Source organism: Pinus tabuliformis, chromosome Q (genome assembly GCF_031772625.1).
Source record: "Pinus tabuliformis cultivar Carrire ecotype Pingquan chromosome Q, CPIR1, whole genome shotgun sequence".
NCBI lineage: Eukaryota > Viridiplantae > Streptophyta > Pinopsida > Pinales > Pinaceae > Pinus > Pinus tabuliformis.
Window position 1 is genome coordinate 684,356,803 of NC_142296.1, and position 144,179 is coordinate 684,500,981.

General features: G+C 39.2%; 1 pseudogene; it reads right to left on the reverse strand.

Moving 5' to 3' along the window:
* Positions 1–53,309: 53,309 nt before the first annotated feature.
* Positions 53,310–114,274, reverse strand: LOC149221402 (uncharacterized; annotated as a pseudogene).
* Positions 114,275–144,179: the final 29,905 nt, after the last annotated feature.

The window sequence follows — 144,179 nt, forward strand, 5'->3', positions numbered from 1 at the left end:
ATTTGATGGATTAAATTAGGTCAGACAGTGTTGGTTTGGGTTGCAGAGGGTTTGCAGCTGTTTATTTTATCCTTCCCCTTCATTTGCATTATTCCCTTATAGCTCCCGCCACCTCCGTTTTCTCATTCCTCATAAATTACCCTTATTTCCCTTTAAACCCATTTTATTCCTGTTTTTGTCTCAAAACCCCTCATAAACCTTTTTTTGGGCTCCCGGGCTTCTTTTTGTTTAAAACCTATTAAACCTAGTTACCCTTTATTAAAAGCCCGAAAACCTTTTAAACCCCGCGTAAACCTTTATTTGTTTATTCCCCAGCACTAACGACTTAATACATTATAGCTGCGCATATAATAAAATTCATAACCCTAAGATTTAATAAAGCTCAGGCCCGCCCCTTGCCTGTCACATCAAACTCCAAATATGTGCGTTAGCTGTGACCGTCTGATCATTCCGCGGAGATCCAACGATTGACGCTTCCCCCGCTCCGCGAACCTACACGACTGATAACCTGCGGGGAAGCGATTTCCCACCTGCCACATGTCGCATTTTCGTTGGATCGTTCACCTTCATAAGGATACCGCCAAGCACCAAGAGCAGTGCGGGGAAACCACTTACCACCCTTCCGGTACGGTCCCCCGCTTGTTAACCTGTGCGCAGCTCCCGCTCCCGATAGCCGTTCGATCTTTCCCGCTACGATCTGATGGTCCAGATCTGTCTCTGCCCGTCTTCCCCAATAGCGCCCTCCTATCCAATCTCCACCGTCTATTTGTTAGATCCAATGGTCAGTATTCATTCACAGGCCATCATCCATTTTCAGGCATTTTCCATGTTTTGAGCCTATTTTATGTGCACGAAGAAGGAAGAGATCATTCGGTACACTGTGCATTGAATTATCAGTAACCACAGTTAAAGAGATAACACGACTGAGGAAGGAAAGTACTGCCTCGAGCAGTTGAATTCATTAATCAGTCATGGAGCCTTGTACACATTACATTCCATTTACTCAAAAAAGGACAGACGAGCACCAGAAAAGGTCGATTTATTCATTAAGATCATCAGATTGTAGCAGACAAACCATCAGAAAAATTAGTATGTGTGGGTGGTCCATTATGACCCCTCCTCGTGGAACTTAGCAGAGTGTTTTTGTAAACAAACTCTATATATACCAAAAAGCAAGATGTAATCAGGTTGATGAGTGTTATTTTGCTGTAAGGTTCAACTTCTGGAGATTGAAACTGTTGTGATACCTGCAGCGTCTGGTCTTCATTTTCAGCTAATGCTAGCTTCTTTTGCTGTTAATTTCTCACTGTCCACTTCTTCTTCTTGTTCCAGGCTGTGCCTGTTTTGCATTTATTCATGTGCTGTTAATGTTTAGCATTAGAGGGGTTGTCATCCCACCTCTGTGTTAGGATTTAGCATGTATCATTGAATTTTTTTGCAGGTTTCTGTTATTTTAATGCCAGAGAGTTGTCATCCTGTCTGTGTATTAGAAAACAGATTTACAGACCTTTTAACTGGTTGCAGTTGGCCATCATAGGGTCTTGTGCATCTGCTGGTATGATCAGTATTCTCCATCTTCACATTTTCCCTAAAATTGTGAGTAATTGGTGGTCTAAAGCCTTGTAGTCTGGGGGTGTTCACCCATGTCTGGGGTCAAGCATAGTAGAAGTGGTTATCTGGCTTGAATATGCAGCATTTCTTTCATTCATCCACCATTTATCCAACATTTTGTTGAGTTTGTAATGTTCCCGAGCATCTCTGATATACAACCTAGGAGAGTTTCTTGGGGTGATAACATTAATTGGCGCCGTTTTCGGGGAGAGGAGAATTGAAGCTTAACTTCCCTAGGAGAACGACACAACTTCAAGCTTTAATGATAAACAAGGTTTGAACACAATTTTTGGTTGTAATCATCTATCTGGTGACTCCATTGTAGGAAGACCATCATTTGGTGACTCCACATTGAAGTTCTGGCTCAGTTTGTGAGACATACTCGAAGGAATCCTCAGAAATCACCAGCTGAACCAGTACCTGACCCTGAGAGGACTGTTAAATCGAAGAAACCATCACAGAAAGTGGCATTAGGATCAGGTAAGCCTAAGAAATCTTATACATCTATGAAAGATAAAGTTATTGCTGAAGATATACAGTTTGAAGATTTAGAGCACAACACTGTTATTAAGGAAATTCCTTCAGAGATTAAGACAACCCCTTGTGAAGTTAGTTCCCCTTTGAATCTCAGTCCAAATAAAGGTTCCCATTTAGTCCAAAACATCCCTTTATCTCTGCCATCCATCACATTACTTCCTACCATTCAATCTACTAGTGTTCCTCCACATATCCCAATCATGGCAGGTTAGCAAGCACCTACGAGGATAGAAAGAATTGTAGCTGCCAGATATGGACCTTTAGTCTTGCCTGTTCCTTTAAATCCTATGCCTGTGGGAGAATATCAAAAATATATGCCTAAATTCACTGGAATAGAGGGAGTGACAGCAGAAGAACATCTTGAAGCTTTTTACAGTTATGCTGATAATTTAGATATAAGTGAAAATGATGTGTGGATGAGAGTTTTTGTCCAAAGCCTTGATGGAGAGGCTAGGAAGTGGTTTAGAGAATTAACCTAGAGATCAATAACAGATATTGAAGCATTAGATGATGCGTTTTTGAAGCAATGGGGAGATAAAAAAGACTTGCTGTATTACCATACAGAGTTTGGTAACCTGAAGAGGGAAAATGGGGAATTTTTTCCTGATTTTAATAAAAGATTCAATTGTATGTACAGTAAGATACCAGCTGAGGTAAAGCCTACTCCTACATCTACCAAACTCACTTATGCCAATGCTTTTGACTTTGATTTATGCCTATTGCTGAGAGAAAGAAGATGTGCTACGCTGGCAGACATGCAAGATGATTCATTGGAAGTAGTGTCTAATATCATGGCAACAGAAAAGTTAAAAAATCAAGCTGACAGAAGGAGGCAGAGAGCTTAGGCTTCTACTTCTTCTGCTTCATATTCAAAGCCTAAATTGGACAAAATGGCTAAGATGATAGAGTCATTGGCTACTGAAATTTCTAAGCTGAAAGTTGAACAGAATTCAGGGAAAACAAGGCAACAAAACACATTTGCTCCAAGAAACCCCAATCCATTCAGAAGAGCAAATGACCAGTTACTAAAATGCAGAGGGGTGAAGACTCAAAAGAAGATCAGAAATTTAAAGCTCCTTTCCAAAATGTAGTCATGGAGGAGGAACAATTTGAAGAAGATGAGGATGAAATTCACTGCATGGAGGATAAAGGCAGTGCTGCATTTTTGACTTTGGCCGCTTCTGAAGAATCATTGCTGCAGGAACAAAATAGTCAAGAATGGGACAGGGAAGCTGTTCTACAAACTAAACAGAAGCAAAGATATAACCTGAGGTTGAATGCAAAGAATGTCAAAGAAAATTCTGCTCAAAGGGCTACTGTTCAAACAGAGTCACAGAATAGCAGGCAGAGAAGACCAGCATCTGATCCAGTCATCCTCAAAGCTCTAGTTCAAGAGGTAAAAGGTTCTGATAAGTTACCTTCTTCTTTCAACTTTGTGTCAGAAGTCCAGAAATTGAAAATCTCTGTGCCTATGGTAGAGTTGGTAAAGAGTGAAGTATTTAGAAAGCATATCCTTGAAGCCCTTGACCTAGAAACCACACAAACCTCCACTGACTTTGTCAATTTGCAAGATGACAAGCCTGCCATTGTGTTAAGTCCTATGATTGAACCTGCTGATAATAATTCTCCATATTTTTATGTCTCATTGACCATTCGTGACAAAATCCTCCACAATTGCCTGCTAGATACAGGGGCCAGCCACAACTTAATGCCTAAAGTTGTCATGAAAGAGTTAGGCCTTGATATCACTAGACCCTATCATGATTTATTTTCTTTTGATTCAAGGAAGGTGAAATCTCTTGGATTGATTAAGGATCCAGCCATTACCTTAACTCAGCTGCCCATGAAGAGTATGTGATGGATATTGTGGTAGCAGATGTCCCTCCTAATTTTGCTATGCTGTTGTCTAGAGGGTGGAATAAGAGACTAGGTGGGACACTACAAAATGATCTATATTATGCAACTATCCCAGTTTTTGGAGGGAAAGAAGGAGATTGTACAGAGAAGCACAGTTGGCATATATTATCAGTCATCCTACAAATCATCCTATATATGCAGTGGACACTGATTTTGGAGCATGTATTCTCCAAACAGAAGAATCTCAGAAGGCCTCAATGCAGCTTAGGAAACCAACAGTTCAGGCTGAAAAAGAGCAAGGAAGTTAGGTTTGGGAGATGTTCTTTGATGGAGCATGTTCCAGGGAGACTGCAGGAGCAGGGGTGGTGCTAGTATCTCCACAACAATAAGTAATTCAGCTGCCTTTTAAGCTGGTTTTTCAAGTCACAAACAACATAGCAGAATATGAAGCACTACTATTGGGTCTTAATGCAGCAAAAGACAGAGGAATCAAGAATCTGAAGATGTTCGGAGATGCTGATTTAATTATACAGCAAGTAAATAATACATTTCAAGCAAAGCACCCAAGGCTGAAAGCATATAGAGATGAGGTATGGATAATCATAGATTCTTTTTATTATTTATGTGTTTCATACATTCCTAGAGCTCAAAATCAACTTGCTAATTCCCTTGCTGTCTTTGCTAGTCTATTTATTCCTCCCATGCCTCCTAAACTAGTTTATGAAGTCCAAATGAAGTATAGACCATCCTTGCCCGATAATGTCCACCATTGGAAAGTTTTTGAAGATGATGATGAATTGAATAGGTTCCTTTAGGTCATTGATGATTTTTTCGAAATGCAAATTGACCAAGAGAATGAAGCCTTGTTAGAAAATCCCCAATCCCAGCTTAGAAATAAAATTGGTAAAGACAACATTGTTCAGCTCCCTAGTAACCATATTCCTAAGGGTCTAATTCCTCTAGAAAAATTGTTTGACCAAAATGATTTTCCTTACAAGGCTGCCCAAAAAGAAGACCAATCTGCAGTCTATAAGCATGATATAGGAAGTCCAGGTCAGTGTAAATATGTAAATTTGTCCACTCATTTGTCTGCTGATCAAAGTGTTGAATACTGCAATTTAATGAGGCAATTTGTTGATGTGTTTGCCTAGGAGTATAGTGACCTGAAAACATATGATAAGAACATAATTCAGCACAAAATCCCTTTGGAGAAAGACACCATTCATTTCAAACAGAAGCCGAGACCAATAAATCTGATGCTTATTTCTCTAATTGAAAAAGAAATTAAAAAGTTGCTGGCTGCCAAAATTATAGTTCCTCTTAGATATTCCAAATGGGTAGAAAATTTGGTGGTAGTAAGGTAGAAAAGTGGAGAAATCAAACTGTGTGTTGATTTCAAAAATGTAAACAAATGCTCCAAGAAAGACAACTATCCTCTACCCAAGATGGAGCATTTGCTGTAAAAAAGTCTCAGGAGCTAAAGTGATGTCATTTTTGGATGGATTTTCAGGCTTTTAATCAAATTGCTGTGCACCTAGATGATAAAGAAAAGACTGCATTTACCACTCCTTGGGGCACTTTTATGTATGCCAAAATGCCATTTGGATTGATGAATGCTGGAGCCACCTTTCAGAGAACTATGGATATAGCATTTGTGGGAGAGAAGGACAAATTTGTGCTTATCTACCTTGATGATATAACAGTGTACTCCAATAGCCATCAAAATCATTTACAACATTTGAAAAAAGTGTTTCTAAAGTGCAGAAGGTTTGGAATTTTAGTCAATCCCAAAAAATCTCAATTTGCTTTAAGTGAAGGCAAGATGTTAGGACATATTGTGTCTGCTGCAGGTGTTCAGATTGACCCAGAAAGGGTAAAGGCAATACAGAATTTGTCTGTCCCGAGATCAAAGAAGGATATCCAGTCCTTTTTGGGCAAAATTAATTTTTTCAGGAGGTTTATTCCAAATTTTACTAAATTGGTTAAGCACGTGACCTCCATGTTAAAGAAATGAGCAGAGATTAAGTGGACTGATGCAGCAAGAAAATTGTTTGATTCCATCAAAAAAGCTATTATGGAGACTCCCACATTAATAAGTCCAGATTACAACAGGGAGTTCCATATATTTTCTTTTGCCTCTGAAGACACCATTGCAGCTGTTTTAGTGCAGGTAGATGAAGAAGGTTCAGAGCAACCAGTGGCATTTTTCAGCAAGAATGTGAGGGATGCTGAACTGAGGTATGATATTATTGAAAAACAAACATATTCTCTTATAAAATCCTTGAAAGCTTTTAGAGTTTATATCTTGCATTCAAATATAATTGCATATGTACCCTCCGCTGCAATAAAAGATGTCTTAACACAACCTGATGCTGATGGAAGAAGGGCGAAATGGATTGCAAAACTGATAGAATTTAATATAGAGTTGAAGCCCACTAAGCTGGTCAAAGGTTAGGGTATTGCCAAATTATTAGCTGAAGAAAATTGCAAATCGTTAGACATTGATTTCTTATGCACAATGATAGAAAATGGTCAGGCAGAAAAGGAAGAAACAAATGAACCACAGAGGAAGCAGTTAGTGGCCGGGAATCTAGCTTCTTGTAATTGGTATGCTGCAATAATTAATTTCTTGCTAAAGCTAGAGATCCCTTCAGGATTTACTCAAATTCAGGCCAGAACTTTAAAACTTAGAGCAGCAAAGTATTGCATTATGGAAATTTTGCTCTACTGGAGGGATCCATCTGGAATATTTTTAAGGTGTCTGGACAAGGAACAGTCAAAAGAAGTTATGCAGCAGTTTCATAACAGCATGTGTAGAGGGCACCATTATTGAAAAACTACAGCCCATAAAATTCTCATAGCTGGGTACTATTGGCCCACTTTATTTTCTGATGTGTTTGCTTTTGTTAAATCTTGTGACAAGTGCCAAAGATTTGAAGGAAAACAATAGTTGAAATCCCTGCCCCTAAAACCTATTCAGGCAAAAGGACCTTTTCAACAATGGGGCTTGGATTTTATTGGAGAAATCAATCCACATTCTAGTGGCTAGCACAGGTGGATATTAGTAGCCACTGATTATTTCACTAAGTGGATTGAAGCAGTCCCTACAAGGAAGGCTGATCATAATGTGGTTATAAAGTTTTTGACAGAGAATATCTTCAGAAGATTCGGTTGTCCACATAAATTAATAACATATAATGTAGCAGTCTTCAGGGCAAAAGAATTGGTGGAAATGTGTGATTCAATGGGTATTAAACTTGTTCATTCCACGTCATATTATCCTCAAGGAAATGGTCTAGCAGAATCCTCTAATAAAAGTCTAATTAGGATAATTAAAAAACTGTTAGAGGACAATAAAAAGAATTGGGATTCAAAGCTCAAGTATGGACTGTGGGCTGACAGAGTGACCGTTAAAAAATCCACAAGCAATTCTCCTTTCAAGCTGGTATATGGCACGGATGTTGTATTCCCAATTCAATTAATTCTCCCTGTGGCAAAATTCATTCAAGTAGAGCAGGATGAGGAAGAATGCATGGAAAAGAGAATCACTGATTTAGCAGAAATACATCAGATTAGAGAACAGTCGGTTGAAAAGGCTGCTGCACATCAGAGAAAGGTCAAGGAAGCCTTTGACAAAAAGACAAAAACAGATAATTTTCAGATTGGTGACTTGGTCTTGAAATGGGATGCACTAAAGGAGAAGAAAGGCAATCATGGGAAATTTGATGCTTTCTGGACAGGGCCTTTCATCATTTCACAGGTTCAAAGGAACAACACCTTCATACTGAAAAGTATGGGAGGAGAAGCAGTTTTTGATGGCTCAGTTAATGGGTGGTTTTTAAAAGTTTATGTTGTTTAAGGTCTTTGGTCTTAAAAGTTGTAAATATTGTGTTTTTATCAGTTTTACTATAGATGCAGTAGACTCCATGCCCAATGGAACACTAGCAATTTTGGCTAATTTGTTTTCAGCTGGAAAGGCAATGGTTTGCAGCTTCTTGAGACCTCATAGGGAGGATCTCATCCCCAGAAGGAGCCAGTGTTAGCTCTGCTACAGTTTGCAACATTTGATGGATTAAATCAGGTCAGACAATGTTGGTTTGGGTTGCAGAGGGTTTGTAGCTGTATATTTTATCCTTCCCCTTCATTTGCATTATTCCCTTATAGTTCTCGCCACCTCCGTTTTCTCATTCCTCATAAATTCCCCTTATTTCCCTTTAAACCCAATTTATCCTTGTTTTTGTCTCAAAACCCCTCATAAACCATTTTTTGGGCTCCCAGGCTTCTTTTTCTTTAAAACCTATTAAACCCCGTTACCCTTTATTAAAAGCCTGAAAACCTTTTAAACCCCGCATAAACCTTTATTTGTTTATTCCCCGGCACTAACGACTTAATACATTATAGCCACGCATATAATAAAATTCATAACCCTAAGCTTTAATAAAACTCGGGCCCGCCCCTCGCCTGTCACATTAAACTCCAAATATGTGCGCTAGCCGTGACCGTCCAATCATCCTGCAGAGATCCAACGATTGATGCTTCCCTCGCTTTGCGAACCTACATGACTGATAACCCGCGGGGAAGCGGTTTCCCGCTTGTCACATGTTGCATTTTCGTTGGATCGCTTGCCTTCATATGGATACCACCAAGTGTCAAGAGCGATGCGGGGAAACCGCTTACCACCCTTCCGGTACGGTCCCCCGCTCATTAACCTGTGCGCAGCTCTCGCTCCCGATAGCTATCCGATCTTTCCCACTACGATCTGACGGTCCAGATCTGTCTCTGCCCATCTTCCCCGATAGCGCCCTCCGATCCAATCTCCACCGTCTATTTGTCAGATCCAACGGTCATTATTCATTCGCAGGCCATCGTCCATTTTCAGGCATTTTCCATGTTTTGAGCCTGTTTAATGTGCACGAAGAAGGAAGAGATCATATGGTACACTGTGCATTGAATTCTCAGCAACCACAGTTAAAGAGACAGCACAGCCGAGGAAGGAAAGTATTGCCTCGAGCAGTTGAATTCATTAATCAGTCATGGAGCCTTGTACACAATACATTACATTTACTCAGAAAAGGATGACCGAGCACCAGAGAAGGTCGATTTATTCATTAAGACCATTAGATTGTAGTAGACAAACTATCAGAAAAATTAATATGTGTGGGTGGTCCATTATGACCCCTCCTCGTGGAACTTAGCAGAGTGTTTTTGTAAACAAACTCTATATATACCAAAAAGCAAGATGTAATTAGGTTGATGAGTGTTATTTTGCTGTAAAGTTGAACTTCTGGAGATTGCAACTGCTGTGATACCTGTAGCGTCTGGTCTTCATTTTCAGCTAATGCAACTTCTTTTGCTGTTAATTGCTCACTGTCCACTTCTTCTTCTTGTTCCAGGCTGTGCCTGTTTTGCATTTATTCATGTGATGTTAATGTTTAGCATTAGAGGGGCTGTCATCCCACCTTTGTGTTAGGATTTAGCATGTATCATTGAATTTGTTTGCAGGTTTCTGTTATTTTAATGCCAAAGAGATGTCATCCTGTCTGTGTATTAGAAAACAGATTTACAGTCCTTTTAACTAGTTGCAGCTGGCCATCATAGGGTCCTCTGCATTTGCTGGTGTGATCAATATTCTCCATCTTCACATTTTCCTTAAAACTGTGAGTAATTGGTGGTCTAAAGCCTTGTAGTCTGGGGGTGTTCACCCATGTCTGGGGTCAAACATAGTAGAAGTGGTTATCTGGCTTGAATATGCAGCATTTCTTTCATTCATCCACCATTTATCCAACATTTTGTTGAGTTTGTAATGTTCCCGAGCATCTCTGATATACAACCTAGGAGAGTTTCTTGGGGTGATAACAGGTCATTTTACACCTTGTTCATGCTTCAGTTGTGCCTAGGTAAGGTTCATTTCCCTCTCCTAGGGTTTTGAAGGTAATTTCTCTTGGATGGTCAAATCATCAACAAAACTTGTATCCTGATGTTCATACACCTTCCCCTATCCTTAATGTACCTTATTAAACACTTCCCATCACTGATATCCCTCAAATTCCTCATTTTTGTACAAACCATAGTTTCTTGCTACAATTTGACAATTTTCTAGGCTAGGCCTGTGTTTTGCCCTTTTGGACCCCTTCCCCTCACTCAATCTTTGAAATTCCACTTTCCCCTGCTTCCTAACATCCCTCCCTACTTCCCAAAATTTTCTCAAGAATTTAGAAGCCCCTTATCCCCTTCATTTCACTTCATTTCGACAAATCCCCTGTTCCACACATCGGGATAAGTTTTACTCCAATGACGTTTTTGAGAAATAAAAGATGAATTTGGGAAAACTGAGAGAGTTTTTTGTCTACAATAGGCCAAGGAAGAAACACCTCCTTCACTTTTTACATAGGTGTCATTGTTTTAGAGAAATGCCAACAATACAGTTGCCTAAGGAGAATTGATGCACCTCTGAAGTGACCTTGGGAAAATCAAGATTTATCCTAACTTGGTTGGCCAAATCTCTTTTTTGATGCATCAAATGATAGCTAGACAAAATTATCTTTCCAATGAGCTATCATGAGCGCAATTTGGGGTTGAGGAAGACCTTCAAAAGTTGACTGTAACAACACTCTACCTTTAGGCAGCCTCATTTTGCACATTTTGACTAGTCTTGGGAGATTTGACTTTTGACAAGGAAAATGAACTCCAAATTGAAAAATTCAAGTTCTGTTGGAAAGTAGACTCAATAAGCTTTCCAACGAGCTATCATGCGCCCAATGTGAACACTAGTAAGGCCTCCAACATTGTCCTGCAAAAAGCACTATGCACCTATCAGCGGGCACGACGCACCTGGTGCAGGTTTTAAACTGCAATTTGAATGGGCGAGGCACACATGTTGAGCGTAGCACACCTGGGTAGTGGTGCGGCGCACTTTCCCTCCAAGCCCAAATTTTTCCCAATCAATCTTGCCAAGCTCCAAAACTTTGCCAATACCATTCTACAAGTAAGTAAAACATCCCTAAGTTCCATTGCAAGAGATTTGATCATCATTGATGGTGTTTTAATAGGTGCAAGATAAAAGCCTAGTTTGCTGCACAATCATATTGCAAAAAAATGTTTAGGTTTGCAAATTTTTCATTCTTGCTGTTACTCCCTTGCAATCATTTTCACATTCCTCACACTACATTTCACTCATTCTATTTCCCTTTTCCTCTCTCATTCACACTCATCCTACCTCCCCATCCTAAAAACCTTAAAACCCTAACAAATTCCCACTACTTCCCAAACCCTAATTTGCATCCCCAAACCATATCACTCCCTAAAAACCCTACAAGCCCTACTAACATCACCAAACCCTACAAACTCTCCCTAAAACCCTACTCACATCCCTAAACCCTGTTCACACATACATTTCCACACTCCCTTCCCCATACACTCTGCCCATTCCATTCCTCCATCCTATTCCATACTATTATCCACAAACCATTCTTATATAATCACATTTTTCAAAACCAAGGGAAAACAATGGAAAGAGACAGTGAATATGACTATGATAAGCAGCAAAGCAAAGGAAAAGAGAAGATGCACGAGGATAATATAGATGATGAAAAAGAAAGAGAACAAATAATTGGAGGATAAGCAAAGCCTACTGGAGCTAGAAATGTTGAAACTGAAGAAGCAAAATGACGAAGAGGACCATGTCACTTTGACTTCCATTGAACAAGATATAGAGAATGACAAGGAGTCTTCGTTGGAGAAGATGAACATGCACTTGGAGAGGCTATTGGACAAGGCTAACAAGGAGAAGGACATGTTGCGGCACATGGCTTTTCATTATTTGGCAAGAAACATAGTTTGCAAAGCAAGAATAAGGACCTTGAAGGTCAAGTTGAGGAAAACTTTGAGGAGGAAGAAAGAACAAGACAAGCTCAAGATTTTGGCTAAGGCTTCCTTAGCCCAACATAGCACTTGATGCAGGTCACTCAGCCCAAATTTCAAGAAATTTGGGATAATTTTTGTCAATTTTGAATTTTTGGAGTAAAACACAGGTTTTTCTGCCTGGTGCGCCGTGCCACCTGGCACGCGCTTTTGCTATGGACCTCCTTTGGAGGAAAACTAAGCATTTTTTGATTCCTCAGGAAAAAATATGAATGCCCACAAATGGCCAGGAAATTTTGTCAAGTTTTGAGCTTCCAAAAGGGTCAAAAACACCTCAAAAATGCCCTTTCTACCCCTTTTTGGCCACACAGGAAGTAGTGCTGGGAGAACTCACTTTTGGAGGGGAAAATGGACACCAAATTTAGAAATTCCACCTATTCTAGAAAGTAGATAGACAAACCTTTCTAACAAGCCCACTTGGAGAAAATTTGGTGCATGGGAAGGCCTCCAAAATCAGCTGCAAAAAGGCATGACGCACAAGGATAGAGGCGTGGCGCACAGGATGGAAAATTGACTTTTTTGCCAAAAAACTCTATTTTTTCGCCTAGTTTTTTCTCAGTTTGACTTTTCTCTCTCTCATAGTCAAACTCATGATGTAATTTGATGTAAATTGATGGAATTTGATGTAAATATGCTAAAATTTCACTCATGGAGGTAGATACATCATGAAAAGGTAGTTTGAAACTGAATGAATTAGTTTCCTAGGTTTTAGAGGCAAGCTGTTCCACTTCCTACTTTTTAGTTCTTAGTTTAGATCTTGTTGAAACAACTCCTAAACTCATGAATTTGACACCTATATCTAGTAGTTTTTCAGTCATTTGTAAGGGTTGGACTCTTGTGAATGCTTTGTGCATTATTATACATTCATCTCTGTAGTTTGGCTAAGGGAATAGACTAGGGTTTGCAGCATTTTGTGGGATTCTTGTGGCAAGTTGATTTGGTATTGTTTTTCGTTCTATAATTCAAGTTTACATGTGTTTATGTAAGCCATCATCTTTCTCTATTCATCTTAACTAAATGAATCAAGGATAAAGGTAGAATTCATTGATGTTGCAGTGCTATACCTAGGGTTTGTTTAGTTATTCATGTTTTCAACTGTTTGAAGAGGATCCCTGAGACCTTCATGCCCTCTCAAACTCCTCACCAATCTTAAGAATCTCCATCTCACTCAATTCAAAGTACTAAACCATTTGCCTACCTTGCCCCACAGAAACCTCTGCAAGACTGAGTCCATTCCCTGGGCCCAAATCTGCCTTTCACATTTGAGCCAGCAAAGCAACATTAAATTCAATCAAGCTCCTCTAAGCATATACCTAACCTAAAATTAGTCTTTATATTTGTCATTTCAAGCTTTATTTGCCATATTTTCTTGAGATCGACAAGGAGAGAGCCCTCTCCCGACCTGGTAGGGCTAGCTACCAGGTTAAGTGTGGTTTGATGTTACCCTAGATCCTGCCTTTCTCAGCCTGAGGTAGATTTAGCCCCTAACAGTCTCAAATCATAAGAAGTTGGCAAGAAGGGAGAGAGAGAGAGAAGCTAGAGGGGTAAGGGAAGGCTAATACAACAAATGGTTTTAATCACTCTTCCAACATTAATATAGAATTGCAGTTGTACTGTCTACTCCGTGGTGTTGGTACTATCATTCATTCAGTTGTTTGTCCAATACCTTTTAGCATAAGTAGCTTAGTTATGTGTAACTAGATGTTCTTTTATGTATTCATGTATTAGTTGTCAGAGTTGTATGCTATGATTATGCTTCTCTCTTCTATGTGCAGGACTTGATCTAGAGCCGGCTCAGGGGATTTCCACCTAGCTGCATTGCGCTCTCCAGCAAATCTACACAGAGGCTTGAGGTAATTTACTTCTCCTACTTTGATAGTTAGTTAATGTTTATGAACATGCATGTAATTTTGTGACGGTTGCAGATAATATTACAGTCTTCCAAAGGTCCCAAGAAGACCTTTGAGGGTATCTTCATTCTCCATACACCGTGCATTTTATCCTATAGCAACTACGATATTGGCCATCCTTGTGCGTAGCATTTTCTCTGTTGCTGATGTGCTTGCTGTGGTGTAGGTGGCTACGGTTCCTTCCTATGGAGGCCACACTTGTAGTTCCTGCAACTGCGCCCTTTGGGCCCCCAACATAGTTTGTTTCTCTGACATGGCTTCTTGGAGCACTTCCTTGGTGACCTCGTGAACCGTGTCATCGATGTTGTAGAGGTCACCTTCTGTTAATGTGATCGGGTTGATGGCCAATTTGGAGGCCTTAAGCTTTTTCCATGGACTCAATCTCTCTATGACACATGACCTTTTGAGTTGGGTGGAAGTTGTGCCCAGGTCCACACCTTCTTGTGCAAGGTCTGTGTCCTCTGCCTTCTATCCTGTAGACAATTCCTAGCCCTCCTCTTCCTGCGTTGTTGTGGCCCCTGTTGTCTGTGCTACTACTACTACTTCGACAGCCTTTGTCTGCTCTGCGGCTACCTTTGCTACCTCGCGGAGTGCCCTTACCTTTGCTGCCGCTTTTTCATTGTGCCTTTGTTCGGCCAACTGCGTGACGTGCAACTTGTCCTCATCCTTTCTTCTCTATGCTACTGTCCTATCCAGCTCTGCCAAATCTGGGGCATGCCACTCAGGAGACCCTGATTCAAACATTATAAAAATTGCATCATCAATGGCGATGAAGGGGAACTTGGTCCACTGCTGTGCCAGATCCTTTTGAGCCTTGATGTAAGTATTGTGCATGTTCGCCTTGAAGTCTGCAAAGCTCCACAGACTGTTGTAAACTGTGGGGAATAGGTGCGGTGTTGGGCATTAGATCCCCCACAACATCTTTTTGGGGCTTAAAGCCCGAGTTTTGTTAATGTAAGGTAAAGACTCCGCGAAGTACGGGTGCGGAGCGCAAATTTTATAATCGAGTCATAGGGTTGTCCACCCTAAGAATTGTAATTTAATGTAAAGTTGTGTCGGCCTACCCATGGTCCACAGACCATGGGATTGTATAAATAGAGCGAGGTGCTAAGTGTAAAGAAAGGGAAGTAAGGATAGATAGAAAATGGGAAGGCATGGGTATAGCATAGGGTGGAACTAAAGTGTACTGGGTTATATTAGTAGGAAGAGGCTCTGCAGCTGAGTGCGCAGAAGCCTAGTAGAGTCCGTAGCTAAGTGCGCGGACCCCTGCAGTTGAGTGTGCAGGGTAGAGTTGGATCTGTAAGTGGATTGTACTTGAAAAGGAATACTAATAAAGACAAGTTTGATTCGAAATATTGTGCATCTATGTTTCTATTTATCTTTATGCATTTATACTATTTTTGATTACGCACACTTACTTAAATGTTGAATAAGTAATAAGAATATTGGGCCCGCACAATCTAAGTTAAGCACTAATGTAATAGCGCAGTAAGAATAGAGATCATGATAGTACTTTATTCATGCCCTTTACAGAGGTGCGCATAGGCTGCGAAGGATAGAAAGCTGCATGGAGCAGTGCAAGCACATAGGTTCGGATCGCGAACCTCCAGAACCTTCATCAAGACATCCCTAGGGTGTGGAAACCTAGTTCCAGCACCCTCCCATACTACTTCGGGTGAGACCTCATTCCACGCTCCACGGACTGTTGTCGAAAGGGCCAGTAGTATTGGGATTTGCTTGGCTAAAATCACTTCCGAACCTGGGTCAGGCCCCACATAGCCAATAAATGGTTCCATTGCCAGGACCAAGATCTGCATAAGGGATGTCTGATGTCGTGCCATTGGAACCCAACAAAGAAGGAAATTGAAGAGTGGTTGGACAAGAAGATTCACGAGTTCACGACACAAGAAAACAGAACTCCACAAGTATATGAGGAAAAGTGTTTGGAATGCTACGTGTATATGGAGATCCATGAGATTTTCTTTCCATCCTTTCCGTCTGAGTTGTATGAGTGGATTGTGAAGTTAACAGACAACCATGGTAGGTGTAGGCTTGACAAACCAATAGTGTGGACTCCGGAAGTAGTGCGCAGAATAGAAGCATCAGAGGATAAGATTGCGCGAGCTGTGGACCATTGGCTTGACTGGATAATAGGAGGGTTTATCACTGAATTTGCGGTAGACACGACCATGAGCTATAGTGACGCAGAATGATGCTTTCTCAAAGGATCACGAGGTAAGTACATTAGATCTTTGAATACTTGGATTAAGATGCTATTGTGTGAAAAAAGGGTCATGAGAATACATTAATGTTTGGGACTACACGGAGTGGAAAGATCTACAAAAGTAATGAAGAATTAGAAAATGGTCCCTTAATTTCACCTTCGCGAGAGAGCAAGGAAGAGCTTGCTAAGGTCTCTCCGAGAAGTGCGGTCAGTTTGATAAGGCAACGCATTCTGCGGTTACCACCTCCACCAGCGCCACTGCTCGCTTAACCTCTCTCACCTCCATCTCCACCCACTCCACCTCCACCACCTCCATAGTTCAATATGGTGAGTGCGATCAAACTACCAGTATTTAGAGGAGTAGGGAATGAAGATCCGGACCAATTCTGGTTCATGGTAAGAGCAGTATGGGAAGCACAAGGTGTCATAGATGACAACATTAAGAAGGCTACATCAGTGAGTGTGCTGCAAGATCTCGCATTAACATGGTACATCAAGCATTCTAATGACCACCCAAATGCAGGGATAGCAGAGATTGTGACCACGCTGAATGGAGAATTTAGCCGGCCAAAGTCAAAAGCACAATCAATCATCGAGTTTAAAGAAATCACGATGCTCCTGGGTGAGACTCCTTGGGATCTAGATTAATGGCTAAAGAGTATGATCTGTGAAGCCAATATGATGTTGATGGATGGACAGCATCGTGCATGGTTTGTAGCATCTCTGACACCACACGTGAGGATAGCGCTGTCACAACAGAAACTTTCCACCTAGGCCGAAGCGCTAGAAATAGCGATGAGATTACATGAGACCCAAATACAAGACATTGGGTTGGGATTTCAACAAATCCACATGCAACTGCAGAATCTATGCCTAGAAATGCAAAATTTGAAGCAAGATAGGGCACCGCGGCCAGAGGCGCGGGAGGAAGTAGGTGCATAAAATGCAAAGGCTAGGACCACGACAAGGATCATTGACTAGTGTTCGCGAACTACTTGGCAGGAGGAGGGCCAATGCCGTTGAGACTGGAGGCACAGGCAAGGCCAAGCGCGAAACCCACTTTATGGTGTGCGATTTGTCAGGTAGGAGGGAAACACACGATAGGTAACTATCATTTGTTGCAGAAGTATACAAAGACACCCCAACAATTGTTTTGTAACTTCTATAGGTCCGTAACCCATGATGAGCGCACTTGTCGTAACGACGAGCTAATGATGGGTCGGACCCCGGCCTATAGGATGTAGACATAAACACGAGCCCTCGACCCAGCTGCAAGGATGGCGCACATTGGATTTCAGGGGCAAGGTCGAGTACGAGGAGGAATGGGACCAGGAAGGGGTTGCAGACAATTAGTTTGTTACAATTACGGAGGACCAGGGCACTATACACGCGATTGTACTAACCCGACGAGGATATCCTATTTGTATTGTGCATAGTTTGATCATGAAACAATAGATTGTTCTATGTTGATCACACAATTATGCAAAAAAAGGGTATTCCAGCCTCGTCTGACTCAGAATATAGAAATGATGAGGTTTGAGCCATGTGAAGAAGACCTGAATGTAAACATGTTGTTCAGAAGCGGTGCGACCACGGGAGAGGATAAGGGGAAGCAGACAGAGGAAGATACATGGGTTTGCAAGGCTCCTGCAAAGGAACCCGAGTTTGACTTAGAACGCACAAAGGAGACATTCATGGAAGCTAAGAAGATATTCACGGAGGCCTCCACTTTAGGTAGTAAGGATCAACCAGAGCCAAGAATGGATCCTTCGATGCTCACCACCTTTCTGGAGACATGCATGAAATTACTGCACGAAAACAAGTCAGTTAAAGGACTACAGGAGTGATCACTAGGTATGTGTGGTCAGGAGGACCGCGCGTAGTCCAGAAATTGGGGAAGCATGCATTGCACACTAGAAGGGAAATGAGGTTGACTGCGCATATTGGTGAGTATGAAATGGATCAGGTAATCCTAGATTTGGGTTCGAACATGAATGTGTTACTGAAGAAAACATGGGAATGCATGGGCAAGCCCACGTTACAATGGTCCCCTATTCAATTATGAATGGCGAATCAACAAAAGATTTTGCCCACGGGGAGGTTGCAAGGGGTAACAATCGATATTGAAGGCGCAAGCGTGTAGGTGGATTTTGAGGTAATAGAGATTGTCGATGAAAACAATCCCTATCCCGCACTGTTAGGAATAGACTATGCCACTGATATGAACAGAGTCATCAACCTGAAGAAGCGTAAAATGGTCTTCGAGAAAAAGTCGCTACACATTGTAGTCACCTTGGACCCAACTGAAGGAGTGCACTACACTGAACCCGTACGCGATGATGATAGTGATGATGAGCTGGATTGTATTTACAAGATCACTACAAGAGACCAGGACTGGGTGAATCAACCTGTAGATGGGAGAATCTCGTGGGAGCGCGAAAGCTCCTGCACTTCGGATTCAGACGAAGAAGTAGAGCGATGGCAGAATTGATTGCACGAAGTGACAATGCTAAACTGCAACATGGTGGTTAGATCACTGTATTGCGTGGAAACAGAGGCAAGGGAATTGCTGATGTATGATGGATTGATGGCGGTGGATGAATTCCTAAGCAAGTTTGAAAGCAAAGTACCAGAACAGTAGAGGTTCAATGCGTTGAAGTGGGCGCTGCACGCAACACCTGCGTGATGGTGGGTTACACATCAAGGAAATTTTGAGGATTGGTGCGGATATAGAAGGGTGATGTGCCTACAGTTTGGAAGCCACCATCTTCAAACAAGAGTTGGTCAACAAGGATGGAGCAACCTACGCACCCGCCTATCTCGACGGATACAAACATGTGCTGTGCAGCCCGCACATGCACACCCAAAATTCAGGATCAAAAATCAGAATAGGACACAGCAGTAGGAGAGGCGACACGCACCACAAACATTCCAAGTAGAAGCATTCAAGAAGGTATGCAGAGTCTTGAAAAGAGTCCACTAGGCGAGATAGATTGATTGGGACTTGCGTGTACCAGCGGTTCGATGGGCCTATAGGGCCATGTACAAAAACCTGAGCGTGGGGGTGATTCTAAAAACGAAGAGCTAAGTTAAGGCCATAATTTTGGAGGAAAGGAATCCTCACGCACTAGTCCTCACAGTTGGGACAGTAAATGAGGACTCGGACAGAGGAATTAAGTAGTTACATGAAGCCATTCGACGAGGTAATCTTAAGTTTCCTGAACTCAAAGAAGATCCAGTAAGACTGAGGAAGAAAAGAATGTTAATGGATGTGGAGATAAAAAACCTGGAAACAAAATTGCGCAAGCATGTCACGTCGATGGACTCAGTGCGACCAGACAAGATACAGATAGCCAGACTCTTGCATTAGAAGATTGTCATCGAGGATTGGTGACTCTACTACCATGGCTATGACCGCACCTTACCAAACTAACTAACTAGAGGAGCACACCACATAAGATCGCACGACGCTGACTGTCGGGAAGATAATGGAGGAGTGCCCATGGGCTAGGCTGGAAGGTGAATTGTAGTCTCACATAGGTGGTGTGGCCACCTGACTAACCATTGGAAGCATAGTCTCAATGCTTTCAGCAGTTGAAAGAGAGCGCGGAACTATAAAAGAGTTTGTGTGGGAGTTATGATAAGGAGGTTGCCTGCAGGATCAATATGTCACAGGGGTCGCACCTGTGCATAGGGGGATGTGCTTCTACGCGGGTAGGCTGGGAAGTGACCATTGGTGTCACTATTCACGACAAGATGTCCAATTTAAGACAAAGAGGAGTAGGCGGCGGGCAATTAAGACATGAATTAAGAGCTAGATTTGGGACGATCTGATGCCAAAAAGGCATTAATGACTCAAAAGTGGGGGGAATGGTCGAATTCAAATTCAAACGATGCTATAAAACCCCCAGGATAGCTAGGAGACAACACTTGGTTGTTTGAGAATTGAGCAATTACAGAGCATTGGGCGCCATGTACTCTTACCACCTTCAAACATAGACGCGATGACTGCCGCCAGACCAAGAGTGTGATTCACCGAGGATATCACTGGTGAGGCCGCGGAGCCCCATATGGTTCGTGAGGAGATCAGAGAGGTGGCAGTTGTGCCAGAAGTTCCAAAATCACCATGGAAACTGCAGCCAAAGAAAGATAAGGAGACTATGGGACCAGTCCGCGTATCCCCAAGAAACCCACAGTTCAGCAAGTTGTCATTAGAAGAGAAAGGCAAGGCCATCAGCATTGAAACAAACGAAGAGTAGGAAGACTTACAAGCTCTAATTTCTCAAATTGAGGCACAAGATGATGTGGAGGAGGATGTCTCACCAATGCCTTCTGCAGTAAAGTTACCCATGTATGTCCCTCCGTGGAAAGGGAAAATCAAGATACCGAAAGACCTAGAGGCCATGAAGAGTGTGCTCCAAACCCCGCTCCTCCCTGATGGTATAATGTTTGAAGGTCCACTTTTGGAACAAGTGCCTACTATGAAGTTCACGGATTGGTACCTTGTGGATAGCGAGAAGTTCCCACACCTGGCCACGGAGAATTTAATGAAGTAGAATTCAGAAGGGCTCGTTACAGTTTTGGAGCCGCGAAAATGGTTGCGCGGTGTGGAGAAGGCTGGGTTACTCCATCTGCGATGGATACCCACTACCACCACGTGCCCATCACCATTTTCATCATCAGGCAGCTACTGTGCCTGGTGCACGATGGGTATCTCTGGCTAGAGGAGCCTATTCCCATCACGGTCGACCTAATTCATAGAATCTCTCGACTTCCCTTCAAAGGACACGACCTCGCAGCCATAGGAGGTAAAAGTAGTGACTTGGTCCTCGCAGAAGCTATGAAGGACAAGTATAAACTAGAGAAGGAAATGTGGGGGTACGCAATTGCAAGCATTATGGACAAAGGGGTGCGCGTAGCCACCCAACTATTGGCTGGCAAGCTGATGAGGAAATGCTGCACTGACAAAGTACCCGCATCTATGATTAGGCTGGCAAAGTAGTGCACGCAGGGGGTCCAATTCAACTGGGCGTAGTTCCTCTGCGAGGAGTTTTTGACAAACTGCAAGGAGGCCCAAGAGCAGGGTAAGACCTTCCACTACACGTGGTTTCTCTTATCCATCTTGTTGGTTGCAGGGGAGCTACTGGAGGATAGCTAGTTCCCTAGTATTAAGCATGATATGCCAGAAGCCACGAGGTACGCCTCGCTCTGGGCTACAAAAGATGCGAAGAGGATTCACGCGACGAAGGTGTTCTGGGTGGTCATGGAGGCGAGCATCCGGATGTGGATCAACCGACGGCCGCACCTATCTCCCATAGTTTATAACAGCTTGCAGAGCTCGACAGAGTTCAAGGTGGATATGCATAGCCTGTATATCTGGGTGTGCAAGGATCCAATGCAGAAATGGGTGAAGCTTCCGTTCATTGCAACAGATGATGTGATCTTCACAATGATGGAGTCTTGGCCTCCAGAGTGGCATGCCTCAGACTTGAATGAGGTGGAAAAGGCAACTGCACAGAAGCAAAAGGCAGTAGCCAAGCATCGTATCACAAAGCTGGCCAAAAAGCAGTGCAATGAGGAGGCAGTTGTGGAGGCTAGGGCTCTGCGTGAAATGACATTAGAGGTAGCAGGACAGAAAAAGGTTGAGGATGTAGAAGTAGTAGCAGTGTAGGTAGCAGAATGAACTACAACAGAAGAGCCTGAGGAGGGCTACGATATGTCCAGGGGCAGCAGACTAGGGAAATGGACAGAACAGAAGATGCATGGACCTCGGTTTAGCATCGACCCAACTCAAGTGGCCACACATCCCTGAGAAACCAACTCCAAGGAAGAAGGTGAAGGTGACAAAGATGTCCGTTGACCTGATCACGCTCACAGAAGGTGATCTGTTTGACATTGGTGAAATGGTTTGCGATGTCACTAAGGATGCGTTCCAAGAGGTGATGATGGAGTAGAACACTGTGTTGGGGGAGCTTAGAGCGCAGCTACAAGGGTTACAAGTAAAACCCCCCCCAAACAGGTAGAATGGCTTCATACGTCGCAGCAGGAACCGCAAAGACTGAACAGACGCTGCGCACACGTATGGACAACCCTTTCATGTTTCCCAAAGGCACGCTAGAAGCAGCAAGCGAGGTTGATCAGGCTACTATGAGCAGTATGAAAGGTGTCGACTTGAACTTGGAATCCTGACCACATGAAACTCTGTACCAGTTGCAAGATGGGGTCATCACAGAGCTCCGCGCAAAGGAAAGCCACACGATCTAGGTCTTAAATGAGCAGAAAACGGATAAGCTCAGCCTCCAATGTGATGAGTTGGTTGCATAAGCTCACGAACTGGAGTAGGCAATAGACGATGCGTGTAGGAGCATCCCAGAGTTGACTGTGTCAGCAGAGATACCAGCCGCAGAGCAGGTCCACCGATTGGTGGCCGACATCCGCGAGGCCAGGGAGGAAACAACGAAGGTTTAGTTGGAGCTGAACCTGTAAATCGTCCTGCTACGATTGAAGGCATAGGCCTCCACACCCCCAGAAGTCAGAGAGAAGCATGCCTGTGCTATCCAGATGGGTTTGGAGCAAATTGGTCAGATGATACAGGACTGCATCAGGATGTTGGATCAAGCACTAACCATGCTTACACACCTGCAGGAAGATCCGAACCTACAACACCTAGAGACAAAGGTGCACGAGTTGCAGTAGGTGTACGACAGTGTCCTGGGGACCGTGAAAATGGTCGTACTTACTCAATGACTCGCCAAACTGTAGCAGGCAAGGGAACTAAAGGACCAATTAGATGCCGCGTGACAAAAGGAAGCCTTGCTTAAAGAGCACACCCAACCATGGATCGATGAATCTTTCACAATTACAGCTAACATTGAAAGAAAGTTGGCACAAATGCAAGGAATTTATGCGGTTAGACAGGGATGTGACCCTGCTCACGAAGGTTCCAAAAAATGCATGCAACATGTACAATAGACAACAGAACTATGTGCTGCAAACCTCCAAGCTACGTGCGACCTGCTAGATGGAATCTGTGCAAAGATCGCCACACAGTGACTCAGGACGAGTCACGATGATTGTGTTGGGGGCCTGTTGGGCATCGGATCCCCCACAACATGTTTTTGGGGCTTAAAGCCCAAGTTTTGGTCAATGTAAGGTAAAGACTCCATGAAGTACGAGCACGGAGCACAAATTGTATAATCAAGTCATAGGGTTGTCCTCCCTAAGAATTGTAATTTAATGTAAAGTTGTGTTAGCCTACCCATAAATAGAGTGAGGCTCTAAGTGTAAAGAAAGGGAAGTAAGGATATATAGAAAATGCGAAGGCATGGGTAGAGCATAGGATGGATCTAAAGTGTACTGGGTTATAGTAGTACGAAGAGGCTTTGCAGCTGAGTGTGCAGAGGCCTAGTAGAGTCTGCAGCTGAGTGCGTGGACCCCTACAGATGAGTGCGCATGGTGGAGTTGGGTCTATAAGTGGATTGTACTTGAAAAGGAATACTAATAAAGACAAGTTTGATTTGGAATATTGTGCATCTTTGTTTCTATTTAACTTTATGCATTTATACTGTTTTTGATTACACACACTTACCTGAATGTTGAATAAGTAATAAGAATATTGGGCTCGAACAATATAAGTTAAGCATTAATATAATAGCACAATAAGAATAGAGATCAGGATAGTACTTTATTCGAGCCCTTTACAGAGGTGTGCACAGGCTGCGAAGGATAGAAAGCTGCGCAGAGTAGCGCAAGTGCGCATGTTCGGATCGCGAACCTCTAGAAACTTCATTAAGACATCCCTAGGGTGTGGAAACCTGGTTCCAACACCTTCCCATACTACTACGGGTGAGACCTCAGTCCGCGCTCTACAGAGTATTGCTGAAAAGGCCAGTAGTACTGGGACTTGCTTGGCTAAAATCACTTCTGAACCTGGGTCAGGCCCCACGTAGCCAACATGCGGCCTCTTATTAATCCACATCCGAATGCTCCCCTCCATGAGCATCCAGAAGATCTTTGTCTCGCGAAGCCGCTTTGCATCCTTGGTAGCCCAGAGTGACGTGTACTTTGTGGCCTCTGGTATGTCCTATTCAATTCTTGGGAATTGACTGTCCTCTGGCAGTTCTCCCGCTACCAGCCGAATGGACAAGAGCAACCACACGTATTGGAAGGTCTTACCCTGCTCCTGGTCTTCCTTGTAGTTGATCAAGAGTTCCTCGCAGAGGAACTCGACCCAGTTGGATTGGACCCCCTCTGCGTATTGTTCTACCAACGTAATTACCGGTGCTGGTACCTCATCGTCACGACATTTTCTCATTACCTTCCTGGCCAGGAGTTGGGTGGCTACATGCACCCCTTTATCTTTGATGTTGCTGATTGCGTAACCCCTCTTTTTCTTCTCGAGCTTATATTTCTTCTTGATGGCTTCTGCGAGAGCCAAACCTCTGCTTTTTCCTACTATCACCATGGAGTCCTTTCCATTTCAGGGAAGTCGAGAAATTTGTGGATGAGATCCACCGTGATGGGAATAGGCTCCTCAAACCATAAGTACCCATCGTGCACCAGGCAAAGCAGTTGCCTGATGACGAAAATAGTATGGGCACACGGTGAAAGTGTGGAATCCATAACAAATGAAGCAATCCGGCCTTCTCCACATCGCACAACCATTTTCGTGGCTCTAATGTTGTCACTGGCCCCTCCATGCTTTGCTTCATGAGGCTCTTTGTCTCTAAGTGTGGGAACTTCTCACTATCCGTGAGGTCCCAATATTCAAACTTCATTGTGGGCACACGGCCCAAGTGCGATCCATCAAACACAATTCCATCACGGAGGAGCAAGGTCTGGTGTGTGCTCTTGGAGGCATTTAGATCTTTTGGTATCTTAGCTTTCCCTTTTCGTGGAGGGACGTACTCGGGAAATTTCGTTGCAGAGGGTACCAGTTGGATATCCTCTTCCATGTCCTCTACTTCCTCTATCTCTTCGACGAGAGCATATAGGTCCTCCTCCTCATCTGTCTCAATGGTAACAACCTTGCCCTTTTCTTCTCTTCAGAGCTTATTGAACTGCGGATGTTGTGGGGACATGCGGACTGGTCCCCTGCCTGCTTATCTTTTTTCAGTCTTGGTGTCTGTGGTGATTTCAGGATTTTTGGTGCGTCCCCAGCATCTTTGGTAACATCATGTATCATAGGGTTCTATGCAGCCTTGTAAATCCCAAACCTCTCTTGGTAGCTGCCATATTGTTTGAATTGTCTGTGGTCGTTCACGAACTTCGAGGCTCAAATATCACTCGGTGCTCAACACTTTATGATCTAATCAACTACTCAAATCTCAAGTGAACAAGTGTTGTCTCGTGGCTAGCCCCTGGAGTTTTATAGTGCCTTTTGAATTCAAATTTGACCATTCCCCCCAATTCTGGGCCATCAATGCTTTCTTGGCGGTAGATTGTCCCAAATATTGCCCTTAATTCGCGTCTTAAATACCCGCCACCCGCTCCTTTTTGCCTTAAATCGCACATATCGTCATGAACAGTGACACCAACAGTCACTTCGAAGCCTGCTCACATGGCAGCGCAGCCCCTCGTGTGCGGGCGCGAACCTTGTGACATGCTGATTCTGCACATGCCTCCCTTATCGTGCAGGTCCCAAGCAGACTCTTTTATAGTCCCGTTCTCTCTTTCAATTGTCTGGAGTGCTGAAACTGTGCTCCCTATGGCTAGTCAGGTGCTCGCATCACCTGTGCGAGACTTCAACTTGCCTTCTAGTATAGTTAGCGGAAGCTCCTTAATTACCCTGGCGAAAACCAGCGTCGTGTGTTCTATCGTATGTAGTGCGCTCCCCTGGTTACTGTGTTTGATGAGGTGTAGTTGTAGCCATGGTAGCAGAGTCCTAAATTCTCGGCGACAATATTCTAATCCAGTTGTATGATCATTCGCACCTTGTCTTGTCATCCTTGGTTTATCGATGAGACATGCTTACTTGATCTCATTTTCCAGCCTCTTGATTTTGGCGTCCATCAAAAAGCTTTTCTTCCTCAGTCATACCTGGTATTTTTTGAGTTCACGAAGTCTAAGGTTCCCTCTCTGAATGGCTTCCTGAATCCTTATGTGTTCAACCTCGCGTAACTGTGTAATTTCTTCATCCTGGTCTTCACCCATTGTCACAACTGCGGGACCTATTATATGTGGATTCCTCTTTACATTCTCTTCAAAAATTATGGTCTCTACTCTCTTCTGCACCTTTGGAATCATTTCCACAGTCAGGGTTTTACACATTGTCCTATAGGCCCATCGAACCACTAGTACGCACAGGTCCCAATCAGTGCGTCTCGCTTGGTGAACCCTGTTCAGTACTTCGCACACCCTATCAAATGGCCCTTCGTGGATAATTGGTAGCGTACATCGCCTTTCCTGTTGTTGTGGTTTGTTCTGATTCTCTATTCTGGGAGTGGTGTGCACTTGTGCGAGCTGTACATCATATGTCCATACCCATCGGAAAAGGTGGGTGCGCAAGTTGTTCTGCCCTTGCTGACTGGCTCTCATTCTGAGCTGGGGTTTTCCAAAGCATAGGGACATCATCCTTCTGCATTCGTGCTAGTCCTCAAAACTTCCTTCATGCGTACCCCACCATCGTATGGGTGTTGCGTGCAACGCCCACTTCAGAGCATCGAATTGCTGTTGTTCTAGTACTACGCTTAAAAATTTGCTCAGGAATTCATCCACCACTATCAACCCATCATATGTTAGCAGATCCCTTACTTATATTGTCACGTAGCACAGTGATCTAACCATCATGTTGAAATTAAGCATTGTTACTTTGTGCAGCTGATTCTGCCATCGCTCTATCTCTTCGTCTAAATCTAAAGTGCAGGTCTTTTGCGCTCCCACAAAATCCTTCCATCTGCAGTCAGATTCACCCAATCCTCTTCCCACGTGGTTTTCTTGTAAATACAATCAAAAGCGTCATCACTATCGTCGTCATGCACAGGTTCAGTGTATCGCACTCCTTCGGCTGGATCTAGTAGTACTACTATGCGTAGTGACTTTTTCTCAAAGATCATTGTGTGCTTCTTCATATTTATGACTCCGTTCATATCGGTGGCCTAGTCTATTCCTAGTAGCATAGGATAAGGATTACTGTCATCGACAATCTCTATCACTTCAAAATCCACATGCACACTTGCACCTTGAATATCTACTGTTACCCCTTGTAATCTTCCCATGGGCAAAATCTTCTGTTGGTTCGCCATTCATAACTGAATAGGAGAGCACTATAGCACGGGTCTGCCCATGTGTTCCCATGTTTGTTTTGGCAGTACATTCGTGTCCAATCCGAGATCCAGGATTACTTCATCCATTTCATACTTTCCGATTTATGCAGTCAACCTCATTTCCATTCCTATGCACAATGCATGCTTTCCAAGTTTTCAGACCATGCACGGTTCTCCTGGCCCCACACACCTAGTGATAAGTTCCTATAGTCCTTTTACTACCTTGCTGTTGTGCAACAGTTTCATGCATGTCTTTAGAAAGGTAGTGAGCATTGAAGGATCCATCCTTGGTTCTAGTTGATCCTTACTACCTGAAGTGGAGGCCTCCGTGAAGCTCTTCTTAGCTTTCATGAATGTCTCCTTCGCGCGTTCTAAATCAAATTCGAGTTCCTTTGTAGGAGCCTTATGAACCCATGCAATTTTTTTTGGATGCTTCCCTTTATCATTATCCGTGGTCATACCACTCCTGAGCATCATGTTTACATTTGGGTCTTCTTTGCGTGGCTCAGACCTCATCATCTGCAAATTCTGAGTCGGAGGGGGTTGGAGTACCCTTTTTTCGTGCATCCTCGCTATCAACGAAGGGTAGTCTTATGCCTCATGATAAAATTGAGTACAATACAGACATGATGTCCTTTTCAGGTTTGTACAATTGAGGGCATAGTGCCCTGGCCCTCCGCAATTGTAACAAATTAGTTATCTGCGATCCCTTCCTGGTCCTATTCCCCCTCGACCTCGACCGCACCCTTGAAATCCAGCACGTACCATTCCTCCATTTGGGTTGAGGGCTCGTGTTTCATTCTACACCCTGTAGGCAGGAGTCTGATCCATCATTAGTTTTTAGCTTCAGTAAGTGCGTTCATCATGGCCTACTGACCTACAGAAGTTACAAAACAATTGTTGGGATGTCTGCGTATACTTTTGCAATAGATGACAATTATTCGCAGTGTGTTTTCCTCCTATCTGACAGATCACACACCATAATGCAGGCACCGCACTTGGTCCTGCCTGTGCCTCAGGTCTTAACGGCATCAACCCTCCTCCTGCCAAGTAATTCGCGAACACTGGATAGTGGTCTTGTCATGCCCTTGGTCTTTGCATTTTATGCACCATACCTCCTCACGTGCCTTTGGCCGAGTTGTCTTGTCCTATTTCAAACTCCACATCTCCAAACACAGATTTTGCAGTTGCACATCAATTTGTTGGACTCCCAACCCAAGGTCTTGTATACGAGTCTCATGCAATCTCATTGCCATCTCCAAGGCTTTAGCCTGGGTGGAAATTTTTTGCTGTGATAGCGCCGTCCTTAAGTGTGGCATTAGTGACACTACAAACCATGCATGGTGTTGTTCATCCATCAAAGTCATATTGGCTTCGTGAATCATACCCTTTAGTCTTTGATCAAGATCCTAGGGGGTCTCGCCTGGGAGCATCATGATCTCCTTAAACCCGATAATTGATTGTGTCTCTGACTTTGGCCTGCTGAATTCCTTATTTAGCGTGGTCTGGATTTATGTGATTCCTGCATTTGGATGATCATTAGAATGCTTGATGTACCATGTTAATGAGCGATCCTGTAGCGCGCTAACTAGCGTAGCCTTTTTGATATTGTCATCCATGACTCCTTGTGCTTCCCATACCGCCCTTAACACGAAAAAGAATTGGTTCGGGTCTTCGTTCCCTACTCCTTTGAATACCGGTAGTTTGATCGCACTCGCTATATTGAACTGTGGTGGTGGCAGCGGTGGGGTGGGTGGAGATGGAGGTGAGGGGGGTGAGATGGGAGGCGACGTGGGTGGAACTGGTAAACACGGAATGCGCTGCCTTATCAGACTGACCGCTCTTCTCAGAGAAAATTTCGCGAGCTCCTCCTCACTTTCGCACGAGGGGGAAATTAAGGGACTGGTTTCCAATTCTTCACTACTTTCGCTTCTGTAGATCTTTCCACTTCACGTAGTCCCAAACATTCATTTATTTGCATAACCTGTTTTTCACACAATAGCATCCTAATCCAAGTGTTCACAAATTTAATATACTTACCTCACAGTCCCTTGAGGAAACATTGCTCTGCCTCACTGTAGATAACGGTCGTATCTACTGCGAACTCAGTGATAAATCCTCGTACAATTTGGTCGAGCCAATGGTCTACAACTCGCGCGATCTTATCTCCTGATGCTTTTATTCTGCACACTAATTCTGGAGTCCACATGATTGGTTTATCAAACCTACACCTTCCCTGACTGTCTGCTAGCTTCGTGATCCACTCATACAGCTCAGAAGGAAAGGATGCAAAGAAAATTTTATGGATTTCTGTATACAAGTAGCGCTCCAACCACTCTTCCTTAGATACTCATGGATTTCTATTTTCCTGCGCTAAGAACTCATGAATATTCTTGTCCAAACACTCTCCAATTTCTTTCTTTGTTGGATTCCAATGGCACGACATCAGACATCCCTTATGCAGATCTTGGTCCTGGCAATGGAACCATTTGTTGGCTTGTATGGGCCTGACCTAGGTTTAGAGGTGATTTAGCCAAGTTAATCCCGGTACTATTGGCCCTTTCGGCAACAGTCCATGGAGCGCAGATTAAGGTCTCACTTGAAGTAGTATGGGAAGATGCTAGAACCAAGTTTCTGCACCCTGTGGATGTTTGATGAGCTTTTGGTGGTTCGCGGCTTGACCCTGCATGCACGTCACTATGCGCAACCTATTAGTCCCTCGTAACTTGTGATACTGCCTTCGTGTAGCCCTACCCGGGGTGCGATCCGTATTATACCCAAGTTCCTTACTATTTAATCTGTTATTACCTGATTACTTAACTTATCTATGTAAGACTAGTGATAATTAACAGTATATCCAACAATCATATAAGTGTGCGTGATAAAAAAAAAACAATATAAATGTATAGAATGCAATACAAAAGCAGATGCACAGAAATTGGAATCAATTTCTCTTTATTATTCTTCATTCAAGATTACAAACTCAACATCACCCTGTGCATTTAGCTGCAGGGGTCAACGCACTCAGCTATGGACTCTACTAGGCCTCTACGCACTCAGCTTCAGAGCCTCTTCCTCTACCCCGACCCAATACACTTAGACTCTTACTCTATGCTCAAACCATTCGTATTCATCTATTTCTCCACTTGGCTATCTTTACACTTAGAGCCTCACTCTATTTATACAAATCCATGGTCCGCATACCATGGGTAGGCCGACATGACATTACATTACAATACTTAGGGCGAACATCCCTATGACTCAGCCTATACTTTCGCGCTCCGCACCTACAATTCGTGGAGTTCTACAATGCATTTGATCAAAACTTGGGCTTTGATCCCCAAAACATGATGTGGGGGGATTCCATGCCCAACACTGGCCCTCAGCAAATGGGCCACGTGACCAAAGGCAGGGCCTTAAATTCAGAGGACAGGGGTTATTGGTTGAATTAATGTTTTGACAAATTACACCAATTTCATCGTGAATCATCTCACCTGTGCCAGGCAAATTTGTCGCTTGGCGGGAACAAAAGGGTGTAAAATGTATGATATATAACCCATTTTGATAGATTGTAGAATAGTTAGCAGAAAAAATTTGGAGAGCCACAACTTGATGAGTTTTTGTTGTTTTTGAGCCCAATAGGAGCCCAGATAGAGGTTTTTGGGTCTTCTGAAGCCATTAGCAGTATCGTTTTTGCCTTCTGAGCACTGTAAATATATGTAGTTACAAATTTGAGCACATAATTGAAGAGGCCTAATGTTGGAAGCTGAGCCCAGAGACGTAGCCTAGGAGGGGTGAACTCTGTTATCAATTTTTGTTCTGTGTTCTTGTGTATTGTTTATTTGTATCTGTTTATTTTCTGCAAACTGAGTTTTAAACACTAAAATTTATGTACTTTTGCAACTTGATCCATTTCCCATAAGACATAAATTTACTTGCAAATTTTCAATAAACCTTCAAGTTTTTTAAATTCATATCAATTTGGTATCAGAGCATTAGGTTATTTTCAAGGTTTGATTTTGTTTGAAAGTGTTTTCTCATGCTTACAAGGTTAAATATGAAAAGAGGAGAATGAGTGATTGAAGAACCAAATCCTCAAATTGGTTCAAGGAAGTCACATATAGCTCAAGCTTCACCAATCATGGCACATGAAGAAGGAAATGAGATGATGTCTGAGGTTGAGCGAACTTAAAGGATTTTTTTGAAATGTTTGAAATGGTGAGAGCTTTGTTTGAATAAAGGAATACAAGGTTGCAAGGAGAGAGCTCAAATACACCAAAAGATAGTGGAGGAAATGGAAGTAAACCACCACCTCTACCTCTACCTTTTCCTCCTCCTCCTCCTCCATCTTCACCTTCATCCTCCTCCAATTCAACCCCTTCACATACTCCTCCTAATTTTCCAAAAATACATGTTAAAACACCCGTGTTAAAGCTTGATGTCAAATTTGAATTTCCTTTGTATAATGGGGAAGTAAATGATGAGAAATTGGATAATTGGGTTCAACAACTTGAAGTCTATTGCAGGATTCAACAAATTGATGATAATTCCACTCATGGAAAATTTTAGGGGCGAATGTTCGCCCTTTGGCAAAATTAAGGGGTTTTAAATTTTTAGTGGGCGAATATTTTGTATCATAGTACATTTTTACAAATTGCTTGAAATAACCCACCTTATTTTAAGGGAGAGTGTAAAAAAGGTAAATTTAGCCCTTGAAATTAGGAGTTACAACCTTTCATTCGCCCTAATTTTCAAGAATAGGTTTTATTTAAGTGAATCATATGGGCCAAATACCATATTTATAAAAGAGGTATGGTAAATTAATAAAAATATAAATAAATGAGAAGTATGGTAAATAAATAAAACATTTTTATATTTACTCCATAAGTCACCTTATATACATGCAAGCGTGTAAACAAATAAAAATATAAATAAAATGGAGGTATGGTAAATAAATAAAACCTCTTTTTATACTTACTAAAAAAGTATGGTAAATAAATAAAAATATAAATAAACTAGACGTATGGTAAATAAATAAAACCTTTTTTTATATTTAGTCCATAACCCTCTTTCTATTTATGAAGGCTCAAAAAAAAGGTTTTATTTAAGTGAATTCTATGGGCCAAATACCATATTTGTAAAAGAGGTATGGTAAATTAATAAAAATATAAATAAATGAGAGGTATGGTAAACAAATAAAACATTTTTTTATATTTACTCCATAAGTCACCTTATATTTACGAACACTCAAAAAATGCGTTATATTTAGGTGAAACCTATGGGCAAAATACTATGGGCCAAATACATTGGGCTAGATTATTATTAATACCATGCAAAAAAACATTATTAACCCTAATATTAGTATTAATAAAAATAAAAATGGCACATGGTATTGACCCATGGTATTCACCTGGAATGTAGCCTAATTAAATGGGGGAATTAAACCAACATAGATCCATCTTTACTCTGGATCTACTAAGCCCCGAGAGGTATCAAATATCGTGATATGCAAACTAGCATAGAGTGAAAAAATATTGGATCCCTCTAGGGGCTTGGTGGATCAAGAGTAAAAATGGATGTTGTAATTTAATGTATGTTAAAAATTTTAACTCGGTTAAAATAAAAAGTAAAATAAAAATCAATTATTAATTTTATTAATTTTTATAAATTACTAATAGTAATTTTTAAGCTCCAGGTTTATGATAACCCATGGTATTGACCCATGGTAATACCATGGTATTCATGTGAGCATAGACTATTTAAAGGGGAAATTCTATCATCTTAGATCCATCTTAATGATTTCATCCCCCTAAGAGTGGTAGATGTGGAGTTAAGATGGATATAGGTTGGTTTTCATAATAATGAAGATATTAAATAGACTTAGGAAATTATATTGTAAAAACATCTTAAAGTGAATGGTTAAAGCTACATTTAGTCAGTTCACAAAATTTAGTAAAGAATACCAATATCTCCATTAATATTGGTTTTTAATTTTTTCTGATTTAACAAAAAAAGTTCAAAACAATGAAACCTTATCACTCTTTCCGCATCACCCTCGCAGAAGATTTCTCACCATTTTTCAAACATGCTCAATATGATATCTTCATGAAAAAGTTTAGGTACTGATGTTGGATTAGTTGTTTGAAAAATATGTTGGTTTGTACAACTTTTCATCTTCTGTGCTATTCTTAGTTTGTCCTAATGATCTGTAGGGGTTGGAGCCCCTGCACCATATTTTCCTAAAAGGTGGAGATTGTTCACCAAAAAGGAAATTAATCTACATGTTACAATGCTGTTAAAAAATGCGAGACCTATGAGGGTAGTGAATTATGATAATAAGCAATTCAGATTGGTAGAGACGTAATTAAATTTTATTATTTAATTGAAGATTTCCAATTAAAATAATAATAAATCTACATTTATATATTCATATATTGATTGGAAAGATTCTCACAATGGTCACTTCTTTCAATTAGATCCCCTTCAAGCCCTTGGGATACCTAATACTTTCTTATATAATATAGTTGGGGCTTGCTACTGCGTATTGGGGTAAACAAACTTGATGTGTGTTTTGGTCACTTCTTTCAATTAGATCCCCTTCAAGCCCTTGGGATACCTAATACTTTCTTATATAATATAGTTGGGGCTTGCTACTGCGTGTTGGGGTAAAGAAAATTGATGTGTGTGGCTTTTTTTTTTTTTTTAATCTCGCAGTTGGAGTCTATGGAATAAGAAAGAAATTTGATAACTTGAAAAAAGTGGTAGCTTGACAAAAGTTGTAGAGAAAAGATTAATCTCTCCTACCTTGACAGAACTCGTTGTCAATATCAACACCTACAAGAACTTTGTTGTGGAATATTATCAAAACTAATAGAAGGATATGAAAGAGTGTATTGTAAGAACCTTGACAAACACGATCACTGAAACTTGGAACATTGTTTATAGGAAGAGAAAATTATGTTTCTTTTTCCAAACATGTATTTTAGTATATTACAGTTTAATGAATATGTTTTCTTATTATCATATATGGTTTCATACTTTAACAAAACATTCGCCAAGAATTCACAATTTTTTATTATTTAGTAAAAGATTTGCTAAGATCTTACAAGATTTTACAATTCAATGAAAGATTCTCCATCACTGTACAAGATAATATAATCTGGTGAGAGATTCGCCAAAAAAATAATATATACATATTATATTATTAATAAAATCACCTCCCATTTTTCCTATGTATCATGGGGATTAGCCCATTTATTATACATATAAATTCAGGGTGGTTCTTAAAATTTCCACTAAGATCCAACTTGCTTCTCCTCACCTAGAAAGTGCAACTCTCATATGGTGGGAGGCCAAAACCCAACAAGACTTGAAGAAAAGTGGTAAGATAATTTATTCTTGGAATGATTTCATAGCTACATTAAGGAGACAATTCTATCCATTAGCTTATATGTAGAAAGAAATAATGGGTTGGAAAAACTTCAGAAAAGTAAAAGGTATGAGTGTTCAGAGTTATACACAAGAGTTTAGAAGAAGAGCTCTAATTTGGGTGTAGATTTATCATAACAAGACACTCTCCTTAAATACATAGGTGGTTTACTTAGTTACTTGAGGCATATAATTATTATGCTTAACCCTACAAATCTATCTGAAGTATGTATATAGGCTACACATTTAGAAGCAAGAGGGAAGAATGTTCTTGAAGAGATTAGTGAGAAGCCATTTAAGTCTGTAGAAAAGGAAAGGGGAAGTTTAAAGGAAAAGACAAAAAGAATGCTACCATCCAGAAAGAGGGAGAAAATATCACCGATACACATTGTTGAAAAAATGCCATGATGAAGACAATTGTTGGAAACCTCATCTAGAAATGAGACCAAAGAAGGAGAAAGAAAAGATCGCTACAACAACTCAACAATGTCTAGGAGTTGATTTGGGAGATGAGACAAAAATCATAGCCATGGGATTGAAAGGTAAATATTCTATTCCAAGTACTAGTTCTTCTAGAAAGCCCATTGAAACTCAAAATGATAAAGAAATAATATTGAGCTTTTCCATATTAGAGTCATCTCAAAACATAACAAAGTATATACTTTTTTTGATAGTGGATCTTAAGCCAACCTGATTTCAGAAGCCATTTTCAAGAAACTAAACATGGAAACTATCCCTCATGCTAAGCCTTATCCTTTGGGTTGGGTATGTGACAATGCCAAAATGAAAATCACAAGAAAATGCAAACTTAAATTCAGCATCACTACAAGCTTTATTGATGAGGTAGAGCTTGATGTTGTACCACTTGACATATGAGAGATTATTTTGGGGAGTCCATACTTATATGATTGGAAATCCATATTTTATCGCCATGAAACAAATATCATTTGTTTAAATATGGAATTGTGTTTATTTTTAGAGCACACCATAAGAAGATCAATTTATCTCTTGTAAGTTTTAGACAAATGAAGAGGCTTGTAAATGTTAGTCATAATTTTGCAGTATTAATGATCAAACACAAAGATGTTGGGGAATCTGAAGCTTTCCAAGGATGTGATGTAAAAATCAAACATGATTTAGTTGAGGTTGTTAACACATGTGATAAGATGTTTTAAGAATCTGACATGTTGCCTCCTAAAATAGGAATACAACTTGAAGTTCAATTGCAGCAGGATGCATCACTTTGGAACATTGGTGTGTACAAGGTGCCAGTGTTAGAGAATGAAAAGATCAATAAGAAGATGCAAGAACTACTTGACAAAGGGGTCATTAGGCCTAGTACATCTCCTTGTGGGTCTCCTAATTTCTTGGCTCTGAAGAAGGATGGCACATGGTGATAGCGATCACAATCTATGGATTTTGGATCTTTGAACAAAATCATGGTAAAGAATCGTTATCCTCTTCCTCGCATTGATGCCTTTTTAAATCAATTGAAGGATGTTACTTATTTCAATAAGTTGAACTTACGAAGTGGTTACCATAAAAAAATACTTGCTAAAGGTGATACGTGGAAAACCTCTTTCAAGACAAAGGCAACTTCATTACATGCTTTAACAGGGGTGAAATAGGTCTCCCAATGGGGAGGTAAGCAACTTCAATGCATTAAACGGTAAAATTAGTACAATTTTTTTTGCATCAAATCTTAATCAACCATTACAGATTCAGCTGGTGAATCATATGGTACAATAAAATTTGGTGAAGAGTCAAGCCAAGTATAAGGCCAGACATGATAAGTATCGTGTTGAACACAACTTCCAAGTTAGAGATGAAGTAAGGATTTGCATCAACAAAGAAAAGCTTCAAGGTGAACAGAACTTAAGATTATATGAGCCTCCTTTGATTGAAGATTAGGGAGAGAATGTTCAAATTCCAACAATAGAAGGTTTCTCTCGTGAATATCTTGAAGAATTGCAACAAGATACCATTCTTGTCAGAAAAATAAGGACTTCGCACAATGGTAATGTGGAGTACCTTCGTGTGGGTCTCAAGAGAATTAATCCAAGTAAGGCCAAATGTATTGAGAATGGAAGGGTGAGGGAACTACACCCTCACCTACCTGTTGACTGAAAATAATCTTTTGGTGGTCCAAAAGCTTCCAATGGGGAAGATTGATGCAGGGGATCAAAAAAGTGCTAAAAAATGAAGGTTCTCTAAAATGCTCGAAGATAGTTCCATAATGTAGTTCTTATCATCATGAATCCAATGAAATTTGAATAGCTAAAAACCAACATCATATTCTCAAGTTATGATCTTCAGATCATTTGGCTCAACAACTAAAATATTTGCAGGTGTGCTAATTGGGTTGTTGACTCGGAAGTCCGTACTGTTGATGTCAGCATGCTGATCAAGTGAAGGACTAGTATGGGATCTACAAGTGTCATGTTGACATTGGTCCAAGTGGGCACATATGATTTGTTGCAGTTTTTGTTTTAGGTCCAATTAGAGGCTGCCACGTGGCCCAACCAGAGGCCGACACGTGGCACCTCGGGGTTAGTTAAAATTTTGTTTGTTTGGTCTGCAGGCCTCGATGGGTTCAAACTCATGACTTGCCACAGAACACCGCCAAGATCCAACACTACACCATTCACATGAGACTTAACATACTTTGTGTTAAAGTCTTATGGTCATAGTGATCAAAATTACTCTTTTCACTGTTGGTTATAGTCTTAGGTAAAATTATAATATTTTCAAATTAAATTTAACATCTCTCTTCATTGGAAAAGGGTCTTGAGTAAATGTATAAACGTATAATATATATGCTACTGTCATCACAAGCCTAAGGTCATGGTCATCATCAAAATTATCATCAGAAAATCTCATGGGTATTTTCAGGTCATTTGCTCCATACAGGGACAGTTTTACTTCAAAATCAGTTTATGAAGTAATGGACATGAATTTTACAAAAGTGAAAGAGTTTTTTTTTCAATAAAAAACCAAAAAAAAAACTTCCTTCATTTTATGCACAGGTATTATGATTTGGGAGATATGCAGCAAGATTTGAGGCTTATGTTCAAAAAATCAAATTTTGAATTTGTTTCACTGTTTTAGTCAATTTTTCTGCACACTTTTATAACAGATGGAAACGAAATTTGAGAAACCAAAGGAGGTTTTTTTCAAGAATGAGCCAAGTATCAAAAACCTCTTTTAGTTTCTTCACAAGTGTATTGGATTGGAACATTTGACTAGATCTTTATAGCCTAGTTTTAGATATTTAAACATTTAATGATTTCCTATTTTAGCCATGATTTTGCAGCACATATTACGAGGAGATGTAGATGAATCTATGAAAACTAAGAGAGTTCTCTTAAAAAAAAACCTAATCTACAAAAACCTCCAATTTTGTAATAGATGTCATGATTCAAGAGATACAAGTTAATATTTGACCCCTATTTTTAGAAATTTGGTCCCTATTCCTAGCAGGGTGTGCCAAATTTAATGCAACTGTTTCTATCTTTAGGGAGATGGTTGAGCTTGAATCCCTTAGTCCAGGGGTGAACTAATTGTATATATTTCATGAATTTCAGAGTGAAAAAGTTTGGATACTTGAAACTCTGACATTCTGGAACTGGTGTACTTGATTTTTTGGCAGAATGAATATACTATTGCAACTATTTTTCTAGGATTCGTGTGTTGTCGTTAGTGACATTGTTTTCTTCAGTTATTCTTATGCATTTTATTGTTAGATGTTTCTAGCAGCTATCCATATTTATTCTCATGTTAATATCTTAATTTTTAAACAGAATTCAGTGTTAGAAATGATCTGTTTTGTTTGAGATTATCATTTAAGTGTTTTTATCTTCCAAACAGGTGAATTCATGCATGCATTCTCACTTAGTTCCTTCTATCTAAATTCCTCATCACCATACTACTACGACAGATCCATTTGTGTCCTTGATTACACCTATCTTGCCTCCTTTAAATGACTGCAACTGATATTTTGATCTACTTGACCTTGGTTCCTAAACCTATTGCTTCATATCCAACAAAACCTAAATCAAAACCCTATTGAGTTGATAACTAGCCTAAAACCCTAGTATTCTCCAATCACTTCCATTGGCTGTGAGGTTTATTTTAGAGAGAGCCCTCTCTGATTTGGTAGGGCTAGCTACCAGGTCTAAAGTTGGTATGAGGTTACCTCTTTGGTTTCCTTCCTTAGCTTTAGGAAAAATAAGGAGTGCTAATGTTTTGGCATCATTTCTGGGGAGGGAACAATTTCATATTTCTCAGGAAAGATCATCAAAGTTTAGATCTGATGTGCTGATGGTGGAAAAAGGTTGGACACATATGAAGGCTGAAACATTATCCTAGTGACTCCAACTTGATTCGAAGACTTCACTGGCAGTAGGGTCTAGAAATCAAAATGAGTTCTCAATATGGATGGTATGCTCCTATGCATCGAGATCATGTTTCAGGCTTTCCAAATAGTATGCCTCAGGTAGATTGGCAAACATACTCGCCAAAATTTAGAGATGGAAAAGGTGATGATGCTACACTTCATTTAATAAGATTTCATATGCATGTGTGTAAGTTGAGGATTAATTTTCATGAAGATTATTTAATGAAGATGTTCATGCTCACATTAGAAGAAAGAGCACTGCTTTGGTATGAAAGCTTGCCTCCTACTTGTATTTTATTCTCTAAAATATTTTCACTCAGTATTTTTTGAGAAGTATAGAGAAACCTATCCTTTGCTTTTTATTGAGGATTGCTATGATCATTTTGAGAATTTTATTCAAGAGTTGGAAAGTTTTTATGGCGATGAAGAGTTTATGGATGATGACCTCTTGGATGATTTGAATGAAAACCATTTTCACCACAATGAGAAGATTATGGATTCTACCCTGGATGATAATGAACTTGAGCATAATTCTTCAAAAGATGACAATGATCTTCCATCATGTGAAGTTGATAATAATTTGCAGAAGTCTTGCCAATCTTCAAGCAATCAAGATATATATAAAGATGTTCTTTCTAGCTACCCTTCATTCCTTTCCTCTTCTGAGTTTTTAATTCAGGAAGAAATATGCGCATATCAGAATTTTGAGTTTTCTTGTATAGAAACTCTAGAGAGTCATGATTTATCTGTTGAGGTAAAAAATAGTGTACAATAGGTTTGTTGTCTTGAGCTTGATGAACATGTTCAACAACCTTCAAATGATCAAGATATAGAATTTTTCAAAGCCTAAACAATTCTTTTTCTGATATACATGAAAAACCATTTGTAGATATTTGCGTTGATACTAATTTGGCTACCTCAATTGAAGATCTGCAAGAACATACAAATCTTGTCTCTAATTTGGATGGTATGGAGGATCACATTGCTACATTTCCATTTAAGAAGGATCAACCAAATGAAGAAGAACAACCAACCATTATATTTGAAGACATCTCCCTTCTTTTTGTTAATCAACAAGAGGTAATGTTTCATGTTTTCAAGACCCCATGGTCAGTCTTTTGCAAGCATCATAAAAAGTGGAGTTTGTTTTATTCACCAACATAGGTTTTGGACTCAAGTATCATTTTGAGTTTCCATCTTCTAAATATTTCTTTATTCTTAGTGGAATTGAATACAAGCGTCAGTAAAGTAGTCACGTACTTGATTGGTTACAATGGATCTTCTACTTTAGTTGATCATATCACTTATGGATCAGTTAGAGTAGGTAAAGTGTGATGAATAAGCTCAAAATTCTGAGTATCTTTTTCAGTGTACATTTATAGTAGGGTTTGTAGTTAATGGTACAGTTTAGTTTTCAGTGTAATTTGAGTCAGTTTGAAGATTGTAGCTGTAGTGACTCCTTTCCCCAATGAACAAAGCTACCTGGTCTACGATGCTCTTGACACCTCCTAGGGAGCTGTCATCCCCATTGGGGCCAATGTTAGAGTCTTATAGTCACAATGATCAAAATTACTCTTTTCATTATTGGTTATAGTCTTAGGTCAAATTATAATATTTTCAATTAAGTTTGAAATATCTCTTGGTTGGCAAAGGGTCTTGAGTCAATTTCTAAATATATAATGTATATGCTACTCTCATCACAAGCCTAAGGTCATGGTCATCATCAAAAGTATCATCAGAAAATCTCATGGGTCTTTCGAGGTCATTTGCTGCACACAGGGACAATTTTACTTCAAAATCAGTTTTTGAAGTAATGGACATGAATTTTACAAATGTGAAAGTGGTTTTTGTCAACCAAAGACCAAAGAAAAGAACCCTCCTTCATTTTATCCACATGTATTATGACTTGGGAGATATGTAGCGAGATTATAGGTTTATGTTCAAAAAATCAAAATTTGAGTTTGTTTTATTGTTTTAGTCATTGTTTTTTGGCACTCTTTTCTAACAGATGGAAAGGAATTTTGAGAAACCCAAGGAGGTGTTTGTCAAGAACAAGCCAAATATTAAAAAAAATATTTCAGTTTCTTCACAAGTGTCATGGATTGGAATACTTGAATGGATCTTTACAGCGTAGTTTTACAGATTTAAATAGTTAATGATTTCATGTTCTAGTCATGTTTTTTCAGTGCCTATTACGAGGAGATGGAGATGAATTTGCAAAACATGAGAGAGGTTTTTCTTAAAAAGAAGCTAATATAGAAAAACCTCCTTCACGTTTGTAATAGATGTCATGATTCAAGAGATATGAGTTAATATTTGACCCCTATTTTCATAAATTTGGTCCCTATGACAAGCAGGGAGTGGCAAATTTAATGCAATTGTTTCTATCTTTAGGGAGATGTTTGAGCTCGACTCCCTTAGTCCAGGGATGAGCTAATTGTATATATTTCATGAATTTCATATTGAAAAATGTTGGATACTTGAAGCTCTGACATTTTGGAACTAGTGTACTTGATTTTTTGGCAGAATCAATATATTGTTGCAGCTATTTTTATGGGATTCATGTGTTATGGTCAGTGACATTGTTTTCTTCAGTTATTCTTATGACTTTTTTTGTTAGATGTTTCTAACAGCTATCCATTTTTTCTATCATGTTAATCTGTTAAGTTTTAAATAGAATTCAGTGCCAGAAATGCTTTGTTTTGTTTGAGATTATCATTTAAGTGTTTTTATCCTCCAAACAAGTGCATTCATGCATGTTTGCTCACTTAGTTCCTTCTATCTGATTTCCTCATCACCATACTACTATGAGAAATCCATTTGTGTCCTTGATTACATCTATATTTCCTCATTTAAATGACTGCAACTGATCTTTTGATCTATTTGGCCTTGGTTCCTAAACCTATTGTTGAGATTTTCGGTTTTAACAAAATTGGGCAAAATCTCATGTATGTGACAACAACAGGATTTGTTGCTAAATTAGCTCTATTTTGTTAGGAAAGAGTTAATGCATCCTATATTTGTTGTGAGGGGATTTATGAGTCAGTTGGATTCTTTTAGCTATAAAATATATGCCCGTATAGATATTGGGGTGTGGAAGTAGAGAGTATAAGGAAATAATTATTTGTAATCTCCTGATTAATAATAAGATTGCCGATGCCTCTGTTTGGTGACGTAGCCCAGATTGGTTGGGTGAACCACGTTAAATCACTGTGTCATTTGTGTATGTTTTTATACTGTATTTGTCTTTTATATTCTGCTGCGCGCTGTTATGCTCTAACAATTGGTATCAGAGCGTGTTGAGGAGCAAGTGCGTGCGTGTGACAAAGTGGTAGGTGGAGTTTTTTCCGAGATTTGGCGATTTGGAGATCTACGGTGTCTGAACATGACAATAGTTCCATTCGCTTATGGCATCAAAGGTTGGGCCATATGACCGAAAAAGGGTTAAAAATTTTGGCTGATCGCAAGTTACTTCCTAATCTAAAGTCTGGAAAGTTAGATTTCTGTAAACATTGTCTGTTTGGAAAACAAAGTAAGCAAAAGTTTAAAACATGCAAACATACTAGTAAAGGAATACTTGATTATATCCATTAAGATGTTTGGGGTCTAGCCCCTACAACCTCATATGGTGGTTCATCATATTTTGTATCGTTTATTGATGATTTTTCTAGGAAAGTGTGGGTCTACATGTTGAAAAGGAAGTCTGATGTTTTTACAATTTTCAAGCAGTTTAGAGCATTGGTAGAAAACATCACTGGTAGAACTATAAAATGTTTCAGAACTGACAATGGTGGTGAGTTTACTTCCAAGGAGTTTGAAAACTATTGCAAGGATGCAGGAATCGAGAGACATAAGACCACTGTTTATACTCCTCAGCAAAATGGAGTTGCTGAAGGCATGAATAGGACTCTTTTAGAGAGAGCAAGGAGTATGATGAGTAACGTCGGTTTGCAGAAGGAATTGTGGATAGAAGCGGTGGCTACAACTTGTTATGTGATAAATCAATCACCATCCATGACGATAGATTGCAAGATTCCTCAAGAGGTATGGACAGGTCACCCTTGTGATTATTCTAAACTCAGAGTCTTTGGTTGTGATGCATATGCTCTAGTGCCTAAAAATTAGTGAAATAAATTAGATCCAAAGTCAAAAAGGTATATCTTTGTTGGATATGGTGATGGAACAAAGGGATATAGATTGTGGGATCCTACTACCTGCAAGATCATCATCAACAGAGATGTAAAGTTTAATGAATCCTCTCTTGTACAGTTAGATGTAGATAATAGATTGAAATAGGATGATGTATCTGATTTTCAGCACATTCAGTTTGAAAGCACTTCTAATGATAGTCATGATGATCATAGTTTAGATAGTAGTCATGAACAGGTTTCAGAATTAGATCATGAACATGGTTCAGATGTAGATCATGAATAGGTCTCAGATGCTGATCATGAAGAAGTTCCTATAGATGGTAGTCAGCCAATTGTGGAAGCACCAGAAACATCCTTAAGGAGGTCCACAAGAATCAAACGCCCTCCTAAAAGATATGATGATTATGTTACTTCAGTTGCATTTACCACTAATGACGATGAACCTCTGTGCTATCAGGAAGTTGTAGAAGGTTCGAAAAGTGACAAGTGGAAAGCAGCCATGAAGGACGAAATGATGGCCTTAGGTAAGAATGGCACATGGGATCTGGTTGAACTTCTGAAAGACAGGAAAACTGTGGGATGTAAATGGGTTTTCAAGTTGAAACAGGGTATGAATGATACCGAGGACAGGTACAAAGTGAGGCTGGTCGCAAAAGGTTTTTCTCAGAAAGCAGGCATTGACTTTCATGAGATTTTTTCACCAGTTGTTAAAATAGTTTCAATTAGAATTGTGTTAGCATTAGTTGCTTTGCTTGATTTAGAATTGCAGCAACTAGATGTTAAGACTGCATTTTTACATGGAGACTTAGATGAGGAAATTTATATGGAACAACCGGAAGGGTTTGTTCAGCATCGCAATAAGAAATTTGTCTGCAGGCTCAAGAAATCATTGTATGGCCTGAAGCAGTCGCCTCGGCAATGGTACAAGAAGTTTGATTCTTTCATGTTGAGTCAGAAATATATAAGAAGTGAATATGATCATTGTGTTTATTTTAAGCAATTAAATGATGGCATGTTCATTATCTTAGTGTTATATGTTGACGATATGCTTTTAGCAAGCAAAAGCATAGTGGAGATCAACAGGTTAAAGGCTCAGATGGCAAGGATGTTTGATATGAAAGATCTGGGAGAAGAAACACCGATTTTGGGCATGGATATTTTCAGAGACAGGAGCAATGGTAAGCTGTGGCTATCACAACAGAAGTATATTGAGAAAATACTCTTGAGGTTTGGTATGAACAATGTGAAGCCTGTGTCAGTCCCTTTAGCTTCCCATTTTAAGCTTTCTTCCAGTTTATGTCCTAATACAGATGAAGAAAAGGAATATATGTCTCGAATTCCATATGCCAATGTAGTAGGATGTTTGATGTATGCAATGGTTTGTACTCGACCAGATATTTCACATGCAGTTGGGGTTGTCAGCAGGTATATGGAAAATCCAGGTAAAGAACACTGGTCAGTAGTGAAATGGGAGCTTCGGTATTTGAGAGGCACAAGTGATTATTGTATCACTTATAATAAAAGTAGTGAATTTGTTTGTGGATATGTTGATTCCGATTTTGTAGGTGATTTGGATAAGAGAAGGTCAACATCAGGGTATGTCTTTACTCTTGCAGGTGGAGCTATTAGCTGGATGTCAAAGCTACAAAACATTGTTGCTTTATCCACTACTGAAGCGGAATACATTGCTGCGTCTCATGCTTGCAAAGAAGCAATTTGGTTGAAATGTTTGTTTGGTGAGTTTGGTAGGTTGCAGGACAACATCAAGTTATTTTGTGATATTCAAAGTGCAATACATTTGGCTAAGAATCCGGCCAATCATAGTAAATCAAAGCATATACCAATCAAGTACCATTTTGTAAGACAGGTTATCACTGAAAGGTGAGTCTCTCTTGAAAAGGTGCATACAAAGGAGAACTGTGCAGACATGTTCACGAAACCAATTTTGTTAGAGAAGCTACGTTGGTGTTTGGCTTCTCTTGGCTTGCAGAAAAGATAAAAATAATAAAGAAACAAGGTATCAGGCTAATTGTTGTCAAGGTGGAGATTGTTGAGATTTTCGGTTTTAACAAAATTGGGCAAAATCTCATGTATGTGACAACAATAGGATTTGTTGCTAAATTAGCTCTATTTTGTTAGGAAAGAGTTAATGCATCCTATATTTGTTGTGACGAGATTTATGAGTTAGTTGGATTCTTTTAGCTATAAAATATATGCCCGTACAGATATTGGGGTGTGGAAGTAGAGAGTATAAAGAAATAATTATTTGTAATCTCCTGATCAATAATAAGATTGCCGATGCCTCTGTTTGGTGGACGTAGCCCATATTGGTTGGGTGAACCACGTTAAATCACTGTGTCATTTGTGTATGTTTTTATACTGTATTTGTCTTTTATATTTCGCTGCGCACTGTTATGCTCTAACACCTATTGCTTCATATCTAATAAAACCTAAATCAAAACACTATTGAGCTGATAACTAGCCTAAAACCCTAGTATTCTTTAGTCACTTCCATTGGATGTGAGGTTTATTTTAGAGAGAGCCCTCTCTGATTTGGCAGGGCTAGCTTCCAAGTCTAAATTTGGTCTGAGGTTACCTCTTTGGTTTCCTTTCTCAGCCTTGGGAAAATTGAGTGCTAACACTATGGTCAAGTCTTTTATTTAAAGTTTAATGTAATCTGCTATGGGGAAGAGGGGCCGGGAGTTAGCCTTGACCCCTGTTCGTGAGTCACACCATGAAACTGTCGAAAAGTGCTATTGGGGTGGGGGTGGGGATTGGCCCCAGGCCTTGGTCACATAACCTATCACCGGAGCACAACTGAGCACTTGGTAGGAGGTGTAAGGATTTGGGCTCTAGCCCCAGTCGTAACGATTGCATGTAACCACTGCGGAGGAATAGGCTGCTACAGTGGTGGGAGCAAGTAGTTAGCCCCAGCCCCCGGACCCATGACTTCATATGACCACAACCACTAGTAGAAGGCACAGAATGGTAGGAACAACAGTTAGACCATCCCTTGGCTACATGGGCCACGTGACCAAAGGAGGGGCCTTAAATCTGGAGTGTGGAGTTTATTGGTCCAATTAATGATTTGACAAATTGCACCAATTTCGATGCGAACATCGTTGGCTCTAGGAGAGTTTATGGCTCGGTGGGCATCATAAGGGTGGAAAATGTATGACAGATAGGTGTGTTTGATAGATTGTACAACAATTAGCAAAAAAACTTTCGAGAGCCACAACTTGATGCGTTTTTCTCCCTTTTGAGCCCAACAAGAGCCCAGATAGGGGTTTTTGGGTATTGTAAAGCCACGTGAAACATTATTTTTGCATTCTAAGCACTGTAAATCTATGTAATTACATATTTGAGACCGAGAGAAGGTAGGCAAGGTCGAAGGACAGGTGCATAGGCATCAAGTATGGCTCAAGATTAAAGATGCATGAGCAGATGTGTTCTATTCAAAGAAGCAGCCTTAGGCATTGTCGGTCGAGTTCCATGCATTGCTTGTGTATGCCTAAAGTGAAACTGCCCCAGATCTCATCATGAAGAGATGACACATAGTAATCATCCTGTAATCAAAATCTATTCATTTCACCAGGAAATGAAGCACTCCAGTGACAGGAAATGCCTTCTACGTGTCAGCAGTGATATCGATGGCTCTACATCTATTTATTCAGATCGGTATATTGAAAAGAATAGGGGAAGACGAAGGGTTGAGGCCTGAGGCATAAATATTATTTCCATATAGGAGATAAGGGCTTTTTGTTTGGATAAAAGAGCTTTGATTTATTGTGAACAAAGAGACTGTTTGGTTCAAGAAGGAGCCTGTTGTTTCCAATTTGTTTCCCTTTTATTTGATATGTTTAGAATGAGTGTGTTGTTGCTGGTATGAAGACAAATGTGATTTGCTTTGTGCACATTGATAACTATCTGTTCATGGTTATTCCTGGTTATTTTAATGTAATTCAATAACATTGATAATTCATGGAAGGTTGCTGATTCTAGCCTTTGTTAAACATCAATTGCAAGTGTCATTTGTATATAAAGGAATGTATATTCCTGTATAAGTAATTGCATTGTGATTAGGATTTAATATAGCCTTGTTCTTATGTGGACCAGTAATTGATTCATTTGGACTTGGGATTTATATATGATGTTTAACCTCCTTTTCTTTTGCTCCTGTAGGATAGATTAAGATAATTAGGACTAGATTAGAGTAGTTAGAAGTAGTGTAGATAGGATTTAATACATAGTGGTTAGTTGTTTTATTTTGTTGATTTAATTGAAGTCTTCTTCCCAGAAGCAATATTTCAACACCTATTACAATTCACGGGGTCCCTTAAAACTCGTTGGAACTAGCCATTCCAAATGAAAGCAGGCCTAATTGGGGTCTATGGTCGGGTTAGTTCCCCTTGTTGGTATAGCAAAAAATCGCCATGTCAACACCCTACTGTCGAGCGATAAAAAGGTGTCTTTTTAACTCCTATTTATCTTCACATTAATTGTCAACCCAGGGACGACTTTTTATTTCAAGAGTGTACTCAGTCTGAGGCAGCTATTTACTCAAGAGTAATGTTATGAAAGATGTAGTACAATGCTCAAAATACAAGAGTAAACAGGTTCTCAAAATGAGATCTACTTACAATAAATCACATTAAGACTTAAATCATGCATTCAGAAAACTACAGCAAATGATCAGTCAAGGGTACAGTAACAGTAACTCATCCCTTTTTAAACTGATGTAGCTGAAGATAATCAAGGAACAGATCGTCAATTTGGGACCCAGACAGTAAATGTCAATGCCCACTACAGTTTCAGATCATTATTGACACCAAAGAAAAGATAATGCGAATACCAGGAAATGGAACAACAGATAAGAATGGAACAACGACTAGGAAATTGTAACAACAGCTGAATTTAATAAGCAACAACACCTTAGTCTACAAGAATAAGTGCAACAAGTGTATCCTACAGAAATCAAATAGCAATCTTTACTCTAAGAATAAATCGGACAACACACAGAAATAGAACAGAGACTAATTAGCAATGGACTATAGAACAACGCTTGAAAGCTACACATACATGCACACGACACACCTTAATAGTAATCTGATTTGGTAATCCAATTATCAGCCTTATTTATAAAGAATACGACTGTATTTTGTAATGGAACAACAATGTCAGTAGATTCAACAATCGCAAGGAAATATAATCTCTAAGATGAATTTAGTAATACCAATTAATAAGTGTTACAACATGGATACGCTGTAATTGGACAACAATACATTCTGTAAGGATCAACAACGTTATATCAATGATTAAAAGAACAACAATGCGTTACCAAGTCAAGATGAATCAATACGACATTCCTTTCATAGAGAATGATATTACTCAATTGAACATAAATAAGATATAACAGAACCGTGATGTAAAATAATAGAACATACCAGATTACCGAATAAAGCGGATAAGCAAAAACATACATAAACCAAAAAGATAATATACAACAACAACACAATCCACCAGAGGCTGGGCCCTTAGCCGCCAGCGGATGCTGCTGGGCTACTTTAGATCAAGTGAATGAACAACAACTCACAAATCATATATTAATCATCGAACTGTGAAATCATTACAACAACTGAAGCTTTGAGAATTACAACATGCAACAATCCCTTTTTCCTCCTATCCTATCATGAATCATGAATCCTTAATTCTGAATTCCTAATTCTCAAATCATAATTCTGAATCCATCACTCCCAATTCTACATTCTCTCAGCCATCCTCAATTCTAAATCTCCAATCCTTCATCCCCCTCTCTGATCTCTGTTTTCATTTAAATAGAGAGAGAGTAGAGAATAGTTACAATAGAGATAATAACAACATGCTTTCTATTACAAAATTATATTTTTCTAACCAATTGATCAACAAGAGCAAGACGAATTTGGCTTTGCAGATGAGATTTGGAGGATGGCCACAACAACAAATCTGAGAAAATCGTGCTCAAAGAACCCTGCGTTTCTCTCAGTACAAGCCGAATTTTGACAAACTATTCTCTAGTAAAGTTAATTTGGTCTGTTCTGGACAAAACCCATGTTCCGGATTTTCCAGATTCTTCTTCATTTGCCCAGAATCTCAATCGCAAAACTATCACTTCTTATTCCAGCGAATTTCTGAGTTGGCACTTTTAATGATCAAATCTTCAATCTGGAAATTATCTTGGAGGCTAAAAATGGTGAATAATGTTACAAACAATTTATTAAAACTATCATTGATAAAATAATGCATAATCATCAATTTATTAGAAATAAAGGAGAATAAATAATAATTTTACATAAGAGCATAAATCATCACAAAATGGATTTATATAATAAATTATAATAAATGACATGATGAAGAATAATAGAAATGGGTGGAATAAGCGTTCAAAAGTGATAATAATAATGGCATATTAATGGCCCAACACCTACTGCAGAAGGAAAGTTGAGTTGGGAGTGTGATATTTCTTGTACCTCAGACTCAGAAGAAGAGTTGGAGACCTGGCAGAATAAGCTGCATGAATGATCCAAATGGAAAATGGATTCTATCCATGGTATTCATCCACCCATGAAATTTATCCATGGTATTGTAAGTGGCATCCACCCATGGTATTTATTCACCGATGGAATTTTCCCATGGTATTGTATGTGACATCAACTGATGGTATTCATTTGCCCATGGTATTTACCCACCCATGGATTTTAACTGTGGTATTGTAACAAAAAAACGCTATAGGTAACAAGTTGCATTTTGTAAAAATATAGATTGTCTACCACAATGTAGTCTTTACAGTTAGTATATGTTTTAATAAAAAAAAATATTTGTGGTTTTGTTATTGTGTGTTCTCCTCTTTTCTTCTGGCATTTCAATTTTGTAGATCTTGGAGGCCTCCCCCCAAGATCTGAATCAGTGGTATCAAAGTTAGGTTATGATTCCATGGGAATGAGGGTTTGATGTGTATTTTAATTTTAGGTTTTTGTAGCAATATGAAAAAAAATTTAGGCACATGCTATGACTTCCACAAAGCACTTTCTTGGGCAAAGCGGGAAGAATTTTTCTTTTTCCATTTTTTCCAGAATTATTTTTGGACGTCAAGTTTTCATATCAGATCTGAAATTTCAGTACAAAACATATAAAAATAAATAAAAAATTTGGATTCCTTGTGAAAAAATACCCAAATTAAGAAAACCAATCAGCGGAATCAGAGTTTGGATGAGGGAGATATCGCTAATTTAAAAGCAGCTATGTTGCAGACATTTTTCGGGCGACTATTTGTGGACGATGACTCTTGTATCATCTTTTTTTGTTTTTGTGAAAAATTTCAGAAAAATGATTGTAGATTTGATCTCCTCTCGAAAAATCAACCATTTTCAAAAAAAATAGTTCATCGAAACAACGTTTAGATGAGATAGATATCATTGATTTAAAATCAATTACTTTTTTAGAACTTTTGTGACATCAGAACAATTGCAGTGCAAATCTAAGTTTCCAGATTTTCTAGATAGGGACTTCAAATACATGAGAAGATGAAGAATGGTTATTTTTTTCCAAAAATAGGTTACTGTAAAGATTTTGAGTTATATTGACCAAGTTATGTCCATTTTGAATCTAGAGTAGCATTTAGAGCGAGTTCCTTTTGGAGACGTACCCTCCCACCTCACTTTAGTAGGCACCTGCTTCACACTCATCAGTTTTAGAATAGCAGGATTCAAATTGGCTTCTTTGGAGACATTCCCTCCCACCCCAGGCTATGTAGGCACTTGCTACTTCATTATAGTAAGCATCATAGTTATGGGTCAACTGCACAAAATCCTTGTCATCGAAGTCCATTTGCTAGGTCGCACACAGTTAGTATCACAGTTGATCACAAGCATCACAGGGTATCTCTATCCTCATATCTTTGTTCATCATGGTTATTGTTCATCCACAAATCCACACTTTATCGAATTCCATTTGTTAGGGTGCACACTATCACTATCACAGTTGGTCACAAGCATTAAAGGGTATCTCTATCCTTGGATCTTCGTTGATCACGGTTATGGGTTAACCACATAAAACCATTCTCTTTAGTGACTCTTCATATTCAACAAAGTCTTCTCATGAGGGAAATTCACACAATGGGGACCTTTTCTTCTTAAGGAGGGAGGAATGATCTGAATGGATAATGGTATCTACCCATGGTATTCATCCACCCATGGAATTTACCCATGGTATTCATCCACCCATGAAATTTACCAATGGTATTGTAAGTGGCATACACCCTTGGTATTCATACACCCATGGTATTCATACACCCATGGAATTTTCCCATGGTATTGTATGTGACATCAACTGATGGTATTCATTCACCCATGGTATTTACCTACCCATGGAATTTACCTGTGGTATTATAACAGAAAAAGGCTACAAGTAACAAGTCCCATTTTGTAAAAGGACAGATTGTTAACCATAGTGTAGTCTTTACAGTTATTATATGTTTCAATAAAAAAATGTTTCTTTGTGGTTTTCTTATTGTGTGTTCTCCTCGTTTCTTCTGGCATTTCAATTTTTTAGATCTTGGGGGTCTCCTGCCAAGATTCGGATCAATGAAGTATCCACAATGCACTGTTGAAGAATTACGAAATTAGTTCGTTGTATGATATCTAAGGTATGTAACCTGTCTTCTTATGGTTCCTTGGGTGATGTAAACAATTTTCTCAATGATTATGAAGAAAATTTTCCAGAAAGTAAAAGGTTGTTAGCCATAAATATATCCCTGAAAGCTACCCCTACTAGATGGTGTAATACACACAAGAAGAATATAGGAGGTTGGCAGGAATGTCGAAGACTAATGGGGATAAGGTTTGAACATATAGATACAGAGATGGAGATAAAATATGATGGTGAATGTTGGACACCTAATCCTTTAAGGGTTGGTGTGGAAGATGAATAGTCTAAGGAAGTCCAAGAGACCTTGGAATACGAAACCAAGGGTCATATGAATGTACTATAAATGTATATCATTATCAATAATAGATGTATTCTCATGCTTATCATTCATACATTGTTTCTCCCATTTATGTGTTTAACATGGTATTAGAGCGAGTCCATTTTGGGCTTCCTTCCTTCCCTGGTAACTCATTCTTGCCTTTGTTATGCATTTCTGTAGACTGACACCTCTGTCATATTCCTGCAAAATCTCATGCATTGTTGTTGAATGCATTGGTTGAGACTACATGTCATATTCCTACTATTGAAAGGGCTGCATTGCTGCATTAAGGCATTACTTTTCTACCTGGTGCGTAGAAGAATGAATTGATGTGAAGATCGGAGCGAGGTGCTGTGTTGAATGGTTCATGTTCAATGGTGTTTGGCATGTGGTAAGTCTGTTATAAGATCCTAAGAAGTTTATTGATAAATTTTAAGAGTTTATATGTTGGAGTTAAGTCTGTTTTAAGAGTATGGTTATGTCTATGTATTGCATCGATGCTCATTTCCTGCACATTTGAGCCCCCACTTATTTCCACAACTTATCACCACTTACAACCTATCCGTCTGACATTATCAACAATCAATCCAACATATAACTTGGCTCAGGCCCTTCATTACACAGTCGGCCTTCCTCTGCACATTGTCTGTCTCGACCCCTCAAATGTCCCTCATCTCCCTTAGCTCTGTGGTTCTCATACACTATTCCTGCAGCTTCCATATGCATAAAATCACCATATGCTCCCTCTGCGGCTCCCAAATGTTGAATGTGTTAATACCTACATTGAATGCACTATTACCTACACATATGGAGGTTCTAGCGATATGTGAACTTGGGCTATTGGATTCAGATTCCAATGGATTGCAGACATTGTTGGTTGGATGAATCTTGAAAGACTATCAAGGTTTTATACAACCCTTTGTGACCATACATGAAATTATCTATAGTGACAACCTATCTTGAGCATGAGGCAGATGAGAATGAAGCGGGCATAACACTGGATATGCTTGTTAGCCAAGCCAAGATCCTGGCCGCTCTCTTTGAAATACTTGTGGCTCAAGATCACCTCGTAGAAGATATAAGACTCCGACAGATAACTCGCCTTGCTTTTCCTCTGGTAAGCAAAGCGTGTAGTTTCTGCGATCGAAACTAATTTTACTGAGCAACGTTTTGTAGCTAAAATCACTAAGGGATGAGTAGTCATCTCTTTCAATGAGCCTTTGAACAGAGTACAGGTCACTAACAGAAGCATGGCCCTGCAATAGAGAACCACCCAACTTATTTAACAGAGATTGACTTTGCAGTCCTAGATGGGCATAATCTCCATTGCATATTATGCGAGACTATCGCTTGGTATCAATAGAAACCTGCATAGATGGTTCTCTAACTATTGAAATGTGGCAACAATAATATTACAATTTTAATTTGTCCTTGAATTAAAATGAGAATTTAGTCTCACCAGCTATTTGAAAAATAATTAAATAATTCATCTTGAATTAATTAGTTGGAGAAATTCAAGCTGGAAGTCTTTTTGAAGTCATGCAACAATTATCCCTTAAATAAGGAGATAAGGATGAGTTATATTTGAGTTGTAATTAGTTAGCTCAGTTCACTGAGTTAAGTCCAGTTAAATTAGTTCCAAAATGTTTGAGGAACTAATTGTTAGTTCAGTTAGTTAATGCATGCATGCATCCAACTAGTGTACTCTAGATAACTGAAGATTCTTTCATTAGTAACTCATGCATGTCTATTTAGAGAAAGACCTAATTGAGATTAAAGATAGAAACAGTGTACTACCAGTTGCATGAATTTTTCTATAAACAAAACTTGTGCATGCTGAAGGAATTAATTCCTTGAGATGTGCGCAGTTTTACAGGGTGTAAGATTAGTGTGAGTGATCAGTGATACACTTGGTAACAATTGGATCACCTAGGAGAAACTGCGCAAGGAATTATAAAGCTTGGAGGGAAGAGGAGAAGGTTTGTGAGAAGCCTTGTTTGCCTGTGAGCATCCAGGAGGATTGTACTGAGAGTTGGCTAGCTGTTAGAGCTAAGGCTTTGTATAATTATTATGTATTTCCACCTTGTATGATAATACAGATAGTGAGGTTTTTAGCTGATTCTTTCCGCTGAGTATTTTCTGTGTTTCATGTGCATTGATTCTTCTTCTGGTTATATGTGTTCAGCTCATTCTTGATCAAACAATTAAGCTTCTGCAAATTGATTGTAGAATTAAGTTAAAGTATTTTTCTTTGGTTATATTGCATTAACGGGTTAACTTGTAGCAGATCTATAGAGCTGGATTTCTAGACAGAATTTCTACATGGTATTAGAGCCAAGTTTATCGGAGCAGCGAACAGTATACAGAGAAGATAATTCAAAGTTTGAAGTTCACGGTTGCAGGTGCAAATCGAATTCATATCATACGTCAATTGAGATGGGACATTATACGACTAATTGCCCATCAAAGAAGTCCAAGAAGGGATCCTCGGAAGGATCGGAAGGTGAGGCATTAGACTCTCAGTTCTGTTAGGTTCCTATACCAATAGGAGTCATAATTTTTGAATGGTTGAGATTAAACCTTTAATATGTACATACCTTTGTTTTCTGCAAAAGTTTTCCATATTCAAAAAATAAAAAAAATATAAAGAGGGTATGTCCTAAAAGAAAAATCAAAGGACAAAAAGAATAAAAAAGGTCAACAAAGATGAAAAATATGAACCCAAGAAAGAAAAGACCATGAAAGTGTGCAAGTCAAAATTCCACTACTATTTACTTTTTGTACAAAATAAATGATTGTGTGCAGTTTGTAACCTATTCCACAATCCATGATAGTCAAAATGTTTAAACTTGGCTATTTCATGCTTATAGATAGAGAATAAAATCTGACCAAACAGTGTAATCTTGGCAGATAAGTAGATTAGGTAGAGTAAATAAAAAGGAGCTCAACTGTTTAATCTGAGCCCTTGGATGTAATAAGGTTAGATTTAGCTAGATTGCCATTGTAAAGAAAAGAAAATATTTGATAAGGGTTTTCTATATTAAATGCACCCTAATAAAGAGAAGTAAAAAATGGTAGGATGAGTAGGTGGATAAGTAGAAGAAAGGTTGCACAATTGTGATGATTGTTACACAAAAGCATATTTATCACCCTCATCATGAAAGTTATAAGTATGAATGAGAAATTGGATTGACATAAAATTCACAAAGTCAAATTAATTAATTTCCTCACTCATTTCACCTTTTATTTAATTAATTTCCCAAAATAAGTTTCAAGTACCCAAAATCTTAAAGTCAAAGGGGCTCAGAGCATTTCTTTGACTTTTGGAGGGACTGGACCCTCAGCCCAATGACTTATAGATCTTAAGTACTAAAAACCCCTCATAAACATTCACCCTTTCAATTCATTAATTTTCCATAATAAATCCCTTTTCCTAGGGTTAAAACACCATTTCCCTAAGGAAAAGCAATCACCCCCATAGATACCCCTTTTTATGAAAAAACCGACAAAATGCACTTAACTTATGTTGTAATGTCTCTATGTAAAAAGAGAATGAAATCACAAAAATACATTATGATTGGTGCCACTTCATTTATCCCCTGCAATTTTCATATTAACTATTAACATTATTTATATGGTAATTCCCCAAAAAACCCCTTTCCCATATATTTTATTAAACCCCCTTAATATTAATACCCCTATCCCGAAGTTTGAAACATAGACTTTATATTATATTCGAACCCCGACAAAGGACATAATTAATCAATCTGTGATTAATTAAAGTCAAAGCCAATCAAATCATGCCCAATGCATTAATCCTCGCCTTAACCCCTCATTAAACTCAAAATTGCCTCGTTTAAATGACCCTCGGGCCCCTCCATTACCCTCCTTGCAACTCCCGCGCCCGATCACTGCACGATCTCCCCCATCCCCATCAGACGACCCACGTTGATTTCGGAAGGGCCTGAAATCCGAACAATACCCGCCCGAAATGGGTTGTTTTTCACTAGGCCCCCAAGGCGATGTGGCGCTCGATGAGTGGAATCAAGCGGCCTCCCCCCAATACTACTAAGTGCCCAAAAGTTGTGCAAAATAAATTTCTTACCGCCAGCCTGCTACCTGCCAAAACTGTCACTATTCACCTCTCTATGTGACAAACCACTACTATTCACCTGTACCCGCCAAATTGAATTTTGCGCATAAATTTGAAAAAGAGCCCCAAATCATTATTTTATTGTTTTTTAACTGCAAGCTTCCATGCACGCGCCTGTGAATGTTGAAAGTCGTCAACCCACGTACACTTGCACTCTGAAGATGCCAAAAGCTCCCAGATTGCCTTCCAGCCTAATTGAAGCCCTTTCAATCGTTCAAAATCGCCAGTGAACCAGTTCAGACCTAGTTTTCATCAATTCTAGGTATTTAAAATAGAATCCATTGAAAGCCTTGTTAATTTATGAACCAGTCTCTAAAGCTTTCTTAATTGAAATTAAAGGGAGCTCTAGTAGCATAAAACCCACCTGGAATTGAACCCCTATTGTCTCAAAAACTGAAAATTTACTTCCCCCCCCATTCTTAAATCCATAAAACTAAGAATGTCTACCCCTATTTCCATGGATGTCAGGTCAATTACTACTCCTCACTTGGACCTGGATCACCTTCCCCTTGCTGATAAATATTTCCAAATCAAGGACACCTCTATCCTTGAATCCCCTATCAAACTGTACTGTCGATACAGAGACCAATACCTAAAACGAGCTGATAAAATAGGTCTGTGGGAATCTAATTAGCCCAAGTATCAATTCCCTGAGGTGCACATTTTCCATGAAATCATTCATTATTGCCATGCAAACTACATTCCTAGTCAAAGAGCAGTGATGTCCCCTAACCAAACCATACTTTTCACCATCACTGCTGAGTCAATCAATGAAATGCTATAATTACAACTAGGGCAGAAATTAACCCCTATTTCAATTGGAGTCCTACTAGACAAATTTCCCAAGCTTACCACTGCCAAGATTGTTGAAATGCTTCAGACCTTCATCAGGGAGGGAAAGCATGTCCCAACAGAGCCTCCTCCATATTGGGCTACCATATTTTCCCCATTTGGTCAGGATATAGTAGCAATGATCTCTTGTGTTTTAGGTTATATCACCAGTGAATACTTAGATGAAATCATTTTAGCCTTCATGTCCATTTTTACTTCAAGACAGCCCCCTACTGTCATGTATGATTATGCCAAATACATAGCTAATAGGATGCATGAACAATTTTTGAGAATGAATAATGAAAGAGTGTTTATGTATTCTTCAGTTTTGTACTACCTTTTCTTATACTATCAAACTAAAAAGTTCCCATTCACTCTCCAAAAGCTTGACACTAAAGATCATCCTAGGTCAGTTATTTTTTGGACTCCTTTGATACATAATCATGATTCCCCATATCCATACACAGATTTCATTGATCTTTTTGTACATCCAGCAGTGACCATGATGGTAGGAAGTCCTCCTCCAAGAATCAGTTCATACATTAGGAGGATCTTGCAGTTGTCAAAACAAAACAAAGTGGGAGATTGGTACTTGTACCAAAATCACACAGAAATTAGGATCTATGGCTGTGAGTTGGCCCCATATAAGTTACCCAGATACCTCCCAATGAGGTTATCTGCTCTGGAGTACTACAAGAAAATAATCAACTCAAATGAGGTGCATTTTGTCAAAGCCAAAAAGAATGCCCAACTGAGAATCAAGGATCAACTAAGCCCCTTTGTATGCAATAGTAGAGAAGCTAGAAGAGAAGCAGAAGAAATCCATCAGAGACTCAAACTAAAACAAATCTTCATGTGGAGATATGACCCCTATGACTTCATCTTCAACAGAAGATAGAAAAATAAGATGACTCCCTATATTCACCACCGAATCCCTGAAATAGAGAAATATGCAAATCAATTAGAATGGGTGGACAATACTCTAGTGGACAGAGATAGCACTGAAGTTACTATTGAGAATGTACTAATTGATCTAGAGAAAAGGCTTGATGAAGGTTCTTTCCTGCAGGTGCCAGGAGAATCTCAAGCACAAGGAGAATCACAGGCACACAGTGAACAACATGCAGAAGAAGAGTCCCATGTGCAAGAAGAGTTAGAACAACTAGACTTATCAGAAGAATTGACTCAAAAAGGTACACAATGGCCCAATATGAGTACTCCCCCTAACTTACCAAATCCTCTAAATGAGGAGAAGAACCTCAAAAGGAATAGGGAGGAGGCCACTACATCAAGTAGAGAAACCATACAAACATATGCAGAAACCATCCTAGTCAAAAGGCAGAGGTTAAATCCTATTTCAGAGCAAGAATTCACAGAAGAAACAGTGGGGGCCACTAGCACAGATAAAGAAAGAAGTAGGCCTGTAGAGGAAACAGAGTGTTGAAGTTTCCTCATTTAGGATGCCAGCAGACAAAGATCAAGATATCAGAGAAAGGTACAAGGACATCAAATCCAGGAATGAGGGGCTAAAGGCCCAGACTTATGCACAGTACCTCAAGATGGCACCTACCAACCAAACAAGGCTGATGTCAGCCTATGATGTGAAAGAAGGAAAAATGAAAATGACATTCATGAAGCCAACTTCCAGAAGATAGATTTTGAAGTGCTGGCAAAGGACATACATCCTATTGACCAGATTGAGTTGCAAAAATAGACAGGGGAGATGATTTACTCCACCTTGATAGGGAAAGCCAACACAACTCACCAATTGTAGAACTCCATGAATAATATATCAGCTCAGTTGCAATTGGAGAAGGCCTCTTCATAGGCAAAAGACACCAGAATCAAGTCCTTATAAGACTTAATCATTGAGTTGGGACATGATCCCAAAGATGTGAAGGCCACTGAAAAACTGATCAAGAAGAAGAATGATGACATAGTTTCTTTGAAGAAGCAACTCAAAATTCCACCATTGCATCATCTACAAACAACGGAAGTCCTGGAAACACAAAAAGGACAAGAAGAGCTTATGGACTTGGTCCTAAAGCTAAATTATCAATTGAAAGAAATAGAGAAAGAAATGGACACACTGATTCAGTCCACACAGAGTGAAATGGCCACTACTTCCACAGCTGCCATTTCCACAGTAACAACTACAGTCCCTTCAACATTGGCAGCCTCTTTAGCACCAACAGCTCCACCTACTATAGCACTGCCAGTCACAACTGAGTCTACAACTGCAGGTACCTCAACAGAAAAGATAGCAGAGTTAGTGAAAGCCATGGAGGAAATGTCCATCCAGGAAATAGAGCTTAAGAGGCTTAAGGAGAAAGTGACAATATTAGAAACTGACTGTAAGCTTGCCTAAATACAACAGAAAGAAGAAGCACAAAAATCCCTAAGGATGGGTGAGAAGATAAAGGTCCTTGAAAAAGATTTAACTTTGCAGATGCCACTAGGACAAACTAAGGAGATGCTCTGGGTCAATGTCATTGACTCTGTCAATGATATTTGGCCATCAATTCAAGTAATATTTGAGCAAATAGAACTAGTGAAAGTGGCCATCGAAACGATTCAAAAGATAAAGGAAGAACTAGGAGACTAGCTTGAGGATGCTAATCGATTCATCTATTTCTTAAATAGAAAGAACATGCATGAACTAAATGAGCTTGGTGTGGATGACAGAACTGAAGCCATCATTAAAATCAAAAAGATTCTTTCTAAAAGAAACCTTATGCTTAAACTGGAGGAAAAATGCCATAACATGCAGGTTGGCATTGACAGATTCATGACAAAATTTCAAATTTTGAGGGATAAAGGCCTTCCAAGTCCCATGGTCATCCATGACAAACTTATGACCTAATTGGACTATGTTGACATATTAAAGAAATTATCTAAGGAATAGCCAAGCACTTCAGGAGTCAAAGCATTGCCAACAGGGAAAGTATTATATGATACTTTAGAAAATCTATTCTTCCTAGAGCATGAGGTGAAACATTTATTTGTCACCAAACAAAAATTTTCCGAATACATTGAGGAAGACAAGATAGATAGAAGGATGCTCAAAGTAAAATTACCTGAAGATGAATGGTGGGAAAAGATGACAAATTTACTATAAGTTATCACAATAAATCTAAATGGAAGCTAGATGAAAAAAGTAAACAGGGTCAAAGAGTAACAGGTTAAAGAGAATCAGTTAAAAACCAAAGACAAATATTATTCCAACATACACATATCAGCCAACCTAAAAGGGCTCAAGTTCAACTGCAAACAACTAGCACTATCACAAAAAAAGGGACAACATGATGCAGTTTTCCATCTGTCTCTATCATCATGCTTGAAGATACTTTGATTTCCTAAATTAATTCTCAAACTGTTATGAGATATTTTGTAATTTTTTTTGTATTAATACTTCAAATTTCAAAGTATTTAGGGTGGATTCAAAGACATTTCTGTAAACTGGTATCTAAAATCATAGTGCTATTGTATCAAGACTGGATTGGCTTGCTGGATCATGGAATAAAGTTTAGACATTTTACAGGATTCTTGTGTAAAGCGAAAATTAGATAAGTATTCTCTCATGTGTATTATTGTTTTTCCTTATGTTTATTAATAATCATATGTATTTCTATGAAATCCAAATGGTAAACTAGGAATGATATTTTAGAACATGCTTTAATGCACTCTGTCTTGACTGTTTACCTTCTTAATGGTTTCTGCTAAACTATCTTAGCTAGGGAATTATTAAATGCTCCCTTACTTCCATAGTTTTCCGCTGTGGCCTATGTAGCAAAGAATTCTTAATTTCTTTTTGTTTATGATCACCTTCTGTTACTCATTCTGATCCCGGTCTAAGGATTCTTCATTGCCCTTTTACCCTGGTTAGAATCATTCCATCGATCATCCCTTTGAAGATTTGCCTTTTGCTTTGCTAGCCTGCCCTATAAACAATCCCTTTAATGATCTGGTCCAGTTAAGCTATCCTTTGATTGAATCCATAGCCCAATGGCTTAAAGACCTAACTCTATCCATCTGTTCCAAGAATTCCACCACCCAACGTTCAATCAAAATCAAAATCCTTATGAACACTAAGAACTAGCCTAAAATATAATAAAAAACAAAGTTAAATTATAAAGAGAGAGCCCTCTCTAGAGTTAGGTTGGCTAGAATCTGAGTCTAAAAGATTAGGTTTGTGGTTACCTCGGATTATTCCTTCTTTCGATAAATTCTAGGGAAGACTTCTGAGTGATAACATAGTGGCGACCATACTAGGCACTCAAACCCTCAGTCTTAATAAACCTTTGAGAAATTTCAATAGTTTATTTCAAGCCTCTTGAAGGGTTTATTAGAAGTTATTTATAAAAATCTCATAAAAAGGAAGTAACTAGAAAAGTTTGAAACTCTCGCTTCAATGAGAACTCACTATACTAGGGAAAATCCTGATCCAAACCCTCCCCAAGCATTTGATGATCCTAATCTGATTTCAAGAATATCCAGAAGACAAGAAAATTTAGTCCGTCCTACACCTTCAATTAAAGTAGATTCCTTCCCGGATGAGTGGTTTTTTTGAAGACCTCCCCTTTGACAAGTCTTTTGACCTTTCCCTATTTAGAACCAGGTTTGAGAGTGCACTTGATGACATAGTTCTAGATCCAGAATTTACAGCAAAACTTGAAGTCCAAAGGGAAAACTTGTCAATTGATCAATACATTCTAAATTCCCCTCAGTCATCCCTTACTACTGTTAATATCCTTGAGCTTTCTGAAATAGTTTCAACTTCCTATAGTTCACCTTTATTCCCTTCCATCTCCAAAGTTTATTCCTCATCTCCATTTATACCTTCACTTCCCCACTAGCCCATCATTACCCATCAAACATCTATTACTCCCAGTTCTCCATTACCCACTATATCATCCTCGGGAACCCAAACTCCCCTTCTTAGTCCTGCCCAACTTAGAGCCATGGAAAATAGATATGCCCCTCTTGTGTTACCTGCTCCACTGGGTGCCATGCCACAAGAATACCAGAACAAAATTGTCCAATTTGATGGAATAAGAACCTATACAACATCGCAACACACAAGAAAGACGATAGATTATTTTGAATTACATGAAATTGATCTTGGAGATGTCCAATGAGACTTTTTTTTTTTAGACTCTAGCTGGCGATGTAAGAACATGGTTTAGATCTTTACCTACTAATAGTATAGATAGTTTAGAAGTATTTTACCAGCAATTTTTAAATAGATGGGAAAAGAAAAAGAATCCTCCTCAAATCCTTTTAGAATATGAAAACATCAAGAGAGGGCCAAATGAAATAGTCCAGGACTACTGTACTAGATTTAACAATATATACAATGCAATTCCAGTCGACCTTAGACCCCCACCTAGCTTATCTGATAAAGTTTCTTGATGGGTTTGACATTGATATGGAATTCCAGCTTAGAGAGAGAAACCCTCCAACTCTAGAAGATATGCAGAGTGTAGCAGTTAGTGTTGAAGCTAACTTGCTAGCAAAAGAAGCTAGGGTTAGGAATGAAAGAAGAGCACCCTTGAAAGATGAAGCCTCACCCTTTGACCTTAAAATGATGCCCTAGCCAAAGGAATGGAAAAGCTAATGGATAGGATGGAGAACATTGAAAGAAAGCCTCATTGGGATAATCAACAGGCACCTCCAATGAGAAATCCAAACTTTAGAAAGAATCAAAATCAAAATATTGGAAAAAATGGGCCTGATCAGAATATTATGCCACCTTTTCAAGAAAACTATGACGAAACTTCCCATTCAAAAGACCTTGAACAAGACAAACAAATTAACTTAATGGGATTAGATGAGGAGGAAATTGTCTTTTTGACTCAAGATGATCAAGAATTACACATGCTTCAACAATTATAGACCCAATTCGGAGAATCATTCGATTACAAGAAAGGATATGATTCTGCTATCTTCAAAGTGCACAAACAGTAGAATTTGAGGAGTAAGAAGAACATTGACACTCCTGACCAAAACAAGAAAGCAGTACCAAACAAACCTAAGAAAATTAAAGCAGTTCCAATTACCAAACTCTCTGAATCCTCTCTAGACCAAATCAGAATCCTTCTGGTTTGACAATTTTAGATATAACCAATGACCAACCCCCTGATAATCAACCATCCACCTCAATCCCCTCAAAGGAAACAGTGGAAGAAACTCCAAACATCACCTTAGAAAATCCATAGAAAAAGACTTCAAACGTAGAAAAAGAAGAGCAACCTGCTCCAAACCTTGCTATTAAAATTCCAAACACTCAAACAGAGAATCCCCTTTGCCTTTCAATTTGGGAGCAAAGGTGGCCAAATTGAAAATATCGGTTCCCTTAACAGAGCTGATTAAACATGAAAATTACAAATCTCAAATAAGAAAATCCTTAAACTTTGTTTAGAATGAAGACTCTGTTAACTTATTTAATGATTAGCCTAAGCTTATTCTTGGTCCTGATGTTAATGGAAAACCAGTGGAAGGAGGGATACCACCCTTTTACATTAGCCTTAACATTCATGATAAAATCCTACACAATGCTATGCTAGCCTCTGGGTCTTCACACAATCTAATTCCTAAATCTGTTATGGAGAAATTGAACTTAAATATCACTAGGCCTTACAAGGACCTGTTTTCATTTGATTCAAGTCAAGTAAAGTGCCTAGGGCTGATCAAAACCTGTGCGTTTCCCTAGTACAATACCCTGCTAAGACTATTCTTATGGACATAATTGTTCCTGATATACCACTTAAATATGGCATGTTGTTGTCTAAATCATGGGGGCCTAAACTCTAAGGATATTTGCAACTTGACATGTCATATCCCACAATTTTAGTTTTTGGACATCCTAACAAACTGTATAGAGAGACCCTAATGATGTATGTAGTGATTAGCCAGGAGAGGCCTCAAAAATTTCCTCTATATTCCATGCATTCTGACATCGATTCTTTCATTATGTACAATGCTGAACCAAACCAAGAAAATACTTCAAACATCATTACTTTAGAACCAAAAGAAATTGCAGTTGCAGCAGAAATCAAATTGTCCAAATTCAAGAGCTTTTAGATAAAAAATATGATCAAGATACCTTAATCAAAGAAGATTTTGTTCCCCTAGATAGTAAGAATTATGAACATGAAATACTACGGCATCTTGAATTTGATGGATCAGTGAACAAATTAGGAGCAGGAGCAGGAGTGTGGATTTACAATTTAGAGAATGATCACTCAGAGGGCCATGCCTACATACTGAATTTCAAATGCACTAACAACATGGTTGAGTATGAAGCACTTATTTTAGGTCTCAAATTGGTTAAAAGGTTAGGAGATATAAGAGTTTCTATTATGGGAGATTCTAAGTTGGTTATTAAACAAATCAATGTTGTATATATGACCAAAGATCCTAGATTAAGTTTTTATAGAGGAATAGTTGTCGAAATATTGAATACCTTTTTGGAAACTAAGATTGCAGTCATCCCAAGAAAACACAATATGTAGGCTTACAGTTTAGCAATGTTTTCCAGCACTTGTAACTTACCATTTCAACCTAACCATCAGTACACTACTGAGGTTAGGCACAGACCTGCTATCCCTAATAACTTGAAAAACTAGCAAGTATTCACTAATGACTAAAAAATAAACAATTTTCTAACTTTAGAGGAAGAATTTGTAAATTTCTAAATGTATAATATATATGATACTCTCATCACAAGCCTAAGGTCATGGTCATCATCAAAAGTATCATCAGAAAATCTCATGGGTCTTTCGAGGTCATTTGCTGCACACAGGGACAATTTTACTTCAAAATCAGTTTTTGAAGTAATGGACATAAATTTTACAAATGTGAAAGTGGTTTTTGTCAACCAAAGACCAAAGAAAAAAACCCTCCTTCATTTTATCCACATGTATTATGACTTGGGAGATATGTAGCGAGATTATAGGTTTATGTTCAAAAAATCAAATTTTGAGTTTGTTTTATTGTTTTAGTCATTGTTTTTTGGCACTCTTTTCTAACAGATGGAAAGGAATTTTGAGAAACCCAAGGAGGTGTTTGTCAAGAACAAGCCAAATATTAAAAAAATATTTCAGTTTCTTCACAAGTGTCATGGATTGGAATACTTGAATGGATCTTTACAACATAGTTTTACAGATTTAAATAGTTAATGATTTCATGTTTTAGTCATGATTTTTTGGTGCCTATTACGAGGAGATGGAGATGAATATGCGAAACATGAGAGAGCTTTTTCTCAAAAACAAGCTAATATACAAAAACCTCCTTCATGTTTGTAATAGATGTCATGATTCAAGAGATATGAGTTAATATTTGACCCCTATTTTCATAAATTTGGTCCCTATGACAAGCAGGGAGTGCCAAATTTAATGCAATTGTTTCTATCTTTAGGGAGATGGTTGAGCTCGACTCCCTTAGTCTAGGGATGAGCTAATTGATTATATTTCATGAATTTCATATTGAAAAATTTTGGATACTTAAAGCTTTGACATTTTGGAACTAGTGTACTTGATTTTTTGGCAGAATTAATATATTTTTGCAGCTATTTTTCTGTGATTCATGTGTTATGGTCAGTGACATTGTCTTCTTCAATTACTATTATGAATTTTTTTGTTAGATGTTTCTAGCAGCTATCCATTGTTTCTATCATGTTAATCTCTTAAGTTTTAAATAGAATTCAGTGCCAGAGATGCTTTGTTTTGTTTGAGATTATCATTTAAGTGTTTTTATCTTCCAAACAAGTGAATTCATGCATGTATACTCACTTTGTTCCTTTAATCTGATTTCCTCATCACCATGCTACTATGAAAAATCCATTTGTGTACTTGATTACATCTATATTTCCTCATTTAAATGACTGCAACTGATATTTTAATCTATTTGTCCTTGGTTCCTAAACCTATTGCTTCATATCCAATAAAACCTAAATCAAAACACTATTGAGCTAATAACTAGCCTAAAACCCTAGTATTCTTCAGTCACTTCCATTGGATGTGAGGTTGATTTTAGAGAGAGCCCTCTCTGATTTGGCAGGGCTAGCTTCCAAGTCTAAATTTGGTCTAAAGTTACCTCTTTGGTTTCCTTTCTTAGCCTTGGGAAAATTGAGTGCTAACACTATGGTCAAGTCTTTTATTTAAAGTTTAATGTAATCTGCTATGGGGAAGAGGGGCCAGGAGTTAGCCCTGACCCCTATTCATGAGTCACACCATGAAACTATCAAAAAGTGCTATTGGGGTGGGGGTGGGGGGGGACTGGCCCTAGGCCTTGGTCACATAACATATCACTGGAGCACGACTGAGCACTTGGTAGGAGGTGCAGGGATTTGGGCCCTAGCCCCAGTCGTATCGATTGCATGTAACCACTGTGGAGGAATATGCTGCTATAATAGCGGGGGAAAGAAATTATCCCCAGCCCCCGGACCCATGAATCCATATGACCGTAACCACTGGCAGAAGGCACAAAATGGTGGGAACAACAGCTAGACCAGCCCTCGGCTACATGTGCCACGTGACCAAAGGAGGGGCCTTAAATCTGGAGTATGGAGTTTATTGGTCTAATTAATGATTCAACAAATTGCACTAATTTCGACACGAACATTGTTGGCTCTAGGAGAGTTTATGGCTCGGTGGGCATCATAAGGGTGGAAAATGTATGACAGATAGGTGTGTTTGATAGATTGTACAACAATTAGCAAAAAAACTTTCGAAAGCCACAATTTGATGCATTTTTCTCCCTTTTGATCCCAACAAGAGCCCAGATAGGGGTTTTTGGGTCTTGTAAAGCCATGTGCAACATTATTTTTTCATTCTAAGCACTGTAAATCTATGTAATTACATATTTGAGACTGAGAGAAGGCAGGCAAGGTTGAAGGACAGGTGCATAGGCATCAAGTATGGCTCTAGATGAAAGATGCATGAGCGGATGTGTTCCATTCAAAGAAGCAGCCTTAGGCGTTGTCGGTTGAGTTCCATGCGTTGCTTGTGTATGCCTAAAGTGAAACTACCCCAGATCTCATCATGAAGAGATGTGACATAGTCATCATCCTCTAATCAACATCTATTCATTTCACCAGGAAATGAAGCGCTCCAGTGACAGGAAATGCCTTCTACGTGTCAGCAGTGATACCGATGGCTCTACATCTATTTATTCAGATCGGTATATTGAAAAGAACAGGGGAAGACGAAGGGTTGAGGCCTGAGGCATAGATATTATTTCCATATAGGAGAGAAAGGTTTTTTGTTTGGATAAAAAATCTTTGATTTATTGTGAATAAAGAGGACTATTTGGTTCAAGAAGGAGCCTGTTGTTTCCAATTTGTTTCCCTTTTATCTAGTATGTTTAGAATGAATGTGTTGTTGCTGGCATGAAGACAAATGTGATTTGTTTTGTGCACATTGATAGCTAACTATTCATGGTTATTCCTGGTTATTCGAATTTAATTCAATAGCATTGATAATTCATGGAAGGTTGCTGATTCTAGCCTTTGTTAAACATCAGTTGTAAGTGTCATTTGTATAGAAAGGAATGTATATTCCTGTATAAGAAATTGCATTGTGATTAGGATTTAATATAGCCTTGTTCTTATGTGGACCAGTAATTGATTCATTTGGACTTGGGATTTATATATGATGTTTAACCTCCTTTTCTTTTGCTCCTGTAGGATAGATTAAGATAATTAGGACTAGATTAGAGTAGTTAGAAGTAGTGTAGATAGGATTTAATACATAGTGGTTAGTTGTTTTATTTTGTTGATTTAATTGAAGTCTTCTTCCCAGAAGCAATATTTCAACACCTATTACAATTCACGGGGTCCCTTAAAACTCGTTGGAACTAGCCATTCCAAATGAAAGCAGGCCTAATTGGGGTCTATGGTCGGGTTAGTTCCCCTTGTTGGTATAGCAAAAAATCGCCATGTCAACACCCTACTGTCGAGCGATAAAAAGGTGTCTTTTTAACTCCTATTTATCTTCACATTAATTGTCAACCACACTCCAAAAATCCACACTTTATTGAATTCCATTTTTTAGGTTGCACACTGTCAGTATCACAATTGGTCATAAGCATTATAGGGTATCTCTATCCTTGGATCTTCGTTGATCACGGTTATGGGTTAACCACACAAAACCATTCTCTTTAGTGACTCTTCATATTCAACAAAGTCTTCTAATGAAGGAAATTCACACAATGGGGACCTTTTCTTCTTAAGGAGGGAGGAATGATCTGAATGGAAAATGGTACCTACCCATGGTATTCATCCACCCATGGAATTTACCCATGGTATTCATCCACCCATGAAATTTACCAATGGTATTGTAAGTGGCATCCACCCATGGTATTCATTCACCCATGGAATTTTCCCATGGTATTGTATGTGACATCAACTGATGGTATTCATTCGCCCATGGTATTTACCTACCCATGGAATTTACCTGTGGTATTATAACATAAAAAGGCTATAAGTAACAAGTCACATTTTGTAAAAGGATAGATTGTTCACCATAATGTAGTCTTTATAGTTATTATATGTTTTAACAAAAAAATGTTTCTTTGTGGTTTTCTTATTGTGTGTTCTCCTCTTTTCCTCTAGAATTTCAATTTTTTAGATCTTGGGGGTATCCTGCCAAGATCCAGATCAATGAAGCATCCACAATGCACTGTTGAAGAATAACCAAATTAGTTCATTGTATGATATCTGAGGTATGTAACCTGTCTTCTTATGGCGCCTTGGGTGATGTAAATAATTTTCTCAATGATTATGAAGAAAATTTTCTTGAAAATAAAAGGTTGTTAGCCTTAGATATAGCCCTGAAAGCTACCCCTACTAGATCATGTAATACACTTAAGAAGAATATAGTGTTGGATTGTGTTATATTCTTTCCACGACTAGCCCACGTAGTTAATTGGGGGTTAGAGGGGGGGAGGTCACAGGGGGTTTGAGGGGCACCCGTAACCCCACTTTATGGGGTCCAGTCCATGGTTTTTAGTCCATGGTTTTGGATGCGATGGTTTTTTGGTCCATAATATTGGATGCTTCGGCATGTATAAATATGTATTGTAGCATTGAAAGGAACATAATGAAAAATCAAGTTGGTAGTCCCGGTTTTGGGATCCAGGGGAAAATATTTGTGTATATGTGTTTTATGTGTTATGCTCTCGCATCATTTATTTTATGTGTTTTAGAATTCGTATGCAGGTAATTTCTGTACGGGGTTAAAACCTACATTTGGTATCGGAGAAATTTTGGCTTCAAGGGGATGCCTTTGTTGCTGAGGGGTTTTTCTCGGGCCTATGGTAGACCCTATTCAGTGGGAGATCTGCGAGATTGATTCTGGTGGTGAAAGAAGACGACAAGTAGTGGAAAGATAGAGATTGATAAATTTAATGGTTAGAGTTTTGAGTCGTGGAAACTCAAGATGGAGGATCTGTTGGTGTATAAAGATCAGTGGATCGTGGTAGATCCGGGTACTAAACCAACAGGAGTGTTTGATGAAGAATGGAAGAAGTTGGATCGGAAGGAAAAGAGCACAATACGATTGTGTGTCTCGGATTCAGTATTGTTGAATGTATCAGGGGAAGCTACGACGAAGGCTTTGTGGGACAAGTTAGGGACTTTGTACCAATCTAAGTCTCTGGTGAATAAACTGTTCTTGCGGAAAAAGTTGTAAAACCTGAGGATGAAAGATGGAGACTCGGTGACAGAGCATCTGAACGCATTTAATACTGTGGTAAGTCAGTTAGAATCTGTTGATATTAAAATTTCAGATGAAGATATGTGCATCAGTTCGTTGTGTTCTCTACCATATTCATGGGATATTCTGGTTATTGCAATAGTTAGCAATGCATCTGCCTTGCAGTTTAATGAAATAGTCTTAGCCTTGCTGACGGGGGAAATGAGATGGAAAAATATGGAGAGTGAGAATGGTGATGCCTTGTCTATACCAGGACAGTCCCAAAATAGAAACAAAGATAAGTCATCGAGTGGGAGATCTAAATCTAGAGGGAGATCTAAATCTCCTGGAAAACTTGTAAAGTTGGTGCAATGGAAATGCGGAAAGGAAGGCCACTTTAAAAGGGATTGCAAATCTAAAGCTCTTGAAAAAGGAAAGGGATCTGATGAGGCTCCTTCTGCAGAGGTGAAAACCACCTTAGATGAAGGTGGGGATGTGTACTTGGCTTCTTCAAGTACACATGTAGATCATGAGGCATGGTTGATTGACTCAGGTGCATCCTTTCACTTCACTTCCCATAGAGAGTGGTTCTACGAGTATGAGAAATATGATGGTGGTGATGTCTTCTTGTGGGATGACAGGAAGGCTAGAATTGTTGGTCGTGGAAAAGTAAAGTTGAAGTTACAAGGTGGAAGGGTTAGAATGATTCTAGGTGTTCTACATATTCCTGCATTAGCCAGAAATCTAATTTCTGTAAGAAAGCTGGATGATGCAGGTGTAAAAATAGTGTTCGAGAAGGATACCTGCAAAATGGTTCGGGGAGCACTGGTATTGATGTGGGGGGTTCATATTGGAACTCTGTACAAGCTACAAGGTAGGACTGTTATTGATGGGTGTAATAGTTCTATGGTTCTTGAAAGTGGAGAGAAAATCTAGTGGTCACTGGAGAGAAGACCATGCTGTGGCATCAAAGGCATGGACATATTGGAGAGAAGGGCCTTCAAATACTTCATGGTAAAGGTATTGTAGAAGGTATGAGTAATAGCTCTCTGGATTTTTATTTCTATAAAAATTGTGTATATGGGAAGCTGAATCAGGTGAGTTTCCCCTCTGGTGGTAAGAGGACGAAATAGAAATTAGAGCTTGTGCACAGTGATGTGTTTGGACCTGTGAAGATTCCATCTGTTGAAAAGTGTGCAACAAGAAATGCTTGTTGAGAATGCAACAAGATGATGGAGCTTAGTGGAAAGGAATTGCCTTCACTAAGTGGGCCCGCAAGCAATTTATGGCATAAAGTCTATTTTTGGATCACAGCAAGAGTGATCACAGCAGGAGTGATCATAGCAGGAGTGATCACAGCAGGAGTGATCAGAGTCTATTTTTAGACTGTTAGTCAAAAATAGAAAAGTCAAATATTATTGTCTCATAGTAATATTTAGACTATAAACTTTATCTTATTCTCTTGGAGCACTTCAGTTTGAGCTACAGATGTGGCACATGCAGCTGTCAGAAGGAAATGCATTTTATTTGTGGGTCAGTTGAGCTATTTCATGTAGGACATCAGTTAGAACTCATGTGGTTGAGTTCTGTGGAGTTAGATGAGCAGTTAATGGAGTTGTGTTCAGTTTGACTTAGTTGAACTAGTTGTATTTAGTCTAACTGATCAATAGACTAAGTGATGAGTTGTGTGAATTAGTTATTAATTAATTCACTAATTATTAACTCATAATGCAACTGAAGAATACATCAGTTAACTCAGTGCATGTACAGTTCAGTGGAGACAGGTGTTAGAGGTTGAGATTGCTATCAGTTGTGCATGAGATTTTGCACATGCATGGATTGAGTAATGCCAATGACAATTGCACAGTATGGGGCCAATACCAAGTGAATATAGCCTCTGCTCACGTGATTCCCAGTGTGGGTGATTCTCTTGAGGTAAAAACGAGTTTGGTTCAACCATTCTCATTCATTCTCAGCAGGTATTGTGCAGTGGAGGTAGGCAAGCAGCGGAGGAGATTTGGAGATCAGATATGAGCTGTATTGTGTGTAACAGGTGGAGATAGTGCTGGATACTTGGGAGAAGTATTGACTATGTAATGCTACATGTTCTCAATCAATATAATATACAGATAGTTGGGGTTTTTAGCGAGATGCTTTCCTCGGGAAAATACTGTGTTGATATGTGTGATTGATGCTTCTATGTGCGCATGTTATGTTTTTGCTTCTGTAAATTGATGATCAACATAGAGGAGCTTATGTATTGTGTATGTATTCTGCAATAGTACATGATCAGGATAATCTCTGTTGAATATGTGTTTATTATTCAAAATTTCTACATGGTATTGGAGCTGTTGATCATCAGATCTACTATTCAGGAAGTGTTTACATTCTATTTCTTCAGGCAGAGTCTGTGATCGGGCTAGGTAGCCTCTGGATTCATCCTTCTTTTGGAAGGTGAGATATCTAGTGAATGCCCATATAGTCGATCTCTGTACGAGAAATACTTTGTTCTCACGAATTTTAGATCAGAAGCGGTTGAGTTTTTTTGAGCTGGTGGAATTCGAATTTGCAACAGTGTTTTCTTGGTGTCAAAGTTGAAATGTCTTTCAACAGATTGCGATTGGAGTATGCCCTTGAGGGCAGCTTGAACTATATTGCATGGAAGGACAAGATGGAGGTGGTGTTGGATGATAATGGGTTGAAGGAGTTCATAGATGCGGATGTCCCAAAACCTACTGATGCTACTCAAGTCAGGGATTGGCAAAAGAAGATAGCAAAGTGTTGAAGGATTATGTTGGAGGGCGTGAGGGATCACATTGTGTCCAGCCTCCATGGAAAGGCTTCTCCATATTTGATGTGGAAAACATTGACAGAATTATTCCAAAGAAAGAGTGACCAGAGGAAGTTGGCGCTCAAGGATAAACTCAGAAACATTAGGTGTAAGAATGGAGACAGTATGCCCTAGTATCTCACGAAGTTCACCCAATGCCAGGATGAGCTGGGAAGTGTGGGGGTAACTGTTGAGGATGAGGATATGGTGAGTCTAGCAATCCTTGGCCTTCCTAAGAGTTGGCATAGCTACCAGGACTCGGTGAATGGAAGGGAGAAATTGCCAGGATGGGAGAGACTTTGGTCGGATCTTGTGCAAGAGGAGATTAGATGGTGCACCAGAGACAGTTCTTCATCTATGCATGATGAGGAGAACTGTGCCTTAGCGAGTAAGGTGAAGAAGGGGAAGTGGAAGGTTTCTCTTTACAAATCCAGTTCTTCCAATGATGGGAAGAGGGTTGACAAGTCGAAGGTGCGATGCTTTTGTTTTCATGAGTTGGGCCATTATGCTACTAATTTCCCAAAGAAGAAGTCCAAGAAGGGATCCGAGGAAGGATCTGAAGGTGAGGCAGCCTCACTTGCTTCATAGTTTGAGTTGGACTTCACACTCTTCACATGCATGGTTTCATCCATGGTGGGAAGTGGTTGGTTTCTTGACAGTGGAGCTTCTTTCCACATGACCGATGACAAAAGTTTGTTCAGTACTTTGGAGGAGAAATATCTCCAGATACTCATAGGGATGGGTAATGATGAGAAGTATAGTGTGTCAGGTGTAGGCACGATTATGTTTCAGAGGGAGCATGGAGCTCGCCTTACCTTGACCAATGTCAAGTATGTACCAGGACTGAAGAGAAACTTGGTGTCGATCATGATGCTGGAGGACAGAGGCTATGATGTAGTCTTCAGTAAGGGAAAGGTTTTCCTTAGACACATCATCACTAGACAGGTGAAGTAGATTGGTTCACGGGTCAAGAACCTGTATGCTCTTGAGGTTCAAGATGCATGCAAAGCCTTGAGCAGCAAGGCAACTAATGGAGACTTGGTGGTTGAGAGGGAGCGTATATTACCTCTCAACATACAGAGCCAGAAGAAGTCTCAGACAATTGTGGAGGAACCACGACTGGTGCAGCAGCTTCAGGAGGTTGTGGAGCAGCCACAACAAGGGAAGATGAGAGGAGATCAAGTAGAGACATCTACTCATGCAGAGACCTCCAGTAGGGGGAAACTTCGAGCCAGGTGGGCAGAGGGATCGCATGCATCCATACCTCTAGGTAGGAGGTGGGGTGATGTGGATTGATCGTCCCAAGGAGGAGGGGCAGGATCCTTGAGGTAGCCAACCTCTTGGATGAGACCTTGCTACGGGAGCCCTGATGTGGAGTAGCAGGAACTGACCGATTGGGTAGAGAAAGACGTAGATGGAGCGGAAGAGAGAGCGACAGTGCAGGGAATTCCAGGACAGCGCATAGCATGCAGGCTACAACAATGTGAGAGGCACAAGTGTTTTGGACAGTGCTAGGTGGCACAGAGAGGTGTGCAATGGTGCGAGATGCATGGAGATGTTGCAGTAGCGCAGATGTCAGAGAGGGAGCACTTGTCAGCAGCAGGTAGAGCTTCATCATCACAGTATGTTTCTAGCCCAACAGAGTGGTTAGTTGGGAGTGTTTTTGTTCCAAGTGTTGTTGGAGCAAAGTGGACCGGGTAGATGTGTTGCATGCAGAACATTCCAGAGTTACAGGATTAGGTTTGAGAGGAAGCCTTTCTTGTTGAGAGGGAGTGTTGAAAAGTGTGCAACAAGAAATGCTTGTTGAGAATGCAACAAGATGATGGAGCTTAGTGGAAAGGAGTCACCTTCACTAAGTGGGCCCGCAGGCAATTTATGGCGCAAAGTCTATTTTTGGATCACAGTAGGAGTGATCACAGTAGGAGTGATCACAGCAGGAGTGATCAAAGTCTATTTTTAGACTGCTAGTCTAAAATAGAAAGTCAAATATTATTGTCTCATAATAATATTTAGACTATAAACTTTATCTTATTCTCTTGGAGCACTTCAGTTTGAGCTACAGATGTGGCACATGCAGCTTTCAGAAGGAAATACATTTTCTTTGTGGGTTAGTTGAGCTATTGCATGCAGGACATTAGTTAGAACTCATGTGGTTGAGTTCTGTGGAGTTAGATGAGCAGTTAATGGAGTTGTGTTCAGTTTGACTTAGTTGAACTAGTTGTATTTAGTCTAATTGATCAATAGACTAAGTGATGAGTTGTGTGAATTAATTATTAATTAATTCACTAATTATTAACTCATAATGCAACTGAAGAATACATCAATTAACTCAGTGCATGTACATTTCAGTGGAGATAGGTGTTAGAGGTTGAGATTGCTATCAGTTGTGCATGAGATTTTGCACATGCATGGATTGAGTAATGCCAATGACAATTGCACAGTATGGGGCCAATACCAAGTGAATATAGCCTCTACTCACGTGATTCCCAGTGTGGGTGATTCTCTTGAGGTAAAAACGAGTTTGGTTCAGCCATTCTCATTCATTCTCAGCAGGTATTGTGCAGTGGAGGCAGGCAAGCAGCGGAGGAGATTTGGAGATCAGATCTGAGATATATTGTGTGTAACAGGCGGATATAGTGCTGGATACTTGGGAGAAGTATTGAATATGTAATGTTACATGTTCTCAATCAATATAATATACAGATAGTTGGGGTTTTTAGCGAGATGCTTTCCTCGGGAAAATACTGTGTTGATATGTGTGATTGATGCTTCTATGTGCGCATGTTATTGTTTCTGCTTCTGTAAATTGATGATCAACGTAGAGGAGATTATGTATTGTGTATGTATTCCGCAATAGTACATGATCAGGATAATCTCTGTTGAATATGTGTTTATTATTCAAAATTTCTACACCATCACTGGATAAGTTTGTGTACTATATATCATTTATAGATGACTTCTCAAGGAATACATGGATATATTTCCTTAAGAAGAAATCTGAAGTCTTTGACAAGTTTAAAGGATTCAAGGCTCTGGTGGAAAACTAGACAGAGAAGAAGATAAAGGTGCTGAGAATAGATAATGGTGCAGAGTTTTGCAGCAAGAAATTTGAAGAATTTTGTAAGAAGTGTGGTATAGCACGGCAAAAGACTACTCCATATACACCTCAGCAAAATGGAGTTGTAGAAATAATGAACAAGACATTGATGGAAACGGCAAGAAGCATGCTTAGTGGTGCTGGGTTAGGATAGGAATTCTGGGCAGAGGCTGTGGATACTGCATGTTATCTGGTCAACAGGTCACCATCAACGTTGGAGGATATGATTCTACAAGAGGTATGGACTGGTAAGAAACCCTCTCTTTCACATCTGAGGGTATTTGGATGTGATGCATATATACATGTTCCAAAGGAGAAACGAACCAAGTTGGATAGTAAATCTGAAAAGTGCATCTTTATTGGGTATAAGGATGGTTTAAAGGGTTATAAGCTTTGGAACCCAGTCACAAGGAAGGTTGTGTATAGCCAAGATGTGGTGTTCAAAGAGGTAAAATATGTTATTAAACATGAAGTTCAACCAAAGGAACCTAAGAAGATAGAGTTTGAGCTAAAGGAGGAAGAATTAGACTCTACAACGGAGGAGGAATCAAAATATGAAGAGCCACAAAATCTAGGTGTGAGAAGATCAGTTTGAGAAATAAGGCATCCACAAAGGTATAGTCCATCTATTTTCTGTTAAAATTTTGCTTTATCTATTATTGATGATGATCCCAAAACTATTAAAGAAGCAGTAGATTCAGAGGATGGGAAACTCTGGAAAGAGGCCATGGTTGATGAAATGACATCGTTACACAAAAATGAAGCTTGGAATCTGGTGGAGTTGCTGGCTAGAAGGAAACCCATTGGCAGTAAATGGGTGTTCAAGAAGAAGACAAATGCATAAGGAAAGGTGGAGAAATAAAAATCTTGGTTGGTAGCAAAAGGTTATTCCCAGGTGCCGGGAATTGATTTTGGTGATATTTTTTCTCTTGTTGCCAAGGTAATTTTATCTGTTGCTGCTGCTTTTGATTATGAGGTAGAACAGATGGATCTAAAGACAACATTTCTTCACGGGGATCTGGAAGAGGAGATCTACATGAAGCAACTTGAAGGCTTTGAGGTGAAGGGTAAGAAAGAACTGGTATGCAAGTTAAAGAAGTCTTTGTATGGGTTAAAACAGTCACCAAGGATGTGGTATCAGAAATTTGGTACATTTATACAGGGACTTGGTTTCACCAAAAGCAAAGAAGATCACTATGTGTATTTTAAATTAATTGGTGACCGTGTTATTTATCTGGTCTTGTATGTGGATGATATGTTGCTAGTTGGAAATGACAAAGAAATTATCCAGGATTTGAAGATCCAATTGGCCTCCAAATTCAACATGAAACATATTGGTGCTGCAAACTATATTTTGGGCATGGAAATTAAAAGAGATTGGGCAAAGAGGAAGCTTTGGTTAAACCAGAGGAAGTATGTCGATACAATACTGCATAGGTTTAATATGCAGGATAGTAAACCGGTGAAGGTTCCTATTCCTGTAGGTGTGAGGTTATCTGCTGAACAGTGTCCCAAGACAAAAGAAAAGGAAGAGAACATGTCTCGTGTTCCCTATGCAAGTGCAATTGTTAGCCTGATGTATGAAATGGTCTGTACTAGACCAGACATTGCACATGCAGTGGGAGTGTTGAGTAGGTTTATGTCAAAACCATGGGAGGAGCACTGGATAGCAGTGAAGTGGGTTTTCAGGTATTTACGTGGCACTAGTGATTATGGTTTGTGCTACCAAGGAAGACCAGGATTGGACAGAGTGTTGGATATTCGTGGCTTTGTTGATGCAGACTGGGTTGGAGATCTAGATTAGAGAAGATCTACAAGTGGGTATGTGTTTAACCTATTTGGAGGTGCAGTCAGTTGGATGAGTAAGAAACAATTTGTAGTGGCACTATCAACTACAAAGGCAGAATACATGGTAGCCACTCATGCAAGCAAGGAAGCAATTTGGTTGCAGAGATTGTGTTCAAGTATGGGGTTAGTACAGGAAGCTATAATGATAGACTATGACAGCCAAAGTGCAATTTTCTTGGCAAAGAACCTTGCATATCATTCAAAGACAAAGCACATTGATGTTCAGTATCACTTTGTGAGGGATATGATAGAAGACAAAAAGGTGTTGCTGGTAAAAGTGGACACTTTGAAGAATACTGTAGATGCATTGACAAAATCTGTGAGCTCTGAGAAGTTCTCTTGGTGTAGAGAAGTAATGGGAATTGCAGGGTTCGATAAATGACTAAGCTCTCTTGTGCCCCCCTGTGGAAAGAAAACAACAAGTGGGAGAATGTTGGGTTGTGTTATATTCTTTCCACAACTAGCCCACGTGGTTAATTGGGGGTTAGAGGGGGGAGGTCATAGGGGGTTTGAGGGGCACCCGTAACCCCACTTTATGGGGTCTAGGGCAGTGCCCCGGAAAATTTTGGTTTTGGACCCTATGTTAGGTTGGGCGGACCCACCTATGGTTTTGTGCATGATTTTCGCACATGTTTTTTGGACACAATGTTTTTTCGGTCCATGGTATTGGATGCTTCAGAATGTATAGATATGTAATGTAGCATTGAAAGGAACATAAAATCAAGCTAGTAGTCCCAATTTTTGGATCCAGTGGAAAATCTCTGTGTATATGTGTTTTATGTGTTATGCTCTCGCATTGTTTATTTTATGTGTTTTAGAATTTGTATGCAGGTAATTTCTATATGGGGTTAAAACCTACATATACGAGGTTGGTAGGAATGTTGAAGACTAATGGGGATAAGGTTTGAACATATTGATACAGAGATGGAGATAAAATATGATGGTGAATGTTGGACACCTAATCCTCTAAGGGTTGGTGTGGAAGTTGAATAGTCTAAGGAAGTCCAAGAGACCTTGGAATATGAAACCAAGGGTCATATGAATGTACCATAAATGTATATCATTATCAATAATAGATGTACTCTCATGCTTATCGTTCATACATTGTTTCTTCCATGTATGTGTTTAACATGGTATCAGAGCGAGCCCATTTTTGGCTTCCTTCCTTCCCTAGTAAATCCTTATTGCCTTTGTTATGCATTTCTACAGACTGACACCTCTGTCATATTCCTATGAAATCTCATGCATTGTTGTTGAATGCATTGGTTGAGACTGTATGTCATATTCCTACTGTTGAAAGGGTCACATTACTACATTAAGGCATTACTTTTCTACCTGGTGCGTAGAAGAATGAATTGATGTGGAGATCATAGCGAGGTGCTGTGTTGAATGGTTCATGTTAAATGGTGTTTGGCATGTGGTAAGTCTGTTATAAGAGCCTAAGAAGTTTGTTGATAAATTTTAGGAGCGTATATGTTGGAGTTAAGTCTGTTTTAAGAGCATGATTATGTCTATGTATTGCATCGATGCTCGTTTCCTACACATTCGAGCCCCCACTTATTTCCACAACTTATCACCACTTACGAATTCTCTGTTTGATGTTATCAGCAATCAATCCAACATATAAATTGGCTTAGGCCCTTCTTTGCGCAGTCAGCCTCCCTCTGCACACTGTCTGTCTCGACCCCTCAAATATCCTTCATCTCCCTCGGCTCTGCGGTTCCCATACATTGTTCCCGCGGCTTCCATACGCATAAAATCACCATATGCTTCTTCTGTGGCTCCCATATGTTGAATGTGTTAATACCTATGTTGAATGCATTAATACCTACACATATGGAGGTTCTAGTGAGATGTGAACTTGGGCTATTGGATTCAAATTCCAATGGATTGTAGGCATTTTTGATTGGATGAATCTTGAAAGACTATCAAGGTTTTATACAACCCTTTGTGACCATACATGAAACTATCTACAGTGAAAACCTATCTTGAGCTTGAGGCAGATGAGAATGAAGCAGGCATAATACCGGAGCTGCTTGTTATGCAAGCCAAGGTATTAGCCGCTCTCTTTGAAATACCCGTGGCTCAAGATCACCTCATACAAGATAAAAGACTCCACATATAACTTGCCTCTCTTTTCCTCTGGTAAGCAAAGCGTGTAGTTTCTGTGATCGAAACTAATTTCATTGAGCAACGTTTTGCAGCTAAAATCAATAAGGGATGAGTAGTCATCTCTTTCAATGAGCCTTTGAATATAGTACATGTCACTAATAGAAGCATGGCCCTACAATAGAGAACCACCCAACTTATTTAACAAAGATTGAATTTGCAGTCCTAGATGGGCATAAGCTCCATTGCATATTATGTGAGACGTCGCTTGGCATCAATAAAAACCTGCATAGATGGTTCTATAACTGTTGAAATGTGGCAACAAGAATATTCCAATTTTAATTCGTCCTTGAATTAAAATTGAGAATTAAAATTCGAATTTAGTCTCACCAGCTATTTGAAAATTAATTAATTAATTCATCTTGAATTAATTAGTTGGAGAAATTCAAGCTAGAAGTCTTTCTGAAGTCATGCAATAATTATCCCTTAAATTAAAGAGATTATCCCTTAATTAAGGAGATAAGGATGAGCTATATTTGAGTTGTAATTAGTTAGCTCAATTTATTGAGTTAAGTCCAGTTAAATTAGTTCCAAAATGTTTGAGGAACTAATTGTGAGTTTAGTTAGTTAATGCATGCATGCATCCAACTAGTGTACTCTAGATAACTGAAGATTCTCTCATCAGTAACTCATGCATGGTCTATTCAGAGAAAGACCTAGTTGAGATTAAAGACAGGGACAATGTACTATTAGTTGCATGATTTTTTCTATAAAAAAAACTCGTGCATGCTGAAGGAATTAAATCCTTGAGATTTGCACAGTTTTACAGGGTGTAAGATCAGTGTGAGTGATTAGTGTTACACTTGGTAACAACTGGATCACCCAGTAGAAACTGTGCAAGGAAATAGAAGGCTTGGAGGGAAGAGGAGAAGGTTTGTGAGAAGCCTTGTTGGCCTGTGAGCATCCAGGAGGATTGTACTGAGAGTTGGCTAGTTGTGAGAGCTAAGGTTTTGTATAATTCTTATGTATTTCCACCTTGTATGATAATACAAATAGTGGAGTTTTTAGCTGAGGCTTTCCCCTGAGTATTTTCTGTGTTTCATGTGCATTGATTCTTCTTCTAGTTATATGTGTTCAGCTCGTTCTTGCTCAAACATTTAAGCTTCCGCAAATTGATTGTAGAAGTAAGTTAAAGTATTTTGGTTTGGTTATATTGCATTATCGGGTTAACTTGTAGTAGAGCTATAGATCTAGATTTTTAGACAAAATTTCGACATGGTATCAGAGCCAAATTTATTGGAGCAGTGAACAGTATATAGAGAAGAGAATTCGAAGTTTGAAGTTCACGGTTGCAGGTGAAAATCGAATTCATATCATACTTCAATTGAGATGGGACATTATGCGACTAATTTCCCATCAAAGAAGTCCAAGAAGGGATCCTCGGAAGGATCGGAAGGTGAGGCATTAGACTCTCAGTTGTGTTAGGTTCCTATACCAATAGGAGTCATAATTTTTGAATGGCTGAGACTAAACCTATAATATTTACACACCTTTGCTTTCTGCAAAAGTTTTCCGTATTCAAAAAATTAAAAAAATGTAAAGAGGGTATGTCCTAAAAGAAAAATCAAAGGACAAAAGGAATAAAAAAATTAAACAAAGATGAAAAATATGAACCCAAGAAAGAAAAGAGCATGAAAGTGTGCAAGTCAAAATTTCTTCCACTACTATTTACTTTTTGTACAAAATAAATGATTGTGTGCAGTTTGTAACCTATGCCACAATCCATGATAGTCAAAATGTTTAAACTTAGCTATTTCATGCTTATAGATAGAGAATGAAATCTGATGAAACAGTGTAATTTTGGCAGATAAGTAGATTAGGAAGAGTAAATAAAAAAGGAGCTCGACTGTTTAATCTGAGCCCTTGGATGTAATAAGGTTAGATTTAGCTAGATTACCATTGTAAAGAAAAGAAAATATTTGATAAGGGTTTTCTATATTAAATTCACCCTAATAAAGAGAAGTAAAAAATGGTAGGATGAGTAGGTGGGTAAGTAGAAGAAAGGTTGCAAAATTGTGATGATTGTTACACAAAAGCATATTTATCACCCTCATCATGAAAGTTCTAAGTATGAATGAGAAATTGGACTGACATAAAGTTCACAAAGTCAAATTGATTAATTTCCCCTCACTCATTTCACCTTTTATTTAATTAATTTCCCAAAATAAGTTTCAAGTACCCAAAATCTTAAATTCAAATGAGCTCAGAGCATTTCTCTGATTTTTGGAGGGACCAGACCCTCGGCCCAATGACTTATAGATTTTAAGTACTAAAAACCCCTCATAAACATTCACCCCCTTCAATTCATTCATTTTCCCTAATAAATCCCTTTTCCTAGGGTTAAAACACCATTTCCCTAAGGAAAATCAATCACCCCCATAGATACCCCTTTTTATGAAAAAACCCACAAAATGCACTTAACCTAACTTGTAATGTCTCTATGTAAAAAGAGAATGAAATCACAAAAATACATTATTCTTGGCACCACTTCATTTATCCCCCGCAATTTTCATATTAACTACTAACATTATTTATATGGTAATTCCCTAAAAAACCCCTTTCCCGTATATTTTATTAAACCCCCTTAATATTAATACCCCTATCCCGAAGTTTGAAACATAAAATTTATATTATATTCGAACCCTGACAAAGGACATAATTAATCAATTTGTGATTAATTAAAGTCAAAACCAATCAAATCACTCCCGATGCATTAATACCCGCCTTAACCCCTCATTAAACTCAAAACTGCCTCGTTTAAATGACCGTTGTGCCCCTCCATTACCCTCCTTGCAACTCCTGCGCCCGATCACCGCACAATCTCCCCCATCGCCATCCGACGACCCACGTTGATTTCGGAAGGGCCTAAAATACAAACAATACCCGCCCGAAATGGGCTATTTTTCACCGAGCCTATGAGTCGACATGGCACTCGATGAGTGGAATCGGGCGGCCTCCCCCCAATACTACCAAGCACCCAAAGGTTGTGCAAAATAAACCGCTTACCGCCAGCCCGCTACCCGCCAAAACTGTCACTATTCACCTCACTACACAACAAACCGATACTGTTCACCCATACCCACCAAATTGACTTTTGAGCATAAATCTGAAAAAAAGCCCCAAATCATTATTTTATTGTTTTTTAACTGCAAACTTCCATGCACGCACCTGTGAATGTTGAAAGTCGTCAACTCACGTACACTTGCACTCTAAAGATGCAAAAAGCTCCCAGATTGCCTTCTAGCCTAATTGAAGGCCTTTCAACCATTCAAAATCGCCAGTGAACCAGTTCAGACCCAGTTTTCGTCAATTCTAGGTATTTAAGCCAAATCCATTGAAATCCCTATTAATTTATGAACCAATCTCTAAAGCTTGCTTAATTGAAATTAAAGGGAACTCTAGTAGCATAAAAACCACCTAGAATTGAACCCCTGTTGTCTCAAAAACTGAAAATTTACTTTCCCCCTCATTCTTAAATCCACAAGAACTAAGACTGTCTGCCCCTATTGCCATGGATGTCAAGCCAATTACTACTCCTCACTTGGACCTAGACCACCTTCCCCTTGCCGATAAATATTTCCAAATCAAGGACACCTCTGTCCTTAAATCCCCTATCAAACTGTACTGCCAATATAGAGACCAATACCTAAACCAAGATGATAAAATAGGTCTGTGGGAATCTAATTTGCCCAAGTATCAATTCCCTGAGGTGCACATTTTCCATGAAATCATTCATTATTGCCATGCAAACTACATTCCCAGTCAAATAGCAGTGATGTGCCCTAACCAAACCATACTTTTCACCATCACTATCGAGTCAATCAATGAAATGCTGTAACTACGACCAGGGCAGAACTTAACCCCTATTTCAATTGGAGTCCTACTAGACAAATTTCCCAAGCTTACCATTGCCAAGATTGCTGAAATGCTTCAGACCTTCATCAAGGAGGGAAAGCATGTCCCAACAAATCCTCCTCCATATGTGGCTACCATATTTTCCCCATTTGGTCAGGATATAGTAGCAATGTTCTCTTGTGTTTTAGGTTATACCACCAGTGAATACTTAGATGAAATCATTTTAGCCTTCATGTCCATTTTTACTTCGAGACAGCCCCCTATTGTCATGTATGATTATGCCAAATACATAGCTGATAGGATGCATGAACAATTTTTGAGAATGAATAATGAAAGAGTGTTTATGTATTCTTCAGTTTTGTACCACCTTTTCTTATACTATCAAACTAACAAGTTCCCATTCACTCTCCAAAAGCTTGACACTAAAGGTCATCCTAGGTCAATAATTTTTTGGACTCCTTTGATACATAAGCATGATTCCCCATATCCATACATAGATTTCATTGATCTTATTGTACATCCAGTAGTGACCGTGATGCTAGGAAGTCCTCCTCCAAGAATCAGTTCATACATCAGGAGGATCTTGCAGCTGTCAAAACAACACAAAGTGCGAGATTGGTACTTGTACCAAAATCACACAGAAATTAGGATCTATGGCTGTGAGTTCGCCCCATATAAGTTACCTAGATACCTCCCAATGAGGTTGTTTGCTTAGGAGTACCACAGGAAAATAATCAACTCAAATGAGGTGCATTTTGTTAAAGCCAAAAATAAGGCCCAGCTCAGAATCAAGGATCAACTAAGCCCCTTTGTATGCAATAACAGAGAAGCTAGAAGAGAAGTAGAAGAAATCCTTCAGAGACTCAAACTAAAACAAATCTTCATGTGGAGATATGACCCCTGTGACTTCATCTACAATAGAAGACAGAAAAATAAGATGACTCCCTATATTCACCACCGAATCCCTGAAATAGAGAAATATGCAAATCAGTCGGAATGGGTGGAGAATACTCTAGTGGACAGAGATAGCACTGAAGTTACTGTTGAAAATGCACTAATTGATCTAGAGAAAAGGTTTGATGAAGGTTCTTTCCTGCAGGTGCTAGGAGAATCTCAAGCACAAGGAGAATCACAGGCACACAGTGAACAACATGCAAAAGAAGAGTCCCAGGTGCAAGAAGAGTCAGAAAAACTAGACTTATCAGAAGAACTGACTCAAACAGGTACACAATAGCCCAATATGAGTACTCCCCCTAACTTACCAAATCCTCTAAATGAGGAGAAGAACCTCAAAAGGAATAGGGAGGAGGCCACTACATGAGGCAAAGCAACCACACAAACATATGTAGAAACCAGCCTAGTCAAAAGGCAGAGGTTAAATCCTATTTCAGAGCAAGCATTCACAGAAGAAATAGTGGGGGCCACTAGCATAGATAAATAAAGAAGAAGGCCTGTAGAGGAAATAGAGTGTTGAAGTGTCCTCATTTAGAATGCCAGCAGACAAAGATCAAGATATCAGAGAAATGTACAAGGACATCAAAGCCAGGAATGAGAGGCTAAAGGCCCAGACTTATGTACAGTACCTCAAGATGGCACCTACCAACCAAACAAGGCTAATGTCAGCCTATGATGTGAAAGAAGGAAAAATGCAAATGACATTCATGAAAATTACCACACAACAACCAAGATTAGCAGCTGAGTTCCAAAAGATAGATTTTGAAGTGCTGGCAAAGGACATACATCTTATTGACTAGATTGAGTTGCACAAACAAACAGGGGAGATGATTTACTCCACCTTGACAGGGAAAGCCATCGCAGCCCACCAATTGCAGAACTCCCTGAATAATTTATTAGCTCAATTCCAATTGGATAAGGCCTCTTCACGGGCAAAAGACACTAGAATCAAGTCCTTATAAGACTTAATCATTGAGTTGGGACATGATCCCAAAGATGTGAAGGCCACTGAAAAATTGATCAAGAAGAAGAATGATGACATAGCTACTTTGAAGAAGCAACTCAAAATTTCACCATTGCATCAACCACAAACAATGGATGTCCTGGAAACACAAAAAGGACAAGAAGAGCTTATGGACTTGGTCCTAAACCTAAATGACTAATTGAAAGAAATAGAGAAAGAAATGGACACATTGATTCAGTCCAAACAGAGTGAAATTGCCACTACTTCCACAACTTCCATTTCCATAGTAACAACTGCAGTCCCTTCAACATGGCAACCTCTTTAGCACCAACAGCTCCACCTGCTATAGGATTGCCAGTCACAACTAAGTCTACAACTGCAGGTACCTCAAAAGAAAAGACAATAGAGTTGGTGAAAGCCATGGAGGAAATGCCCATCCAGGCAACAGAGCTTAAGAGGCTTAAGGAGAAAGTGGCAATCTTAGAAACTGACTATAAGCTTGCCCAAATACAGTAGAAAGAAGAAGCACAAAAAGCCCTGAGGATGGGTGAGAAGATAAAGGTCCTTGAAAAAGATTTAACTTTGCAAAAGCCACTAGGACAAACTAAGGAGATGCTCTGGGCCAATATCATTGACTCTGTCAATGATATTTGGCGATCAATTCAAGTAATATTTAAGCAAATAGAACTAGTGAAGGTGGCCACCGAACCAATTCAAAAGATAAAGGAAGACCTAGGAGACCAGCCTGAGGATGCTAATCGACTCATCTATTTCTTAAATAGCAAGAACAGGCATGAACTAAATGAGCTTGGTGTGGACGACAGAACTGAAGCCATCATTAAAATCAAAAGCTTCTTTCTAAAAGAAACCTTATGTTTAAACTGGAGGAAAAATGCCATAACATGCAGGTTGGCATTGACAGATTCATGACAAAATTTCAAATTTTGAGGGGTAGAGGCCTTCCAAGTCCCATGGTCATCCATGACAAACTTATGACCCAATTGGACTATGTTGACAGATTAAAGAAATTATATAAGGAACAGGCAAGCACTTTAGGAGTCAAATCATTGCCAACAGGGAAAGTATTATATGATACTTTAGAAAATCTATTCTTCCTATAGCATGAGGTGAAACATCTATTTGTCACCAAAACAAAATTTGTCAAATACACTGAGGCAGATGAGATATATAGAAGGATGCTCAAAGTAAAATTACCTGAAGATGAATGGTGGGAAAAGATGACAGATTTACTATAAGTTACCACAGTAAATATAAATGGCAGCTAGATGAAACAAGTAAACAGGGTCAAAGAGTATCAGGTTAAAGAGTATCAGTTAAAAACCAAAGACAAAGATGATTCCAGCATACACATATCAACCAACCTAAAAGGGCTCAAGTTCAACTGCAAACAATCAGCACTATCACAATAAAAGGGACAACATGATGCAGTTTTCCATCTGTCTCTATCTTCATGCTTGAAGATATTTTAATTTCTAAATTAATTCTCTAACTGTTATGAGATATTTTGTAATATTTTTTTTGTATAAATACTTCACATTTCGAAGTATATAGAGTGGATTCAAAGACATTTCTGTAGACTGGTATCTAAAATCATAGTGATGTTGTATCAAGGCTGGATTGGCTTGCTGGATCATGGAATAAAGTTTAGACATTTTACAGGATTCTTGTGTAAAGCGAAAATCAGATAAGTATTCTCTCATGTGTATTATTGTTTTTCCTTATGTTTATTAATAATCATACGTGTTTCTATGAAATCTGAATGGTAAACTAGGAATGATATTTCAGAACTTGCTTTAATGCACTCTGTCTTGACTATTTACCTTCTTAATGGTTTTTGCTAAACTATCTTAGTTAGGAATTCTTAAATGCTTCCTTACTTCCGTAGTTTTTCCCTGTGGCCTATGTAGCAAAGAATTCTTAATTGCTCTTTGTTCATGATCACCTTCTGTTACTCATTCTGATCCCAGTCTAAGGATTCTTCATTGCCCTTTTACCCTGGTTAGAATCATTCCAACCATCAGCCCTTTGAAGATTTTCCTTTTGCTTTGCTAGCCTGCCCTGTAAACAATCCCTTTAATGATCTGGTCCAGTTAAGCTATCCTTTGATTAACTCCATATCCCAATGGCTTAAAGACCTAACTCTATCCATCTATTCCAAGAATTCCACCACCTAGCTTTCAATCAAAATCAAAATCCTCATGAACACTATGAACTAGCCTAAAATATAATAAAAAACAAAGTTAAATTATAAAGAGAGAGCCCTCTTTGGAGTTAGGCTGGCTAGAATCTGAGTCTAAAAGATTAGGTTTGTGGTTACCTCGGATTATTCCTTCTTTCGATAACTTCTAGGGAAGACTTTGGAGTGATAACATAGTGGCGACCATACTGGGGACTAAAACCCTCATTTAATAAACCTTTCAAAAATTTCAAATTTTTATTTCAAGCCTCTTGAAGGGTTTATTAGAAGTTATTTATAAAAATCTCATAAAAAGGAAGTAACTAGAAAAGTTTAAAACTCTGGCTTCAATGAGAACTCATTATACTAGGGCAAATCCTGATCCAAACCCTCCCCAAGTATTTGATAATCCTAATATGTTTTCAAGAATATCCAGAAGACAAGAAATTCAGTCCATCCTACAACTTCAATTAAAGAAAATTCCTGCCCGGATGAGTAGTTGTTTTTAGAAGACCTCCCCTTTGACGAGTCTTTTGACCTTTCCCTATTTAGAACGAGGTCTGAGAGTGCACTTGATGACATAGTTGTAGATCCAGAATTTACAGCAGAACTTGAAGTCCAAAGGGAAAACTTGTCAATTGATCAATACGTTCTAAATTACCCTCAGTCATCCCTTACTACTATTAAGATCCTTGAGCTTTATGAAACAATTTCAACTTCCTTTAGTTCACCTTTATTCCCTTCCATCTCCGAAGTTCATTCCTCACCTCCATTTATACCTTCACTTCCCCATTAGCCCATCATTACCCATCAAACACGTATCACTCCTAGTTCTCCATTACCCACTATATCATCCTCGGGAACCCAGACTCCCCTTCTTAGTCCTGCCCAAGTTAGAGCCATGGCAAATAGATATGCCCCTCTTGTGTTACCTACTCCACTAGGTGCCATGCCACAAGACTACCAGAACAAAATTGTCCAATTTGATGGCATAGGACCCTATACAACATAGCAACACACAAGAAAGATGACAGATTATTTTGAATTACATGAAATTGATCTTGGAGATGTCCAAATGAGACTTTCTTTTCAGACTCTAGTTGGCGATGTAAGAACATGGTTTAGATCTTTACCTACTAATAATATAGATAGTTTAGAAGTATTTTACCAACAATTTTTAAATAGATGGGAAAAGAAAAAGAATCCTCTTCAAATCCTTTCAGAATATGAAAACATCAAGAGAGGACCAAATGAAACAGTCCAGGACTACTGTACTAGATTTAACAATATATACAATGCAATACCAGTTCACCTTAGACCCCCACCTGGCTTAGCTCTGATAAAGTTTCTTGACGGGTTTGACAATGATATGGCATTCCAACTTAGAGAGAGAAACCCTCCAACTCTAGAAGATATGCAGAGTGTAGCAGTTAGTGTTGAAGCTAAATTGCTAGCAAAAAGAGCTAGCCTTAGGAATGAAAGAAGAGCACCCTTGAAAGATGAAGCCTCACCCTTTGACCTTAACATGGATGCCCTAGCCAAAGGAATGGAACAACTGATGGATAGGATGGAGAACATTGAAAGAAAGCCTCACTGGGATAATCAACAGGCACCTCCAATGAGAAATCTAAACTTTAGAAAGAATCAAAATCAAAATACTGGAAAAAATGGGCCTGATCAGAATATTAGGCCAACTTTTCAAGAAAACTATGCCGAAACTTCCCATTCAAAAGACCCTGAACAAGACACACAAATTAACTTAATGGGATTAGATGAGGAGGAAACTGTCTTTTTGACTCAAGATGATCAAGAATTACACATGATTCAACAATTACAGACCCAATCCGGAGAATCATTCGATTACAAGCAAGGGTATGATTCTTCTATCTTCGAAGTGCACAAACAACACAATTTTTCCTTACCAAAACAAGAAAGCAGTACCAAATCAACCTAAGAAAATTAAAGCAGTTCCAGTTACCAAAACTCTCTAAATCCTCTCTAGACCAAATCAGAATCCTTCTGGTCCCACCATTTTAGATATAACCAATGACCAATCCCCTGATAATCAACCATCCACCTCAATCCCCTCAAAGGAGATAGTGGAAGAAACTCCAAACATCACCTTAGAAAATCCATAGAAAAAGATTCAAACGTAGAAAAAGAAGAGCAACCTGCTCCAAACACTGCTGTTAAAATTCCAAACACTCAAACAGAGAAATCCCCTTTGCCTTTCAATTTGGGAGCAAAGGTGGCCAAATTGAAAATATTGGTTCCCTTAACAAAGTTGATTAAACATGAAACTTACGAATCTCAAATAAGCAAATCCTTAAACTTCATTAGAATGAAGACTCTGTTAACTTATTTGATGATCAACCTGAGCTTATTTTTGGTCCTAATGTTAATGGAAAACCAATGGAAGGAGGGATACCACCCTTTTACATTAGCCTTAACATTCATGATAAAATCATACACAATGCTATGCTAGACTTTGGGGCTTCACACAATCTAATTCCTAAATCTATTATGGAGAAATTGAACTTAAATATCACTAGGCCTTACAAGGACTTGTTTTGATTTGATTCAAGTCAAGTAAAGTTCCTAGGGCTGATCAAAGACCTGTGTGTTTCCCTAGTACAATACCCTGCTAAGACTATTCTTATGGACATAGTTGTTCCTGATATACCACCTAAATATGGAATGCTGTTGTCTAGATCATGGGGGGCTAAAATCCAAGGATATTTTCAACTTGACATGTCATATGCCACAATTTCAGTTTTTGGACATCCTAAAAAATTGTATAGAGAGACCCTAATGAAGTATGTAGTGAGTAGCCAGGAGAGGCCTCAAAACTTTCCTATATATTCCATGCATTCTAACATCGTTTCTTTCATTCTATACAATGCTGAACCAAACGAAGAAAATACTTCAAACATCATTACTTCAGAACCAAAAGAAATTGCAGTTGCAGCAAAAAATCAAATTGTCCAAATTCAAGAGCTTTCAGATAAAAAAGATGATCAAGATACCTTAATCAAAGAAGATTTTGCTCCCATAGACAGTAAGAATTATGAACATGAAATACTATGACATCTTGAATTTGATGGATCAGTGAACAAATTAAGAGCAGGAGCAGGAGTGTGGATTTACAATTTAGAGAATGATCACTCAGAGGGCCATGCCTATAGACTGAATTTCAAATGCACTAACAACATGGTTGAGTATGAAGCACTTCTTTTAGGTCTCAAATTGGTTAAAAGGTTAGGATCTATAAGAGTTTCTATTATGGGAGATTCTGAGTTGGTTATTAAACAAATCACTGTTGTATATATGACCAAAGATCCTAGATTAAGTTTTTATAGAGGAATAATTGTAGAAATATTGAATACCTTTTTGGAAACTAAGCTTGCAGTCATCCTAAGAAAACACAATATGCAGGCTCATAGTTTAGCAATGTTTGCCAGCACTTGTAAGTTACCATTTCAACCTAACCATCAATACACTACTGAGGTTAGGCACAGACCTGCTATCCCTGACAACTTGAAAAACTGGCAAGTATTCACTAATGACCAACAAATAAACAATTTTCTAACTTTAGAGGAAGAATTTGTAAATAGCAACATAGATACTGACATAACATTAGATCTTGATTTTACAGATAAAATAGAAATTAACAAATTAGAAGATGAAGAGATAGATAGATTCCATCCCACAAAGTTTACTAAATCATATATTCAAAACCTAAAGCAAGTTGAAATTGAAGAGATAGTTAACGAAGATTCTGAAATCATCAATCTCAAAGACATTTTTTTTCCCAAAAGATTAACTCCTTTGGAAGACTTGTTTGATTCAAATGGTGTCCCTAGAAAACTGAAAATGGAACCCTTAAAATATGACATAGAGGAGTGTAACATAGGCTTTGATGAAGATCCAAAATTGATAAAACTTTCAAAGTCTTTACCTCGTGCTGAAAAAGTGAGATACATAGAATTGCTAAAGGAATTCCAAGATGTCTTTGCTTGGAGTTATGAGGACCTCAAGTCCTATGACACCAACATAATACAACACACTATCCCCATAAAAGAAAACTAGAAACCTTTTAGACAGAAGCTTAGGAGGATTAATCCTATTCTATTTCCTTCTATTGAAAAGGAAATCAAAAGAATGTACGAAGCCAAGATCATAGCACCAATTATATTCTTTGATTGGGTTTCAAATTTGGTGCCCACAAGGAAAAAGACTGGTGAGATTAGACTGTGTGTTGACCTTAGGAATCTCAATAAAATTTCACTCAAGGACAACTACCCTGTCCCAAAAAAGGATCAAATATTATAAAGGGTAGTAGGTTCAACCAGAATCTCATTGTTGGATGGATTTTCTGGTTATAATCAGATCTTAGTCCACACAGATGACGAGGCCAAAACTGCATTCACTATTCCTTGGGGCACTTTCATGTATGTGAAGATTCCTTTTGGATTAAAGAATGCAAGGGCCACTTTTCAAAGAGCTATGCATATAGCTTTCGCTAAGGAAATCCATGACTTCCTAGTAATATACTTAGATGATATCACTGTATTCTCAAATCTAATAAACAACACCTAGATCATCTAAGGCAGGTCTTCATCAAATGTAGAAAGTATGGAACTTCTTTGAATCCTAAAAAATCTTTATCTGGGTTAGAAGAGGGAAAACTGTTAGGCCACATAATCTCTAAAGATGGTATCTGAATAGATCCTGCAAGAATTGAAGCCATCTTATAGATACAATATCCTAGGAGCATCAGAGAACTATAAGCCTTTTTAGGTAAAATAAATTTTCTTAGAAGATTTATTCCTAACTTAGCAGAACTAATTAGATTATTAAATAACATTTTGAAGAAAGATTCGACTATTAAGTGGACAGTTGAGGCTAAAAGGTCTTTTGAAGATATTAAGCTAGCCTTAACACAAACACTAGTTTTGATCAGTCCAAAGTTTGATAGGGATTTCATTATATTTTATTTTGCCCCAGAACACACAATTCCTACAGTCCTACTGCAGAAGAATGATGAGGGTTATGAACAACCTATTTCCTTTTTTAGCAAAGCCTTGAGGGATGCCCCTTTAAAGTATAATATAATGGAAAAGCAATCTTTTTATTTAGTCAAAGCTATCAAAGATTTCAGAGTTTGCATCTTATATTCTCATGTAATAGCTTATGTTCCCAATGCTGTGGTCAAAGACATCCTAACTTAGGATGGTCCAGATGGAAAGAGAGGGAAGTGGATAGCTACTATATTAGAATACGACCTAGAAATCAAACCTACAAAGTTGACAAAAGGCCAAGGTTTAGCCAAGATCATGGCTAAATCGAACTGTCAGGCCTTAGACATAAATTTTATTGCAGAAATGGATAATGGAGAGGAGATGACGACTCCACCGATCAGCCAGGCCCTTATTGAATCACCATGGTATGTTGAAATTATATATGTTTTACAAAATCTATAAGCTCCTCCTGAATTATCCAGGACCAAAAGCAGGTTTTTAAAAATGAAATCTTTAAAGTTTTGCATAATTGACAATGCTCTGTTTTGTAAAAACCACGAAGGCATCCTTCTTAACTGCTTATTAAAAGAAGAATCTGACAAGGTGTTACAAGAGTTTCATGCAGGTGACTGTGGGGTTTAATGGAAAACCACTGATGACAAGACTCTTAGAGCCGGTTTCTATTGGCCCACTTTGTTTTTTGATGTAAAGAAATTTGTAACCTCATGTCATAAATGTCAGATTTTTTAGGGAAAGAAAAAAGTTTTACCGTTACCTTTGAAACCAATATCTGTTGAAGCACCATTTCAACAGCGGGGTGTTGACTTCATTGGTGAAATCCACCCACCTTCCTCTACCCAACACAAAGGGATTCTCACTACTACAGATTACTTTACCAAATGGATAGAAGCCATACCGTCAAGGCAAGCCACTGATATTGTTATAATAACCTTCCTTGAATCCAACATCCTATCTAGATTTGGGTGCCCAACCAAGATCATCACTGATAATGCAACAACCTTCAAATATAAGAGAATGATTGATTTCTGTAATAAGTATCATATAACCCTAGGTCACTCTACAACTTATTACCCTCAAGGCAATGGACTAGCAGATTCCTCCAACAAGAGTTTAGTGAATATCATCAAAAAATTGTTGGAGGATAACAAGAAAACATCGAACAAGAAGCTAGTAAATGCCTTGTGGGCAGATAGGCTAACCACAAAGAAATCCATTGGTACCAATCCTTATCAATTATTTTATGGAATGGAGGTTGTTTTCTCATCTTCCTTGGGAACACCAATAATGAAATTACTCCAAGAGGTGTAGGTTGAGCCAAATGATATTCAAAGGAGAATCAACCAGACAATTAACTTACAACAGACCATGGAAGAAGTATATATCAGATCCCAAGCTATGCAAGAAAGGATAAAGAAATCTTTTGATAAAAGGACCAAAGTAGAAGATTTCTACCTAGGAGATAAAGTTTTGAAATGGGACTCAAGAAGAGAGGATAAAGGTAAACATGGGAAGTTTTATTTCCTATGGAAAGGCCCATATATCATTTATGCTTTTAGGGGTAATAATGCTTTTTTCGTTAGAGAAATGGATGGCACAAAAGCAGAAGGAGGACCAGTTAATGTTCAAATGCTTAAACACTACATAGAACCTAGTTATTCATTTCACTAATCACTTGTACATATTCTATTTTTCAAAATTTTAGAGTTGATTGGATGGTAATTTTTGGAGTTGAAGCCCGAAGAGAAGGCCCTAAGTTTCAAAGGTTTTACTGCCATAAATAGCAATAAGGCAGAAAAGTGAAAAGGAAAAGTTGCAGGCTAAAGTCACAGCAATTCAGAAGGCCATTGATCTACAAGTTCTTGACATTTCATTAGGAAATACCATCCCCAAGTGGAGCCACTGTTAGGTTCCTATACCAATAGGAGTTATAATTTTTGAATGGCTGAAATTAAACCTGTAATAAGTACATACCTTTGCTTTCTGCAAAAGTTTTCCATATTCAAAAAAATAAAAAAATTTAAAGAGGGTATGTCCTAAAAGAAAAATCAAAGGACAAAAAGAATAAAAAAGGTCAAAAAATATGAATGAACCCCAAGAAAGAAAAGACCATGAAAGTGTGCAAGTCAAAATGCCACTACTATTTACTTTTTGTACAAAATAAATTATTGTGTGCAGTTTGTAACCTATGCCACAATACATGATAGTCAAAATGTTTAAACTTGGCTATTTCATGCTTATAGATAGAGAATAAAATCTGACCAAACAGTGCAATCTTGGCAGATAAGTAGATTAGGTAGAGTAAACAAAAAGGAGCTCAATTGTTTAATCTGAGACCTTGGATGTAATAAGGCTAGATTTAGCTAGATTTCCATTGTAAAGAAAATAAAATATTTGATAAGGGTTTGCTAGCTTAAATACACTCTAATAAAGAGAAGTAAAAAAGGTGGTCTAATCGCGTGCACAACAGCCCAGCGCAAGCCTGCACTAACCTAGCCATCGCTGCCCCTACAGATCCCTCTCTCGGTAGCCTCTTGCTGTTGAGGCCAACTAGACCATGCAGTCCTATGAGGAGGGAGATCCTCACTCTTCCACGCAGCCAGGGAATGAAGAAAACGCAGAAGCCTTCTCATCTCTGATCGCAGAGAATGGAGCTCCAAGGAACAAGCCATTTGTTAATAAATTTGTAAATAAACTTGAAAGTTTCCTAGAGATTTCTCTCCCTCCAGCACTTCCAAGAAGAGCATCCATCTCTCTGGCAGAATGTAGACTTGTTGGATAGTTCACAGGGCTATGGCCTTCACCCAAATTAGTGCAAAAATGGGTGGAAAGAAACTGAAATGCAACCACACAGGGGAAGATAGCAATATGATTCTATGGAAGGGGATACTACACCTTTCTCTTTAAAACAAAGGAGAACATAGATCTAATATTTAGAAACGGACCTTACTTCATGGACTCTAGAGGTTTATACCTGAACAGGTGGATGCCAAAATTTGATCCGGAGATGGATGTCCCAAATGTAGTGCCTGTGTAGGTCAGGCTCTTGCATCTTCCTCTTCACTGTTGGGGAGACGAATCTATAAAGGCTATAAGAAATTCAGTGGGAAAATATATTGACAGATATGAGCCAAAAGACAACATGCATGCGTGTGCAAGAATACGTGTGGAAGTAGATCTCAGAGAAGGCCTCCCAGAGGCAATAAATATTAAGGTTGACCAGTGGACACACATTCAGCAACTGGACTACGAGAAAATGCCATTTAAATGCAAGATATGTCACGAGTATGGTCATTTTTCAAATAGGTGTCTTAAAAAAATAGAGCATGAAAATGTAGAAGAGCAAGAACCTACATGGGAACAAGTGAAAAGGAAAAAAACTACCAATAAGAAAACCACATCAAATATATATCAGTCGCAAGAAGAAAAAAAAACAACCTCTCAGCCTCCAGTGAAGGTTACGCCTCCTGATCACACAACTCTGAATCCTTTTGAGCCATTAGAAGACTCCTTTGATCCACCCTCTCCCAGATCCCCACCTTCGAACCCCATCTCTTTATCTCTCATATCCTCCCCCAACCCTATATCCTCTCCACCTCCTCCCATAGTGGACCCCATTCTAACTAGAAACAAAGCCAAAGAAATCCCCCAAGCCTGGGATCAGCAAGAAAAAGTGGGAAGGAAATCTAATAAAGAAATCAGAGATGAGGCAACCGCTAAAGAAATGGCCCTAGGAACACAACAACCAATGGATTCATTCCTTGGGAAACAAACAAGAAGTCATGAAAAAACTCAACAAAGAGGAAAGGGAGGACCACATTAACACAACAGTAAATAATGATAGTGGTCTCTTAGAATTGTCGTGGCCTTGACACCTCCTTTAAAGTACATGCAGCTCGAGACATTTTAGCCAAGGAACAACCAGACATATATATGATCCAAGAGACCAAACTGAACAAGCAAGAAAATCAAAAAATGATTCAAAAAATAAAAAATTATGAAGGAGTAGCGTTAGAAGCCACAGGAGCATAAGGAGGAATCAACACCATTTGGGATAAAATAAAATGGGAGTTAATGACCCAAAAAATCAGCAGACACTGGATTCGAATAGAGTTGATAAATCTCAATACAAAAGAACAATATAGCATTATAAAAGTGTACTCCCCAAATCATTATAGAGAGAAAGAACAATGCTGGAAATCAGTTAAAGAAGAAATAGTAGAGAGATAAAGTGGGAACTTAATCCTCGGAGGAGACTTAAATCTGATAAGGGACACAGAAGAAAAATTTGGTGGAATCTTCCACAATGATCCATCAAGAGAAGCTCTTGAAGGAATAATAGAAGAACACAAATTAATAAGCATTCCGCCAAGCAATGGAAAATACACTTGGAACAACAAAAGAATAGGAAAAAACAACATAAAAGAAAGGCTGGACAGAATTCTTATTCATGAAAGCATAGCAACTACTTATACTCTTGTGAAAACTAAAATTGTTCACAACTCAGCTTCAGATCACAAGCTAGTGGTGCTAACCTTGGGAAAGCTAGAAAATCAAGGACCCCTTCCCTTCAGATATAATTCAATTTGGGACAGCAAGGAAGATTTTGGAAAACAAATAAAGGACAACTGGAAAAAAGTGTCATATGATCTCCTAGTATGTTTGGGAAACTAAGCTAAAGAACCTAAGGATGCACTTGAAAATTTGGGCAAGAGAAAATGATCTCCAGGACAAAGCTAGGAAAATCAAATTGCAAAAAAAAATGGATAATCTCTTCAAGGGAAAAGGAGAACAAGGAAGAAAGTAAGCAAGATCATATAAAATAAAAGGAAATATATCTGGAAATATATAAGTAAAATAGGCAAGAAGAAGAGGAAAGCAGATTGAAATCAAGATGCCTCTGGCTAAAATTCGGAGACAAAAATACAATTCTTTCATAATACAATGAAAATAAGGAGGTCAAAAAATCAGATTGAATAGATTCAAGTAAATGGTCAAGAAATAAAAGGAGTTGAAGCAATAAAAAACGCAGCCCATAAACACTTTAAAGAACTCCTCTCAACAAGTGACCAGCAGGCAGCTAATGAAGAAATTTTGCAGCATATAAAAAAAATAAGTGACCAAAAAAACAAGGAATTAGACAAAGAAATTACTAAGGAAGAAGTCAGAGAATCTGTGTGGAATCTCCACCCTGATAAGGCACTAGGTCTAGATGGGTTTACAATGGCCTTTTATAGACAACATTGGGAAATTATCAAAAAAGATCTAATGAGAATGCTCAAAAATGCTTTCCAAAAATAAAAGATTGGAGGAAATACAAAATCCTCCTTCCTAGCCCTCATTCCCAAAGAACCCAATCCTACAACTTTTAACAGATATAGAACAATCTCCTTTAGTAACTCGTCTTATAAGATACTCATCAAAATTCTAGCAAACATAATGAAAAAATAACTTTCGAAAATAATTTCAGAAAACCAAGAGGATTTGTTCCCAAGAGGCAAATCACAGACAATGCGATAATTGTTCAGGAGGCTATTCACAATAGTATCCAAAGAAAGGAGAGAGGAATGATTGTTAAGTTAGATATGGCTAATGCTTTTGATAGATTTAACCATAAATTTCTTGCAGTAGCTCTCAAAAAGTTTGGCTTTTCAATAAATTTCATAGATATTATCCAGGCATGTATATCAAATCCATGGATAGCCCCATTAATCAATGGACGGCCTAGTAAATTTTTCCAAAGCACACAAGTGCTGAGGCAAGGCTGTTTGCTTTCTCCATTCTTGTACATCATCATGGCTGAATTGCTGAGTGCTATGCTGGAAAATCAAAGAAAAGGGAAAAAAATAATAGGGATCCAAATATTGAGAGGAGTCAAAGATATAAACCACTCTCTCTTTGTAGATGATACCCTTCTCATAGGTGGGGCATCCTGCATTATAGCAAGATGATTCAAAAAAGTCTTGGATGAATTTCTCCTAGCTTCAGGAGGAATTTTACACAACTCCAAATGCAGAATTTATTGCTGGAATATCCCAACAAAAAAATGTAGCGTATCTCACAAATACTGGAAATATCTTTACAAATAAATTGGAACCACTTCACTTATCATGGGCTTCTCTTAGCAAAGGAAGTGGTAAAATCAGAAGTCTGGAACAAGCAAATGGAGAGAATGAGGGAAAAAATTCAGAACTGGGGAGTGATGTGGCTCAACTTGGCGGGAATAGTGACACTGATTAAAGCACTTCTCTCAGCATTGCCTATATATCAGTATGCAATCATTATGGCTCCAACAAGCACCCACAAGCAAATGAAACTAATAATTAGAAGATTCCTCTGGCAAGGAGGAAAACAAGATAATAAAAAATTCAGCCTTGTTAGATGGGAGCAAGTTACTCTTCCCTATGAAAATGGAGGTATAGCAATACGCCTGCCAGGACTAATGAACATTGCTTTAGGGACAAAAATTATTTGGAGAATGATAAATGGGAACAATCACTGGTGGGAAAAAGTTCTAACAATGAAATACTTAAATTTTCATAGAACAAAGCTACTCACTGATACTATTCCTGACATGCCATGCACCCAACTTTGGAAATTGGTTAAAAGGACAATTCCTCTTATTAGAGATCAAATATCCAAAAATCCAGGGAATGGAAAAACAATTTCTATCTAGGAGGATAGAATAATGGGGAAAAACCCCTTAAGTTAGAAACAAAATTTAAGAGGACTTCAAAGATGGATGGAAGAGGAAAGTTTTAACACTCTTTATTCTATTTTGGATTGGGGTCAGAATAACTGGGTAAGATGGAAAAAGTTGGCCACACCACCAAGACTAAAAAGTAAGTGGGAAATTTTAAAAGGTCATCTGGCAAGGGCCACGCCCATCAACAAATAAGAGCGGGATGACTTTGTTTGGGACCCAAATGGAGGGGATTACAAAGTGAAATCGGGGTACAACCTCCTCCAAAAACTTCACAATCAAAGTGATTGGAGTCTTTGGAAGGTAGCTTGGAAATCAAAGAGTGCCCAAAATTAAAATCTTCACCTAGACCCTTCTCAAAGGTAAAATTCTTACCTCTGAAAATTAAAAAAAAAGGAATACAAGGGCCCTCAAAATGTGTTATGTGTCAAAAGGAGGAAGAAACAATCCAACACCTCTTCATAAACTGTATGGTGGCGAGAGAGTGCTGGAAATAGGCAACAAGTCCTTTGGAAATAAACATAAATCCAACAATTCAGTTAACAACTCTTCATAAAAACTGGGATAAAAGCTACCATATACAAAGAAAAAAAAGGCAACAATAAATAGGATATGGAAATGTCTCCCTTCAATGCTGTGTTGGCAAATTTGGTTGGCCCGAAACAAATGCATTTTCAAAGAACAAAATCCAAATCTAGGGAAGATCCTAGCAAAAACTTGGAGCCAAGTTGCAGAGATAATAAGTACAAATGGAATCTAAAAAATGGACCAGAACAATTTACAACAAGAAGAGAAAGACTGTTACAACAAAGAAATGTTAGAAAACATAGCAAAAGCAAAAGCTATAGCAAAAAATAAAGAATTTCACACAAACAAGAAATTGAAATTAATATTGGAGGATAAAGAATTTGTAGAATGGATAAAATAACAGAAGAGACACATTCTTTTTTTTACGGAGCTGCAAAAAATAACCCAAGTAAAGTAGGGGTAGGCGGAGTTATACTAGATCCAAATGGAAAAAAAATAATAACCTATGAACGGAGCCTTGGAGAAATGACAAACAACAAGGTTGAAGCATGCAACCTTCTCTTAGGCACAAGGCTTTTAAACAAAAAAGCAATCAAGGACACTATAATAATAGGGGACTCGGCTATCATAATAGCCGCATTGGATGCCAAAAGGGAATTCAAAAGCATAGCCATCAACAAAATCTATCAAAGGATCAGAACAAGTTTTGAAAGTTTGGGAAAAATAACCATAAAGCATGTCCTGAGAAACCAAAATAAGGACACTGATAGCCATGCCAACAAAGAAATTGACAGACCAGTTGGGATTGTCAAATAGAATAATGAAGTTTCTGAAGAAAGTATACCATGGCCCCCTCACCCAGTATGAGGATCGAGAAAGAAGATATAGATCCGAAGAATATCACAAGAAATATTACAGGGGGAAAATAAAAAAGAAGAATCAAAACATCAATTCAAGGAGATTGTATGAGGAAAATAGAGAATATATGTTAGCAGAGGTTCTCAACTGTAATCACCCTTGCACAGAGCACTCGATTCTCTCAATCCCAAAAAAGCTACACTATATGATGAATCAAGATTTCAATTGTCCTTCTCTACTGGGTGAAGACAACATTAGTCATGTCAATCAAGAACGCTTGGACCGTAATGGTATTGCAAGTAACAGTCAGGTCTCCACGTACACTTGTGTAGGCTCCCAGATGACCCGAGACAATATGGAAATCAACAGCATCAGGTCTCTCCTCAACAGAGACCAATAAATTAGGAACATAAACCACAAAACACTGAAGAAATGCTGCAAAGTAAGAGTGAGGAGACAGATGAAGAATCATCGCACAGGGACCATTGGATCTCGAAGATCAACAAATGAGGATTGACTTCAGTAGTAGCGGAAGAGGAACTTGGAGAAGCCGTCGCAACCGTCGATGGCGGCAAATCTACAGTCATCGGGTGCTAACATGATCAGGAGTTAGTTAAAGAGAAAAGGCGAGAATATAAGTAGGAATGGTATTTCAAGATGAGAATAAGTGGTAAGTGGTTTCAGGAGGGAACTGCCTGATTCCACTCACCGATGGAAACGTAGCAAGAGGGTGGAGTGAGAATACCACTTTATCAAGCGGGTATTCTCCACACAATTTGCCCACCCTAAATCCTTGATAGTCATTGGATCTATCGCGAGTGGATCGACGGTGGTGGAGTGATGTGCAAGTTGATTAATCAGTGATCGGAGGTGTCTGTCAGATCTGACAGAGGAAAATCTATGGTGGAGATTGAGCCTAATAAAGGTAAGCATTGAAAATTGTGCCAAGGCTATGGAAAAGCGGAAAATGTTATTTCTCGCGTGTTTGTGTATATTCCCACTATATGAGGATAAAGGTTTATGGTTAAGCCCGCTTTATCCAAAGTTAAGTGTGGGTTTGGTTACCACGCGAGGCTTAAGGAGATCAAGTCAAAATTTGGAAAGTTATCCTTTAGCTCAAAACCACGATACTAGCACTATAGTTTTGGAAGTTTATAGAAATAGTGTTGTAAAAGTAGTTGTGGGTCCCATTTTGCGCACTACTTTTAAACCAGCCCTCCTCTGAATGTACAAGGAACTAGCTTCCTTTCATTTTTTTTTTTTGTTGCAATATATAAAAAGTAACTGACTTTGTAAAAAAAAATGGTAGGATGAGTAGGTGGGTAAGTAGAAGAAAGGTTGTAGAATTGTGATGATTGTTAGACAAAAGCATATTTATCACCCTCATCATGAAATTTCTAAGTATGAATGAGAAATTGGACTAGCATAAAGTTCACAAAGTCAAATTGATTAATTTCCCCTCACTCATTTCACCTTTTACTTAACTAATTTCCCAAAATAAGTTTCAAGTACCCAAAATCTTAAAGTCAAAGGGGCTCAGAGCATTTCTCTGACTTTTGGAGGGACCAAACCCTCGGCCCAATGACTTATAGATCTTAAGTACTAAAAACCCCTCATAAACATTCACCCCCTTCAATTCATTCATTTTCCCTAATAAATTCCTTTTCCTAAGGTTAAAACATCATTTCCCTAAGGAAAAGCAATCACTCCCATAGATACCCCTTTTTATGAAAAAACCCACAAAATTCACTTAGCCTAAGTTGTAATGTCTCTATGTAAAAAGCGAATGAAATAAAAAAAACACATTATGGATGGCACCACTTCATTTATCCCCCACAATTTTCATATTAACTATTAACATTATTTATATGGTAATTCCTGAAAAAAACCCCTTTCCCATATATTTTATTAAACCCCCTTAATATTAATACCCCTATCTCGAAGTTTGAAACATAAACTTTATATTATATTCGAACCATGAAAAAGGACATAATTAATCATTCTATGATTAATTAAAGTCAAAACCAATAAAATCATGTTTGATGCATTAATCCCCGCCTTAACCCCTCATTAAACTCAAAACTGCCTCGTTTAAATGACCGTCGGGCCCCTCCAGATACCTCCCAATGAGGTTATTTGCTCTGGAGTACTACAGGCAAATAATCAACTCAAATGAGGTGCATTTTGTTAAGGCCAAAAAGAAGGCCCAGCTCAAAATCAAGGATCAACTAGGTCCCTTTGTATGCAATAGCAAAGAAGTTGGAAGAGAAGCAAAAGAAATCCTTCAGAGACTTAAACTAAAACAAAGCTTCATGTGGATATATGACCCCTATGACTCCATCTGCAACAAAAGACAAAAAAATAAGATGACTCCCTATTTTCACCACCGAATCCTTGAAATAGAGAAATATGAAAATCAGTTGGAATGGGTGGAGAATACTCTAGTGGACAGAGATAGCACTGAAGTTACTGTTGAAAATGCACTAATTAATCTAGAGAAAAGGCTTGATGAAGGTTCTTTCCTGCAGCTGCTAGGAGAATCTCAAGCACAAGGAGAATCTCAAGCACAAGTAGAATCATAGGCACATAGTGAACAACATACAAAAGAAGAGTCCTAGGTGCAAGAAGAGTCAGAACAACAAGACTTATAAGAAGAACTAACTCAAGAAGGTACACAGTAGCCCAATATGAGTACTCCCCCTAACTTGCCAAATCCTCTAAATGAGGAGAAGAACCTCAAAAGGAATAGGGAGGAGGCCACTACATCAAGCAGAGCAACCATACAAACATATCCAAAAACCATCCTAGTCAAAAGGCAGAGGTTAAATCCTGTTTCGGAGCAAGAATTCACAGAAGAAACAGTGGGGGCCACCAACACAGATAAAGAAAGAAGTAGGCCTGCTACTCCTTCTGGGGGCACACCAGAACCTTCCACATCTCATACTCAGATGTTGGAGAGGCAACAGAGTGTTGAAGTGTCCTCATTTAGGATGCCAACAGACAAAGATCAAGATATCAGAGAAAGGTACAAGGACATCAAAGCTAGGAATGAGAGGCTAAAGGCCCAGACTTATGCACAGTACCTCAAGATGGCACCTACCAACCAAACAAGGCTGATGTCAGCCTATGATGTGAAAGAAGGCAAAATGCAAATGACATTCATGAAGCCTACCACACAACAACGAAGATCAACAGCTGACTTCCAGAAGATATATTTTGAAGTGCTGACAAAGGACATGCATATTATTGACCAGATTGAGTTGCACAAACAGGTAGGGGAGATGATTTACTCCACCTTGATAGGGAAAGCCATCCTAGCACACCAATTGCAGAACTCCCTGAATAATATATCAGCTCAGTTCCAATTGGAGAAAGCCTCTTCACAAGCAAAAGACACCAGAATCAAGTCCTTCGAAGACTTAATCATTGAGTTGGGACACGATCCCAAGATGTGAAAGCCACTGAAAAACTGATCAAGAAGAAGAATGATGACATAGCTGCTTTGAAGAAGTAACTCAAAATTCCCCCATTGTATCATCCACAAACAGCGGAAGTCCTGGAAACATAAAAAGGACAAGAAGAGCTTATGGACTTGGTCCTAAAGCTAAATGATGAATTAAAATAAGCAGAGAAAGAAATGGACACATTGATTTAGCCCAAACAGAGTGAAATGGCCACTACTTCCAAAACTGCCATTCCCACAGTAACAACTGCAGTCCCTTCAACATTGGCAGCCTCTTTAGCACCAACAGCTCCACCTGCTACAACACTGCCAGTCACAACTGAGTCTACAACTGCAGGTACATCAACAGAAAAGACAACAGAGTTAGTGAAAGCCATGGAGGAAATGTCCATCTAGGAAACAAAGCTTAAGAGGCTTAAGGAGAAAGTGGCAAGCTTAGAAACTGACTGTAAGCTTGCCCAAATACAGCAAAAAGAAGAAGCATAGGAAGCCCTAAGGATGGGTGAGAAGATAAAGGTCCTTGAAAAAGACTTAACTTTGCAAAAGCCACTAGGACAAACTAAGGAGATGCTTCAGGCCAATATCATTGACATTGAATCTGTCAATGGTATTTGGCCATCAATTCAAGTAATATTTGAGCAAATATAACTGGTGAAAGTGGCCATCGAAGCAATTCAAAAGATAAAGGAAGACCTAGGAGACCAGCCTGAGGATGCTAATCGAGTCATCTATTTCTTAAATAGCAAGAATAGGCATGAACTAAATGAGATTGGTGTGGAGGATAGAACTGAAGCCATCATTAAAATAAAAAAGGTTCTTTCTAAAAGAAACCTCATGCTTAAATTGGAGGGAAAATGCCATAACATGTAGGTTAGCATTGATAGATTCATGACAAAATTTCAAATTTTGAGGGATAAAGGCCTTCCAAGTCCCATGGTCATCCATGACAAACTTATGACCCAATTGGACTATGTTAATAGATTAAAGAAATTATCTAAGGAACAGGCAAGCACTTCAGGAGTCAAAGCATTGCCAATAGGGAAAGTATTATATGATACTTTAGAAAATATATTTTTCCTAGAGCATGAGGTGAAACATCTATTTGTCACCAAACCAAAATTTTCCAAATACACTGAGGCAGAGGAGATATATAGAAGGATGCTCAAAGTAAAATTACCTGAAGATGAATTGTGGTAAAAGATGATAGATTTGCTATAAGTTACCACAGTAAATCTAAATGGCAGCCAGATGAAATAGGTAAACAGGGTCAAAGAGTAACAGGTTAAAGAGTATTAGTTAAAAACCAAAGACAAAGATGATTCCAGCGTACACATATCAACTAGCCTAAAAGGGCTCAAGATCAACTGCAAATATCCAGCACTATCACAATAAAAGGGACAACATGATGCAGTTTTCCATCTGTCTCTATCTTCATGCTTGAAGATATTTTGATTACCTAAATTAATTCTCAAACTGTTATGAGATATTTTGTAATATTTTTTTGTATAAATACTTCACATTTCGAAGTATATAGAGTGGATTCAAGGACATTTCTGTAGACTGGTATCTAAAATCATAGTGCTATTGTATAACCTGGATTGGCTTGCTAGATCATGGAATAAAGTTCAGACATTTTACAGGATTCTTGTGTAAAGTGAAAATCAGATAAGTATTCTCTCATGTGTATTATTGTTTTTCCTTATTTTTATTAATAATCATATGTGTTTCTATGAAATTTGAATGGTAAAATAGAAATGATGTTTCAGAACTTGCTTTAATGCACTCTGTCTTGACTGTTTACCTTCTTAATATTTTTTGCTAAACTATCTTAGTTAGGGAATTCTTAAATGCAGTTTTTCCCTGTGGCCTATGTAGCAAAGAATTCTTGATTGCTCTTTGTTGATGATCACCTTCTGTTACTCATTTTGATCCCGGTCTAAGGATTCTTCATTTCCCTTTTACCCTGGTTATAATCTTTCCATCCATCAGCCCTTTGAAGATTTGCCTTTTGCTTTGCTAGCCTGCCCTATAAACAATCTCTTTAATGATCAGGTCCAGTTAAGCTATCCTTTGATTGACTCCATAGCCCAATGGCTTAAAGACCTAGCTCTATACATCTGTTCCAAGAATTCCACCACCCAAATTTCAATCAAAATCAAAATCCTTGTGAATACTAAGAACTAGCCTAAAATCTAAGAAAAAACAAAGTTAAATTATAAAGAGAGAGCCCTCTTTGGGCTTAGGTTGGCTAGAACCTGAGTCTAAAAGATTAGGTTTGTGGTTACCTCGGATTATTCCTTCTTTCAATAACTTCTAGGGAAGACTTCTGAGTGATAACAAGTTTGAAATGAACTTTACCCTCATCGCATGCATGGTGTCATCGATGATGGGTTGTGGTTGGTATCTTCACAATGGAGCCTCATTCCACATGACTGATGATAAAAGTTTATTCAGTACCTTGGAGGAGAAAGACATCAAGATGCGCATAGAGATGGGTGATGATAAAAGGTATAGTGTTTTAGGAGTGGGCACAATTACTTTTCAGAGGGAGCATGGAGCTCTTATCACCTTGATAGATGTGAAGTATGTGCCTGGACTGAAGAAGAATTTGGTATCGATCGTGAGGTTGGAGGACAAAGGCTACGATGTTGTCTTCAGTAAAGGAAAGGTTTCCTTAGACACATCACCACAAGACAAGTGAAACAGATCGGTTCATGAGTCAAGAACCTGTATGCTCTTGAGTTTCAAGATGCATGCAAAGCCTTGAGGAGCAAGGAAAATGTTAGAGACTTGGTGGCTGAGAGAGAGAGTAAATTACCTCTCAACCTGTAGTCCTAGAAGAAGTCTCAAACAATTATGGATAAGCCACAATTGGAGATGCTGAGAGGAGATCGAGTGGAGCCATCCACTCATGCAGAGACCTCTAGTAGGGGGAAATTTCAAGCCAAGTTGGTGGAGGGATCACATGTAGCTGTACCTCCAGGTGTTGTTGGGTTGTGTTATATTATTTCCACGACTAACCTACGTAGTGAACCGGGGGGTTAGAGGGGGGGTGGAGCCCCCCCTTCATTGCGCCAATTGTGCAACGAGGGGGGGGGGGTCACAGGGGGGGCGGTAGCCCCCCTGTCCGGGGGGTTTGAGGGGGGTGGGTAGCCCCCCTTTACTAGGTTGGGCAAACCTACCTATGGTTTTCAGTCCATGGTTTTGAACGTGATGGTTTTTGGTCCATGGTATTGGATGCTTCGACATGTATAAATATGTGTTGTAACATTGGAAGGAACATAATGAAAAATCAAGCTGGTAGTCCCTGTTTTGGGATCCAGGGGAAAATCTCTGTATATGTTTTTTATTTGTTATGCTCTCACATTTTTTATTTTCTATGTTTTAGAATTCGTATGCAGGTAATTTTTGTACGGGGTTAAAACCTACATTTAGTATGAGAGCTGTTTTGGCTTTAAGGGGACACCTTTGTTGCTGAGAGGTTTTTCTCGGGCCTGTGGTAGACCCTGTTCAATGGGAGATCTACGAGATCGATTCTAATGGTAAAAGAAGATGGCGAGCAATGGAAAGATAGAGATTGAATAATTTAATGGTCAGAGTTTTGAGTTGTGGAAAATCAAGATGGAGGATTTGTTGGTGGATAAAGATCAGTGGATCGTGGTAGATCCGGGTACTAAACCAACGAGAGTAATCGATGAAGAATGGAAGAAGTTGGATCGAAAGGCAAAGAGCACAATACGATTGCGTGTCTTAGATTCAGTATTTCTGAATGTATCAGGGGAAGTTATGATGAAGGCTTTGTGGGACAAGTTAGGGACTTTATACCAATCTAAGTCTCTGGTGAATAAACTATTCCTGTGGAAAAAGTTGTATAACCTGAGGATGAAAGATGGAGACTCAGTGACAGAGCATCTGAATGTGTTTAATACTGTGGTAAGTTAGTTATCGTCTATTGATATCAAAATTTCAGATGAAGATAAGTGCATTAGTTTGTTGTGTTCTCTACCAGATTCGTGGGATAGTCTGGTTATTGCAATAGGTAGCAATGCAACTGACTTGCAGTTTGATGAAATAGTCTCATCCTTGCTGACAGAGGAGATGAGACGGAAAAATATGCAGAGCCAAAATGGTGATGCCTTGTCTGTACGAGGATGATCCCAGAACAGAAAAAAAAAATAAGTCATCAAGTGGGAGATCAAAATCTAGAGGGAGATCTAAATCTTCAGGAAAACTTGTAAAGGTGGTGTGTTGGAAATGCGGAAAGGAAGGGCACTACAAAAGGGACTATAAATATAAAGCTCCTGATAAAGAAAAGGGATCTGATGATGCTCCTTTTGCAGAGGAAAAAACCACCTCAGATGAAGGTGGGGATGTGTACTTGGCTTCTTCAAGTACACATGTAGATCATGAAGCATTGTTGATTGACTCAGGTGCTTCCTTTCACTTCACTCCCCATAGAGAGTGGTTATGTGAGTATGAGAAATATGATGGTGGTGATGTCTTCTTAGGGGATGATAGGAAGGCTAGAATCATTGGTCACGGAAAAGTAAATTTGAAGTTGCAAGGTGGAAGGGTTAGAACACTTCCGGGTGTTTTTCATATTTGTGCATTAGCTAGAAATCTGATTTCTGTAAGCAAGCTGGACGATGCAGGTGTAAAAACAGTGTTCGATAAGGATACCTGCAAGATGGTTCAGGGAGCACTAGTATTGATGTGGGGAGTTCGGATTGGAAATATGTACAAGCTGTAAGGTAGCACTGTTGTTGATGGGTGCAACAACTCGGTGGTCCCTGAAAATGGAGCAGAAAATTTAGTGGTCTCTGGAGAGAAGACCATGCTGGCATCAAAGGCTTGGACATATTGGAGAGGAAGGGCCTTCGAATACTTCATGGTAAAGGTATGGTAGAAGGTATGAGTAATATCTCTTTGGATTTTTATTTTTGTGAAAATTGTGTATATGGGAAGCAGAATCGGGTGAGTTTCCCCTTTGGTGGTAAGAGGGCAAAACATATATTAGAGCTTGTGCATAGTGATGTGTTTGGACCTATGAAGGTTCCATCACTGGGTAAGTCTGTGTACTATGTATCATTTATAGATGACTTCTCAAGGAATACATGGATATATTTCCTTAAGAATAAATTTGAAGTCTTTGATAGGCTTAAAGAATTCAAGGCTTTGGTGGAAAACTAGACAGAGAAGAAGATAAAGGTGCTAAGGACAGATAACGGTGGAGAGTTTTGTAGTAAGGCATTTGAAGAATTCTGTAAGAAGTGTGGTATAGCACAGCAGAAGACTACTCCATATACACCTTAGTAGAATGGAGTTGCAGAAAGAATGAACAAGACATTGATGGAAAGGGCAAGAAGCATGCTTAGTGGTGCTGGGTTAGGACAGGAATTTTGGGCGGAGGCGGTGGAGACAACATATTACTTGGTCAATAGATCACCTTCATCAGCGTTGGAGGATAAGACTCCACAAGAGTTATGGACTGGTAAGAAACCATCTCTTTCACATCTGAGGGTATTTGGATGTGATGCATATGTACAAGTTCCAAAGGAGAAATGAACCAAGTTGGATAGTAAATCTAAAAAGTGCATCTTTATTGGGTATAAGATGGTTTAAAGGGTTATAAGCTTTGGAACCCAGCAACAAGGAAAGTTGTGTACAGTCGAGATGTGGTGTTCAGAGAGGTGAAAGATTTTATTAAACATGAAGTCCAACCAAAGGAACCTGAGAAGATTGAGTTTGAGCTAAAGGAGGAAGAATCAAACTCTACAGCAGAGGAGGAATCAGAAGATGAAGAGCCACAAACTCTAGGTGTAAGAAGATCAGTTCGAGAAAGAAGGCAACCAGAAAGGTATAGTCCATTTGATTTCTATTCAAATTTTGCTTTATCTATTACTGATGATGATCCTGGAGTTGTGAAGGAAGTAGTAGATTCAGAGGATGGAAAACTCTGGAAAGAGGCCATGGTTGATGAAATGGAATCTTTGCACAAAAATGAGGCTTGGGATCTAGTGGAGTTGCCAGATGGAAGGAAACCCATTGGAAGCAAATGGGTGTTCAAGAAGAAGAAAAATGTAGTAGGAAAGGTGGAGAAATACAAAGCTCGGTTGGTAGCAAAAGGTTATTCCCAAGTGTCGGGAATTAATTTTGGTGATATTTTTTCTCCTGTTGCCAAGGTAGCTTCTATTAGATTACTTTTATCTATTGCTACTAGTTTTGATTTTGAGGTAGAACAGATGGATGTGAAGACATCATTTCTTCATGGGGATCTAGAAGAGGAGATCTACATGAAGCAACCTGAAGGCTTTGTAGTGAAGGGTAAGAAAGAACTGGTATGCAAGTTAAAGAAGTCTTTGTATGGGTTAAAAAAATCACCAAGGATGTGGTATCATAAATTTGATACATTTATATGGGGACTTGGCTTCACTAGAAGCAAAGCAGATCATTGTGTGTATTTTAAATTAATTAATGACCATGTTATTTATTTGGTCTTGTATGTGGATGATATGTTGTTGGTTGGAAATGACAAAGAAATTATCCAGGATTTGAAGACCCAATTGTCCTCCAAATTCGACATGAAAGATCTTGGTGTTGTAAACTATATTTTGGGCATGGAAATTAAAAGAGATCAAGCAAAGAGGAAGCTCTGGTTAAACCAGAGGAAGTATGTCGAGACAATACTGCAGAGGTTTAATATGTAGGATAGTAAACTAGTGAAGGTTCCTATTCCTGTAGGTGTAAAGCTATCTGCTAAACAATTTCCCGAGACACAAGAAGAGGAAGAGGATATGTCCCGTGTTCTATATGCAAGTGTAGTCGGTAGCCTGATGTACGTAATGGTCTATACTAGACCAGACATTTCACATGCAGTGGGAGTATTGAGCAGGTTTATGTCAAAACCAGGGAAGGAGCATTGGACAACAGTGAAGTGAGTTTTCAGGTATTTGTGTGGCACTAGTGATTATGGTTTGTGCTACGAAAGAAGACCAGGATTGGACAGAGTTTTGGATATTCATGGCTTTGTTGATGCAGTCTGGACTGGAGATTTGGATCAGAGAAGATCTACAAGTGGGTATGTGTTTAACCTATTTGAGGAGTAGTCAGTTGGATGAATAAGAAACAATCTGTAGTGGCACTATCAACTACAAAGGCAGAATACATGGCAGCCACTCATGCAAGCAAGGAAGCAGTTTGGTTGCAGAGATAGTGTTCAAGTATGGGGTTAGTATAGGGAGCTATAAGAATAGACTGTGATAGCCAAAGTGAAATTTTCTTGGCAAAGAACCCTGCTTATCATTCAAAGACAAAGAACATTGATGTTCAATATCACTTTGTGAGGGATATGATAGAAGACAAAAAGGTGTTGCTGGTAAAGGTGGACACTTTGAAGAATACTACAGATGCATTGACAAAATCTGTGAGCTCTGAGAAGTTCTCTTGGTGTAGAGAAACAATGGGCATTTCAAGGGTGGAAAAATGACTAAGCTCTCCTGTGGCCCCCTGTGGAAAGAAAACAACAATTTTGAGAGTGTTGGGTTGTGTTATATTCTTTCCATGACTAACCTGCGTAGTGAACCAAGGGGTTAGAGGGGGGGCAGAGCCCCCCTTTCATTGTGCCGATTACGCAGCGGGAGGGGTCACAGGGGGGGGTGGCAGCCCCCCTGTCTGGGTGGTTTGACGGGGGCTAGTAGCCCCCCTCTACGGGGTCCGGGGTAGTGCCCCGGGAAATTTTTTTTGGACCCTATATTAGGGTGGGTGAACCTAATTATGGTTTTTAGTCCATGGTTTTGGACGCGATGGTTTTCGGTCCATGGTATTGGATGCTTCGGCATGTATAAATATGTATTGTAACATTGAAAGGAACATAATGAAAAATCAAGCTGGTAGTCCCGATTTTGGGATCCAGGGGAAAATCTTTGTGTATATGTGTTTTATGTGTTATGCTCCCGCATTGTTTATTTTCTATGTTTTAGAATTTGTATGCAAGTAATTTCTATATGAGGTTAAAACCTACAGGTGTGAGGTGGGGTGATGTGAAGTGATAGTCCCAGAAGGCAGAAATTGGGCAGGGTCCATTGAGAGGTTTTATCTCATGGATCGTTGCTATGGAAGCCCAAAGTACATAGTAGTGGGAGGAATCAGTGGGATTGATGCAGTCAGAGATCAAAGTGACATAGGATAGAGCAATCAGATACTGAAGAGTGCAGAGAAGGATTGACAACAGTGCTGAAAGGCAAAGTCAGTAGAAGCACAAAGTTTTCAGTTGACAGAGGAAATAGTAGTCAGAGACTTTGATGACAGATGAATCATACTGATTCAAGTTGGATGTTTGTTTGTTTGTTTGTTTGTTTGTTTGTTTTTTTTGTTTGTTTTTGTTTGTTTGTTTGTTTGTTTTTTTTGTTTTGTTTTGTTTTGTTGTTTGTTTGTTTGTTTGTTTTTGTTTTTGTTTTTTTTTTTTTTTCGAAGTCGCTGGAGCAACAACACTATAGAGAAGTGTTGCATGTAGAACATTCCAAAGGTTCACGATCGGGATCGAGTTGAATTCCTTTCTTACTGAGAGGGAGTGTTGAAATTTGGCAACAAGAATATTCCAATTTTAATTTGTCCTTGAATTAAAATTTATAATTAAAATTCGAAATTAGTCTCACCAGTTGTTTGAAAATTAATTAATTAATTCATACTGAGTTAATTAGTTGGAGAAATTCAAGCTAGAAGTCTTTCTAAAGTCATGAAACAGTTATCCCTTAAATTAACGAGATTATCCCTTAATTAAGGAGATAAGGATGAGTTATAATCAGTTAGCTCAATTTTCTAAGTTAAGTCCAATTAAATTACTTCCAAATTGTTTGAGGAACTAATTGTGAGTTTAGTCAGTTAATGCATGCATGCATCCAACTAGTGTACTCTAGATAACTGAAGATTCTCTCATCTGTAACTCATACATGTCTATTCAAAGAAAGACCCATTTGAGATTACAGAAAAGGATAGTGTACTATCATTTGCATGAGTTTTCCTATAAACAAAACTCATGCATGCGGAAGGAATTAATTCCTTGAGATTTTGACAGTTTTACAAGGTGTAAGATTAGTGTGAGTGATCGGTGTTACACTTGGTAACAGCTGGATCACCCAGGAGAAACTACACAAGGAAATAGGAGTCTTGGAGGGCAGAGGAGAATATTTGTGAGAAGCCTTGTTTTCCTGTGAGCATCCAGGAGGATTGTACTGAGCGCTGGCTAGCTATGAGAGCTAAGGCTTTGTATAATTCTTATGTATTTCCACCTTGTATGATAATATAGATAGTGGGGTTTTTAGCTAAGGCTTTCCCCTGAGCATTTTTTTTGTTTCATGTGCATTGATTCTTTCTCTAGTTATATGTGTTCATCTCATTCTTGCTCAAACATTTAAGCTTCCGCAAATTGATTGTAGAAGTAAGTTAAAGTATTTTTATTTGGTTATATTGCATTATCGGGTTAACTTGCAGTAGATCTATAGAGCTAGATTTGTAGATAGAATTTCTAAACTAACAACCTTAGCCTCTCTTGTATTAGCTTCTAGAAGGTACTTCCTTCCCTTTGCAACATTCTTTTTAACTCCATAGCCATCCTGCAAGCAATGGCCAAGTTCTCGCATCACATCTACTTCGCCAAGCGCTACTATTTTCGCACATAGAACTACTCCTGCCTTCAAATATTTATCCTTTCTTGATCCTTCAGTACGATTGAACTGTATAATAGCCAAAGAATGGAGAGTAGTTGGATGTGATGCAATTGCAGCCTCTGCCATCAAGGCCACACCTGAAACCTTGTTCCTGAGGCAATAGAAGTGAATCATACCAAGTGTGTAACAGGCCTCCCGATTGCCTGTGTCTGCGCATCTTTTCAAAAATATATGAGCATCATCTGACCATTTTGAAGATTTTTACTAAAAGAGCCATCATGGAAGCATGGGAAAGCATGTAAGGAAGTGTTATTGTTGCATAAAACCTTCTACATGTAAGCATCATGCTGACAAGATCAGTGGGAGAGTTTTTTGAAGAGCTGAGAGCTATTATTCTCTTAGTCGAATGTTGTGTGTACATTAGTCTAGGATCATTAAGGAAGATTGTGCATTGATTAAACACTTGTTAGAATGCTGGTTAGGGCATTATCTCTACAGTTAGAATGTTGTTATGTCAATTACAACTCTATTTCCATGTGTAATTTATGGTATGAGCATTGAACAGTGATGCTTCTATGTACATTGAACATTGAATTGTGTTAAAAATAGTTGAAGGCCATGAGTAGTGGTTGGAGCCTTGAAGTCGGTGCATGTTATAAAGGAGATAAAGGAATGCAACTGAAATTGGTCTGACCTTCCGTAAATCAATTTTGAGTAAGGTGAAGTGCTAGTATTGTTTGTGCGTAATTATATTGTATTATTTATGCACAATTTTTGTAGATCATTGAATTACTTGTGGAAGCCACTGAATCAATTTTAGAAATTGTGTGTTTGGCTTTTGTGCTGCATTGAACCTCTATGTTGATTAAACTTGGTCATTATCGTGAGGCAGTATAGCAAGCTCAAGCATCGACGTTTTTTGAATCTCCTTTTTACTGAGTTTGAGTTGTTGATAAAATGGCTAAATTTACCACTTTATTAGAGTTATTGAGAACTCTAATCATGTCTATTGTTGAAAGCACACTTAAAGTCAACAAAGACACTCACAAATATTCAAACCTCTCTGCAAAATGCACAAGAACAAATTGATTTTTTGCAGCTTGAATCTCAACTATAGCAAGAAGAATTATAGCAGTGAAGTCATCTTTCTGAACCTGTTTCTATTCAGAACATTGAAACATACTCCCATAGGTAGAAAATTGATAAGATCATTGAGCCCCTCTTAGGAGTAGTACATGCAAAAGCAGAAATTTAGCCTACACTTCCCAAGTTGGTCATTAGACCTTGGGAAGAGCTTGTCCACAACAAGCATAGAGTAGGTCTTGGATGTGATAAGGAGGTGTCATTTCATATTGTAGATTACTCAAAACCCATTCAGTTTCACAGTGCTGGATTTCTTCATGATAATCCACCTTCAGTTGTTCTAGATTATACTCCTCTTCCACAGCAACAACAATAGATTGTGAAATTCCAACACTGTGATCGAGTTGGCCATATGAAAGATCACTGTTTTGATCTTCATCCATGTAAACACTATCATAAAACCAGTCACTCTTCAAATATATGCTTCAAAAACAAGCTTCTTGCAAGAACAAAGATTCATTTTGGATGGATTTCCTCTTGGCAATGGGCTTCAATAGCCAAGGAGATATTTCAATCATATGTCATGTTGGCTTAATGGGGCCTGACCCAGGTCCATAAATGTTTAGCCAAAAAAATCCCGATGCTACTAGCCCTTTCGACAGTAGTCCGTGGAGTGCAGATTGAAGTCTCACACGAGGTAGTATGGGAGGGTGCTAGAACCAGGTTTTCGCACCTAGGGATGTCTTGATGTGATTAGGGTTTGCACAGAGTGATCCTACGCGTTGTGTCGCTTTCACGCAACTGTCTTCTTGGGGAAACTACCTTAGTCAAGCGCGAATGCAATTTACCCTTTTCTATGCTTATTATTAATATAGATATTTGGTTACTTATGAAGGTACAACACTTTTAGTTATTATTCAACATAAATAGACATGCGCATAATCGTAAATCAGGAACAGATGCATAAACCAGAATTTAGAACAGATACACGATATTTTAGAATCAACTTATCTTTATTAATGCCTTTATCCGGTTACAATCCATTTCTAGCCCTACGCACACAGCTGCAGGGGTCTGCGCACACAGCTGTGGAGCCTCTATCTCCTATTACAAACCAAACTTGCACTTACAAACTCAGATCTACTATCATGTTTAGACATCCATATTACTTCTATTACCAAAAATCTGCTTCTTACACTTAGAGCCTTGCTCTTATTTGTACATTCCCATGGTCTGCGGACCATGGGCAGACCGACACATTACAGATTAATTTATAATATTTTGGGGTAGACTACCCTTAGACTTGACCCATTACAATTCGCGCTCTGCACACTTCGCAGAGCTTTTACAATACAATACCCAAAAATGTGGGCTTCAAGCCCCAAAACCATTATGCAGGGGATCCATTTCCCAACAAGCCCCCAACACAATCATCGTGACTCGTCCCGAGTCACTCATCGGTACGGAGAGACACACTACCAATGCTTCGTGGTTCACCATCCTTGTGAGTGACCTACTGCGCTTCATTGTTCCTTTCTTGCTTCTTGCAACACTTTTTCAAGCTCCTGCTCCATTGCCTCTACTAGTTTGCCTAACCGATGATGCTCATTCTGCTCTGCTCGGTTAACACAAAGTGGCTCCTCATAGGATTTTAGCTCTAGCTGAGATGCCAAAGCCATGAACTCTTTGTGAAACTGCAACAAGTCTGCAATCTCTGGTCCCGTATACTCAATATTTGCTACAACTTGTGTTGCATTTTTGCAAGAGAGATGTTGTTGTTTGCGAGGTCCCAATCTTTAAGGTTTGTCATAGGCATGTAGCCCCAGGTTGCACTTGTCCACGGTATCCCAAGATTCACCATCTCACCCTTATCTTTCATAGATCGCTTACCTGACCACAGGTTTCGCAGCGACATCCGAACTAGTCTTTCTATTTGTCTGGGAATGTGTGTTATGTATCTTACCACTAGTGTTGAGCTTAGCACGATGACTTCGGCCATCGGCATTACGCTGTCCCAAAAGTCCTGTAGATAATTGAAGTTGGACAGGTCCATATCTTTCAGGTAACTCAATAACTTAAGTCTTACTTTGCCATGGTTTGTTCGGTAGACGACTAGCTATGATTTATAAGCGAAAAAATATTCAAATTAGACCATTCCCTCCTTTTCTAGTTCATTAATGCGATATGTATTGGAGATAGTTTCAAATCCAGTACTGACTTCATGTTTTAAATTCCCATCATCCGCTTCTTGTTGCCATAGATTTACCATTTTGTCATGAACAGTGACCTCAACGGTCACTTTCCCGCCTTTTTGCGCAGTAGCACAGCCCTTTATGCGCGACCACGATTCCTGTAATAAATGCTTCTTACGCGGAACCCTGTTTCCACACAGCTTTCCTGCAGACTCGTTTATAGTCCCGCGCATTCTTTCAACTGCTTGAAGTGCTGAGACTATACTTTGGTCGGTTAGTCAGGGAGCCAGCTCATTCGTGTAGAGCTTCAAGTGACTGCTATTTACCTTTCCTAGGAAGGGCTCTCCATTAAGCTTTCCGAGCTAGACCGTGTCACCATATGTGACTTCTTTGACTACATATGGTCCTAACCAATGCATTTGGAGTTTTCCAGGGAATTTCTCAAACTTGCTATCATACAGTAATACCAAATCGTTGGCTTTGAATGTGTGCAACTTGATGTGGCGATCGTGCCAAGCTTTCTTGTGCTGTTTCTGTACTTGCTGATTGAAGCCTGCTAGAAATCGTTCTTCCTCTAGTTCTTCCAGTTGTGTGAGCCTCTCTTCCAAGGCTTCACGATTGGCCTTGCCTATCATCACTGCTATCTGCAAACTGGGTACAATGTATTCCATTAGCATGACGGCTTCCATGCCGTAGACTAACCTGAACGGTGTCTGCCCTGTTAATTTTTTGCATGTGGTTCTGTATGCCCATAACATGGTAGGTATATGTAAATCCCAATTGGTTCACTGCGCGTTACATACTTTGGTCAACGCAGTCTCCATAATCTTGTTAAATGCTTCTATGGTCCCATTTTCTTCTGGATGGTATGGCGTGCTTTACTGATGATACACCTGGAATTCTTTAGTAAGTGCGCTGATAGTCTCATTTAGGAAGTGTGTTCCGTGGTCACTCATTATAATTTTTGGGCATCCAAACAGCGTCAAGACGTTGTCAAATAAAAATTTCGTAGCTGTAGCAGTCGTGCAGTCCTTAACTGGTTGTGCTTCTGCCCATCTAGTTGTCGCAGTGATGATATAGCATGCACTTGTCTTCCCTTGAGGGGTGATAGGCCCCACAAAGTCTATGGCCCATCTTTTGAATGGCTGCAGTGTCATTTGTGGATTGAGTGTCATCTCATCCCTTTGCGATGGTTTCCTAGTCCACTGACATACGTCACAGGCTCGAGAGTACGCTTTTGAGTCTTGATGTAGGGTTGGCCACCATAGTCTGGCACGAAGAGTTTTCTCTGCTGTCGCCCATCCCGCATAATGTCCTCCTGCAACCCCCCCGTGTGCTTCTGTGAGGATCTGTCCTCATTCAAATTCAAGTACATATCTTCATAATATTTTGTCATTTCCCATTTTTTAGAGGTCCCCCGCAATAACAATAAAGTTTGTTGCGCGTACCACCAATTCTTTCTTCTACTAAACTAAATATCCCCGCGGCACGGTCCTATGGTTAAGAAATGGATTATATCCTCGAAGTGGCCATCCTTGATGTGCATTGCATAGATCTGTGCGTTAAGTAGTCCTTCTTCCAAACTTGTTGGCTCCTCACCGTTCTCAATTCAGGACAGGTGATCTAGACCTGCGTTTAGGCGTCTCGGCTTTACGATGACCTCAAAATCATATTCCTCAAAAAGTAACAATCATCTACAAATGTGCGCCCCCAACATAGGCTTGTTCACTAGGTATTTCAAAGCGGAGTGATCGGTATACATTTTAAAGTGCCCTCCGAGTAGATAGTGGCGGTATTTCTGTAGCGCATATACCATCGCTGACCCATCACACTCAGTAGTGGAGTAGTTCTTTTCTGCTTTAGACAATCGTTGACTTGCGAACGTAATTGGGTGATCGATGTCTTTTGCTTCTTCCTGTGTGAGTACAGAGCCTAGCTCGATACACGACACATCAACATGTACATGAAATTCAATGTCCCATTTTGGGAAAACCAAAATGGGGGCGGATGCCATCTTTTCCTTTAGAATCTCCAGACTCTTCTTATAGTCATCATTCCAACAATATGTAGTATCCTTTTTCAACAACTATTCCATTGGTGCCATGATTTGTGCATAGACCTTAATAAACTTTCGATAGTAGCCAGTGTGTCCCAACGTGGTACGGAGTTGTTTGACACTGCGCGATGCTTGCAGATTGAGTATGACAACAATCTTCGTAGGGTTCACCATCAGGCCTTGTCTGCAGACTACATTGCCGAGCAAGTTGCCAAAAGGGACAAGGAGTGTACACTTTTTAAGATTTAGTGCAATCTGGTGTCATCGACACATATCCAGCATCAACTGTAAGCTTGCTACATGTTTTTTTACTAGTCCAAATATAGTCCAATCATCAAAATAAACCTCCAAAAACTGATGAATGAATTCTTTGAACGCGGCCACTACTACGCGCGAAAATATCGTTGGCGCGTTCTTCAACCCGAAGGGCATAATAGTGTACTAAAAACATCCCAATTCAGTTGTGAAGGTGGTCTTGCTTCTATCCTCTGACACAATCTTGATCTGATGGTATCCCGAGAACCCATCCGTGAACAAGTACACTTCCTGTCCATGAACATTCTCCAGGACTTCATCTATAAATGGGGTTGGGAATGGGTCATGAACGCAGACATCATTCAATTTTCAGAGGTCCACACAGATTCAAATTTTTCCCTTCTGTTTTTTCTCTTGCACTATCATAGGACTCACCCAGTCAAACTCTTCCATGGGTTCAATAATTCTTGCTGCAAGAATTTGTCCAATTGTTCACGGAATTTTTCCTCATACTTCAGATTCAAATGATAAGGACGTTGCTTAGCTGGCTTCGCATCTGGTTTCAGAGTAATCTTCATCATTCCCAGGTCACCAAGGATCCCCTTTAAATATGTTATTTTGGTTGGGAATAAGTCTTGATATTCACATAGTAACTCAATGACCTTATCCACCGTGGCATCATCCCAATAGTCCCCCAGGGTCATGTACTTCGGGTCCTCATTTGTACCAATGTTCACTTGTTTCATTTTTAGTGGTGCTGTGATGTCTGGGTCCTTAATCGACAATACTCAAATTTTGTGACTCCCTTCTGTTTCTGGAATGTTAATGTTTCAGGGGTCATCATCATCATCCTCCACTTGTATGTTATAACATTCTAGGGCATGGCTTAACTGATGTGACCATTCTGGTTGAACTATTTCTTCTGGTTCCTGTGGTATTTTGAAGATAACAGATTTCACAATTTGTAGCGCATCGTCGACAGTATCCATCCATTGGTCTTCAAATAAGAATGTTAATAAAAACCCTTCACACAAGATATCCATTCGCCTGCACCATGTTGGAGCTCTGTCTCAGTATACTCGTTTTTGGGGATGACATCCAAGATATGATAGAATACGATTACCCATTCAGGCTGGGGCTCTTCGCCATAGGATTTGGTCCATTTTCTGAGGTGCATGTGCAAGTCATTGCGTCCATTGTATTTCTTGGTTATTCATAGCTTCAGCTTCCCAAACCTTAGCTACATCATCCTTTTGTAATCACACCAATTTTCATAATTTCCTTCATGTGTTCCCCACCAACGCGTAGGTGTTGTGCATAGCACCCACTTTAATGCATCGAACCCCTGGTGCTCTAGTACTACACCCTCAAACTTGCTCAAGAATTCGTCCACTGTTGTTAGTCCATCATATGTTGGTAGATCTCAAGCCTGGGCGGTTATGCAACGCAGTGATTTGGTCATCATATTACAATTTAGCATCGTTACTTCACTTAACCGATTGTGCCATCGCTCATCTTCTTCATCAGACTTCAATAGGCAGGATTCTACGTGCTTCCACGGGGTCCTTTCATCTGCAGTCAGATTTAGCCAATCCTGGTTTTGTGCGGTTATTTTATAGATACAATCTAACTCCTCGTCACTTCCATCATCGCGCACGGGTTCTGCGTAACGCTTTCCTTTGGCGGGATCCAGTGGAACCATCACACGTTGGGACTTTTTCTTGAAAATCATTTTCCACTTTTTTAGGTTGATGACTCCATTCATATTCGTTGCCTAGTCTATTCCAAGTAATGCAGGGTAAGGGTTACTATCATCTACAATCTCTATTACCTCAAAATCTGTCTGCGTGCTCGCACCATCAATGTCCACTATTACTCCTGCCAATATTCCCATGGGCAAGATCTTTTGTTGGTTCACCATCCGTAATTGACTAGGAGACCACTGTAATGTGGGCCTTCCCATGCATTCCCAAGTCTACTTTGGTAATACGTTCATGTCCAAACCCAGATCTAAGATTACTTGATCCATCTCATATTCACCAATTTGCGCTGTCAACCACATTTCCCGTTCGGTGCATAGAGCATGCTTCCCCATTTTTCAAACTACGCACAGCTCCCCTGACCCTGCACACCTAGTGATCGATTCTTGTAGTCCTTTAACTACCTTATTATCACGTAGTAGTTTCCTACATGTCTCTAAAAAGATAGTTAGCATCAAGGGATCCAGGCTCATCTCTGGTTGATCCCTACTACTTGAAGTAGAGACCATTGTGAAGCTCTTCTTAGCTTCCATAAAAATTTCTTTTGCATGGTCCAAGTCAAACTTAGGTTCCTTTGTAGGAGCCTTACATACCCAGGTATCCTCTTTAGGCTTCTTCCCCTTATCTTCTCCCATGGTCGTGCCACTTCTGAGCATCATGTTTACATTGGGGTCCTGTTCGCACAGTTTGGACCTCATCATTTGGATATTTTGCGTTGGAGTGGGCTGCAACACCCCCCTTTTCACACATTTGTGCAATTAGCGTTGAACAATATATCATTTCATGATCAAACTATTCACATTACAGGCAAGATAGTCTTGTTGGGTTGGTACAATCACGAGCGTAGTGCCCAGGTCCTCTACAATTGTAACAAATTAGCTGTTTGGGGCCCCTCCTAGGCCCCATTCCCCTGCAACCTCGACCTCGCCCTTGGAAGCCACCTCGCGCTATTTCTGCAGCTGGATTGAGGCCTCACGTCTCTGTCTGCATTTGATAAGTTGGGGTCCTATCAATCATTAGCTTATAGCTCCGACACGTTCGCTCATCATGACCCACTGATCTACAGAAATTACAGTACAATTGATGCAGAGTCTGGGTATATTTATGCAATAGGTGACAATTGTTTGTTGCGTGCTTTCCTCCCACCTGACAAATAGCGCACCAGAGAGCAGCGAATGCACTTGATCCTGCTTGCACTTATGGTCTCAATGGCATCGGTCCCCCTCCTGCCAAGTAGTTTACGAATACGGGACAGTGATCCTTATCATGACCCTGGCCTTTACATTTTATACACCAGACTTCTTCGCGTGCCTCTAGCCGGGGCACCCTATCCTGCTTCAAACTCTGCATCTCTAAGCATAGGTTTTGTAGTTGTGTGTGGATTTGTTGGACTCCTAACCCCGGATCCTATATCGGTGTTTCGTGTAGCCTCATCGCCATCTCCAATGCCTCTGCCTGGGTTGAGAGCTTATGTTGTGACAGTGCTGTCCTTAGGTGTGGTGTCAAAGATGCCACAAACCACGTGTGGTGTTGTGCATCCGTCAGTGTCATATTAGCCTCACGAATCATACTTTTCAGCCTTTGATCTAGATCCCAGGGGGTTTCACCTGGAAGCATCACGATCTCCTTGAATCCTATAATCAACTGCATCTCCGATTTCGGTCGACTAAACTCTCTGTTCAATGCACTCTGAATTTCTGCTATTTTGGCATTCGGCTAATCATTTGAGTGTTTGATATACCAAATTAGCGCATGATCCTACAACACACTTACTAATGTGGCCTTTTTAATGTTATCATCCATAACCCCGTGTGCTTCCCACACTGCTCTTACTATGAACCAAAACTAATCGGGATCTTTGTTTCCTACTCCTCTGAATACATGCAACTTGATCATGCTCACCATGCTAAACTGCTAGCTTGGTGGAGGTGAAGTGGGTGAAGTTGGAGGTGAAGAAGGTGATGGGGGAGGTGGTGTTAGCAGAGATGATAACTGTGGAATGTGCTGCCCGATCAAACTGACCGCACTCCTTGGAGAAACCCAAGCACGCTCTTCTTCACTTGCTCACGATGGTGAAATTAAAGGACTATTTCCTAACCCTTTGATCCCTTTGAATATCCTTCCACTTTGCATCATTCCACTCATTAATGTATGCGCATCACCTGTTTTTCACATGACAACATCTTCTTAATCCAGGTATTCAAAGACTTGATGTACTTACCTCGCGGTCGCTTGAGAAAGCATCTTTTGGCTTCGCTGTAGCTGACAGTTGTGTCTATCACAAATTCAGTGATAAATCCTCCTATTATCAGATCCAGCCAATGATCTATGACCCACGCGATCTTATCTTCATACGCCTCTAGCTTGCACACTAACTTTGGAGTCCACACTATTGGCTGATCAAGCTTACACCTTCTCGTGCTATCTGCTAGCCTCGTGATCCAAACATATAGTTCCAAAGAGAATGTCATGAAGAATACCTCGTGGATTTCTGTATATATGAAGCAATCCAACCACCTTCTCTCGGATATCTGCGGATATTTGTTTCCCTGTATCATGAACTCGTGCAGCTTCTAATCCAACCAATCTTCAAGTTCTTTATTTGTAGGGTTCCAATGTCCCAACATCAGACATCCCTTAGGCAGATCCCGGTCCTGGCAACAGAACCAATTGTTGGCTTAATGGGGCATGACCCAGGTTTAGAAATGTTTAGCCAAACAAATCCTGATGCTACCAGCCCTTTCGGCAACAGTCTGTGGAGCGCGGATTGAAGTCTCACCCGAGGTAGTATGGGAGGGTGTTGGAACCAGGTTTCCGCACCCTAGGGATGTCTTGATGTGATTAGGGTTTGTGCGGAGCGATCCTATGCATTGTGTCGCTTTCGCGCAGTTGTCTTCTCAGGGAAACTACCTTAGTCAAGCGTGAATGCAATTTACCCTTTTCTGTGCTTATTATTATTATAGATCTTTGGTTACTTACGAAGGTACAACACTTTCAGTTATTATTCAACATAAACAGACATGTGTGTAATCGTAAATCAAGAACAAATGCATAAATCAGAATTTGGAATAGATACACAATATTTTAGAATCAACTTATCTTTATTAATGCCTTTATTCGGTTACAATCCACTTCCAGCCCTGCACACACAGCTGTAGGGGTCCACACATATAGCTGCAGACTCTAACTGGGCCTCCATGCACATAACTGCAGAGCCTCTATCTCCTATTACAACCCAAAATTGCACTTACAGACTCAAATCTACTAGCACGTTCAGACACCCATATTACTTCTATTACCAAAAAGCTGCCTCTTACACTTAGAGCCTTGCTCTTATTTATACATTCCCATGGTCCGCGGACCATGGGCAGGCCGACACATTCTAGATTAATTTTTAATATTTTGGGGTAGACTACCCTTAGACTTGACCCATTACAATTCACGCTTTACGCACTTCACGAAGCTTTTACAATACAATACCCAAAAATGTGGGCTTCAAGCCCCAAAATTGTTACACGGGGGATCTGTTGCCCAACATGTCAGAACTTGTTCAGAATTTGTACATGAAAGGAATTTTCACCTCAGCACCTCCCACATAGCCAAGAGAGTCTATAATATTTTCTTTGAGGAGTAAGTAGTGGCTCCAACACCCCATTCATGGGGTTAGTGATGTATGGTGTAACAATGTGTCTTGGAATTTTCGATTAATTCAGAATCCTGCTAACATGCCATCATGTTTTCACAGTTGTAAGACTAATATTGAACACTTGTAATGCATGTTTCTTTAACCTATGTTGAACACTTGAACTATTTCACTTGTTGTAATGCTTAATCTATTAATGGAAATGTGTTGTATGTGTTATTAGTTTTGTCTTGCTCATGGTAGTTATCTCCCCAGACATCAGACATACCTTTCACATAAATCTTGTTGTAACAACTATTGAACTTGTTCAGACTCATCCATTGAGTGTTGTACGTGTTATCTTACCTTGTGTGTTGTGACTGTCACATCTGTGTGGACTACTCCTCTGGAAGCTGTGCATGTCCTGTTGTGTTGTGTGTTCCTAGCAGAGTTGCGACTTCATCCCAACCAACTTGGGACTTACTCTCACCCTCTCCCCTTATAGTGAAAGAACCATTGACAAAAGTACAATATCATTCACTAGGTATGTGGACCTCACTTCTCAAAGGCAAAGTAGGCCACTCTCTTGTGCAGACAAGCAAGAGTTGAGGAAAATCCTTAAGACAATGGCAACCAGGCCATCATACCGGGTGGGACTCCCACACCAAATGGTGTGAGGTCTAGTTGGGACTTCATACTCGGGTGATCCCCTGAACATTGTCAGATCCAACACCGTTAACATTTATGGCACTAGAAGGATGGCAACCAGTTGTATATGGCTGAACATCCCCTAACAACCATTCATTAACCATCTGGTCAAGGCAGTAACTCACACTCCCTTTCACCTACATGCGACTCTGTAGTTGGTTACTCCTCACCTCCGAAGATTGAACACGAGATTTCATATCATCAACTTCGTTCTGTCTGTTCCATCACTCACCAATTACCGAAAGAAGTCAGACTGATCCCAGGCATACAACATATTCCATACGTATCAAGGAAGCCAAAATCCACTCCCACAAGAGTTGTTGTATCATCGGTGGAAGAAGTAATCCTTGACACACTTGAAGGTTTGGCAGAAGCTATTGAAGATGGAGAGGAGCGTCCAGTCTTCTGACAAGGTGAACAAGACACTCCTGTGATCTTGGGATCAAACTCCGGTATAGGAGGTGAAGGCAGAGAAGAACCAAAAAACTTAGAGTCAGAACCATCAGACTCTGAAAGAGAGGAAGACGACAAAGAAGAAGAAGAGATGGCTGACCCAAATATTGTATGGATGACTCAGGGACCATTGGATCTCTTGGCTGTTCTGCACAAGATGCCGAAGCAAGCGGGGAGAATGAACATCAAGTTCAACCCTAACAGTATGGTGAAGGCAGAAGACCACCTAGAAAACTTCTACCTATATTTTCAGACCCTTGAGGTACGGTTTAATAACGTAGCATGTAGATTATTCCCACGTACCATGGATGGTCACGCAACTGCATGGTATCACAACCTTCTACTGAACTCTGTATAGAACTGGGGTGCATTCAAATGCATGTTCCTTGAGAAGTTTGCTGACGATAAAACCCCAACCATGCTACTCAAAGAGTTGGGAAGCCTTAAGAAGAAGGGAAAAGAAAAAGTAAAAGACTTCTATCATAGGTTTACATGTATTCTGAACAATTTTACAGTGGACACTAAACCTCATGACTCCATCACTATTTATTACTACATGTCTTCACTACTAACCAACATTGTGCAGTTCATCAAGCGAGCTATGAAACCAACACTCTTGGAAAGTTGCGAAGAGGATATTGTTGTTGAGAAAGATTTGCATGCGATCAGAGTCATCAAGGATGATGAATCATTGAAGGACTCCAAGGATGCAAGCAGGAAGCTCCAAGCAATCGCGAGCAAGGGCGGAGAAAAGGAACCAACCGATATTGAGACCCTCACTCGCCTTGTGAATAACTTGACCATGGAAGTGTCTGAGCTCAAGAAATGGAAAACATACACATTTGTAAGCATTCATCTGCCCAGACAGAGATAGGCAAATAGCTTAACAAGTGACTCATCAAGTAGCAATTTGGTTTGCTTCAAAAAATGCGCAAATCCTAAGTTTTGTTCCCTCCACGAAGAACATCACACCGAGAAATCTTGTTTGGATTGGAAGTGAGTCATTAGCACTGTTTGCAGTCATACACTCTATGCAGAAAGAAATATGCAGGAGAAGCTGGGAGACACTGACAATGACAAAGAGGTTGCACTTGATGAAACATCAAGTTCTGGGTGTGTGGTGAATTCATATCAATGCTTGCAAGTAATGTCGAAGACAAACACCAAGAAGCAACCCTAAAATCAAAATTATCATTACAATCTTAGGAGTAAAGGGGTTCCCCCTACACTTGGGGAAATGCAAGAAAAGGTAAGATTGCTAATGAAGAAGGCTGATCCAGGAAGACATCAGTGGATAAGAGTACATCCATGAGTAGCAAGTTGTAAAACACTCCACCGGACAACAAGAACATCTGTTCCATCCAGGAAATTTCGGTGATTCTACCACCTCTGGACTATAAAATTGTTGATGACATAAAGAAAATGTGAGTGAACATCAGTTTGTTTGAGTTAGCCAAGGTCTAGAGTCAGATATCCTACTGCGTGCATTGGGACAGACAACATCAGACAACGTAGCCTCTACTAGAAAGGGAGAAAGCACACCTCCCGAATTACTTTCCACTATGCTCAATATACTCTAGATGGAAGAAGAAAACTCAGGTTTCCCCCCATTCTTGCCTTCATTTGAATTTTTTAAATACATTGTTCACAACTACTTGGTTGATTTTGGCTCGGTAGCCAATTTCATGTCGCTCTCCATCACTAGGAAGATCAATGCTCAATGGAGTGAGACATCCACGCGAATCATCCAACTTGATCAAACATTAGTACTAGCCATTGGTGAACTGTGAGACATAATCATCCGAATATCTCATGACAATCGAACCCAACAATGCATCAACATAGTTGTTGTGGATATTTTGGTCTATTACTAAGTAGAAATTGGTCCAGCAAGCTAGATGGATATTTTGCTATAGATTGGTCTCACATTTGAATTTCGTACAATGGAAAATGCAACCAAATCCGGGTGTTATTCGAGAGGTATATGAAACACAACGTCACTCCCGTTAATGGCAAGAATGAACCGTTGTCCTTCGCAAAACTCATGTTTGGAAATTGCCTTCTGGAAACAACATTAGAGTGTTATCTTGTATGGCTAGCTCCAACCTCATCAGACACATAGTTGGGACTCCTTCCTTGCCCAACTGATGGTAATGAAACATGTATAGTTCATTGTACCAATAATAGCAGTAGTAGAAACAAAGGTAGTAGCACTAGTACAAGCATGTCAAATGGTCCATGTATAAACAAGTTGTGGGCCATGGATTTTGATGAATCAAAAACATATGATGGCTCAAGGAGTAGGTATAGCTCAGTCACCCAAAACAATAGAAAATGCATGACTTCAAGCTACTTGAGGTTCGAATGCACAAACAACATCGCTGAGCATGAAGCACTCATGTTGGGATTACCAAGAACCCTCAACCTCAACATGGTCACACTCAAAGTAGAATTACACTTTACAAACAATGGTGATACTTTCAAGAACATAACAATTGATGAAGGTAAGCATGAGCAATCTCTGAAAACTGCAACTGAGGGCAAGAAAGGCAACACTATCCCCAAGGGGTTGGGTTCTATCAACAAGCTCTATGATTTGCAGAACTTTGGTCAAGGACCAAGAAACAACAAAACCCACAAGCCCACCATTAAGAATGAATAAGGAAACCTGGGGACTAATCACAATCCGAAGATGGTCAATCTTGGTACCAACTGCACGCCGCAACAGTGGTCAGCTTTTGACCGCTTGATCAAACAGTACTAGGATGTGTCCACGAGGGTAGATGATGACCTGAGTACATATGACACGCAAATAACCCAACACAGGATTCTAGGTAAAGGAGAAGCCAAACCATCACAACAAAATTTAGGTAAAACACATATGTCGTTTGGACTCCTTATACAGAAAGAATTGACTAAATTGTTGGATGTTTGGGTTACTTGCAAATTTTGTTATCATACTTGGGTTTCTAATTCAAATTCCACACATAAGAAATTCAGGAAAATCCACTTATGCATTGATTTCATGAACTTGAACTGTTCCCGGAATAAAAATAACTACCCCATGCCATCATCCGAGCCTATGTTGCACACAGTACCTGAAGCAGTGGTGTTGTCTTCACTTAAAGGTTTTTTCGAATGCCACCAGGTTCTGGTAGCAGAGCCCGGTGGACTTACATTGGTCCATGAGAAGCTTGTCCCACACACGTATCATTTGCAATCACTTGATGGGAGGATTGAAAACCTTCTTGTCAATGACCAAAATCTCAAGCATCACTTTCAGTAGGCCGAGCCACACCCATGCCATGTACATAGTCTGCTTGCTGCTTGTTGTTTTCATCTTTTTTTATTTTCTTATTATCTTTGTTTTTACTTTGTTTGATTCTACTTACTATTTTTTTTTGTGTTATTTTTGTTTGCTTGGTATATTACTATTTTTTTTTCTGGAAATAAGTGCTACCAACTACTATGTTTTGGCTTTTGAATAGAGTATGTGGCTGAAATTTGAGGAGACTCGTGACACTGCAGCACTTGGCCAGTCTTGTATGCATCTTCTCTGTGCTTGGTTATAACCTTTGGCCGATGAAGTCTTGATAGAAAATACAAGTCGTCTACAAGGGGAGTTTTTGTCCAACCATGAACTTGTGCCCACACTGGGAATCCCCATGCCTATACTTGGCCTTTTTCTATATGTGTTCAAGCTCATCTAACCAATAGAAATAGAGAAGGGGAAAATCCAAACGATAAAACCTATGTTAGAGGTATTACATGCTTCTCTTTAGGAACAACCTCTTCTGATTTCAATAAGTCAGGATCCATCTTCCACCCCAAAAAATAAATAAGTGCCTATGCACAATCCTCTTGAAAAATACAAAGGTGAAAGAAGAGAAAGGATTCCTGCATAGATAGGTGAAGCATGCAACTCTAGCGGGGTACTGACTAGGTTCGCTAGAAGTGGAGGAATGTGTATGTTCCTGCATGACTCCATCGGGGTACTTTCCAGGCTTGCTGGAAGTAATGAAACACTAGAGATGAAAACTTATACTCTAAAAATATTCAACTCATGATATAAACTACCCTTCCTAGATTCGAAATACTGAGACCTAAGCTGAACTTTTGATTGTGTTTGAATGAGTTGGCAAAGGGTGAACCATGTATGCCCATGGGGTAAGTGGGGAAGCCAAAGTAACCCACCTAGTGATTCAATACACCATGAAATACCAAGGCGTTGTGCTAGCAATGAACCAGAATAGAGAAGCTGGATTTCTACTAGTTTGTCACCAAGTGTTGTAGCGGCTTCAACCACCCTCCAAAATTTTGGCCTACACCTAATTGTGGAGCCTCCCTTGGGAGTTTCGCTTGATGATTGCACATCTTCAGGTTCACTCCATGATCCCATGGGAGTCTTTGCATCTGCCTTGCTTCTTCATTTCATTCAAGATTCTGCATGATGGTGTCTAAGTCAGGCTTGCGACCATGTTCTGGTTATGCTCAAGGTCTTCGCTTCGTGTGTACTTGTTGTGTTCACTATGAAAGCATCTATCACACTCACACATGGAGTCACATTCACTGTCGCACAAGTGTCACCATGGTCGATCAAAGATCAATCATAAGTGTCACGCTTGTCGCTTGCATCGTCGGTCAACCTTGTTGAAAATGTGTGTCTGGATGTTTTGAGTCACATTGTCATAGTGTCATGTGAGTGTGTGTTTGCATGATCACCTATGCATCTTTCGATCATTCACACACTTAGTCATTTTGCTAAAGTCCTGATGATCGAACTCCCCTCTGATAGTCGGACCATCACCCTATCGTCGACTCGATCGACTGTCACCCAAAACAGTGCATAAGCACCTAGAAAGTCTTTCCAAGCTGTGTTGATTGTGAGCAATCCAATCAGATTTCAGATTGATCGCCTGGATAGTAGGACCCGACAGCCACCCCGAGACTCACTCCCCTTAAAAATTGCATAGAGGCTATTGACCTTGAATGCTTTGCTAACTTACGAAATTGCGCAGACATGCCAGACAGACACCAAGTGCCCATCCCTGTCTCCCTCAGAAAATTGTGTAGTTTTCCCAGTCAGCCCTCCCAATAGTCGACCGACTGCTCATCCAGGAAATTGTACAGTTTTCATGAGCATGTCTTCTGCTAGACATCAGTCTTCTCAGCTTAGAAACTACACATAGATGATTAGTTGGCTAGCCTGTCAGCCTCAGTGCAGTTTTTCTCACTAGCATCTCCTAGTAGCAGACTACTAGTTCCCTCTAGGAATTGCGTAGTTTATGTTGCCAAGCATCCGGTAGCTGACTACTTGATCCCCTTTGGAATTGTGTAGTTTCTAGTGCCAGTGAACCAACAACTAACTGGCAGTTACCTCTATGAATTGCATATTTTTGATTACCAGGCTCCCAGCCAGTTCATCCCAAAAGCTATGCAATTTCTGCCTGCTGATCCTCATTGCAACCTGTCCTATTCCTCCAGAAAATTGCACAAATTTGGTCTTCCATCCCCTACTGCTTGCTCGTTTCGAAATCTGCGTATATTCTTCCTACCTTGCCTTTCTATCCCTCCCAAAATTTGCGCAATTTTTCCTTCCAGCCTAGCCAGACCTCATGGACAGTCACTGTCGACTTGGATTGCCCATCTTCATCACTCAGTGACTCTTGCACAGTTTTCATCAGCAGTTCCCTGAGCCATGATCCCGCTTCCCAACCTTGCTGCCACTCCGGCCACCTGCATCCAACATGATCATATGTCATGGTAGACGAGGAGGTTTTTTTATTTGATGGCGTCTCGTCATGAGTGGTTGTAGGCATAGGCACACTAAAAAGCATGGTGTGAAAATGAAAGGGATGAACAAAGGGAGCACATGCAGAAGGAAAGGTTCACTAATGGACAAATGAACGATGCATGTGCAGAGATGTGTTCGCGGAAAGACAAATGAGAAAACATGCAAGATGTGCTCATGGACGAATGAACGGACGAACATGCACCTTTTGCGAACATATGAGCCTGCCAAGCCTACCAACATGCAAGCAAGGAACAACATGCCAAAGCATCATCAAGAAAACCAAAGACCATCAAAGACTCTGCGCACTTTTCCATGCGGAGGTAAAGTTGTGCTACACCATGAAGACATCCATCACCTAGTAGCGTTGTAGCTCGACATGCACTCCAACAACAACAGGAATGTACCAACACTGTCATGTCGAGTCATGTCACCCACATCTCTACTATGGGCTATGTTGTCAATAAATGTATTGTAATGTGGAAGTCCAAGAGACCCACTTGTTGTACAAAGAGTCATGCAAAGTTGAAAAGTCATGGAAGTCAAATAGTCATAAGGGTAGTTGAACAACCACAAGGGTCAGTTTAACCCTTGGCTATAAATACCCCCTTCATTTGTACATGAAAGGACTTTTCACCTCAGCTCCTCCCACATAGCCAAGAGAGTTTGTAATCTTTTCTCTGAGGAGTAAGTAGTGGCTCTAGTGCCTCGCTCATGGGGTTAGTGATGTATGGTGTAACGATATGTCTTGGAACTTTCTCTTAATTTAGAAGCCTACTAACAGGCCAGCACATTTTCACACATGTATTGTAACTATTGTAATACTAATCTTGAACACTTGTAATGCATGTTTCTCTAACCTGTGTTGAACACTTGAACTATTTCACTTGTTGTAATGCATAATATATTAATGGAAATGTGTTGTATGTGTTGTTAATGTTGTCTTGCCCATGGTGGCTATCTCCTCGGACATCAAACATACCTTTCATGTAAAGCTTGTTGTAACAACCATTGCACTTTCTCAGACTCATCCGTTGAGTGGTGTACGTGTTATCTTACCTTGCGTGTTGTGACTATTGCATCTGTGTGGACTGCTCCTCGGAAGTTGTGCATGTCCTATTATGTTGTGTGTTCCTAGCCGAGTTTGGAACTCATCCCAACCAACTTGGGACTCTAACCCTCTCCCCTTACAGTGAAGGAACCATTGACACAAGTACACTAGCATTCACCAGGTGCGTGAACCTCACTTCTCGAAGGCAAAGAACACCACTTTCTTGTGCTGACAAGCAAGAGTTGAGGCAAATCCTTAAGACAATGGAAACCCAGCCATCATACCGGATGGGAATCCCACACCAAATTGTGTGAGGTCTATTTGGGACTTCATATCAGGGTGATCCCCTGAATGTTGGCAGATCCAACACCGTCAACACTCCCCTTTATCTCCCCTAGGTGCACAATTTTTGCCCCACATATCTAACAATTATGATCAATCCTACCCAAATCAATGACCCTAAAGCATTTGATGTCGGGGAAGGTTAATTTTCCCAATGCTTTTGAAAAACTAAAACCACCCTTCATCCACATGATGGTCATCATTTATTTTTGGGAATTAGGGAGATTTTCCAAAACTATTTCCTATAGCCCATAAAAACCACTTTTGGTTTGGTCAATGCCACTTAGGTGATGTGATATCAACAACACTTGGTTCTTCACCTATGCCACGATGTCTTGCCACATGGTCATTGACACCCACCATCATGGAAATACCATGTCATCTAACACGTGGCATCCATTTTTTGTCTATGTCACCATGCCATATCACCAAGTACAAATAAATCTTGAAATTCAAAAGATTTGAAATTTTAAAATTTCCAATTGTTATGATGTCCCCAACTCAACTTTTGCACTAACAATTAACCCATTACTTGGCCGATGTAGCCTAAGAAATACAAATAAAAGTTGTGACACCAATATAAGATGTACTTCAGTCAATTTTAAATGTATCCATGTGTAGGGCACACTCAAAAACACAATTTTTGGTGAATTTGAACTTTTGGTGCCATTCATTTAAATAAAGAAAATAAAGAAACAATGCATGATATTCAAGAAGTCATCAAATAAAAAAAAACACTAAATATAGGCCATGTAAATGATGATAAACATACATCATAGTAAAATAATGATAAACATTAAAATATACAATGAAATAAATACATAGTGAACACAAAAGATACTTATCTTTATGAAATATTCACCAACTGATTGCAGATATTAGACGTTCCATCCAATCATATTATCTATTTATCATTAAATATCTATAACAGACCATTCTTCAGCTTAGGCTATGATACCACATGGATGGGTGCCTAGGAAAACTCTCTCTCTCCTAGGCAATCAACTTTCAAGATTTATTTTATTATACATAAAAACAACAATCACGACTGCATAATTACTCAACGAGTCCCATGAAAATATACTCCTAGCTCTTTTTCCCCTTCATTGTGGACAACTGAAGGAAAATAATCCCCTTCTCTATAATGCAATCCATCAAGTTATTCTATTTCCCTCCAAGGCTCTAGTGCTACTTGTTAGGAAATATCAATGCTAGAATCTCTTAGCCATGGAAATTTTTACCGACAATTCCAATTCATACTAGCACTTTGGCACCTTCTCATGCTATAATTTAAAAATATTAACACACAAACAACAATAATATCTTAGTAATATAATTCTTCTTCTCCCCCTTAGAAACTAGAACCATAAAATGATTGGTAATAATGGAGAATGAACCCCTAACAAGCCAATAAAGTGCTCATAATGCCACATTGCTTCCCCTAATAAGCTTATATATCCACCTTTTTCTCAACTAGTTCAAATATGAGTATAATAAAATATAAATAAAAAAACTCTAGCCTCTTTAACTACCCTTCTCTTGTGATATTATAGCCCTTTATAACTCTAGTTGTTGTCCATTTACAAATATACATTATTAATTTATTAAATAATACTTCATATTACAACGATCACCAATTGAGTTGCACCCCATGGGTTCCTGAATTATTCCTACTATATTCATGTTACAGGTAGATTGGATATACTCTTGGTGGTATAATGGCAACTGAATGGTTTTCCTTGGGCCTAACCCAGATCAGTCCAACGTGTTACTGATCCACAATGATTTAAAACAAAACAAAACAAATATACATTGATAAATTAAAATAATGGTTTTTACATGCTCTTATTGTGGCCCAATAGATTCGTCCACCTTGCCTAAATTTCCTCCATTTAAATTAAAATTACTTTTTATGATTTTGAGGTATTCAGTGAATTAAGTGATGTTGTCTTGCATATTGAGGTGGTAATTGAATTTTTACTATATTTTATCATTGTTGATGTGAAATCCATTTGGGTTACAAGATTCTCATATGAGTTACATGGCTTGAATTGGTTAAACCATCATTAGTAATAAAACAACTCTTAGTCCCCCCTATTTTACCAAAATTAATGGAAAAGTTATTAAATTAACAACATCATTACCTTATATGATCTAAAATTCATGTTTTATTAAAAATATGGTAAAAGGAATGATAATGTGTCAAAAAAGAAAATAACATGGGTAAAAAAAGGATATTTGGAAATGAAAATGACATCAAATCAAAGCCCTGACATGATGAAAAATCCTTGAAAATGTTATTATAAAATTGCTAAAGTATCTATCTAATCCCATCAAATATATAATTTCTGAAACACTATTTGGTGTTGGTCATCCATTAATGGCTTCAATCTTCTTCAAATCCATTGTCGTGGATTCCTTTTAAATTATGTGCCCCAAATAATGAATTTTTCTAGTGGAAATAACACTTTATTAGCTTGGCTTACAACTGATGGTTTGTAATGACCCTAGTCAAAATTCCATGTAATAAAAGTTAATAAAGGAAAAATAAGACCACGATTAAGGGACATGTTGCACAAAATATTGTCACCATGACATTTTGCAGTCAGTGTGAGTCTATCACCACTCATACTTTCCTCCTATGCAAGTCTTAAACCTCAGCTCTTCATGTCAAGCCTTAAAAATGAGAGAAAGTCCTTGAAAATCTCTAAAACTCTGGTTCCGCACTTTCTCTTAGCATTACCTGCGGTCCCGCACCCCTTGGTCATGTCCCCTGTGGACCTGCCCGCTCTATCTCGAAAGGAAAGGGTGCGGGCCCCTGTAAAGGTAAAAAAGGTGCAAGTTTATTAAAAACTCACTTTGGGTTAATTCTGGACGCTTCTAGAAGGAATCTTGAGGTGGCAAGTTCGCTCCTAGGTGGTTCATGCATCCCATAACTAAAAGAGCTAACCACTTGATGTGAGGAGCTTATCCCTTTGAAGGAGGACTCTATGCCTTTGAAGGTGGACATGGTAACTTCCTTCCTCTGCACTATAAAATGAGGCATTGGGCTGGTTGCTAGGGAGGTTGAAAGCTGAATATTTTTGAGGGTAAATGCTGTTGGAATTTAGACTTTCTAATTGAGCTTGAGAGGAGAGATTATATACCTTTTGATCTCAATGGGAAGAGTGTGAAGCTTGTCAAAGTAGAGGATATTCTTGCTCGACCTTGGGAGGAGCTTGTACAACATCAAGGCACCAAGGTTGTAAAGTTCTTCTTTGTTTAAAGTTAATAAAATCAAGTTTATTTTTCTCAATAAGCTGTCTCTTATGGTTTATTTCATGAATTCCTTGATCATCATGATAAATATGATTTATTATATTGGCTATGCCGGTTTTACTTGATGTGTGCTTGTTTGTGTTTGCAGGTTCTTAAAAGGAAGCTCATTTAGACAGTCGAAGCGTGGTTGCCACAAACTAGCGTTTGACTTAAGGTAGGGTCTAAAACACCTCTTGGCTTTTATTTATAAATCACAATATTTAGAGAAATATAGAATTTGCTTGTTTTTCTTGTCACTAGATATCTGTAGATACTAGGGAGATCGGTCTTGTCTGCAAGAACGATTTATCCGGCCGACAAAATGGTGACTCCACTGGGGACTTGAATTTTTGTTTTTTGCCTTTACTTTTACTTTGACTTGAGAAAATTTTTCTCTGTTTCTAGTTTTTTCTTGATGTGTGTGGGATTGGGTAGTTTCTTTAGATTTTGAATTGTTTTTGTTTCTCACGCTTTTGAAAGAGGACCGCACGTTCCGGTTGTAACACAGTGCAGACATCCCTGCACTGTTGCTTTACTTCACAGAGTGGTACCGCAGCTGGTTATACTGGGAGCCTGCGGACCCTGTCAAATTTTTGAAAAAATTAAAATCTTTTCATTCAGTTAAGCTTAGGATTTGTTTATTTTTTTAGCTTCTGCCCAGATCTGCATGTGTCTCGTCAGAAACTTCTTATAGGTGAATTCCATTGACATTTTGGTTTTAGGTGATTTTCTAGAAGTTTTGTCTGCCTGGCTTGATTTTCGTTTGGTCTTTGTAGTAACTCAGAGTTTAGAAGCCTAAGAAACCTCAGATTACCTTGGTTTTTGCTGGTCTTCTTTGTGAGTCTGGCCGATTTGTAAAATCTGCCTTTGGTGAGGAATACATCTCGTTTTCTCTTTGCAAAGCTTTGAAAGAACTTGTTTGAGTTTTGGATTTCATTTTTTAAAAAAGAAAACATAAGCTGGTTGTTTTTTTTGATTAATTTGTTATTCTAAACGAATTAGTCCTTAGTTTGCTGATAACTAAGTAAAACATCCTCAAAAAGAAATTTTGTAAGCTTTTACTTCAATTAGGTTTTTAGAATTGGTAGATCTCAAGATTAGATTTTTCATAGTTTTGAGTGTTTTCTAGAAATTTTAAAATCTCTTTTGAAAAGAATTTGTTTTTGTAGTGTTTGAGTGTGGAAAAAGAAAGGGATATTTTTCATGAGCATAATTAGTAGTCTTGTTTTTGAGTTTATTGAAAAAGACAAAACAAATTTTTCTTTTCATTTGTTTGTTAAGGAAAGATTTGTTTTTCAAGCATTTTCATTCTCAACTCTTTCTTTAGCTAGAAATTCATTGAAGAAAATGGATTGTTTATCATCTTAGGTGCATTTTTTAGTGTTTTGGAGTCGAGTCTTCACACCATAAAGTTTCATCTCCACACCTTTTGACTTAAGAAACAACCAATAAAAATAACGCTTAAAGTAAAATTTATCTAGTAATCTTTTTATTTTTAGGGCTCTTTATCACCAACATAGCTTAGGCTAGTATCTTGGAGTAGGGAGTAATTAACTCTCCAAGATAGTAAAAAAAAACAAGTAGCTATATCTTGTAGTAGGAGATAAATTCCAATTGTTACATCTATGCTCTGGGAAGCTCCTCTTAAAGGAGTCAAGCACGAGATCATATTCGAACTAGTGTGGTAATCAGTCCTTCCTCATTGGGAACGATACAAGATATACACGTATTAAAAACGGTAAACCTCGAATTAACCATTTTCGAGAAGCCTGGGGTCACTTGTTGGTAAACCTTGGATTATGTCAAGGAGCCTTCAAGGGGATTGAGATTTGCTACTCTGCCCTTGTGTGTGTATTGGATCACAGACTGTTCCCCAGGTATATTTGTTTTTGTTGGTAACCATAGTGACCATAATCTATAGGATTCTTTCCTAAGGTGACGGTGGAGGGAAGATCCCACTGTACCTGGAGCAGACATCGACTAGACTCACTTGGACTCTCTGGGGGGTTCTCTTCACTCGAGATGGTTTAGTGGAGAAACTTGTGCCATTCTATTTCATTAAGTAGGTTGTCGGGGTAACTGTTCCAACCGCCATTTCTATATTGAATTCTGCGATGTTGGATTTCATCACCAACTAGTGTTTTCGGTACGGAAAGTTACTATTTGTGTGTGGTTTGACCTCCTAGATTCTTTAGGCGTGTGATTCAAATTGTTTGGTTCTTAGGAGACTTTAGGTGGTTTTCATTGAGATTTTTCTTTGTTTACGTGTGAAGTAATTAAAATATTTAATTGTGGCTAAATTACCAAGACATTCCCGTAGACTTCGGGGGAAACCTCCCGAGTATTCACCAAGCCAGCTTGAAGGTCTACGTGCCCTTGTAACTCCTAGTGACAATAGAGTTGGGTCACCGGAAGAAGGAGAATCTTCTTTAGTTGTTCATCCTGATTATCAAGTTCAAGCAGCAGAGTATATTACTGAACCAATTTCATTTTCCGAAGTTACTGGTAGTGTTTCTTCTACTAGTGAATTAGCCGAGGAACCTGAAATTTCTGAACCTAAAACTGAACCTACTACTACTCCATCGTTAGTATTTGCTTCTCCAACTTCCAGTGGTCTTGGTTCACCCAGGGTAGGAAGAATCATTACCTAAAATCTTCCTTCTGGACTTATTGCTATTGAAGAACTTGTCACTTCGGAAGAAGGTATATCTATCCCTGAAAATCAACCAACTATAGAACTTAGGGAGTGTGAATTGATTTTTTACAGTCCACCTAGGAGGGACGCTTGATATCTTTCATTGACCAACTTTTTAGAAAATCCAGGACTAAGTTTTTCGCCACCTCGCATTCCTTTTCATCCAACACCTAGAGGTTATTATCCTCATTTGAATATGTCGAGATAGTCATCCATGTTTTCTCAATCTCCAGAAACATTTTTATATGGCGGTCCTTCTATTCCTTCTGGGTATCAGTCACTTACTGGTACTTTTTCAACATCTCCTCAACCTGTTGAAAAATGGTTATTAACTGGTAATAACGGAACTAAGCCATTGAGTGTAGAAGATATTCTTATGACGTCAGGTACCATTCCAAATCCGTAGCCTCAAGGTAGTCAGTTACCGCCTGGGGGGCAACCGCAAGGTCCTCAATTATCGCCTGGGGGCAACCTCAAGGTACCTAGTTACCGCCTGGGGGGTAGCCTCAAGGACAATACATACCTTCGGGATAGTACATTCCTCAAGGTCAACCCCAGACTCAGTACGTACCTCAAGGTCAACCTCAGTATCAATATGTACCTCAAGGTCAACACCGGTTTCAGTATGTGCCTCAAGGTTATCAACCTCAAGGTCAGTACCCAACCCAAGGTTTCTAACCACCTTCAGGTCAATCATTTGTCCAAGGAGCTGGAAATGTACCTTTGAATTATCAACCCTACCCTCAACCCGGTTATGGTCCTCAATATGCTCAACCTTCTATGAGTCCATACCCCGGAACGAACGTAGCGTGGGATCCATCTCAATCTCAATAGATTTTGCAACCTAATGTGTAGTTATCATCTCAATCTGGACAACCTTTAGTTTCTAGTTCAACCCAGCAAACTGTCCAGCCTACTATTCAAACTTCTGCACCTGGTGTATTTTCTCAGCCTGGGCCTAGTTCGCCTCGAACTCTGCCTCAAACGACTGCTGCAACTACTGCTACATCTGTTCAGTCTACCCCACCTACTTTTGGAGTATCGGCAGCTCCGGTTTCTACTGTTCCTGTATCAACTCCTCAAGCATCTTTACCTCAGTCTAGACCTACAATTCAGACTTCGGTTCAGATGCCTGCAAGACAACCCGGTCCAAGTACGGTTGTCACAAGTCAACCTCAGTTTACTTATCAACCGTACCAGGGACAGTACCAATTTGGTCCTGCTGTGCAAAACCCAGTCTATCAGTATCAACCGTACCCTGGATATACTTATCAACAACCTCAACAACCCCAGTACGGTCCGGTTAATCCTGGTTTTCTGGGAGGATATAATATCCCAAATGCGATTCCAATTCCAAGTTATCCTGGATATCCTCCTCCTGGGGCTGGTCTTATGACCCAGGGTTTTGGAGACCCTAATCGTCAGTTATTGTTAATTGCAACTTTGGACTTGCCTGATTTGTCATGCCTTACGAATGATCCAATTAATTATCTTCCATTTTGGTTGCCAATGCCGAATAAGTTACCCAGTGATATCCCAAAGTTTGAAGGTAAATTAGGAGAGGATCCGTCAAACCATGTGATGACTTATCACCTCTAGTGTGCATCTAACTCCATTACAGATGATTCAATTCGTTTACGTCTTTTTCAACGTACTATGATTGGTGTTGCGGCCAAGTGGTACATTGAGTTACTGCGAGCCACTTTTTATAACTTTAGTCAGCTAGCTACTTCATTCTTAACTTATTTTCAGTTTCTGGTCAGATATGACAATGGCATGGAATTATTAACTTCATTAAAACAGTCAATGTCCACTTATATTTCAAATCACATTCATGAATGGAGACGTTGACAATGTTTAGTAAAAGTTTTTATTCCGGATCAAATCTTAGCAGAATGGTTTGTTAAATCATTATTACCTAAAATCACTGAGGATGTAGCTAAGGCATGAGTTGTTACTGAAGAGCAAGTAGTTGCTCAAGCTCAGTACCTTGACCTCGTTTATACGCAGTTGGGTACTTTACACGAGAAAATCCCTGACCTTCCTAAACAAAATCAAATAACTGCAGCTCCTTCAGGGTCTCATGCTGCTGACGGTATGATTGGTTCAGTTAACACCAAAAGTAAGAAGAAATCTGCAAAGAATTCTTCTCCTATCATAACTTTACCAGATTCCCTGATAGGAGACTCTTCCGTAGAAATTCCTGCAGATATTCATGTCGTAGAATCATCTACGGCTAAATCAAAATCAGGTAGTAAAAAGAAGGGGAAGAAGAAAAATAAGAAAAATTCGAAAGAGAAACCAGGTAAAACGGAATCTACTGATGAGAAACATAAACCTCGTTATCCTTGTCTCATTTGTGATGAAGAGAATTTTACAATAGACTGCCCTCATTGCGCTGAGGTTGTGAAAATTGTCAAAGGTACTCAAACGCCTTCTGTCTTGAAGGATCTTTTTCCTAGTCAAGACAGTAAGATGATAGGTTCTTCCTCAAATGCCTCAGAAGAACCCATAATGATGATGTCCCATGTTAGGATTGCGACATGATCGCAATATTATGGAAGTAAAAGTCCTGTTGATGGTAAGGAAGCAGAATCTTCTAATTCGAACCTATCAACTTCAACTCCTGGTTCTGATCCTCTACAAATCAAGAAACCTAACCCAGACTTAGTAATCAAACCACCTGCTAAGGGTATACTTCGAAAGTCAGCTTTCAATCCACATGTGAGAGCTACTCAAAACTATAACATTGTTGAAGATTTAGCTATTTCACCTTCAGCAATGTCGGCTTTGGAGGTGCTGCAATCATGTCCAACACAACGTAAATTGTTCTTGTCGGCTATAGGAGCTGTTGATGTTCAAGACTCAAACCTTGTAATCTTCGATTTAGAAAATAGTACACCTCGCTTACCTCATCAAATGGCTTTCCAAATTCTAGTGTTAGTCAAAAACATACCTTGGTTTAGGACTGTAATTGATGAGGGAGCTTCAACATGTATTATGTCGATCCAGTGTTGGAGATCGCTTGGTTCTACTACAATTAATCAATCCCCGATGATTCTAAAGGCTTTTGATGGTTGTGGGTTCCATCCTTTTGGCATTCTACAGGATTTACCTATAGTGGTTGAAGGCAAAACTGTTAATCTAGATGTGGAAGTGGTTGATGCCCCGCTAGATTACAACCTTCTCTTGGGTTGTAGTTGGTCTTACGCTATGACTGCTGTCTTTTCATCAGTCTTTCAGCTTATAAAGTTTCCTCATAATGGAAAGATCGTAACTATAGACCAGCTAACCTACTTTTCATCCGACCTAGCCTCTTCTGAAAGTATCCAGCATGTCGGCAAAACAACTATCCCTTATAAGGATGTTGGGGTAGGTTTGGTTAAAGATTCTGGTTTACTAGGAACTTTTTCCTTTCCCCCTCCTAACGTATCGCCTTCTACTGCAACCATTCATATGATTTCATCAAACACTATTGTTTAGATGATCCTTGGATCTTACCTTCCGACTCTGAGATGGATTCATTTGGTGATGCTATGCCTTTGAGTCCCTATGAAATTGTGTATCAGGCCATATAGTTGTTTTCCGACCCTTCTTCAACCAAAATTGACCTAATGAATGTGGTCCATGAAGAATCACTTTCAACATCAAACTCAGATTCAACAACTTTTTCCGGACTTGTTCATACTGATGAGTAGATTTGAGAAATTTTGTCTGTTGATGATTTACCATGGGAAGATCTTCATCATAGATCTTCGTTCTTACCTGAGATTGATCATTTTGAAAATGATTTTTCATCTATTTTTACTACTGATTTTGTCAAAGAACCTCAGAATCCATTGCAAAATCTTGATTCTGAGTTAAATTTGGGGAATATTTCTCGAACAGTTCCTATTGACATTTCAATTAAACCTGGAATTATTGAAAACATTCATATAGGTGCCTCCTTTATGGAAAATGAACTTCAAACATATAAGGCCCTATTTCAAGAATTCCGTGACGTGTTTGCCTGGTCATATGAAGAAATGCCAGGAATTGATCCAGCAATTGTTGTTCATGAAATCAAAACTTACCCGGATGCTAAACCTGTCCAGCAACATTTGCGTCAGATTCACCCATGAAAAGCTGCTGCTATTAAAGAAGAAGTTGAAAAATTACTTAAATCAGGTTTCAGTTATCCAATTCCCTTAACGGATTGGGTATCGAATATTGTTCCTGTTAACAAAAAGCAAGGAACAATAAGAATATGTATCGATTATAAGGATATTAATCGAGCCTGTCCCAAAGACAATTATCCAACTCCTTATATCGATCAAATCATTGATGATTGTGCCGGTAGTGAAATTTTCTCCTTTATGGATGGTTTTTCGGGTTACAATCAAATCAACATTCTACCTACTAATCAACCAAAAATGGATTTTATTTGTCCATGGGGGACATTTGCTTATTGCAAATTACCTTTTGGGTTGAAAAATGCCGGAGCAACTTTTCAAAGAGCTATGTCTTACACGTTCCATGACATCAAGCACATTGTGCAACCTTATCTCGATGATTTACCCGCTCATTCATTACGTAGAGCTGATCATCTCATTCATTTACGAGAAATATTTATGAGATGTAGGGATTATCGAATTAGGTTGAATCCACACAAATGTGTTTTCTGTATAGAAACAGGTCGTTTACTGGGATTTGTTGTTTCGCAAGGCGACATTCGTGCCGATCCCTC